The sequence below is a fragment of the Rhynchophorus ferrugineus genome, unplaced genomic scaffold (genome assembly GCF_030347505.1).
Source record: "Rhynchophorus ferrugineus isolate W39M unplaced genomic scaffold, kcgeb_rfMv2 rfM11, whole genome shotgun sequence".
Classification (NCBI taxonomy): Eukaryota; Metazoa; Arthropoda; class Insecta; order Coleoptera; family Curculionidae; genus Rhynchophorus; species Rhynchophorus ferrugineus.
Window position 1 is genome coordinate 3,528,453 of NW_027472590.1, and position 144,179 is coordinate 3,672,631.

The 144,179-nt window shown below is 32.5% G+C and overlaps 9 protein-coding genes across 12 annotated transcripts in view; 7 read left to right on the plus strand and 2 right to left on the minus strand.

Annotated features, from left to right (window-relative positions):
* Positions 1 to 2,245: 2,245 nt before the first annotated feature.
* Positions 2,246 to 6,697, minus strand: LOC143205097 (uncharacterized). 2 transcript variants are annotated; one of them, XM_076418173.1, is made up of 7 exons: positions 6,451 to 6,697; positions 5,040 to 5,093; positions 3,190 to 3,246; positions 3,003 to 3,106; positions 2,683 to 2,943; positions 2,487 to 2,620; positions 2,246 to 2,424 (listed from the first exon to the last, which is right to left on the minus strand). In XM_076418173.1, exons 1-7 carry the CDS (start codon positions 6,617 to 6,619, stop codon positions 2,394 to 2,396), a joined length of 810 nt encoding a protein of 269 aa, XP_076274288.1. In that variant the 5' UTR covers positions 6,620 to 6,697; the 3' UTR covers positions 2,246 to 2,393. The 2 variants fall into 2 exon arrangements, with proteins under 2 accessions (XP_076274288.1, XP_076274289.1); XM_076418174.1 differs by lacking the exon at positions 5,040 to 5,093 and having other exon boundaries at positions 6,451 to 6,696.
* Positions 6,698 to 17,679: 10,982 nt separating this feature from the next.
* Positions 17,680 to 37,244, plus strand: LOC143205099 (uncharacterized). Its single transcript, XM_076418176.1, has 9 exons — positions 17,680 to 17,936; positions 17,990 to 18,150; positions 22,370 to 22,549; positions 25,475 to 25,717; positions 28,336 to 28,548; positions 28,607 to 28,793; positions 31,666 to 32,472; positions 36,721 to 36,870; positions 37,058 to 37,244. Exons 1-9 carry the CDS (start codon positions 17,828 to 17,830, stop codon positions 37,096 to 37,098), a joined length of 2,091 nt encoding a protein of 696 aa, XP_076274291.1. The 5' UTR covers positions 17,680 to 17,827; the 3' UTR covers positions 37,099 to 37,244.
* A 726-nt stretch (positions 37,245 to 37,970) lies between these two features.
* On the plus strand, positions 37,971 to 41,681 carry fat-spondin (extracellular matrix protein f-spondin). Its single transcript, XM_076418175.1, has 11 exons — positions 37,971 to 38,680; positions 38,738 to 38,990; positions 39,050 to 39,185; positions 39,246 to 39,576; positions 39,633 to 39,763; positions 39,824 to 40,043; positions 40,098 to 40,272; positions 40,327 to 40,523; positions 40,579 to 40,827; positions 41,007 to 41,177; positions 41,237 to 41,681. The coding sequence occupies exons 1-11, from the start codon at positions 38,509 to 38,511 to the stop codon at positions 41,545 to 41,547; spliced, it is 2,346 nt and encodes a 781-aa protein (XP_076274290.1). The 5' UTR covers positions 37,971 to 38,508; the 3' UTR covers positions 41,548 to 41,681.
* Positions 41,594 to 44,575, minus strand: ZnT49B (solute carrier family 30 member 9). Its single transcript, XM_076418177.1, has 11 exons — positions 44,249 to 44,575; positions 43,831 to 44,193; positions 43,492 to 43,776; positions 43,299 to 43,431; positions 43,108 to 43,246; positions 42,897 to 43,052; positions 42,732 to 42,843; positions 42,445 to 42,655; positions 42,056 to 42,248; positions 41,885 to 41,998; positions 41,594 to 41,821 (listed from the first exon to the last, which is right to left on the minus strand). Exons 1-11 carry the CDS (start codon positions 44,322 to 44,324, stop codon positions 41,777 to 41,779), a joined length of 1,827 nt encoding a protein of 608 aa, XP_076274292.1. The 5' UTR covers positions 44,325 to 44,575; the 3' UTR covers positions 41,594 to 41,776.
* Positions 44,576 to 45,069: 494 nt separating this feature from the next.
* Positions 45,070 to 78,331, plus strand: LOC143205101 (proton-coupled amino acid transporter-like protein pathetic). Its single transcript, XM_076418178.1, has 10 exons — positions 45,070 to 45,295; positions 56,286 to 56,350; positions 57,443 to 57,559; positions 58,941 to 59,091; positions 67,828 to 67,949; positions 76,031 to 76,115; positions 76,266 to 76,497; positions 76,555 to 76,783; positions 77,538 to 77,710; positions 77,764 to 78,331. The coding sequence occupies exons 2-10, from the start codon at positions 56,292 to 56,294 to the stop codon at positions 77,991 to 77,993; spliced, it is 1,398 nt and encodes a 465-aa protein (XP_076274293.1). The 5' UTR covers positions 45,070 to 45,295; positions 56,286 to 56,291; the 3' UTR covers positions 77,994 to 78,331.
* Positions 78,332 to 80,358: 2,027 nt separating this feature from the next.
* Positions 80,359 to 88,611, plus strand: LOC143205102 (proton-coupled amino acid transporter-like protein acs). 3 transcript variants are annotated; one of them, XM_076418179.1, is made up of 10 exons: positions 80,359 to 80,498; positions 83,109 to 83,189; positions 85,017 to 85,127; positions 85,185 to 85,335; positions 85,389 to 85,510; positions 86,876 to 86,960; positions 87,026 to 87,257; positions 87,802 to 88,030; positions 88,086 to 88,258; positions 88,315 to 88,611. In XM_076418179.1, the coding sequence occupies exons 2-10, from the start codon at positions 83,125 to 83,127 to the stop codon at positions 88,536 to 88,538; spliced, it is 1,392 nt and encodes a 463-aa protein (XP_076274294.1). In that variant the 5' UTR covers positions 80,359 to 80,498; positions 83,109 to 83,124; the 3' UTR covers positions 88,539 to 88,611. The 3 variants fall into 3 exon arrangements, with proteins under 3 accessions (XP_076274294.1, XP_076274295.1, XP_076274297.1); XM_076418180.1 differs by lacking the exon at positions 80,359 to 80,498 and adding an exon at positions 80,665 to 80,725; XM_076418182.1 differs by lacking the exon at positions 80,359 to 80,498 and adding an exon at positions 82,968 to 83,047.
* A 2,540-nt stretch (positions 88,612 to 91,151) lies between these two features.
* Positions 91,152 to 104,709, plus strand: LOC143205103 (proton-coupled amino acid transporter-like protein acs). The gene is made up of 10 exons (XM_076418183.1): positions 91,152 to 91,169; positions 97,114 to 97,188; positions 97,253 to 97,363; positions 97,419 to 97,569; positions 99,384 to 99,505; positions 99,562 to 99,646; positions 101,317 to 101,548; positions 101,601 to 101,829; positions 103,394 to 103,566; positions 104,478 to 104,709. The coding sequence occupies exons 2-10, from the start codon at positions 97,139 to 97,141 to the stop codon at positions 104,699 to 104,701; spliced, it is 1,377 nt and encodes a 458-aa protein (XP_076274298.1). The 5' UTR covers positions 91,152 to 91,169; positions 97,114 to 97,138; the 3' UTR covers positions 104,702 to 104,709.
* A 10,526-nt stretch (positions 104,710 to 115,235) lies between these two features.
* Positions 115,236 to 120,655, plus strand: LOC143205104 (uncharacterized). The gene is made up of 4 exons (XM_076418184.1): positions 115,236 to 115,378; positions 115,528 to 115,761; positions 119,158 to 119,306; positions 119,791 to 120,655. The coding sequence occupies exons 1-4, from the start codon at positions 115,355 to 115,357 to the stop codon at positions 120,515 to 120,517; spliced, it is 1,134 nt and encodes a 377-aa protein (XP_076274299.1). The 5' UTR covers positions 115,236 to 115,354; the 3' UTR covers positions 120,518 to 120,655.
* A 16,812-nt stretch (positions 120,656 to 137,467) lies between these two features.
* LOC143205105 (uncharacterized) overlaps positions 137,468 to 144,179 on the plus strand; it is a 10,023-nt gene continuing 3,311 nt past the window's right edge. The window contains exon 1 of the mRNA XM_076418185.1: positions 137,468 to 137,599. Coding sequence (XP_076274300.1) covers positions 137,591 to 137,599 — 9 coding nt within the window. The 5' untranslated portion in view covers positions 137,468 to 137,590. The remainder of the gene's footprint in view (positions 137,600 to 144,179) is intronic.

Sequence of the window (144,179 nt, forward strand, 5' to 3'; positions counted from 1 at the left end):
AAAATATTACAAAACAATTTCTATGCTACATGTATTTAGTAAACAGTTTATACTCTATCTATATCAATGCCTCTGACATGTATCAAAATATTAACGTAAATAAACTAATGAAACCTAAAAAAAGTTATCAAACTTAACTTATTTTAATATTATAGTACATCTAATGCATATCAAAGGACTTAAACTACAGTTAATTATACAGCCACAATAGTATATAGTTTAAAAACTTTTTTCTCACTACCTATGATAGTTTTACACGCGTTTTTTTATTATGTATTAGTATCCCCTAGAAGATTAATCATCCAAATTAACAATTATATATCCAAGTAATGTATCTAACTTTTATTAGAGATAATATATACCATTTTATGCTTTCGTCCTGTTTCTTTCAATATCTGTTTATATTTTTTTTTGATAAAATTCTATCGATTTGCCCTATATCTTCGGCTTTAATCAATGTATTTCCCTTAATCTATTGAACAGTTAGTCATTTAACTAGTTTGAAATCCCATTAACTCTCTTTACAGATTTCTTAACAGTGTTTGAAGGGATGATCTACATCCCTCAAGGAGTTGCATATTACTAAATTTTCTAACGATACTTCCCACGCTCCCACGAGTTTTCTCTGAAATAGTTGTATTCAATTTTGTTTATACCGAAAAAATTACTCACCTGTTTTAACAAATTTCGTAAATTTTACAGCGAATGAAGCTTAACGTCAAGATGACTATTTAGAGAATGTAGTTATTTATAAACGCCAGTTTTTAACCTCTAATTATTATCATTTGTTTTAAAGAATTTTTAGACATTTGGCAACATGACAGTGCCTATCCAAGTAAAATTTTATAGACTGATTTGGTTACATTCTATCTCTTTTTAACAAGGATAAAATGAGGAAAAAAATCCCTTATTGGTTTAAAATGAATTTTATATTTTTTACAAATTGTAATTGGTACAATAAAAAACGTCAATAGTATATATCAATAATTTATATTTCGTAATATTTTGGTTCAATTATTTTATTCGGATTAGAATTTTTTTGTATGTCAAAGCCAAACTGAACTAAAACTCAGTGTGAATTCGCCAACATTGCAATATTTCGATGTCACAAATATCCATGATGCATTACTAAAAAAACTTTGAATACTAATATAATTAATATAGAAGCTAAAATTAATTATACAGCCACAATAGTTTATAGGTTAGAGTTATAACCTCTTATCACAATTGGTTTCAAGAATTTTGCATACGTCTGACTACCGGACGTCTAAAACGAGAAGAAAATTATTGTCTGATTCTGAAACGAATTTACGAATTGCGGCAGGCAATACATTAAACATCTTGATGACGTATTTACAAAAAAACTTTGAATAGACTATAGATCATATTCCAAGATAATATGATTTATTGAGCGATATCTGTTGGTGAACAAGCGACATATCAGTGTAAACATATATTAATTTTACATATTTAATATTAATTATATTCTGACAGTTTTCTATATAAAATTACGATATTACATTTAGTATTATTGGGTTATTCAGTGTATATAGACGCTAATTATGAAAAGCCCAAAACTGCATTTTCGAATGTTATCGTCAATGGTAATTCAAAACTGCAGGTGTTTTGTTTTTAATTTAATCAAATGTCAACAATCACTCTAGTAAAATTTATTAAAACTATAACAACGTAGGACATAATTGTTCATTAATAACATTCAACATAATAAAACTGTTGAATAATAATAAATATAGGAAGTAAATAAGTTGCTGTTAGAATATCACCATAATAAAATAATATATCGCTATTTGACAATATAAGATAACATAGATTCTGTTTTATTGTTTATCTACATTGTATTATTTTAATGTTACAATGACCTGATATAAAAGTTTTATCGTTATAATTTTGATAATTTTATAATGACAAGTATTTTAGTTTATGTAGTCAAAAAAAATGTATATATGTAATGTTTAAACTTTTATTAATATATCTCGAAGATACAATATTAAAATTTCAGTGGCACACAGTACTAGTATATGTTTACATAAAGGTATCAAGGTATTTCGTATTTCCAATTTAAATTCTTCTTTCTTAAACCCAGGGATCAAAATTATTATCGTAATTATATAAAATGTAAAAAATTATATAAAAATTACTTCAAACAGCAGCCATTTTTTTTGTATCAAAATTGTTTTGGAGCAAAATTAATTTGATTTTATAAATACATTATGTTATATACAGATACATTACCACCTAATAATTATACAATTTGGACTGATATTATGTACAACCACCATTCTTTCTTAGGTATGAGTAGTGTAGTATTAAATATTTTATATAAAAATATTGCATTAAACTAGTTGTCCATCATCAGGTATCGTTTTCTGGTGTTATCCTTTATTTTCCACGTTTCTTGAGCATCTAAAAATAGTTTTTAATGAGTTTAACCAATTTAAACGTTGCAGTTTACAACGAATTATTACTTGCACATCTTGGAGTCCCAGGAAGTTCCTGTCGTGCAGGGCATTTGACGTCGACAAACGCAGGAACAAGTTTGGTCATCCCACGTGTGCAGGTCCATTATTTTAGACTTCTTCTCGCAATGTTCTCGCTCTTTCTAAAGATTGACATTATTATGAGGGTGAAAATTTTGTTTTTAAAGGTAAACTGTTAATTTACCTTATTTATGCAGTCACATGAACAGAATGATTTGTTGTACGTCTGCTGTGGGGTGCAGTCCCTTTTTTTCTTAATACAGACACATTTGCATCTTGTGTCCTCTGGTATGGACACCGTTCGACATAACAGTTTCTGTTCTTTGTTAGAATAAGGGATGATTTGGACGGGTATGGTTTTGTTCACAGTTTTCCTTGCTTCACATATTCTTCGCTCATCGCAATACCCTGTACATTGTTTCGTGAGTATGTAGCTAGGTTTTACCTAAAATTATGGAATTTTTGATAACATTACGGTCGTATATCGCTGTAACAATTATGTACCTGAGCTTCTTCTGTTAGTATATTAATTAATAAAGGTCTGGGAGAACATCGAGCTTTCTTTAGTATCCTCTTGGTTTCCGTAGAGAAATTCGTTGAACAGCCCGCTAAAATGGAATCAGAGGGTATTTATTTACTTCACACTTAACAGCAGCAATGATTTTCTGGTATTGCTTTTAGTAATACTTACCATTCGATATATCGTTAGCTGTTACTTTGTAAATAGCAGGAGCACTAAGAGATAACCCTAAAAAGAAAGTAAAATTAGTTCAAAATCTAACACCTTTCCTATCTATAATTCTAGGTTATTCAATAAGTTCGTAGAGCATCAGATATATGTTTAATTATACAGTTTATTCAAAGTTATTTTGTACATACGTCATCTATATCTGTAACGTCAAAACGTCGCATTGTTGCCGCATCAACTCTGAGTTTTAGTTCAGTTTGGCTTTGACATACAACAAAATTCTAATTTAAGTAAAACAATTGAACAAAAATGTTATCAAATATAACTTATTTTAACATTATAGTACATATAAAAACTGCAAGTAATTATACAGTCACAATAGTTTATAGGTTAGAGCTATAACCTCTTATCACTATTACTTTCAAGAATTTTGTTTAAGTCTGACAACCGGACGACTTTGACAGACTCATTCGTTTACGCGTTCGAACTAATCAGACAGCATTGTGTCTTTTTTTAACTAGAAGAAAATGACAAGGAAAATATTAACTGATTCTGAAACGAATTTACAAATTGCGGCAGGTAATCCATTAAATATCTTGATAATGTATGTACAAAAAAACTTTGAGGAGAATATACATTATTTTTTAAATAATAGTAAGTAAAACGAAATCAAGCTATTTGTGATATCTTGTACAACAATAATATGTGAAAAATATTGTAGTCTAAATTGTAGGCAAAGACACCAAGAGAGAATATACTACTGCTTGGTGAGATTGGAATATAATTTTTCATAAAAGCATTAATGCTTAAAACACCAATATCAATTTTTGCCCAACATATCGTATTGTCTTGGACCAATTGAATTCTATAATTCGTGAAAAAACCCTCATTTTACAGAAGAAAAACATCAAGACAATGCACCTGATCAACTGGTTTTAAAAACTATAGATAAAATAACCGAAATAACGTTAGAAATGTTTTAATATATCTTATTTACCACAACTAGCACCCTGTGATTTTTCGTACCTTCAAATATCATTTCGTGAAAAACGATTTTCGGTAATAAATAGAGAAATATTTTGTAACACTTCTTGGCAGCTGTTTAGGAATTAGAACTGCAAATCTATTTTATCATTTCTATCAACAATTGTTCAACTACTACTAGATGGTATAACACATATTAAAAGTTTGTCAACAAGTGCTATTAGAAACCTATAAGACCACACTGCATCAATAAAGGTATGTTACTGTTGGTTTTTGAGTTTTGGTAATGGTTGCTTGGAAAAAGAATGGTAACTGCGCTTAGAACAGGAATTGAAGCTTATATCGACAGAATTGATGAATGTGAAAAGTTTTTGGTCGCAAATGACATATTCCAGGTTAACATTGAAAGAAAAATTTTCATTTGCGAATAGAAAATACGGCTAAAGTTTTATATACGTCGTATATCGAAAGAAACCTTGCAGGAACTACATTATAACAATATAATATTCCCTTAAAATTTCCAAAAAAATGCCTATAGAACAAGCCTAAATAAAATATAAGGTATCGTAAACCGTATAGGTCAGGCAACCAATAAAACAAGACTAATCAGTTGCCTAATATACCGGTTATTTTACAGAAACATTAAATTTTCTTCGATAGCCGGTTAAATAAAATGCTGTTATAACCAATTAATATTTTGTTTAGGAAGTCTCTGGCTGACGGAAAACCAGATTGAGATATGAGTTGAGTCACTCAATAAACAATTACATCTATTTTCGATTAATTTACATATTGCGGTTGATTTTGTTTTCCTTTATAAGCGCCTAAATTCTCTACGTACGATTACAATATATAGGTTTGGTTGTTACCTTCGTCGTGTCGTTTTGGGTTATATGGTAGCGGGGGACCTCTCAGTGAAACCTCTGCAAAGAGATTTAGATGAACAGTCTTGTGAAGGATGAGTTGCGGGGTTTGTTATCTTGATTAAATTTCGTTAGACCTATTTTGTATTAATTGTGTGAAGAAGTAATCCATGTTATTCAATTCTGATTGATATTTTTGTAAAAACTAGTTTAGAAGTATATTGTGTCAAAGCTGATGTAGTTTTCAGACAAAAATTCCCAGGAAAGGGTGATAGGCTTTTCGCGTCCACTGTATTATCCAGACATTGTTACATGCGATTTTTATTTATTATGTGTTTGGCTTTGTCTGTATTTGATCCTGAAGGAGGTGACCTGAGGTTACTTGTATCTAACATTTTTAATATCTTAGGATATCAATGTGTTATAAAAATGTGAAAATGTTGATGTTGATGTCATCAAAGAGGTTTCTCTTGAGTTTAAACTATAGCCAAACAAAATAGTAATAACATAGAAAGTCGCAAAAAGACAATGCTGTTTGAGAAAATGAATACTGATGAAGAAATATGAGCTATCAAAGCGTGCGTGGTTCCGATTCCTTCTAACGGATACTTCCGCACAAGACGACGAATAACACTCAAATGATCCAGTCTAACAGTTTTCAACGATTTTAACTAATTTTTGTGTTTCATTGTGTGTGTAAATTAAAGAAATATTAATAAGAAACGCGTTTCTGACAGAACCAAACTTTGACGTTATAAAATTTTAATATCAAAAACAAATTTAACTTACCTGTTTGCAAGAAGAAATATCTTGATACTCAATAATAACATAAAACCTTAATAGAGCCCGACAAGATTATTGTATCATCACCAACAAATTAAATTGAACAATTCAAATTGTTAATGTGATGATTCGAGGCAACAATAAGTAGAAAGGAAAGGACGCCTTTTCCAGAAGTTGTATAACTGTAAGATATCGTAACTAATATTAAAGTTCAAAAATTTTGCTTTTTTTGCAATGCGCGAGAAATATCTCCATCAGGACATAAAACAGATGGAGAAATGATGCCAGAGATGACGTAATGTCGACGTCATGGATGCCTAACTGTTGATATACACCAAACAACATTGGAAACAACTAATTTTTTTATTTTTGGTATAACAGATTGATTCAGAGATAGTTTCAATACCCAAAAATACATAAGATTTGACTGAATTTGACTTCTATAAAAGAAATTTAATTTAGCGTTGGAGATTTTTTGATGAAAAACAGTAAGAATTTTTGTTTTAAGATTTGTCACCCTTTGGCCACAAAAATTAAAGTTCTTAAATGATGTTATCTCGAAGAAAAACGTAGATTAGTCTTTGACACATCTAATACGTTGGAATTCAAGAGAAATATACTATAAAAAACATACCTGGTAGACGTAGGGTATCTTTTAAATGTTCCTGGGGTCCTGAGGGTATCGTAATGACGGCATGTTTGTATCTGATCATAATATCCACGTTGTTCCACTGTTCGGATTCAGGTTCCGCAGCCAGAGCCAACCAGTGTGATAAGCAGAAACCGATCGTTATTAATAACATTGTCGTATGTTAGATTATCGAGAGCAATGACTAGTTCTTAGGATCGATAGAGCGCGAATGACTGACTGAGGATCGAATTTTATCCAGACTCTGCTCCATCCGAATTTTGATGGTAGGGAGATGGTAGCGTGATAGAACGCGGCGTACTCTTATGCATACGTCGTGACACGTTATTGTTTAGTTAGACCACAGCTTTAAAATAACAGTAAATATGATAACTTTCTATTTTTAAATATTGTTATGTTGTTTAATCAGTTTTGTCCTTTTAGAAGAAGATTAATTGATTGATATTATTACTTTAGAACCTCCTGAAAGGTTTAATAATTATGACGACACAGATTAAGGAAGATTAACGAAAACTTAGACTCTACAACCCAAAACAAAAAGGCAGTCAATTAGTTCATTCAATATTATCTACAGATAAAAGTTATCTTAAAATGAAGCTATATACATTCTTCTAACAATTAACTAGTTTCTGCATTTTGTTAATATAGAGTAGACTGACATTAGATCCTGATAATACATTAGGAGGAATGGGTAAATTGGCAGTGAGCAGTCAGCAACCAGTTTAAGTTTATATATTAATCTCTCATTTCTAAAGAGATAGTTTGGGAAAGAAGGACTTCGTCTTCTTAATGGACCATAAGCTTATTTTCCTCCTCCTAAAGCTGCACCAAGCTATCTACCTTAGGATCTATAAATTAGGAAACATATTTATAATGCTGTTTTGTCGCACTGCATTTATTAACTTCAATATTTTTAACTTACGGTTTGATCTTCTTAAGTATTCTCAAGCGTTATTTATCAATAAATCAAAGCTATGATAATATACTTATAGTCTATTCAAAGTTATTTTGTACATACTTCATCTAAATTTGTGACGTCAAAACGTCGCGATGTTGCCGCATCAACTTTGAATATTAATTCAGTTTGGTTTTGACATACAACAAAATTCTAATCTGAATAAAATAATTGAACAAAAATGTTATCAAATATAATTTATTTTAAGATTATAGTACATCTAAAAACTGTAGTTAATTATACAGCCACAATAGTTTACAGGTTAGAGTTATAACCACTTATCACTATTGCTTTCAAGAATTTTGCATACGTCTGACAATCGGACGTCTTTGACTGGCTCATTAGTTTACGTGTTCGCACTAATCAGACAGCATTGTGTCTCTTTCTAACTAGAATAAAATGAGAAGAAAAATATTGTTTGATTCTAAAAAGAATTAACACACTGAGGTAGGCAATACATTAAATATCTTGATGACGTATGTACAAAAAAAATTTAGTTGATATTAGTCGGATGGAGACAGCAAGTCAAACTCTCAATGATTTCTAGTGAATTCCTATCACAAATTTGAAATTTAGATGAAGTTACGTAAGAGGATTGGGAGGGGAAAGGGGTTGACCGTATCTTCATTTTTCTTACATTGAACCGAGACATTGAAACCATACGAAATTTTCAGTTCATTAAAATAGTAGATATTTTCTTGTTAATTTAGATCTTTTTCAGTGCATTTAAACGTCTTAAAACTGTTGATCATCAATTGTTAAGCTGTCTCAAAATTCTTTGAGAGTTTGAATTAGATTTTCATCCAATAATTCTTGCAATTCTGATATTTTACATGTTTATTTTATTCATATCCTCCATAAAAAGAACAAGACCATGTACGACGCAAATAACAAAAAAAAACAAGACGAAAACATAGATAGTTTTACTTTAATTTATTAGTTTTTGAAACCAGAAATCATTTTAAATTAGTAAGCACTAATTTAAAATGCTTTGCGATTTTATAAACTTAGAAAGGAATAAATAAAATTTAACATAAACACGACATTAATATGCAGTGAAATACGGTTGTCTATTAGTTCATAACTAAATTATAACACGAAGCAATTTATTGTTGTTTTTTGCAGTTTAATTTACAACGTATTCCAAACAGATATTAAAATAGTTTTGTTGGTATTCCGACCATTTCTCAGTTTAGAGAAACAAACATCTCTCTTTGTTTATAAGTCTAACCAGAGTGTTTACATTCGACTACTATCACACATACAGGTAGGTCCAACATAGTAATCACCATTCAAAACGTAATGACATTTCAATATAAAATGTATTAGTATTTAACACATTTGGTAAACATAAATGGTATTAGGTCTATACTAATTGTTATAAAATATTTTTAACAAAAAAATTGAACCTACTTCAAATAATAAATAAATGGAACTCACTAAAAATAAAAGAATAATTAAACTTGTAACAACTAAGTAAAAATAAACAAAAGACTTATTAAACCTAGCCACTACACGTATTTTAACAGGTCAATTGCAAAGTCCGCGGCCTGACACATAGATGGCGCTACTAGAACTAAATCCATATGTTTTTCCGGTAGACGTGTATAAATTTGACAGCTGTTGGATCATTAGTTTGTGAATTATAGCATTTTGAGTGAAGCTTTTGTTATTGTGAAAAAAAAATGGTTAAAAATGAATTTCGCGTGTTGATAAAATATTGCTTTTTGAAGGGAAAAATACAGTTATAGCAAAAACTCTTGGCTTGATGCCAAGTTACTGGACACTGTCCCAAGAAAATCAACCATCAAGGATTGGTATGCTATGTTTAGACGTGGTGAAATGAGCACCGAAGACAGTGGACGCCCAAAAGGGGTTGTTACCGACGAAAAAATTTAAAAAATCCACAAAAAGATTTTGAATGATCGTAAATTGAAATTTAATGAAATAGCAGACACTCTAAAGGTATCAACTGAGCGTGTACATCATATCATTCACGAATGTATGGGTGTGGGAAAGCGCTGTGTAAAGTGAGTGCCGAGCTAGCTCACTTTTGACCAAAAACAACGACGAGTTGATGATTCGGAGTAGTGTTTGAAGATGATCAAGCGTAATAAACCCGCGTTTTTGCGTCGATATGTGATAATGAATTAAACATGGCTCCATTATTTCACTCCGAAGTCCAATCGACTTTCATTCGAGTGGATTGTACACGATGAACCCGCTCTAAAGCGTTGGAGAATGCAAAAGTCGGCTGGCAAGGTTATGCCGTCTTCAACAGCGACTGTTACATAGAGTTATTGGACCTTTTCAAGGACGAAATCGCCGAAAGAGGGATGTTTTCGGGATTTGATCTCTGAATATTTTCTGGATCTTCCTGTCAAATATGTGAAGAAATCACATTGGCAAGTTTTAGGTATTCTCGCATTTATTTCTTACATCACACAGATGAAAATGTCTCTTATTGATTGCACTGAAAATGGAAAAACTTGTATAAAATGTAGACTGATATATTAGTTGCTTGCATATTGGTGTATACTTGCATTTCTGGTTGCGGCAGAACTTCCTGCATAACTCTTGCAACATTATCATGTAAGAAGATGAGTTTGTGCTTATTACTCTGTTTATTTATATCAATTACTCTATTACGCTATTGTGGGTAATTTTTTCAATAGCACATCGTTAAATTTGGTCATTTGACATCGATAAACATCTGCAGTAGTAGTTTCTTACTTACTTTCTAACTTACTGATCACATCATATGTACAGAAAAACTTTATAATTATGAACATCCCTCTTCAACATTGCTGTAGATTGCTAACTTGGACTAACCCATGATTTTGTGCGTTTGGACATGGAATCGATGAACCTAGATTATAACCAGACCAATTGTAAGGTTGTTACTTTCGACCATAACACATTTATACGTCACGACGCCGGTTAATATATTTCTCTTTGTAGTACGGAGTAGTAAGAAAGCAATAAATTAGCTACAATTTGATCTAACCATATGCCCGCTTGTTTAAAAACAAAGCACGTCGATTGCGTCTGGATTATATTCATCCAGACGAATAATTTGACACCTCTCGAAGAACTACGAGGCACCAAGCAAAATGGACTGACGAATCTAACAACGTGAGACTTTATCAGCTGTTTTTACAACCGATATTTATCCACCAGCGGTTTACGTAATGTTCTTTAGTTATCCTTGCACAATTTTAATCAAAATCGTCTATTTTCGTTTGTTTATTCGTTAGTATTCGCAGCTGCCGGTGGATATTCAGGGAATCTTAACGAGTATCTTTCATGGATCGTTAAAAATAGATCGGTTTTGTTGAAAAAAAAAACAGCAAGTGGCTATACGTGAGAACTTAATTTTCTCCGTTAGTCATCAATATTATCGTACGCATTTTTCATTAAAAACTATATACATCTCAGTTGAATTTTGTCATTTTCATACATTCTTGATGAACAGCACACTTATTTAGACTATAAAAAGTTAATTTGAGATTGTTTTTTACTAAATTCAAATTGTTATTGTAAAAAATCTTATAAAACCCGTTCAAATTTGTTTCAAACTACATCTGTATTGAAATCGTCATTTCTTCGGTGCTGATAGCAAAACATGTTGTTTATAATTTAAAATTTAAAGATGCATTATAATAAAAATTTATTAATATTGTTTATCTCTCAGATAAAGCTAAAATACAGATAATATATGTATTTTGTTCATGACATAGTATGATGACATGATATAGTATTTTCATGACTATTCCATATGGAAAAAAGGACAACTATTTCAAACTCAGAGATAAATATAAAACTTTTATTGTATAACTTAAAAAATGGAAGTTGTGTAAACTTGTCTATACTACCATTCGATTCAACGTAAACATATCCATGTTATCTCTAATTTTTTAACAAATCACAACAAATTAACAATTCAAATAATTAACCTGCAATTATTTGGGGGGAAATAATAATTTAAGTTCGATTCAACGTACGAATATCCATGTTATCTCTAATTTTCATTAACCTGCAATTATTTGGGGGGAAATAACAGAAAAAAATATGGAAATGACAAAAAATAATATTTTATATAGCACCATTCAATTCAACGTCGTATTCTTCATAATTTATATAATTTTCATCAATTTGCGATTATTTATGTTGTCACTTTTAATCCGTCATGACCAAAGCATCGAAGGTGTCGGGAAAATTGGAGACTCCAGGATTTTAAGATGTTATTCAAAGCGTCTTTTCAAGGATGCTTTTACGTTAATTCCCAGTAAGATTCCCAAGACGCCATAAAATTGTCAACACGAATGCTTAAAATAAAGTGATATTAACCCAACTATATGAGTTTTCTTATTTCATATTTATAAAGTTAGACTATGACTATGAAAATAAATGGGCAATATCAGATATAGAAAAGATGTATAAAAACGTATATGTTTAGTGGCAAAAGTCCAATGCGCAGCTACGAAGCTATTTAATTTAACCTTCCAAAAAAAATTAATGAACTAATCAAGTACAAGCCGATAGCGAGAAGATTTCGTGCCACGCTGAGTCCTGGAAAACAAACGCGTGGCGCAGAGCACAATCAGATGAGTTAGGAACAGGGTTAAAACCTAGAATGAGAGGAAATGGGAATAATTTCTTCAAAGTCTAGACAACTCTACTGCTCCTTATGACCTCTGGCGCCCCACCAAACGCATAATGGGGAACACACAAACGCAATCCCCCTTTTACAGGCCGATTCTTCCACGGATATCGTCCCAACAAATCCGGAAAAAGTCTAGCTTCTCGCTGAATTGTTTGAGAATTAAGTGAAATGCAACCTTCCACTTAGACTACCACAACAGACGTTAACTTTCATTACCGTCAGTATACCCTCCTTGAAGAGGAAAATTTTTGCGTCAGATCATCGGCTAAAGAGCATCTCTAGAGACCTCCAGCTCTCAGTAAAACGTCTATCTTCAAAAAAAGTTCCAGGGCCAGATGGAATCACACTAAACCACTTGAAAATCTTCACCAGCAAGCAACTTTCCGAGGTTGGCAATATTATTAACTCCATCCCGAGGTTAAAGAATTTCCCAAAAAATTGGATACAAAACAAAACAACAAACAATGCTTGATGATGCTATGCCCAAGAAGAAAGCCGAGTCAAATCCTTCCGACTATACGCCCAACAGTCTGATTAGTTCACTCTTCAAGCTTGCAGAAAAATCGATATTACACGCTCTAAATAGTTTCACTGACGCGCACCACATAATCCCTGATGAGCAATTCGGTTTTCGTGCCAAACACTCAAGCCTCCATCAGGCACTTATAAAAGGTCGCAAAGCAGAAGACATCTTTCTAGATGTATCCAAAGCTAGATGTTCGATCAAGTATGGCATAACGATCTAATATTTAAAGCGAACTAACTAGGTCTACCGAATGACCTAATTTCTTGATACACTCATACTTGGAAGATAGATCCTTTGAAGTAAAGATCGGCGATGTAGTCTTCTTTCGAAAACAAATCTTCGCAGGAGTCCCGCAAAGTGCTCCACTAGCTCCAGACCTGTTCAACCTTTACATGGGTGATTTCCCACTTCACAAACATTCACACACAGCATTTTACGCAGATGACACAGCTTTCTTCACCATCGGTTACAGTACCGAAGCCATCCGCGACGGATTCCAGTCCAATTCGACCAGGCGTGGTAAAAACTCTGGCGGCTGCAGATCAATCCAAGCAAAACTTAGACAAAAAGGAGTTCCGTGCATATCGCCAAATGGAAAAGGTTCCCTCGGTCTCCAATTCAACTGTAAGTTTCAATGGTCAGCTCAAATCCAGCGCTCTATTTGCAAAGCAACTCCTAATCCCCCCGAAAAGCGACTCTGTATAAAATGATAGTCGGTCCAGTTTGCCTCTACGGAGTACAGGTGTGGTACAGATACGTCTCTGATAGACAACTCGCATTACTCCAAGTGTTCCAGTCCAAAAAAGTCCTGTAAAATGCTCAGTATGAGATTATCCTTTGGCGCTTTAGAACACCAAAAACAATCAAATCATATCCTTACCCGTCCACAAACCCCGGTAGTTAAACCAAATATGTAAATCCCAGTCTTATCCCAGGGTCACGACAGTTTTTCGGTAAAAATAATTACTTGGAAACTAAACCTAAATATTCATTTTTAGAAATCCAGGTCGGAAGATTATTATTATTCGAAACATTATAGAAATTTCAATTATTTTATCACCACTTAAGTGATAGTAAATGTTCGCACTATTAAAGATGTAAATACCATTTATAACAAACTAACAATTAAATCGAAGTCTAACTGCCTCTTGCACAATAAACAAACGGTTCCTTAATTTAAACTTTAAACACCTTGAGAAAATAAAAACGACTGTATATTGGTCTTGTAAGAAGAAGGAGACGTTATTTATTATTCAGATAAAGGCGATAGCTTGCGATTGATGACATAAACTGTTGAGGGATGGAACTTACGATGTACACTTCTATAAATTCGCATTATTCGATTTTGAAGTATATTGAATTTACTAGACGTTCAAATAAGCGGTGTTGACTAATCCTATAAAGTACAGGTTTGGAATTGGGTAATTTACGATAGTGCATAGAGTTTTTCAAAAACTTGACACAATATTGGTCACACGTTACATTAGACACGCTTAATACAATCTTAGTTTACTAATTAATCTAATACTAATGTTCTTTTGTACTTGCATTAATACACAAGGAAGACGAGTACGGGATTAATACATCAGCATGTATTTTTTAAATTAAAATAGAACTAATCTACTACTTAAGCTAGTGTTATAATATGGAATACTCTTTCTTATACACTAAACAAGTTCGTGTGGTTTGGTTCGCTTCAATCTTCTGATTTCCTGCGTGTTGTGCAGTGGCTGTATGGCATCCACTTCGCTGTGATTTAGAAACCTTGTTTTGAGTGCGTTGGATTACTAGTTGGTTTGATCTTTTAGTGCAAACCCATATTTGCACCCCATGGGTCCAAATATGCTTTATGATTGACTGAACCAATCTCTTTGATTTTAGGTCAAGTTGAGAGTATCTTTCGACTAACTACTACAGTTACTCGACTTTGAGTCTAATCTGTTCTGCTTTATATCTAAAATGATGCTTCCAATTTAGTCTACCATCGAGATAAATTCCGAGGTATTTGACTGATTGTACTTGAGGAATCGGGCATCCGTCATGTGTTGTAATTAGGTTTTTGTCATTTCGCCACAACGCAAATTAACATGGACAGATTTGGAGCTATTAAGCTGTATTTTCCAGTCTCTAGTCCATTTGTAGATCTTGTTTGTTACCACTTTTACTTCTTCTATAGCCTTAGAGAGAGAAACATAGTTTGCTATTAAAACTACACAAATACATATGATGGGAATTTTTTGGTATAGTACAGGGAACAGCTGATCCTCCATCCAAAACATTGTTTTGTCGAAGCTTTCTATGATTATTTACTTTAAATAACTTCATAAAAGGCGTCGAGTGGTGATTATTCGAGAGTCGGTAATTGTTGAATGAAAATGGTGACAAAAATATGAAAATGACAAAAATTGTAAATTTTAACGACTGTATATATGGAAAAAATGTAAAAATTATTTACTGTTCAGGCGAAAATAAAACACCCGAAATATATGTATTTTAGGGTAAAATAAATGAAAATCTATGTTATAATGTTTTAGATTTTTTATTTTTTAAGATGCCTGATATATAAATAAATCTATTCATATTTCCAAAAACACTTCTCTCTGTATATCTTAAAATCTACAACCTGTATTATGCTGCAAAATTCTATTGATTCAACGTAAAATTCTTTAGAGCTACTGCAATTTTCATTAACCTGTAATTATTTGAACTGAATTTTTTACTTTCTAGATAAAATATATGTTTAAGGAAGGCAACAATGAAAACGTTAAAATAAAAATTAAATTAACAAAAGAAGATAGTAAAACGTTAAAATTCACGTTAATAAAAACCGGACTTGTGTTTACTCCTGGGGGAAAGAGATATTACGTCAAAACCTCGCAAAAGGCACACGATTTGTCAGTGCAATGTCAACAGAAAACGAATTCTTATTTTAGTTATTTGATATATTGTTGCCGATAGAAAAACACACGTAAAAATTGACTCCTTCCCATTCAATCAATTAATCAAATAGAACAGGATTTTAGAGGTTTGTGCCCTTAACAATTTTAAAACAGATAACCGCAATCGACTAAACACAGATACTGTGGTCTCCATAATGGCAACAAGGGAATTAAGTAATTGGACGGCAGTGCCAAGTTAACATATCAAGCAAAATGTTTAGTAGAAAAATATGGTAAAAAATGTAACGTTATAATTCATAACATTGTGCTTTGTTCCATATTATGGAAACCTAAAAATGAATATTTTTTAAATGGTTTGAGACTTTTCATTTCATAAAATATTTTTGGGTGGAGATTTATGGGGAATCAGATTTGGGAGAGTTGGATCATTGGGGAATTTGATGAATTAGCAATTAACAACTGCCTTTTTATACGTTGATTTTCTGTTTTTGATCAATTTTTCTTAGTATATTCAGTGGCTTATCGCAGAAAATGTCCTTCATAATAATGCCCTTTGGTTGTATGTTATCACAATTACTGTATCATAGAGATGATCATTACTGTAATTTACTTACCATTACGTATTAGTTATCTTCTTACCAATTACTCCGCTGTAATTTGTAATGAATTGGGATGTGGTTAAAGATAACAGACGGAAATATATCAGTGGCATAGTTATAACTTCCTTAATCTAACATGATGATATAACAAAATAATTTGTTATCCTAAAGATGTTATTGTGATCATTATATTATCAACTCCATATTTTAAAAACACACACAAAGGATGCAAAATACAAATATTTTCCACAACTCAAAATTCAAGACACAACTACTGACCAAGAATGTATTGACATCTGAAGATACTTTGATAAAAAAATGGCTAGAATGAAAGAAGTAATTACACCAAGTACTGCAGCAACATGACAGATTGAGCAGTATTTGAAAATGTCATTTATTGGGCGTTTAGAATACCCATTGGATTTTTGGCAAGCCCATAAAATGACACTACGTGAATTATATCAGTTACACTTAAACTACTCTTCTATACAGGCATCCGTTTACATTTTATTTAGTAGTTATGGTTATTGAAAATCTTTAGATTTTAGGTTTTGTTTAAGTTGTATTGTACTATTTATATTTATTATACTATGTTATTTAAAAATAGCAATTAATATATTAAAACACGATAAAACATTTGTGGTGTTATTATTCCATTCCTTTTTACACATCCACAGAACATTCACCATAAAAGTAATCCTACTTCCTTTAAAATTACATTATTTATTACATGTTAATAGAAATTGGTAATTATTTTCCTTTTCTTTTTTAGAGTTATTACGTGAATGAATATATACATCTCTGTCGCGCTTATACTACCATTGGAGAATATAAAGACATTTAAAATTAACTACTCCAAGCATTTATCTCCGTTCTTTCCTATCTCACATTTTAAATAGACAAGAATTCGTACATCTTCGTCTGACATCACGAATGGAAAAAAACAGTCGAACAGCTATTTTTTTGATTATCGACTATTTCAACTGTTTTGCGACTATCGACTGTTACGACTGTCTTCAGTCGATAGTTCCCAACGCTAATATTAATAAATAATGACATATTGTTTGAATTTCTCCTTTTCTTTTTCAAAATGATTTTAACATGAAAGATGTTCATGAAAGGTCCTTCATATTAACTATTTTATATTATAGTGGACGAAAAATATACGTCGATATACAAACATTCTAATTTAGATTTTAATAGAAATGTTAGGTTCTATGATATTCCGTTAACCAATGAATTCAAGGTAATTTATTCTCTTTATATTATATTCCTCAAATATACGTATAATTTTTAACTACTGGCAACGTTGATTCTCCAGAACTAGACTCTTGTGTTTTTCCGCATTTGAAACCATTTGCCCTTCCCCAAATAACAATCTATCAAAAAAAAAACGGAATCAGACCAGAAATAAAAGAACCGCTAATTGCGGGAACATAAACTAGATGGCGCCACCGATCGAGACCTCTACGGACCCTCGCCGAGTGTGCGCCTCACCCTCGGGCTTCCTATCGACCGATCCTGCTGTTCCCGATCCCCACAGTATGTGTTTTTTATGTAGTAGTCACGTTCTCAATATTTACGAAAGTTAAAACATGATATTAACAAGCAAATATCCGATGGAGTGTAGATAGTCGTGTGTCGGGATATGCTAGAAGAACCGATCGAACAAACACCAGTGGGATTATCGCTTTGGCTTGGATAGAATCGAGCAGCATGGCATTCGCTAACAGTTCTTCCTTGAAAACGCCAACTGCCCTGGAGCAGCTCCTCGAAGAGATCAACTTTCAAAGAACGAAGGAGATGCGTCAGCTCCTGAAAGACGGTGAGTGATGGGAATCCGGAACGGTACGGAAACGTTTTGATGGTGTTTTGTAGACGGTGGATTCGTTATGCTACAGGGGACAACGTATTGGACTGATCTGTTCGTCAGGCATTTCTTGTTTCAAAATGATTCGACCATAGACTGTGATGACCTGCTGTTTTTTGTACGGAAGAAACACGTTAAAGGGTCTCCTAGATACTTACCGAAATTCGAGGTAAGTTTTTCCCCCGAAATCTACAATTTAAAACAATGTTATCATCAAAGGAATGACATAATAATATCCATTGTTCAGATAATAATATCCATTGATATACATAGGCTTCAGCCATGGCTATGGAAACAAATAATTTGAATAAGAGTTTGATATTCTTTACGGTTACGGTGAATTCTTAACTTTAACTTCCTGAAATGAAAAAGAACCATGTTTCTTTTAACTTACAAAGCAACATGTTGCTGAACATTGTGAAGCAAAAATGCCCAGCTGCCCGACAAGACTATATCCTTCTAACCTCAATTAACACAATAAATTCCTATCTGTCGCTGTTGGTTTTGTAGTTTATCGCTATGTTTATATATTTTATAGATTTATTAATATATTATCACTAGTCGTTGCCGATATAAATTTTCTCTACACTAACTTAAAACTCTCTATTTATCTAAGAAGAGTCAATGATATTTACTCATTCTCTAATGAAATAAAATTAAGGTTAATAAGACTTTTCCGTGTTGGTGCCATTTAATGCACTTGAACAGCTACATAATATCACATGGTTTGGTTCTCTTGAGTCTGCGTCCTGATTCAGTGTTATCCAAGTGTTGTATATATGGGTGGAATCCTTACTCATATCTATCAGGTCATGTTGTGAATCTCTTCATTTCCTCTACAACACATAAAATCTTTCCAGATAAGTAACTATGCCAATTTATTCTGAAATACTTGTATTGACATTTCTTCCCCAAGCACTTTGATGTCAAGCTCTTCTCGTTCCTTTTTGACATGACTTTCTAGGGAGTCTAACATGTAAGAACATTCCCAAATATTTAATTAAGTCTTAGAAGGGATCCGGGAGTGGTTGGCTCTAATTCATGGGTACTGCTTCTGTTTATTGATAAAATTTACGTGTATAGACCTACTTTACTGACTTACGAGACTTTTAATCCAAGTGTGAAGTGTATCAATAGAGGTTTAAAGTTACTCAGGAGTCTCTTCATAATGCTTTTCTAAGACAATAATTGTAGTAATCATCAAGATTGCAAGCAAAAGTTCGGCAAGAATTATATAATTAACACTATTTAACGTCAAAACTCAAGCGTGACTTCAAAGACTGAAAACAATGTATAAAAGGGTTTTGGACTATGGTCCAGGATACATTGCAGGCAGAATGTGTTATTTAACACAATATATTGTACAAATTCTATTGGTGTATGCAGGGAATATTTAGTTGGATAATCCATTTAGCATTGTTATTTAAAATAATCGTCTAAAATATTTACAGAAGCTCTTACATAATATATTATTCTAATAATAGCTAAACAATTGCAGTGTGAACGTTATATTTTTTGAAATTTATCGACACCATTAGTATTTCCATATTTTTTTATTCATATTAGATCAAATGAGTTCTTCTATCATTGGAGCAGAGTTTCTCAAGACTGTTTGAAAATCAGCTCACATGTTGTCTAGTTTACTTCTTTGTGGCCTTTTTCTGTTATTTTTAGATGTTTACACATAGTTTCTGGACTGATTTAATTGAGTTGTTTTTGTTGTCTCTTCCAAATCTCAATTTTAACGACAGTTATATCAGTAGTTACATAAAATAATACAGGTTATTTTTCATACAAGCTGTTCATTCAAATAATGAAGTTTAGAGTCATCACTATTACATATTTTAGACTGTTCTTTTATTGTACTTCATGACAAAGAAATTAATCATAATTTGCCAGTTGAATCCTTAATTATTAAAAATGATCGGCCGGCTTGGTTGGCGCAGTAATAAAAGCAATCTACCGTTGCGATGGTTCGAATCCTGTTGGGGTATGATCGTAACTTTATGTTTGTGATTGTTTAATATTTGTCATAGTCCTAGACAAGAGTGCAAAATCCAAGACAAGGAAATTGATTCCAGTCACGCCAGTAACCAAGCTGGGTAAGACCGGATGTCTTCGGGGATGATTTCTAAGTTGGTCACTCGCCAGTCGGCAGGTTTAATGTCGAGGACCGTGATTCCGAGCCCACCTTAAACAGTAGGTCCAGTCCAGACAAACACTCGCTGGTAAAAAGGAGATTTTAAAATATAACTTTTGGTACTTTTCAGACTTTTTATTGAAAAATAATCTCTCTTTCAATAATCACATCCCTATTATCTGTTTACTCTTCATTTAACAACATACTAACGTATTCATTCATAATTTTATATTCATTAATGATCTTGTAAATTAGACAACAATATTTTAACTACAATTATCGCTTAAAATAATTTTAAACATGCAAAATACGGTTCCATAGATTTTATTACCGGTGATAAGGGGTTAGTACCGAACAAATAAAGCGATTATCTATAGACCGTCACACACACACACACACAGGCATACGCACACGCGCTCGGTCTCTGGATTTATGCAGAAAAAAAAATAGGCGCGATTATGTAGCTCTATGCTATTGGGTCATAAATAAAACCGACGCCTCCGATTGGTCGTGTAAAGGATCCACTTGCCTTTATTATGTGTACGCGTGAAGTAAGACATCCAAGAGAAGATTAAGACGTAATCCTTAATAAATGTTTTCTTATTTAGAAATTATATAAAATTTATTGCTTTAGTGTCGCAGTAAAATTTACGATATGCGATAAAACATTAAATTTATTTTTGTTTTCCTTTACCCTTACATTTTTTTAATTTAATATATATATATATATATATATATATATATATATATATTCATATATATATATATATATATATATATATATATATATATATATTCATATATATATATATATATATATATATATATATATATATATATATATATATATATATATATATATACAGGACAATTGAAAAGTCCCCGGCCTACCATAGTAAAACTTAATTTTTGGCAAAATTAGTTTCTTTTATTCAACATAATTCGCTTCAAAGATGATCGACACTGATTATAACGACCTTCCAACCTTTCGATACCATTTTTGTTGTACGATTATCCTTTGCTTCAAAATAGGCTTCAGTTTCGGCAATCACCTCTTCATTCGATGAAAATTTCTTCCCAGCGAGCATTCTTTTGAGATCTTTGGGATACGGTGAATGAGGAACCAATTCGAAGCCCAATTCATGGATTTTTGCTATCGTTTTCTCTGACTTGTGACACGGTGCATTGTCCTGATGAAGCAGACTTTTTCATCAAATGCGGCCATTTTTCGGCGATTTTGTCCTTCAAACGGTCCGTTTTACATAGTTAACGCTATGTAATAGTAGCTGTTGATTGTCCATCCTTTTTCAAGGTAGTCAACGATAATTATTCCATCTGCATCGCAAAATACAAACGCCATAACCTTGCCAGCCGACTGTTGCATTTTCCCACGCTTTGGAGCGGGTTTATCGTGCGCAGTCCACTCACATGACTGTCGATTGGACTTCGGAGTGAAATGATGAAGCCATGTTTCATCTATTGTCATATATCGACGCAAAAATTCGGGTTTATTACGCTTGATCATCTTCAAACACTGCTTCGAATCATCAACTCGTCGTTGTTTTTGGCCAAAAGTGAGCTCGCGCGCACCCACTTTGCACAGAGCTTTCTCATACCCATATATTCGTGAACGATATGATGTACACGTTCAGTTGATATCTTTAGAGTGACTGCTATTTCATTCAACTTCAAAATACGGCCATTCAAAATAATTTTGTGGATTTTTTTAAATGTTTTCGTCGGTAACAATCTCTTTTGGGTGTCCACTGCGTTCACCATCTTCGATGCTCATTTCACCACGTCTAAACTTAGCATACCAATCCTTGACGATTGATTTTCCTGGGACAGTGTGTGGAAACTTGGCATCAAGCCAAATTTTTGCTTCAAATGTATTTTGTCCCTTCAAAAAGCAATATTTGATCAACACGCGAAATTCCTTTTTATCCATTTTTTCGCAATAACAAAAGTTGCTTCACTCAAAATGCTATAATTCACAGACTAATGCTCCGACAGCTGTCAAATTTATAAAGGCATCTTTTGAGGGTTAGGGCTAACTAAAAAACATATGGATTTAATTCTAGTAGCTTCATCTATGTGTCAGGCCGACTTAATAAGAACTTTTAAGTTATTATCCACCTAGTTTTGCTTTAGTATTTTTGGACTATATTTACTTAATACTGACTATTATTTCGTTAAAAAAAATGATTACGGCTTACTGATTATTCAGAAATTGTTTTATTTTTTACAGACTGAGGTAGATGTTTTTCGTAAAGATAGCAGGAAGCTTCCAATAGGAGATCCAGACATAGACTGGGAGGAAACAGTCTATTTAAACCTCATTATCCATCAGTTCGAGTACACCCTGACATTGGCGATCTGTACACGCACTAGCCCCAAAGAACTGCAGGTTCTGAAGAGACATTCCCAGGTTTGTAATTTGGATTTCAACTATTATTACAACTATTATTTGGATGTCATCAGTACAATTTACAACTTCTTTTGTCATGTGTGTCTGAGACTACTAGATAATATTACTAATTGTTTTATTTGAGTATTTAATTAAAGCACATTGAAACTAAAAGACAGAAACAATTTCAAAACCTATGTTATACTTCAGAGCAACACCTTTTACTACCAATTTTAACATTCTCTTTTTTAAGATCTTTTTCAACAACAATCATCATTTGCTGCTGAAATTTAAGAAACTGCTAATTATTTTAAATATTAAATATGTCGAAGTCATAAAAACAGAGACAATTCAGTGCATTCATAAAATGTAACCGAGCTGTATTTAAAAAATGATTGAGCATGATTAACATAATATGTTTAAATAGTTTTAGGGTCAAATGATATTAACACATTTTTTTGGTAACATCTTGATTAGATACGCTTAGTACAATATTAATTTAGAATTAATTTATTACTACTTTTCCTATGTACTTGGATTAATTCACAAGCAAGACGAGTGCGAGAAAATACATCAGTATGTATTCCTCAATTATAAAATTATATTTATTTATTAATTATTAACTTATAGCTACAGTTTCCACTAAAGGTATACACTTTATATAAGTTCGTATGGTTTTGTTCCCTTCAATCTCCTGACATCCTGCGCGCTGTCCAGCAGTTGTATTGCTTCCACGTTAGTATGATTTAGTAATCTTCTTTCGTGTTTCAAAGCGAAATCCTGCACAACTTCACAAATCCATTTGATTTCTAGGTCATCTTGCAGTTCTTCGTTGTTTACGTAACGATAAGCATTGGTAATCAACCGATGAACCTTGTTTTGACAGCGTTGTATGACTAGTTTATTTGAATTTTTAATGCAACACCATATTTGCACCCCATAGGTCCACATTGGCTTTATAATTGTATTATAGATCAACCTCTTTGATTTTAGATCAAGTTGAGAGTATCTTCCGATTAACCAGTAAAGTTGTTTTATTTTGGTTCTAATGTGTTTTGCTTTTTGTTTAACGTGATGCTTCCAATTTAATCTACCATCAAGATGGATTCCAAGGTATTTAGCTGATTCTGCTTGAGGACTCGGGCATCCATTGAGTGATATAATAGTGATAAGTCTTTATTATTTCGCTTCAATGCAAAATTAACGTGGATAGATTTGGAGCTATTAAGATGAATTTTCCAATCTTTCGTCCATTTATAGATTTTGTTGACTGCCACTTGCACATTTTCTATTACCCTAGGCAGAGATATATCTTTTGCCATAATGATTGTGTCGTCAGCAAAGGTTTCAAGAAGTGTTTTTTTGTTGTTGGAATTTCAGCAGTGTAGAGCAGATACCGGAGAGGTCCTAAGACGCTACCTTGTGGAATTCCAGCCGATATATTTTTAAATGTCGAGAATGCCATTTCGTGCGATACTCTAAATTTTCTTCCGACTAAATCTGACTCCAGTAATTGACAATAGTTACGCGGTAACAATTTTTGTAACAATTTCATCTTACAGATTAATCCCAAATGCCAAATCCGATCAAAAGCGAGAGTCATTGTGAGACATCCAGGAATATTGCAGGGCAGTTTTTCTTTCCCTCAAACGCTCTTTCAATAGCCGCAGTTACTCTGTGCACATGATCGATTGTTGAATGGTGATTTTGAAAACCAAACTGGAAATCTGGTATTGTTACCAAATCTTTAACATGTTTAAATAGCAGTTTCTCAAATAGCTTTGATATTGCAGGTAGTAGCGAAATAGGCCTGTAAGATTCGACTTGTTCTGCAGGTTTGTCAGGTTTTTTGAGCATAATTATTTGTGCAACTTTAAAGCATTCCGGGACATGCTTCAGCCTTAAAAAGGCATTAAATATATATGTCAACATGATGATTGCTTTTCGTGGCAGTTCTTTCAATAATCCAGGTGAAATGTCATCTATACCAGGTGCCTTTTTAGGATTGAGGTTATCAATTTCAGTGGCAACTTCCAGTGGAGAAATTAGATTTAGATCTACATCTGGTTGATAAACAGGAGATGTATCCATGGTAGATTCTATATTATTAGGTCGAAATATGTTAGCTAAGTATTGTGCGAACAATTCAGCTTTTTCATTGTCGCGTCGAACCCATTCATTTCGATCATTTTTAATTGGCGGTACTCGAATAATTGGTCTTTTAAATCTTCGAGTTGCTTTCCATAGCGAATAATCTTTGTCTGCTTGTGGGTTTAATTCACTTACATACTTTTGAAAGCAATTCTGTTTATATTCTTTGATCTTTTGATTAATAATTCTATTAAACGTAGTTTTGTCAGCAGCATTTCTGGTTCTGTGCCATACTCTTCAGCTTTTCGCCTTTCTTTTATCATTTCTCTAATTTTGAGGGGGTAAAGTACTTCATATTCTGATTTCTCTCTTGCTACTGGGGTAGCATATATTAACACATGTCTGTTTTTTATTTTTCTAAAGTGTGCCTAATATTTAACCTGGCCGAAAAAAAGTAGCCTCTATTTTAGTAGCTCGTTTGACACCTCGGTGTAAACTATTCAATAATGTAAAAGTACACAAACTTTTATGATAGTCCTAACATTTCTATATTAAATAAACTCAAAATAATTTGTTTACTGACCGTGATTAATTTCGTTTTGTAATTTTTTTTATTGGTTAGAACGCAAACAGCAATCACTTATTGAAAAATATTGAGATATGAATGGAAAATACCACTTATTAAATTTTTTGTGTGGAATATAATAAACATTACTTCATATACATAATGTTTGCATTTACTGACAAAAAAATGTACTGTATTTTAGCAGCTCACTCGTTGTTAAGGTTTGTTGTTGTTAAAGGCAATACAATTTGAAATTTAATTACATGACTAAATAAGATGACATTTTTTAGAAGGTGTATGCTTCACCAAGCAGAAGAAGAATGGACACCAAAGGCGACGTAGAAGAAATCACGTATCCTCATATATGTTTCATGGTGGACAATTTTGATGAAGTGTTCCAAGATATTCTCGTTCGAGATGGTGAAATGGTGTGTGTGGAGTTAGTAGCCGCCGATAAAGTAGGGACCGTTCAGGGAGTGATATTTCTAGGATCCATTCGTTATGACGCGTTAAAGAAAGTCTACGATGCAAGAGTAAGTAACTCTTTTGGTTATTTTGTCGTAATGAAATTATATGGTTTGGTACTACGAGAGTCACTATTTAAATTTCGGGAATTGGCAACACTCTTGTCATGTGAGTCCATCTGACGGTTCCATCGTAAAGTTCGACATTTTTGACCATATACGTACTCAGAATATTTTGTCACACGAACGCTATTTGTTGGCAAAAAAATGGAAATGAATCGTAAACATTTCCGTATGATGATTTCTTACGATTTTCGACGTGGATTATCACAACAAGAGTGCATCAATTAACACAATTTGACTTTTGGCGATAAAGCTCCATTAAAAACTACCGTGTATCGCTGGGTTAGTGAAATCAATCGTGGTCGTAGTTCGTTATATCGTAGAAGGTCATCCAAAATCAGCTGTGTGCTGATGCATCGATGCTGTGTAGGAAATGAATAAGCCGAATAATGATTAATTATGTCACCTATTGTGAGATTGAGGCATCCCTAAGCATTAGTTCCACCAACATATATGAAATTTTACATGAACACTTAGTTGTGCGAAAATTATATTCGCATTGGATCCCACACAATTGGAAAAAAGGCTCATTTCGATTGGTGCAAAGAAGTGCTTAAGAAATTCAATCGCGATGCCTCGCAAGACATTTATAAAATCGTGACAGGTGACGAATCATTGATATATTCGTATGAGCCTGGAAGTGGTATGGATGTTCCAAGATGAACCAAATACAACTAAAGTTATTCGCTCACGAAGCACGCAGAAAATGGTGGCGTGTTTCTTTGAGAAAACTGGTCATATTGCAGCAGTGCCTCTAGAGAATCGTAGAACAGTAAATTCTGATTGGTACACAACCATTTGTTTGCCAGAAGTCATCGGTGAAATAAGGAAAACAAACAAAAGACGCCGGATTGTTCTTCATCATAACAATGCGAGCTCTTACACATCGGCTCAAACAAGAGACTATTTGAGCACTCAAAACTTCGAATTGATGGGTCATCCGCCGTACAGCCCCGATTTGGCACCCTATGACTTCTATCCGTGTGGTATAAACTGTGTGGTCAACGATCTCTCTTTTCTCGGCAGATCTGAAATAAAGAGGTTAAATAAAGCTGGGGCCAGAGGGGAACCTTGAATTTGAGGTACGCCAGCATCGATTTGTTTACGACTGGAAAGTGATTCCCTGATCTTGACCTGGAAAGATCAGTCCGACAGATAGGACTTGATGAGAGCGGTTAGGTCTTCTGGGAGGCCTAACCGCACGCACTTTGCGATCAAACCAGATATGAGCGAAAAGCAAAAAGGAATAGTTTCATAAGGACATAAAATAGATAAATTATCAAAGATATACCCATATTTCCCAAGTTTTTGTCGATGTCATGTTATGAGTTATTGTGAATGACCAAAAAAAGCTTATACCAAAGCCGGTATAGCACCCATTCACACAGATTTCGATAAATAGGTTTAAAACATTTTTTCCTTATATTCATTATTCTTATGCCTCTTATATTCATTAAATTAATTTCAGTTTTTGGGACTTTTCTTGATGTTAATACCCGACAATAGGCTCAAAGATGAGAATATAACATAAAATGAGTAATAACAGAAAAAATTATCACAGTATATTAAACATTCACGTCACTAAATCCCATTTATATTACAAACCATATGACGCGTGTATTTTATAGTACTTTTTTTGTAATTCCGCTTGTTTATTTACTTAATAATAACAGATAATCTTTTAAATCACGCCAGAATAATAAAATAATTTGTTCTTCGACTGTGCAAAATAAAATTAAAGATAAATCCGGTGTAAAGGAAAGTCGAGTAGAATTTACACCGTCCAAAAATGTTGGATAATAAAATAATTAGTTAATATGGAACATTATGGTTCTCTTATTAACATTTGTACAGTTAATTTTAGTTAGTGTAAGCAATATATCAAATAGAAAAACGGCCGCATTTGAAGAAAAACAAAGTGCTACTTCACCAAGACAATACACCGTGTCACAAGTCAGTGAAAACGATTGCAAATTTATGAATTGAGCTTCGAATTGCTTCCTCATCCACCGTATTCTCCTAATCTGGCCCCTAGCGATTGTTTCCTGTTCTCAGATCTCAAAAGAATGCTCGCTGGAAAGAAATTTTCGTTGAATGAAGAGGTGATCGCCGAACCTGAGGCCTATTTTGAAGCAAAGGACAGAGGATCGCTATAATCAGTGTATGTGTATCAGTGCACCCTCGAAGGGAATTATGTTGAATAAAAACAACTAATTTTGGCAAAAATGTGTGTTTTACTATGGAAGGCCGGGAACTTTTCAGTTGACCTGTTGCGGTTGTCGGTTGTATGTGATCTATTAGTTCTTTGTTAGTCAGTGGACTTTTTTTTAGAAAACTCCATAGAAAATAATCAACGACGTCAAGTCATACCTGCACGATGTCCATCAAAATCTGCAAACCAACAATCGTGGTTATCGAATACAGGGTGTAAAAGATTCATTATTTCTTATCTGATGAGAATCCCGATGAAAGCAAAGCCGGCTTAAAGCTTATTAATTCAAAGCATTAGTTACTGCAAGCAAAAACTTTATTTACTTGAACTTATTTATCTTCTTCCTTTGCAGCAATCCAGTTTAAGTACAAAGATGGCACAAAGAATGACGTTCGGACTGTTCTCGAACTCTTCCAGTCAGCGATGCGAATTCGTCCGAATGAAGGGTCCCCAGGGTAAGGGTCACGCGGAGATGGCCGTCACCAAGCCCAAGGGATCGGGAGTGGAGACCCCCACGTCGGAACCGGGATTCTGCGCCACCGACATGTGGGACTCCGACTGGGAGGTAAACCATTGTCGCTACGCCATCGCCATCTCCAATTATCATTATTTACGGTTTAAAGGACGATCCAGAAGACTTCTACGCCTATAGATCTCAGAGAAGATTGAGCGATCCGAGCGCCAACATCAACAATTTCGCCAGGGGCAGTTGGAGGACGAAGTTGGACGTCAAGGCCAGATCGGAGAGCGAGGGCCTCGATAATTGGGATAATGGTGTCAGCGAAATCGAGGCTGGGGATCTCAGAGATGGTACTTATTTTTCACTTAATGTAGAAAACGACTGCGAATTATTTTTTTTAAAAGTCAATGCCTAGCAGTTTTTCGCTCGCACAAGGATCACTATTTAAACTGCGAGAATAGGAAAAAAACAGTTAAGCTGCGATTATATTTTTATTGTTTTTCAAAGTACTCGCCACGATGAGCGATACGCTTTTGTATTCGCTTAAACCAATTTTCAAAGCATTTATTCCATTCCGAATGAGGTATCTTCAAAACATGATTTTTGAATGCTTCAATAGCTTCTCAGGGCGATGAAAATTGTTGACAACGCAGTTTATTCTTCACGGATGGGAACTTTTGTTGGATTTGGTTCATCTTGGAAACTCTATACAGTCAACTGCTACATACTATTGGGCTCATACGAATATATGCATGATTCGTCACCTGTCACGATTTTATAAACGTCTTTTGAAGCACCGCGATTGAATTTTTGAAGCATTTCTTTGCATCAATCGACACGAGCCTTTTTTTGACCGCTTGTCAAATTGTGTGGGATCCAACACGAACATAACTTTCGCACAGTTAAGTGTTCATGTAAAATCGCATATATTCTGGTGGAACTAATGCTTAGGGATGCCTCAATCTCACAATAGGTGACATGACGATCTTGCCTAATTATTTCGCACACAGCATCGATGTTTTCTGGCCGACTTGAACAGCTGATTTTGAACGACCTTCACGAAACTCGTCGGACAAAACTTTCAACTAAATATAAACTAAACAAATTGCATCCGTACGACAAAATTTTCTTAGTTCGTATATCGTCAAAAAGTCATACTTTACGATGGAACCGTCAGATGGACTCACATAACATCAGTGTTGCCAATTCACGAAATATAAATAGTGACCCTTGTATAACGACCATTTCCTTTCAACGCTCGACTCGCAATGCTGAACGGTATAAATTACAATAAATAGTGATCTCCCTTTCATCCTCCCTTGTCAACTGTGTTGATATCATTACTTTTAAAAGGTTCAGACAAATACAGCATTCAGTAATACAAATTGTTTGTTGCTGATTTAAGAAAGAAGAAGAAAAAGGAAGAAGAAGAAATTGTTCACCTTTCAGATAAAACTAAACCCCCCAAAATATACGCATTTTGAGATGAAGAAATAAAAATGTATATTAAATTTCTTTAGGATTTATAGGTTTTAAGATAAATGACATCATTGTACAACTTAAAATTTACTATCGCTCGATTCCGCGTAAATTTCTTTATAACACCTGAAATTTTCATTAACGTATAATTATTTGTAGGAAAATAACATCAAAAAAACTTAAAAATTGCCAAAAATCCCAAATTTTCTCGACTATATACATGGAAAAAGTGCCAAAAAGTTTTATCGCTAGTATATAAATATAACTATAAAAATACATGTATTTTGGGTCGAAATAAACGAAAATTCATGTTAAATTGCTTTAGAATTTACAGTTTTTAAGATATTTGACATAAATAGAAATCAACTCATTTTTTGAAAATAATTTAAAATCTGAATATTGTATAAAATTGATTATACTACCATTCGATTCAACGTAAAATTTTATACAATCCCTGAAATGTTTATTAACCTGCAGTTATTTGAACGAAAATAACAGCAAAAATATTAAAAATGGCAAAAAATCGTAAATTTTCACGACTATATACATGAAAAAAGTGCCAAAAAGTTTTATCCCGAGGATATAAATATAACTATGAAAATACATGTATTTTGGGACGAAATAAACTAAAATCCATGTTAAATTGCTCTAGAATTTATAGTTTTTAAGATATTTGACATAAACAGAAATCAACTAATTCTTTAAAATTGCAATTTTGATTCTATAATTTAAAATGTGAATATTGTATAACTTTTATTATACAAATATTCTATTCAGCGTAAAGTTGTATAGAACCACTGAAATTTTCATTAACCTGCAGTTATTTGTACGAAAATAACATCAAAAAAACTTTAAAATTGCCAAAAATCCCAAATTTTCACGACCCTATGGAAATCTGCCGAAGTTTTTGTCTCTCGGCTAAAGGTAAAACCTTCACAATATATGTGTTTTGGTGCGAAATGAACGAAGATCGCATTAGAACCTATACTTTCCAAGATACCAAAGAAACATAAATTTATAATTTAAAAAAATATATTTTTCGACAAATAATAATTACAATGAAAAATCACGGATGAATAATATATACGTCAAAAATAATTCACAGTACGTCATTTATTTAAAACATAGATGACTAGATTATTAACTGGTCATGAAAAAAAAAACAAATATATCCAAAATTAGCTCGATTGTTACCACATCGTTTTGCGCAATGTAAACATATCTGCAGTAGGAATAAAGGAAGCCCACAGAAAAAATCATGATTAAATAAACGACCGGTCAATATTCGTTATGTTGTGGATAAAATAAATGCTCGAAAGCGCGTTTTCAGGACTTCCACCGAGACTACCAGAAAAAACATTTGTTTGTGTGTGTATATATGTGTGTAAATGGCGCGCCAACATTGGAAATAGATGCAGGACATTTGGTCATAGCTATAACGAGATATATCTCCCAGTAGAATAGATTAGAATGACTCACGTAGATGTTTTGAGGCAAAGAACTAGTAGACGCTTGATAAGTAGGTCCGAAAATCACCATCGGAACATTCCAAAGCACCGGCTTTATTATTTTGATATTTGTGATAATCAAGACGGTAATATAACAAATTCTGACTTTGGAGCAAGATCTCGAACTCCCTTGACTTTGTAATCACGAAAGATTCGATTTCGGACCAACTTTAAGCGCGAAATAAGGCCTAAGTGACCGTCAAACATACCATCACCGATTTTTTGCTTGTTGTAGGCCTGACCTGTCCTGCCTCTATGTCCAAATCGAGTTGCTGCGGGTGTTTTCAGCGAAGAAAACGAGGATCCATCAGTCTGATGGAGATGTACAACAGGCCGCCGTGCGCCCACCCGTTAAAGTGCGCCCTGAAGGCGCCGCTGGGCCCGCCCGAGAACAAATGCGCCGGCGCCCCCCACGTCCACAGCCTGCTCAACCAATCGGAGTACGAGGTGGGCAAGGAGAAGAGTAAGAAGAAGAACAAACACCTGAAGATGGTCAAGGACGAGAAGGGCAAATCGACCAAGTACTGTAGCGAGTTCGAGTTCGCGGACGACGCCATCAGTCTGAACAGCGAACCGATGGAGGAGCGACCGTCCAGTCGTGCCTCCGTCAAGAGCAACACCTCCATAGAGAAGAGCACCATCGAGAATCCCTACGTGACCGTTAACGGGAAGGAGGAGCTGCCGTGCGTGCATGAGATTCAGAAAATATGCATATCGAATCGAGCGGTGACGAATAAGGCCTCCGACCAGAATAACAAGACTGATGAGATTGATGTAAATAATTGTGTAAATAATTCGAACGATAACAAGAAGAGCAACGCCAATGCTAAATCGCTGAAGATCAACCGGAACTTCGACGGTAATTACAACAAGCTGACGATAAGGAACATTTATAGTTTTTGTACTTTGCCGAAGAATACTAAGAAAAACGGCGGCAAGAACTATCAGAGAGGTCAGAAAACCGTTATGCCGCCCAAGAGGGTTACCCCCGATGGTACCAGCATCTACTACTGGTGCGATCTCAATAAAAAGTACCTTAACGGTAAGATTTATACTCAATATTACGTCAATAAGAACCATTTATCTTAATTCAATGCAAACCCTTAGCTCGATTATAGTGGATTTGAAAAAGAAAAAACGATTGAAGGAGAAATTTCGCTATAATTTCTGTTATTTTTTATTAACCTGTTAACTACGAAAATGACAGTAAAAATATCTTGAAAATTACAAAATTAGACAAATTTTACTACTACATATATAGAAAAAATGGCAAAAATGTTTCATCTATCAGATAAATCTGATATTTTCAAAATATATCAGCGTGAAATTCGTTATATTTCCAGAAAATTTCATTATCGTATGACGTTCTGGTAGTTATTTGTACGGAAAGGGCATTAAAAAGCTTAACAATCGCAAAAAATCGCCAATAATCATGGCTATATACATAGAAAAAGTGCTAAAAAAATTCAGAAGTCAAAAAAATGTTATGTCGTCTAAAAGGGACAATGTCCAATATTATGTCAATCAGAATCGCTTTTCTTTTTTAAATTAAAACTGGACGATCTTGTGGATCATTTTGAGAAATTTCTCCGACAATAACAGTACACCAGATCTTTTAACAGGCCTGATGACGATATTATAGCTGTTAGAAGGCATCCCAGCTAAACTATCTTGAATATTTTGACTAAATCGTTGTTTCGATGAAGAAACGCTTGTAGTTCTGGAACTATAGTCCTCTTCTATGTAGGATTTTGAGTAAAATGCCTGTCAATTGTCGCAATGACAACAGCGCTGTTGGTAAATGATAAATTTATCATTCTTTAAATTTTCTTTGACTCATTTCTGACACAATTTTACTATTGCCCAAAAACTTTTATGGTATAACCCTTTGATTTTTTGGCGTCATTTGAGAACATCATTTTCCATCCGAGAAATGATCGTAATGGATCTGGTTTTAATAACTTCCCTTTCGCAACATAGTCTATTTGATGCCACTATAGTTTATTTTCGGATCACAGAAATTCTGCGTCTGTGAAATTGCTCAATTTCATAGTGTCGCTGTTGTGTGTGATGTGCGTCATCTCGTTGCATTCTAAGCCTATCCACTTCATTTCTACTCATTCTCAAAGGCTATTGTGACATACCAATATGATTATTATCATTTTTGTCTCTCACTGGTCATCACCATTCGTCACACATTTGATTGACTTCGATGACTTCAGTCAGATCAGGTCAGGTGGTTTTCCCCTCTGCTCTGTTAACAATAAAAGTAAAGAAAGTTATCGCGCACTAAATTTGTATTTATGACCTAATTGTGAAATAACAGGTCGATGGGTCAGGGTATTAGGCTGGGGAACCTGGAAGCTGATTAATATTCTAACAGTAACAAGACTGCTACTGGAAATATAATAGTGTACATCTATGGGTCTTGTATCCTCATCACTGTCATGGGTTGTGCGACTATTATACTGAAGCATTCATGTATTTATGCATCTGTATGCTCTTGCTTATTTTACTTGTCATCTTGCAATGTTTACACTTTATCCTACACATTTAACTCTAGTATTTATATTGTACTTTGAATACTATAACAGGTTAATTGAAAAGTCCCCAGCCTACCATAGTAAAACACATTTTTTGGCAAAATTTTTTTTCATCACCTCTTCATTCGACGAATATTTCTTCCCTTCGAGCATTCTTTTGAGATTTGAGAACAGGAAATAGTCGCTGGTGGAGAAATCTGGAGGATACGGTGGATAGGGGTGCAATTCGAGGCCCAATTCATGGATTATTGTAATCGTTTTCACTGAGTTCTGACACGGTGCATTGTCTTGGTGAAGCAGCACCTTCTTTTCCTTCAAATGCGGCCATTTTCGCCGATTTCGTCCTTCAAACGGCCCAATAATGCTATGTGATAGTCGCTGTTGATGGTCCTTCTTGTAAAATATAAATAATGAAAGTTATTCTATGCGCATCCCAAGATACAGACGCCAGAACCTTGCCAGCCGACTTGTTGTGTTTTCCCACGCTTTGGAGCGCTTTCATCGTGTGCAGTCTACTCAGATAACTGTCGATTGGACTTCGGAGTGAAATGATGAAGCCATGTTTCATCCATTGTCACATACCGACGCAAAAACTCGGGTTTATTACGCTTGATCATCTTCAAACACTACTCCGAATCATCAACTCGTCGTTGTTTTTGGTTAAAAGTGAGCTCGCGCGGCGCGCACTTTGCACAGTGCTTCCTCATACTTCTCATACATTTTTCATGATTTCTCATCTTTCGTGTGTCTGCTATTTCATTCAATATCAATTTACGGTCATTCAAAATCATTTTGTGGATTTTTTAATGTTTTTTTCGGTAACAACCTCTTCACCGTCTTCTGAGAGCTCATTTCACCACGTCTAAACTTAGCATATCAAACCTTGATGGTTTATTTTCCTCGGGGCAGTGTCCGCAAACTCGGCAACAAGCCAAGTTTTTGATTCAACTGTATTATTTCCCTTCAAAAAGCAATATATTACCAACATGCGAAATTAGTATTTTATCCATTTTCTTCACAATAACAAATGTTGCTTCACTCAAAATGCTATAATTCCCAAACTAATGATCCGACAGCTGTCCAATTTATACACGCATCTTTTGAAGGTTAGGCCTAACTAAAAAACATATGAATTTAATTCTAGTAGCGCCATTTATGTGTCAGGCCGAGAACTTTTCAATTTACCTGTTACATTTATAAAGTACGCTTTACCATAAGCAGTCTCTACCTATTTCAACTCCAATCTTGGTAAATATTAATTAATCCGTAATTCTAATTCGATTCAATATTGCAGTTATACCTATATATATTTGACAACCAGCAAAAATATCGATACTTTATGGGAGTGAAACTATTCTTGACAGTAACACAGTGTATGGAAGAACAAAATAACTGTTTTTACTATTTTCCTCACAATTATTTGAAACTTTCTCACCATATAAACCTTCCCTGGACTCCCACAAATATTTAAAAACCAAAGTTAGCCAAATCGGTTCAGCCCTTCTAGAGATTTAGAGAGACTAACGAACAGCAAGAATGCTGAGCATAGGAGATCAATGTCGTTGCGTTTATATTAATAAAACTGGCAAAGTCCTTGGCTACTTGATCGGTTACTTTTCGAATTTTGAGGACATAAACATACGCAAGATGAACTTATCTACATCAATAGAACGAAATATTAATCTAGTTGCGCATAATATATGGCCAATCACTAATTCAGTTGAATGAGTTCATCCCCCGTCAATATTAGAAACAAAAAAACAAATAAACAAAGTAGAAAATAAGACAGGTTAGTAGTTATGGATGGATAACTGCATGGGTCCTCTTGACATGTACAAAAACATCAACTTCTGTACACCTCAAATGGGTAATGAAAATATTATACATCTAAGCACCTTTTCACTTAAACTACCATTGCAATATATGCCGAGTACTCTTCACAAATTATAAACCAACCTAAAACACCGGGAAACTTCTATTTACCTACAAAACCACTCCTTTATTAAGATACATTAATGCATAAACGTTTCAAGTCAAGGCATCAAGTATTTTTCGTGTTTTGTAAACACAAATATATATTTTTTTTATATAAAGATTGAGATCTGTTTAAAGCGCGAACATATGACTAACCATATAAAACATCATCCGAATCATTTTAGAAAGTATTGCGTATTTTTTAGAAATATATAGTATCACAACGGGCAAAGTTTGGCGAATATAGCGCGTAGAGAATGGAGGCCTTTCCATAAAAACTTTGCAAAATTATTTGATGGCATTTCTGTTCGTATAACAACCACTTTTTTAGGATACGACTCAGGAATTCCTGATTTTCTAACATTATTATTTTATTACGACATTCTTTGTCGATTATATCGAAACCGCAACTTTTAAAACAACAAAACCTTTAGTTCCATACTTATATTAATCAAATATATCCGCTAGAAAGAAAATACAGAGATGCCAAACCATAATTCGGCAACTTCAAAGCTCAAAAAAAGACGTTGTTACTAAATGACATGTAAATCCCTCAAAACTAATTCGAAACCCCGGTAATAACATTCATTTCGCAATTTAGTCGGGACTTTGCGTGGAAATAAATAAACAAATAATCCATTTCACAGTTTACGCGCTAAAATCTGATGACGCTAAACGGTAATCTAAAATAAATAATCCCATGACTTATTTGGAGCCTGTTTCCGGAAAATATCCTCGATTAATCGCTACGATGATTGTTCCAATTGTTTCAGAACTGGGCGACGGTGCGTATAACCCGCTCTGGACGATGAGAGGATTCACCCAAACCTTTCATTTCTGGAAAGAGAACAAACGTGCACAATCCGTACCGTTAAATGCCTTCCTGACATACGTAACATTGCCATGGTGGAGCATTGCTAAAGGTAAGTTTCAAAACTAGAAAATAAACCCAAAAAAAAACTAATAAAAAATACAATTTCAAACACTTCGAGACAGTTTGATGACCAGTAATACAATGATCATAAAAACCTGTATCCGGCGCCATCTCTTAATCAATTAAGACAACCTTGAAACAAACCAGAATTTTAATAAACAAATTGTTTGTTCCAGACATCCTGGATCACAGAGAAGGTCCCATATTAACATTTTAATGTCCAAGACATCGAAATCGACGGTTTGCTCTCAATCATTTTTGGTGTTGTGAAGTGGAAAGTGCTTTAACCGAGTTCGTTCTTTTACATTTTGTTATAAACACATTTTTCACGGTCATCTCGTAACCCTATTTTCGATATTACCCATTATTTGTTAATTCTTTTGACTTTTTCTAACTGTCACAGGCTAACTTTTTGACGTACAAAAGTATTACTCCCCTTTCTGTCTGATATTTTTAAAAATACGCGCGTTTTTGTGTTCCTTATACGACCGGTTCGATTCAACGTTCTCAATAATAAACCGAGTAGAAGCAATTCGAAAAACTGAAACTGATAAGAAGGTCATTATTTTGTTACCGATGCCTAAAAAAGAAAAGGTTTAGGCTGTGACGTTACAATTATGCAACAAATAAATATATTTCAAAATAAAATCAACGTCTTTCATTTCTTAATATACATTCTACCTGATCTATGCAACCAATGATACACCAAATTTTGAATCCCTTAACAGAAAAACCTATAACAATGACACTAACTCTTAATGAGTCTATGTCAACGTGTTCTACATTTTGTTTATTTTACGATATTAGTTATATTATAGACCTGTTTTGTTCTTATACTTATTTTAAAATAATAGTATGTAACTATGCCGATTATTTTGAATAATCTTTGGTTTGTGTGAATGCAACTAAAAATACACATGGTGATATTTAATAGTTATTACAAAACTAATATCGATTTAAGTATTTTATTTAATTTTTTTTTTATGTTAAAACTTATGAACGACTTGTTAAAAATCGTATAGAAACATTGCTATATATATTTTTAACCAAAACTTGTCCCAATAACAAATAGGCGCCCTCTATTAATATATAGATTAACTATGTTATTTCCTATATGTGAATATAGATTTTATGTTAAATAAATTAAACAATTAATGATCATGTATGTTCATATTAGACATTATTGTGTAACAAATTCATTGATGTTCGAAATATTTATAAATATTTGATGATTTTATTGTATATTTACTCTTAATTAAAGATCACAAATGGTGTAAAAACAGTTCTAATATTCTTCTTAATATGGCAATATTTGGCGAACACATCTAGGAATAAACAAAATTTAATACACTTAAAGTGATAAATTTTCTCCGCTTATTAACCGCTGTTTCCGAGTAATCTTAAGTCACTCCTATTATCACATAACATTTAAATTTAGACATCCTGTAAAATGTGGGTTTATTGAGAAGACGATATCAATATCATATCTTTTTTGAAGCAATAGCCCGAGACATTGTTTACAGATAAAAAAGAGGTCAAATATCACATCGTACGCGGTCGATACTTGACGCAGAAAGAAGTCCAGTTTGAGACAGTGTTGGGTGCACGAAGTAGGGGTATTTTCAGGATGTGGAAGTACTTCGCGGTACTTGCCCTGGTCGTTGTGTGTGTCAACGGACAGTGTCCGCGTATCCCCAGTATATATCACTCGAGATACGACAAGATACCTGGCGATAATGGTTACCAGATTAAGGTGAACGAGAACCCTAGTAAATATGTGCCTGGAAAATTGTATACCTGTAAGTAGCGGTGATGGTTATGGGAATTTTCGGTGGTAACGTCGAGATATTTTTCAGTGTACCTCATGGGTACCAAAAGGCTTCCGGAAGTGCAGCAATTCCAGAGGTTCATCATAAACGTGCAGTCCTCCAAAGACCCCGAAAATATATCGCCTCAAAGCGTTGGAAGCTTTCAACTCTACGGGGATAACTCGACGACCTTCAACGAGGAATGTGTCAATACTATTTCCGAACGCAACGCACAGCTGAAAACCGAGGTGTTCTTCATGTGGGCGGCACCACCTCCAGGTTCCGGTTGTGTCACCTTCAGGTAAAATGAAGTAGGTGAAGTTTGAAATATCACCGACATGGCTCAGTTTCTTTGTATAGGGCGATGGTACTAGAGGATGCTGAACACTGGTACGCGGATGACGGAGGCTTGAGCAAAACCTTCTGCGAACAAACCGATAAGGACATCAAATTCGACGAGAACGACTGTTGTTCCTGCGACGAAGCCAAGTACAGTGTACGTAGACATCACCATTCGTCTTAAATCCACCCCAAACTAACCCTCGTTATTCCCCAGGTTATCTTCGAGGGTCTCTGGTCGACGGGCACCCATCCCAAGGACTTTCCCTCCTCGTTGTGGCTGACGCACTTTTCTGATGTCATCGGGGCTTCGCATGAGAGAAACTTCACCTTCTGGGGCGAAGGCCAGATCGCATCGGAAGGTTTCCGAAGCTTAGCCGAATGGGGCTCGGTCCGCTTGATGGAGACAGAGCTGAGGGCCAGTACACGCTACATCCGTACGATAATCAAAGCCGCTGGTCTGTGGTATCCCCAGGTGAACACCAACACCAGCACTAACTTTAAGGTGGACAGGAAACATCACCTAGTGTCTTTGGCATCCATGTTTGGTCCGTTATCATCTGCTACCTGACCGTTTCCCCATAATTTCGTGGGTTTTTTTCAGGACCCTCTCCGGATTGGGTTGTTGGCGTGAACGGTCTTAATTTATGCCTGAAGAACTGTACTTGGATTGAGAATTTAGTCGTGGATTTGTTCCCGTACGATGCGGGTACTGACAGTGGTATAACGTACATGGTAAGGTTCGAACATACACGGTAAATCCCCTGTCAGATCAGTGATATCACGGACTTTCAGTCACCGAACGCCGAGACATCGCCCAGAGAAAAAATGTACCGTATTACCACCAAATATCCGGAAGATCCCAGAGCACCATTTTATGACCCCAGAAAGGACGAGATGAATCCGCTGGCTAGGTTATACTTCAAACGAGAAAAAGTCATCCCGAGACAGTGCGACGAAAGTTTCCTTACCGCCCAGGTGGACGTCAGCGAAAATACCGAAGAAGTCTCCAGACGTAGGTGAAGTAATAACCACACTCTTTCAGATATTCAAATCCAGATATTTCTAGCTGAATGTGCCGTAACCGAGTACACTTCATGGAGCGCGTGCTCGGTAACTTGTGGTAAGGGACTGAGGATGCGGACTCGAGAATACGTAATCCCGCAAAAGGCTCAGATGTTCGAGTGTAACCGACAGTTAATCTCCAAGGAAATGTGCGTTGCCGACGTTCCAGAATGCGAAGGGTAATCGGACAACCAAGAAGTACCCACTCAAAGCTAACACGATATTTGTTTCAGTCAAAACAATGAAGATGAATCCAGGGAAGACGTCGTCCCTCTGGAGAACTTCGATGGTGCTGCCGAGGGAGTATGTTCGACGGGTCCCTGGGGAAGCTGGTCGACTTGTTCCGAAACCTGCGGCGTCGGTTTTAAAATGAGGTCGAGGTTCTTCTTGGATAACATGGGTAGAAAGAAATGTCCTCATATAACTACAGGTATATATCAACCATAATTCGTTAAACCACCAATTCCAATGAGTATCTTGACCAGTCGAGAAGGAAAAATGTATGGGACCGCAGTGTACATCCGTCGAAGTCAAAGATCCCATGTGTCCCACCACCGACTGGAGTGACTGGAGCCCCTGCAGCGCTTCCTGCGGCAAAGGTGTCAAATTCCGAACCAAACTATTGATGGTGAGTCCGGAACTGCAAACCAAATGTCAAGGACGCGTCGAATTAATCCAACAACAGCCCTGCATGGACACACCTGATTGTACGTTCGATATGGCAACAGCAAAAGGTAAACAAAGCCATGTTTACTATTGTCCCGCTTTATCGAAAGAAACCAAGTCAATTAAGAATGAAAAAATTGATAATTACTCGTCACGAGGTTGATAAATAATTAAAACCGTTAACCTATGAACCTAAACATCATTATTGGTTCTAAATTAAATTTAGACAGTCTTTTTCCATTTCTAGTTGTGTGTATGCAAACGTCTGATCAAGGACCCTGCCAAGGATATTACAACAGATGGTACTTTGATACCGAAAAGTTAATGTGTGTTCCCTTCGTCTATGGTGGATGTAGAGGGAACAAAAATAACTTCTTAACGTCGGGGGATTGTATGGAATCTTGCTCCGTTGTTAGAGGTAATGTAACGTGGATTGATAATGTAACAGATTCTAGCAATGAATTCCCTATCCGACAGATGCCCTAATCGGAAATGCGCCAGCACCAGTCACTCCACCAAGAACAGTCCCCAGACAAACCGATGGGTTCAGAGTAGCCCCTAACTTCATTCAATCCAGTTTCGATGGTTTCGGCGAAGCAATCGACTGTATGGTCACACCCTGGAGTCCCTGGAGCCAGTGCAGCGCTACCTGTGGGATAGGAGTGGAGGAACGATTCAGGATGATCAAGAGACCCGCCCAGAACGGAGGCAAAGCATGTCCCACCAACCTAAAGAAAAAACGAAGGTGTTACGGTCCGATTCCCTGTTACCCCAAATACTTGCAATGACAGAGGATAGTTCCCTTTAATTTTTCATAACAAAAAAAAAACAACGTAGCGTAGTAATAATCTGTATTTCAAGTATAGCAAATAAAACAATTTTCTTCTTGTAGATATATAATAAATATAAACAATCGAGGGTATATATTTGTGAGAAATAAATTAGTAGCAAATACTGAACTTCATCCGAAACAAAAAAAAGTAGATAATTTACTTATCAAATAAAACGGTTGCTTAATTACAGGATTTCTAAATCACAGTGTCTTATTTCGGGATGCTTTTTCTGCAATAATAACCAAAGATGACCTATATATATAAATATCCCGTATCATCGCGTGGTACTTACGCGCAGTTTCATCTCAATCCGATCAATCTCGCCACCCATCAAGTCGACTATGTTCTCGCCGTGCTTTAGCATAAACTCCTCCAGTTGATCTATATTCTCCAGCTTCCTGATTTCCTGCAAAAACAACACATCCGGAGTGGAAAATAGACTTATAGTCGCCTAACGTCGCACCTCCAATAGCTCGTTCAAGTCCTGCTTGTCCAGGTACGACCTGGTGAGCTCGCGACCGTCGAAATCCAACTCGGCTTTGTACCGGACCAGATAGTTTCCCATGTCGATGCCCTTGACGTCGTGAATCGCCCGGATCATGACGTCCTTCTCCAGTTCCGCGTTGATCTTCTCCAAATTCTCCTCGGGAATGGAGCTGATGATTTAACGGGTAACGTGTTAGTTCAAATCAAAGAATATCGTACGGGGCAACAAGTACTGTGACGTTTTTATCGATAATCCCGACGCGTGACCTTGAAATTTACGAACAGGTGTTAGATTCGCACGTACCCGACTAGAGAATTATAAAAACACACGGTACTCTTTGATGAATCATCGAAAACGATCCTTACCGACCGACTAAAGCCGCTACGTTCGTGTAGATAATGAATGAAGCTACAGAACCCAATATACAACCAACAAGAAGGGACCCCAAAGCATCTGGGATGGGATTGTTGGTCAAGGATGAGATACCCATACAACCACCGGCCAAAATCACACCCACAACAGCAGCAAAGTCCTCCAGCAGGACGACATTAACACTTGGATCCTGCCCTCTGAAAACTAACAAAAACTCATTCATGTTATTAATAGAGATGATAAATGCAGGCCCTAAATAAAAGAGGTGTACCTCACTTACTGTAATCTTTAACAGACATATTAATATCTCTGGCACCCTTCCTTATAGAATTAAAAGCAACCAGCCAGGTTGCTCCTTCAGATACCAGAGAGCCTCCCAATATACAGTAGGCCTGCAAAAAGCAAACATAGATTCTCATTGGATCACATCATCAAATAAGCTTGCCCAAAAAAAGTCTTCTATAGGAGCAGGATTCAGTAATCCAGATATACCATGATAGAAGGACAGACCGGTACCAACACAGAATATTCCAACACCAGAAATCAATGAGGCCACATATTTCATATTGCTGTATCCATATGGGTGATAGGAATCTGCAATCTACAATATCAAGACCTGAAGTATATGCTTTATATCTCAAAAAGAAGACAACTACCTGAACTGACTTGTGTATTCCATATGCCAGAATCAGTTGATTGATGGTGTCAGCTAAGGAATGTATACATTCAGAGAACATGCTGTGTGATCCAGTGTACAGCCAAGCAAAAAACTTAAACAGACAGTTGGTGCCATTTCTGAAACAGATCGATGTGAAATCTCACTGTTTTTAACAAAAACCCTGCATACATAGCTACAGCAGTAAGAACAACTCTACCAGATCTCCCCATTAGTCCAGACTCACTCTCATTCTCAATAACATTGGCTGATTTTCCCAACTCCCGCCTGAAATCCCTAAGTCTCCTTTTGACCGTAAATATATCTAAAACAAAAAAACAAATACAAAGTCAAACACATCAAGTAAACCAAGAGAACAACATACTTTGCTGGTATTTCTTTTTTTCTATATCTCTCTTAATGAGTTCCTTCTGTAAATTCTCCCTGGAGCCCCACACCTCCAAAGCTTTAGCTTCAACATCTTTCCTCCAATACACAGTGATTGGTGGTTCAGATTCATATGGTGATCTGCGCTTGGTTTTTGGTAAAGACTCCAAGTCAGAGGGCTTCAACAAGAAGTCTGACATTGCTCTAACTGGTGTTATAAAGTTTCTTTCTAATGATTGTGCTGTTAGATCAACCCTCTTGCGTTTTTTCTGTTGAGATTTTACTAGACAAACAGTGATGTTTTATCACAAGTTATACAATAACCACCAATACTTACAGATCTGTTCTTTGGTATCATCACTTGCTGAAGCAGTAACAGTACCTATTATTTTCTCCTTCAATTTTGTGGTTATAGTCTGTTTTTCAGCTGGACGCTTAGGTTTCTCTGTATCTAATGGTTGTTCTTTAATAATTTTCTCTTCAGATGTAATATTGGGAGCAATAACTTTAAGTACTGGTTGGATATTATCTACAACTGGTTTATTGTCAGTTTTAATATCAACTGTTGTTTTAGGTATAATAGGTGGTGGTGGCTTGCTTTCCTTTGAGACTGTATAGCCTTTATGAAAATACTTCTTCAATCCTCGTTCTAATTTTGAAAATACCTTTTCTTCACCACTAAATTGGTGATATTTAATAACTGGAAACAAAATAATACAAGCTCATGTGAAACTTTACCAATGTTATGTCATTACCATTCTGGTTACCATTAGATTTAATCACACTCATAAACAAAACCCTTTTAAGAGTTATATGGCCTCTTGTTAACATGTTTGTATTATTTGTAATAATAATATTAAAGAAAATTTACAAAACACATAACCTTAGAATAAACCACAGACGTTACGCTTGAGATGACCTCATCGACGCATTACTTAATTTTCTCTCGACACGATATTTAACAGATAAATTTTTTTCACAATTTTTTCGAAAACATTCACTAATCCCAAAGAAAAAATAGATCAAAACTTGTTAACCTCACTTAGCGTGTAACACTTCAAAGATAAACATACTGTATTATTGGTTGCCTGCATTATCCCTAAACGAAATAAAACATACAAATTCAAATTATCTTTAGGTTTTACAAGTATTGTGCGTTCCAAAAGAGGTGGGTATTGATGATCTAAAGTAATAAATAAAGTGTTGAACATGTTGAATAAAATCGCGACAGAATGTAGATATTACCGTGGTTATGGTATAATAAATATTTTTAGTGAATACATTGATGTTAATTTTTCTTATGTTGAATATTTTGTTTTTGTATGTTTATATTGCCGTTGTTAAGGTTGTAATGTTTTGTCTGTACTATAAGGAGTGACGCCTACAAGAAAATGTTCATGTATATGTTATCTAATTTGTGGGATATGATGGAATAAGAAATTAATTTTGATCCTTCATGACAGCTACAAGTCGTTATACAAGGAAGCCCTTGTGATCATCACTGGCAAATGGTTTTGGAGGTCGAATTTTGCGCGTAATAACTAGTTATAAGCCATGTATCAGGTACCACCATTTAGTACGTCTGCATACAGTTCGCGGACGCGCTCCTACTTTTACCGACTCGTTACCTGTTCGCGCCACAACCTTAACGTCGCTTTCGAGATCGCCTTTTGATATATTTTGGCGTCTGTGCTTTATTGTGTCAGTGGGTTTCTTCGTCGTAGACGCCAAACGGGCCGTGCGAATGTCATAACGGCGTTTTTACGCAACCCCTTGACAAAACTTAAAATACTTACTCACAGGTTTGTGTCACGTTTGATTAGAAATAGTTCTTTTTGTTAATCGCAGCCTGCTCGATTATGATTATGGTCACCACTATTTGTGATATATTAAAAAAGTTATTCTATGTCAAATGTAAATGAAACACAACCCTCTGGATAGTTTGATATGTATCCAAAAACTATATTCAGTTTTCTGTCACATTTACATTGTCACATAATTGAAATGTGTTTTTTTTTTCACTGCTGGTTTACTAGATTATCATTAATGCTAGTTTATAAAGTTCTAAAACTAACAGAAAATGAAATAATCTGCAGGTTTGTGTCAAATTTAATTATAAATAGTTCGTTTGTCAATAATGGCCCTTTTGATTAGTATCCTGGATGTTTTAAAAAATAATTTAAAACCAAATACTATATAAGTTTCTGTTAAGTTAATCTATAATATGCACTATTTGATTAAATTTTTACAGATATTCTGCGAAAGTGCAAAAATTGGTTTTGACAAAAATGTCATTAACTCGTATATTAAACATTTATTTATATATTAACTAAAAAAGGGAAAAGCGTGTTTTCATTGTGTCTGCTGGCGGTTATACGATAAAACGTACAGCCTTAATTATGATTTGCTTTCTAAAAGAGTAATATTAGCTAATGCTATTAAATTATAAGCAGCAGAAGCCAACAAAAAATTATGTTATATTGGGGATTCAGTGAAAACAACAATAAAATGTTGAATAAATAAAAGACATACTCAGACATTCGTTCTCTTAATAGCGATGAATTGCATTTTGTCACAGGAGCTAATAAAATAATTTCGCCTACACACTCTGGTACAAGAATACTTACTTAAAAGTTTAGCATATAGTACATATGTTTAATATGGGTTATATTTGTTGTGGTTTGCTTTTGTACGGTATTAATTAATTTCAAATATGTATTTGTGATTTTTTTGTCTTTTGTTTTCATGAAAATATTTAATAATCATTTGTTTTAAGAAAAAACACAGTGGAAAATATGTTATATTTAATGCCCAATGACTTTTTTACATTTTGTTATTGTTTATCTCTATACAGAATGTATTTAAATGTTATGGCATTGGTTTTTTTAAAATTAAAATTGATTTAAGTTTTCTTATCACTAGTATATTAAAAGTAGTTAGTACTGCTGAGTAATGATTAATATTTCAGTTGTGATTTTGGGGTATTTTTGGAAAAAAAAACTGGTCTAGAGTAGTATTAGGAACCAGAGGTTCAAAATAACGATTTTTTTAGCTAAATTTTTTAAAATTTCATTTGATATATGAATGTTTATGCCCACACCTATTTTAATTTTCCTTGAATATATAATGAATTTTTAAAAGTATATCAGAAATTGTTAATTTCGGATAAAAAGAATGTTATTTCTTTAATTTTTGCATTAAAATGCTTTTATTTGTGATATAATTATGATAAAATTAGTTTATTTTGAGATAGATATTTTCAGGAAAACTTTTAAAACTGAATCATTGTGATTTTTTTAAATTTTAATTACAGCTTGGACAGAAGTATTTGTGAAGATATCAGGTTAATATTGTGAAAACAGTATTGTTTTAATTGCAATCGATCAAAAGATGGGGCTATAAAATATTTTAGCTAATATTTGTTTGCAGTGCTTTATTTTAAAGATATCTTGATAACATAGCAACTTCATAACAATCTTAGAAACTGTTAGTTAATTGTCTTATCAAAAATAAAGTAATTTTGATCTGCCTTAAACGATTATCAATATTAAAGTATCAAATATGCAATAAACGAAAAGTACACGATGCAAAAATATAAATGCAACAAACTTGTTTAACAAGTAAAATTCTATTTTTAGTTGAACATATCACTATTATTATTAATGCTTTTTGTATTAACAAAAGAGCTATAGTCCCATCGAATACAAAACAAATGTTACAGATTATTGTGAAAGTCGACTTTGATTCATTTTTAATAGTTTCTCGTTCTAATTTCGATGAAAAGAATTTGGAAAAACTGCAAAGCTATTTGAATTGTTTAATGTTCCTTGACTTGTGTTGCAACAAACGCGTAACGTACAAAGAGAAAGAGATAATATTAAATCCTTCCGAAACAATTATGGCCAAACTATTTTTATGGTATAATTAAAATGAGATGTCAAGTCTCACACCGATCCAAGCAGAATATTTTAATGATGTTGCATATAAACTTTATTAATTAAGGTTCAAGCTTAATTAATGTACTAATATTTATTAAAAATGTCCACGTGTGTGTCATATATTCGACAGTTTTGTTATGACACAAATTTCACTTGTGTTAATTCGCTTTTCTTTAATGATCTCGTGTTAAATTAATACATGTCTTTTTCTTCTTTTGAAATATTCAGTATTATTTATTCCAAACAAAATTTTATTTTTATTGTCTGATATATCACATATGTCACTGTCTCGGTATTTTAGAAACGAAATGAATACTATGCTAAATGTTAAATTAATTTGTTTTAATTGATTTTCTATCAAATAAGGTCTTTTTATAATATTTATATCAAATGCTGTAGCTTGAAAAATAGAGACCTTATTATTATTTTATATAAGGGTCAATTGAAAAGTCCCGAGCCGTACACATAGATGGCGCTACTAGAATTAAATCTATATGATTTTTTGTTAGCACGAACCTTCAAAACATACGTCTATAAATTTGACAGTTGTCGGTTCATTAGTTCGTGAATTATAGCATTTTGAGTGAAGTAACTTTTGTTACTGTGCAAAAAAAATGGATAAAAAGGAATCGCGTGTTGATACAATATTGCTTTTTGAAGGGAAGAGATACAGTTGAAGCAAAAACTTGGCTTGATGTCGAGTTTGCGGACACTGCCCCAGAAAAATCAACCATCAAGGATTGGTATGCTAAGTTTAGACGTGGTGAAATGAGCACCGAAGACGGTGAACGCAGTGGACGCCCAAAAGAGATCGTTACCGACGAAAATATTTAAAAAATCCACAAATTAATTTTGAATGACTGTAAATTGAAATTGAATGAAATAGCAAACACTCTAAAGGTATCAAATGTGTACATCATATCATTCATGAATATTTGGGTATGAGAAAGCTCTGTGCAAAGTGGGTGCCGCGCGAAGTCACGACGAGTTGATGTCGGAGCAGTGTTTGAAGATGATCAAGCATAATAAACCCGAGTTTTCATTTCGACAGTCATCCGAGTGAACTGCCCACGATGATCTCGCTCCAAAGCGTGGGAAAACCCAACAGTCAGTTGGCAAGGTTATGGCGTCAGTATTTTGGGACGCGCATGGAATAATTTTCATTGACTACCTAGAAAAAGTAAGGACCACCAACAGCGACTATTACATAGCGTTATTGGACCGTTTGAAGGATGAAATCGCCGAAAAATGGCCGCATTTGATAAAAAGAAAGTGCTGCTTCGCATGCACGATGGCAAAAATCCATGAATTGGGCTTCGAATTGTCTCTTCATCCACCGTATTCTCCAGATCTGACTCTCAGCGACTATTTCCTGTTCTCAGATCTCAAAAGAATGCTCGCTGGGAAGAAATTTTCGTCAAATGAAGAGGTGATCGCCGAAACTGAGGCCAATTTTGAAGCAAAGTACAAATCGTACTACAAAAATGGTATTGAAAAGTTGGAGGGTCGCTATAATCAGTGTATCACCATTGAAGGGAATTATGTTGAATAAAAAGAAACTAATTAAGCCAAAAAATATTTTTCCGAATTTAAAATTAAATTTTAAAAATAAAAACATTAATTTTATCATTTTCCAACACAACAGTTGTTAAATATTGAAGTTTTAGTTTATTTTGAGTTCCAAATTCTTCAGTCCTCAATATACAATATTGCTAGCAGACTGTTAAATCAACAGCTTAATTTGCTGTCGAATTTTTTTGGATTCCCAAACAGTTCACGACCCTAATGTGACAATATCTCGTGGTCTATTACGTGGAATTGCACCAGCATCATAAAAATTGCACCATAGGTAACTAAATATAAAAGAAATGTCCGTTTTACTTACAACAGAACAATGTAAATATTATATCACGTTCATTTAACAGTGCAAAACCATTGAGACATAGTTGCGTCAACATGAACAATGTATTTATTTAAGAAATAAATGAACTGTCAAGGTACTACCGTATATACACGACACATTTTCCTATTTTCATCATCGACCTGAAGTGTGTTCCCGGATATAAGATTCTCTCGAGGTTTTCTGTTCAGTTCTGTTCTGAAAACCCACTGTTTATGTGTATTTCCATTTGCAACAATCGAAAGAATTAAACATCTTGTAGTGAGAACTTGGGGCCACTGTTGAGGGTCTGAAAAGAGCTATAGAGGTTTATAGTGAAATGATAAATGTGTAATGTGAATTTATCCCTTCAAGAATAATGGTTTGTAAATGGAATGGTTCATTTAAATATGAACTGAATGCTCTGAAGAGTTCTGCAAAATTTCTAGAAGTGGTCCAAGCCTTTGATAAAGTATGGCTTGATATACAGAACTCATGGCATAAATTCGTAAAATTTTGGCCTAATTTAAAGGATCCTTGCTAAAATCAGTCCTTTAAAATACGAAATATTTCAACACCCAGCTGAATTAGATGGATTTAGTTCTCCTTGACTTCCGGCTACTTACTTCATACATCAAACGTTCTTTGGTGGAAAACGATTTTCATCGAGCGAAAAGAAAATAGCTTTCGTAAAACTATACTTTCCAGGATTATTGGATTTTTTTGTTATCGTTTAAGTTTTTGTTAATTTGGTTGACTGTTGGAAAAGTTGAGATAAATTTTCTTGAATTTTTCTTCGTGGACTTACGCTTATACTGCTAGTGATGTCTTCGATGTGGAGAGCTACTAGAACCTTAAAAGGACCTATCCGATAAACATAATAGTGATAAACATAATCAGAGATAATCAGGAGAGGGCCACAAGATTTGCAGACCACTCGGAGAGAATGTTTCAACTCCAAACAGTTGATGATGTTAAATCAATTCCTATTTGGCATCCTGGCTGAAGTTGAAAAATTAAAAAATATTAGCATAAAAAAGTTACCTGGTTTTTGACTTTATTGGCGAGAAGACATTAAAGGAACTTCCAAGAAAAGCACTAATTAAGATCATCAACCTAATAAGTACTTCATTTGGACTACGATATATACCACAACTGTGAAAAGTGGCTGAAGTAATTATGATTCCTGGCATAGAACTATGTCTGACAATATCCAAATTATTTGAAAAACTTCTATTGGAAAAGATAAAACCAATCCTTGAGGAAAATCATCTCACTCCGGATCTACAATTTGGTTTTAAGAAACAACATTCCGCGACCAATCATGTTCACATAATCATCAATGTCATAGAGCGATTACTAGCAGAAAATGAAGTTTGTTCTGCAGTATTTTTAGATATTGCTTAAACCTTAAATAAAGTTTAGCATGAGGGTTTAAAGCATAAGATTAAAATGCTTCTTCCTGACTAATTTTCGAAAATTTTAGTGTCACTTATAACCCACCGATATTTCAGAGTCAAACTAGAAGATGTATATTCTAACTTGAGTAAAATACAAGGAGGTGTATCACAGGGAAGTGTATTGGGACCAGTTCTTCTTACATTCAATGAGAAGGTTGCCATATTTGCATCTAACACTGAAGCCCTAGCCATTGGAGATAACAACATTGAATAAGCCGTAAAGTTAGAAACAGCTATTGCCGAAACACAATGCTGGACAGAAAAATGGAGCATCAAAATAAATCAGCGCACGTTGATTTCACCAACAAAATAACCAAGCTGGTATATATAAATTAACGAGTAGTACGATATGGAAATGGAATGACTAGATGTAAAACTCAGGTGGAAGTCACATGTTAAAAAAAAAATGTAAAAAAAATCAAGCTGAGGTAAAAAAAATAAAACACAGTGCACATTAAATACAGTGACATAGATGTTAAGCCCAAGAATAAGTAAATTAGTTAGGGATTAAAACAAATAGCTTATTAGTGTTAATTTACTACATTGCTATAAAAATAATGCGAAATTGTTGTCTATTTATTTGTTATTTTTTCTGCTAAAATAGTGGAATATTAAGAACTGTAGTGATTGTAGAAATAACATGTACGAGGGTAAGCTAAAAAGTCTTCGATCTGACAATGAACGATTGCGATTTTCTGTAAAAATATAAAAAAAACATTTCAATATAATATTCCTTGTCTTCAACACAGTATTTCTTGAACATCAGTCAAGAGTCTCAACGGATCCTGCTAAAAATCAACAATCCTCGACTGATTCTAATTCCCCGAGGGCAAAATTTTGAAGTTATTTGAATCAAACAAAATTTTTCTCTATAAATTCAAAAATAGTTTTCTTTCATACTACTCAGTGGACCTCATCCGTTCTACTTCTAGATCACGCGTTATCATTATGGTTTAAGTTACTTTCACACCGACCGAAAAGAGAATTACATCAGTTTGGGTTCAATCGAAACCAGCGGACTTAAATGGCTGCCAGTTGCTGTTTATCGAACCGCACTGTCTTTTGTTTATGTAATTAATATTGTATCAGACAGACACACAGTCTAGATTATACAATATTGTGCATTTACATGGTACGGTCTAATAGAATTATAGATATTACATGATGATCATACACTGGGTTATTTAGTAGGTTTTGTCGTTCGATGAGAACAGTACAAATCCATAGAGTTTTTGAAAAGGCACCCGAAGAAGAGAATTATTGCTGTAGCAACTTTGAGTGGTCTACAACGCCAACTAGTACACGATAACGGATATCTGGCAACCCCGAGATGTTTATCTGAGAGATTATTGAAGGGTACTTCCGATCGTTCTGTGACTGATCAGCACTCAGTTCAGACGTAACCACATCGACTGCCCAAGCCTGGTCATCAGCTCCCTTTAACCTATTTTTATATCTTCAATAAATAAAGGTTTATTTCGTTTTCCCTACAGTCTCTGAATCATATAAACAACCCTGAACTGCCCTGTAATATTCCTGAACGTCAAAAGATTGTGAGTTTGACCGGTTATGACATTTGGGAATAACCTACAAAATGAATTATTATCAACTACTAGAATTTAGTATCTTAGGACCACCCCTGTATCTATTCTACATTGCTGATATTGCAATAACAATAAAGGAAACAGTACGTGGAACATTTGCCGACGATACATTTATCAGATCATTACATTATACATAGATATCTGTGTAAGACTGTCGAAAAAGTGCCAGTAGCAGTCAACAAGATCAATAAATGGACTAGAGACTGAAAAATACAGCTTAGTAGCTCCTAATTTGTCCATATCAATTTTGTATTGATATGGGAAAAACCTAATTATATCACTTGACGGATGCCCGATTCCTCAAGTAAACTCATTTAAATACTTTGGTATCCATTTCGATGGTGGCTCAAATTGTAAACATCATGTTAGATAAAAGCAGACCAAATTAGACTCAAAATCAAGCAACTGTATTGGTTAGTCGAAAGATACTCTCTAGAACTTGGCCTAAAATTAAAGATATTGGTTTATCAGTCAATCATAAAGCCCATTTGGACCTATGGGGTGTAAATATGGGGTTGCACTAAAAGATCAAACCAAATAGTAATCGAACGCAGTTAAAACAAAGTTATTTTATCAATAAAAACATTAGCAATACTCATCGTTACGCAATTGTAAATTAATTAGTACTAAACATATTTAATGTATGATATAACTAATTAAAAAATAATTGTTCTGATTTAGGATCATAAACCTAAACATTCAAAGCTTTGTGAATTTTGTTCACACACTTTATTGAAACCAAAAGTTCAGCCAAAATGTTGCTCAGCTAGTAAACTGCTTAAATCCTTTTCAATATAAAGATAGAAAATTCTAATGGAACAATTGGTCAGTAAATGACAGAACTCTAAATATGTTAAAAGATCTATTACTTGTTGTAGGATGATTCTACAGCAGTGTTTCTGTTAACTAAATATTTTTTCTTTTGATACTTGTTTACAATGATATTTCACCTGTTTACCAACATATATTGCAAGCACCCCACCTATATTTGTTTAAAAACATATACAGCTTGATCTTATTTAAGGTTTCAATGACCATATATAAATACCACATCATCATCTACTAATAGTAAACTAATTATATAACTTCAAAACGTATTTCGATAGTTACTCAACTTCTTTTGATGACTGTTTTGCGTTAATTATCTGGTAAATTGTTTGTTTTCTATTGTTGGTTTCATAACAAGGAAAAAAATAGAGACTGATAAAATCTAGCGAGAAAATGGCCTGATTAAGGACGTGTTACGTTACGCGTAATGAGAAAATCTCGACCTTTCATTTCACTTTCAACAAAAGCATGAACGGTTGCAACATATTTACTTTAAAAATTTGAGAAATTTTCAGTGGGTTTGCAACATCGGACAAATATCAAAGTGTTCACGTGTTTCTGGGATGAATGTATGCATATATGTTCAATATTGGTTCAATTCTACATACTGGTATTCACAATGTCATCCTGATATTAACTTGATTAAAAATAGACGAAATTTATAAAGTATAATAAAAAAATTCATAAAAAAAATGAATATCAATATAAATAGTATAAAATTAAAGAAACCCATTTCCAGATTGTTTGAAAGGTAAAATTTATTACAAAATAAACTATCGATATGAAAGAAGAGTCGTAATTAATATAATTACACTAAATTTGACCTAATTTTCTTTAAATTTCCGTTTTCTCACTACAAATAGTTGAATAATTAATTATTAGCTACCTTATCTTTATTCTTTATATTAGGCAGGGTATAAAATAAATAAGATTTTTTTATTGTGGAGACTAGGACTTCTTCTTTAGTACTTCTAATATTTTTAGGTTATAAATTTAATTTCTGTGTTTGTGACTGCACATAATAAGGGTGTTGGGCACCGAAAAAATATCGATATTTCGATATTTAAAAAAATATCGATATATCCTTTTTGATATTTTCTAAAAAATATCGATATTTTAAAAAAATGTGTATCGATTTTTTTGAGAAAAGTAAAAAATAGTGAAATATTAGCCTAAAAAAATATATTTTTTCTTCTTTAGTACTCTTTAGTACTTATAAATTTAATTTCTGTGTTTGTGACCGCACATAATAGGGGTGTTGGGCATCGAAAAATATCGATATTTCGATATTTAATAAAATATCGATATATGCTTTTGATATTTTCTAAAAAATATCGATATATTGATATATAGGAGAAAAAATACTATCGATATTTTTTTGCAATAAGTTTACAAATATCGATATTTTAAAAAAAATGTGTATGGATTTTTTTAAGAAAAGTAAAAAATAGTGAAATATCAGCCTAAAAAATATATATATTTTTTCTAAATCTTTTAAATAATAGTGATTAAGCAGTTAATATGTGTTAATTTTATATTACTAAAAATTGTATTTAATTTATTCTGAAAGAATATCGAAAAATATCGGCTAAAAAAATATCGATATTTTCTGAACAAAATATCGATATTTTTTCTGCATCATATGCACATAATACTTGTTGAAGTTGCTACAGAATTTATTACACCACGCATTTTTAATCACACCGTTAGTTTATGACTGTATCTTGTATTTTCCGAACTCAGAATGTCATACCGTCGAAACACAAATAAAAATGTACTGATGATAAAAATTATCACGGAAACGATTAAAAAGGTGTTACTGGTCAGTTTTTTCTTCAAGCAGCACAAGTTTTATGCTAATAAAATCTGATATTTTTAGATTACAAATTTAATTTCTGCGTTTCTGTCTCTGAATTTTTCTTCTTTCAATTTCAAGTTAAGTTTTGAGGAAAAAAAAACGTTTATATCAAAAAGTCAGGAAAGTCATGAGTTGAATGTTGCGTCAGTCCAGTATGAGGTGAGAATGCATGTTGTTTCTTTCAGCTGGTGGGAGCACATAAAGCATACAATACAGTAATGAAATGAATAAAAGAGAATAGAAGGACCCATCAGGAGTTTCTGGTTGGTTCGTGTCTATTTTTGGGCACAACATTGCAAACTCTACTCATTGAGTAAAATAGAATTGCTGTCGAAGGAGAAATTAACAGTTCTGCTATGTAGACTAGAGAGAATATAACAAACTGGCCTATAAGAGACAACACGAAACTAGTCAAGGTTCCCCCTGCTCTAACTTAACATTCTTTCATATTAAATTTTAAACTTTGAAATCAAATGATTGAATCATTTTGTTTCCTGTTTATATTACCTTTTATCGACCTAAAATTAATCCTATCGGGCGAATAATACATTCTTTTTATTGCGTTGTGACATCCACTCTAAAACTCGTTGAAATTAATTCATAGTTCTAGCGTTTTTTGGTGTTTTCATTGTTTCAAGGCAAATATTGATATTGGTTCCTGAGTTTCTATTTAAGAACGCGACAGTAATCAAATTACAGGTCATTAAAAAACCCAATGATGGTTTACTATACGGTGGTACGTCATAATTCCAAGAAAGAGATAGTTGTCGAATTATTCCAACACGCTTCCTAGGTTTTTTTTCGGTATTTGTTAATAGAAAACTTTGTCCGAGGATGACGAATCGTCCAATTATAAATATATAACATTGTCGACCATTAAATCGTTGAACTTAATGCGAAAGAATGGCAATAGCTTGATTATGATAATAAGGAAGTATTTTGTTAAACTGATTGAAATTATAACGAGCTGCCGCGGCAGGAACGCGCTCAATACTCAATCCCGTCGATCGGGATAACTCCCTGTCGATATATGTCATCGATCTGCGGCGAAACCAGTGCGGATTTACCTGGTGAATCCCGTGAGGTTTGTTGACTTGATTGTTATAGCGTATGCAAAAGATGTGGTGATCTTGCGGGTTTATGTACGCGCCTGTATGCGGCTGTTCAAAGTTGTAACAGTCCAAATTTGAAGCTGGTGTTCAACAGGTGGTTTCGATTGTTTCAGGTTGTTATGGCGACCGAAAAGGACAAATATCCCTCTACCTTTGCCTTAGAAGATTTCAGTTCTACGTAAGTATCTTTCAACAATATTAAAAAAATCGAAATTATTAATATATTAATATAATAGAATATATAAGATTTGTTTCGTATTCAGTATATTTTTTTTCATTTTAAATATGCCTATAAATTAATTTTAAAGAATTTACTCATATTGAAGCCTCATTGGTAAGGTGCACACTTTAGTATGTATCATTGAAGAAAATTGTTTTTCAGTGCTTTGAAAATACTTGAATTTGTACCGAGTAAATAGCATTTGTGGGAATTTTGATTTTTTTTTACTTCACGTTCAAGAAAAAGGCGACTGTAGGTGCTCAAATGCTATGTGAAGCTTGTTGCAACTATGTTTCATCGAGTTCAATATATCATATTTAACATCATCTATTTTAACCAATTTTTAGGAATACGAAGCTATATTTGTTTAAATATTCATATATTGTCTATATAAAATTACATATGTGGTTACCTCTGAGATCTCTACGTAACAACATTAAAAAGGTATGACGATAATTCATTCAGTTGGTTATTCAAATACTTGATTATTTCCTACAACACCATCTTTTCAAACAGTTTTTTTCTGAACAAGAAGCGATATTTTGCTTGAAAATACACGTATTGTTTAATATATTAAATATTCAGGGTTATCTACGGATTTTCTAGGTAAAAACATTAAAATCTTATAATTATATAATTATATATCGATAATTTCGATCCATAATTCCTTTGTTTTCATCGAAATATCAATTATATAAGTACCTAATCGTTTCTATTTCATAATCAGTATTATATTCGTCATTAGTTGACTGACGATCGATCATAAAAAATCACTGATCTCTAAAATCCTGACGATTATCCATCGAAATTGTTATTTTACACGAGTGTAGCTTATCGCTACCATATTAAACAATTAATTCGCCTTTTTATCTAGCCCCGTTCAATTATTCGAATTCTTTGATGAATGATTAGGATTCTCGTCATAATTAACGGGATATTTCTTCTGATAACACTGCGGCGCAGTGTTTTTTTTCAATAACTGGTTATAAAAAGAAAGGAAAGACTGTATTAACATATTTATATGATGCACTTGTTTTGTTTTTGTTTCAGAGCTACCTTGGCCAATAATGATCAGATTAAAGTGCCCATGGAGAATGGCAACATAGAAAAAATCGATCAGAAGGATTACAATCCTTATGAACACCGAGTTCTTGACCATCCTAACAGGTAAATATGAGTGTATATAGTAAGATTTTTTGTCGTTCATTATTATTTATACTTGAGTTTCTTGAGATATGAAAAGGGATAAAATTCAGAGGGAGATAAGTCTAGCAAATAAGGTGATTTTTGTGTTGGACTGATCCAGAAGGTTAGAATAATAATCTGAATTTATTGTTTTGCGAGTTTGGAGGTAAGCGAAGACTAAAATCTCTTTTATATCCAAAAAAAATGTTGTTCTAATACTATTCTATATTAATACTATTTCCCATCTCTTCGTCAATATTTGAATGAAAAAATGGAGCTACCGATGTTCTGAAGCTACAATGGAAATTTTAGATATAAAATTAGGGAAAAAGTAATTTCGGTTTTGGACGTATAAATATATTGAAATTACAGATTCAGATTGAAAAAGGTTATTTCGGTCATATCTCCGGATATTTTTTAACAGTAAACCTTATTTTAACAATCCATCATTTTTCTGTATATCATCTTCTAAATTGCTCAATCTTAGAAATATGTTGTTAAATTGAATTACTAGAACATATCATTTTAAAGAGGTACGATTAGCTCCAAAAAAAGACTGTGACACCTATAAAAAGATACTGACAGTGATGTACCAGTTAAAACTACTCCGATAGAGGGCATTTTTCCAGTTGTTACTAATAAAAAAGCCCTCGAAAGTTATTTGAGCTTCCTACAATTTGTAGCGCATTCAAACGGGCCATTAGTTTATTAAAACGAATTTGAAACAATAATTTCGTCTAGCCGAAGGTAATCACGTCTATAAAAATTTGCATGTTAAATGTGTGCCCCAAATACCGGCCGGTTACTTTTTAATGACATTATCTGCCGGATTTGGAGGGTTCAATATCATTGATAGAAAGCTAACGGCGGTGATTTTTAATTAAATATATAAGAAAGTGTTTTTCGTTCGTTTTTTGGCATTGATTTTGATATGAACATCAGTAATAACAGGTTAATTGAAAAAAGTTCCTGGACTGACACATAGATGGCGCTACTAGAATTAAATCCATATGTTCAGACATTTGTAATGAAGATCAATTAGACTTCAAGTATCCAAGATGCAACGAAACTGGTAGATCTCTAAGATTTAATGGTACTAATGTGTCTATCTTAATTGTTCTTAATCCAATTTCGAACTCACAAACATAGAAAATTTAATGTTTCATTAGAACTATGTGAGTTAATATGCTGAAGAATGGTCGAAGAATAGTTAGTAGCTCTTTCCTATTATAGTTATTCAATTGTCAAATATATAAGTAGTCATACTGGACATATGTCATTTATTATATCATTTTCATGAGTTAATTCTAAAATAGCTCTAGAAAACACTGTTGAATTTTGATTAAAACCGTATTTTCTTTAGTTTTTCAGGAGCATTGATCCATTTACTGAAAAGTTCCTTGGGAACAGGTATCCTAGCGATACCCAGAGCCTTTAAAAGTGCTGGTCTCCTCGTTGGACTATTTGGTACTATTATCATAGGAGTTCTTTGCACACACACTATCCATATATTGGTAAGTTGAACAAATAATCAATAACAACCACTCATATCATTCCCCATCTTAACTCAACCATAAATTCATTTGTATTCGCTTGATAATATGCAATCTGTGTCAAGGGTAATTCAAATGCTAAACGCAGCTGACTATGGAATAACAAACGATTTCTTAAAATCATTTTAATAATTGATAATTACAACATGAAAATTAATGCATTACGTGCACTATGTCTCAGAACCGATTTAACGAAGAAGTCATGTTCGACTTGTGAATTGAAATTTTTCATGTATCAAGGTTGGTACAAAGTAAAACCTTGTCCGACCTTGAAGGAGATCAAATCTTATTTACTGGTGAACCTACAGTAAAACAATCATTGTGTTTTTGATGGTGACGTTAGTAGACTTTCAAAAACACAACCGGACTTATTTCAGAGAAACAGATCGATGTGTATTTTACCTTGGATGATTATAAGATGCATTATAAGAATCTGAAGGTGAATTCTGATGGAAAACTGTTATTTGTAAAGATACATGAGATGAACTCGTATAATATATATAAATATCAATTAAAATATATGTTCTTTGAGTGAATTATTATAAATCCATAACAAACACTAGTTATAGTAACTTCTAGTGATATTTTGGTGGTCACTGTAAATAGAACGCTTATTACCATTCAGTTTTTTTACTGACATATACGTTTAAATATTTGTAGATTACTGAAAATTGCAGGTATTGCAGATAATTTTACGTAGAATCAAATGGCTGTATAATAGTTTCTGTCCAATTTTTTATTTTTTGTTATGCAATGAAAAGTGTATTTTCAAAGAATATGTGGATTTCTGTTTATGTCATATAACTTAAAAAATATGAAATTCAAAGCAATTTAACATAGATTTTCGTTTCCTTTGTCTCAAAATACATATTTTTTGAGAATGTTATTGTTATCCGAGTGATAAAAATTGAAAGAAATTGAATTGAAAAAGTGAAAATGCGTGATTTCTTGCTATTTTCGATATTTTTACTATCATTTCCATTTAAATAATAGCAGGTTAAAGACCATCGCAGGAATTATAGAGAATTTTACGTAGAATCGAATGCTGATATAACGACTTTCATCCAACCTATAGTTTCTTATACAATGAAAAGCGTATTTTCAAATAATATGTGGATTTCTGTTTATGCCATATAACTTAAAAAATATGAAATTCAAAGCAATTTAACACAGATTCTCGTTTCCTTTGTCTCAAAATACATGTATTTTGAGAATTTTAAGGTTATCCGAGTGATAAAAATTTTTGGTCGTTTTTCCATATATATAGTCGTGAAAATGCGTGATTTCTTGCTATTTTCGATATTTTTACTATCATTTCCATTTAAATACTAGCAGGTTAAAGACCATCGCAGGAATTATAGAGAATTTTACGTAGAATCGAATGCTGATATAACGATTTTCATCCAACTTATAGTTTCTTAGTTATACAATGAAAAGTGTATTTTCAAAGAATATGTGGATTTCTGTTTATGCCATATAACTTAAAAAATATGAAATTCAAAGCAATTTAACACAGATTCTCGTTTCCTTTGTCTCAAAATACATGTATTTTGAGAATTTTAAGGTTATCCGAGTGATAAAAATTTTTGGCCATATATACAGTCGTGAAAATGCGTGATTTCTTGCTATTTTCGATATTTTTACTATCATTTCCATTTAAATAATAGCAGGTTAAAGACCACCACATGAATTATAGAGAATTTTACGTAGAATCGAATGGTGATATAACTACTTTCATCCAACCTATAGTTTCTTAGACAATGAAAAGCGTATTTTCAAAGAATATGTGGATTTCTGTTTATGTCATATAACTTTAAAAATATGAAATTCAAAGCAATTTAACATAGATTTTCGTTTCCTTTGTCTCAAAATACATGTATTTTGAGAATTTTAAGGTTATCCGAGTGATGAAAATTTTTGGCCATTTTTCCATATATATAGTCGTGAAAATGCGTGATTTCTTGCTATTTTCGATATTTTTACTATCATTTCCATTTAAATAATAGCAAGTTAAAGACCATCGCAGGAATTATAGAGAATTTTACGTAGAATCGAATGGAGATATAACGACTTTCATCCAACCTATAGTTTCTTAGTTATACAATGAAAAGTGTATTTTCAAAGAATATGTGGATTTCTGTTTATGCCATATAACTTAAAAAATATGAAATTCAAAGCAATTTAACACAGATTCTCGTTTCCTTTGTCTCAAAATACATGTATTTTGAGAATTTTAAGGTTATCCGAGTGATAAAAATTTTTGGCCGTTTTTCCATATATATAGTCTTGAAAATGCGTGATTTCTTGCTATTTTCGATATTTTTACTATCATTTCCATTTAAATAATAGCAGGTTAAAGACCACCACATGAATTATAGAGAATTTTACGTAGAATCGAATGGTGATATAACGACTTTCATCCAACCTATAGTTTCTTAGTTATACAATGAAAAGTGTATTTTCAAAGAATATGTGGATTTCTGTTTATGTCATATAACTTAAAAAATATAAAATTCAAAGCAATTTAACATAGATTTTCGTTTCCTTTGTCTCAAAATACATATATTTTGAGAATTTTAAGGTTATCCGAGTGATGAAAATTTTTGGCCGTTTTTCCATATATATAGTCGTGAAAATGCGTGATTTCTTGCTATTTTCGATATTTTTACTATCATTTCCATTTAAATAATAGCAGGTTAAAGACCATCGCAGGAATTATAGAGAATTTTACGTAGAATCGAATGCTGATATAACGACTTTCATCCAACCTATAGTTTCCTAGTTATACAATGAAAAGTGTATTTTCGAAGAATATGTGGATTTCTGTTTATGCCATATAACTTAAAAAATATGAAATTCAAAGCAATTTAACACAGATTCTCGTTTCCTTTGTCTCAAAATACATGTATTTTGAGAATTTTAAGGTTATCCGAGTGATAAAAATTTTTGGCAGTTTTTCCATATATATAGTCTTGAAAATGCGTGATTTCTTGCTATTTTCGATATTTTTACTATCATTTCCATTTAAATAATAGCAGGTTAAAGACCACCACATGAATTATAGAGAATTTTACGTAGAATCGAATGGAGATATAACGACTTTCATCCAACCTATAGTTTCTTAGTTATACAATGAAAAGTGTATTTTCAAAGAATATGTGGATTTCTGTTTATGTCATATAACTTAAAAAATATAAAATTCAAATCAATTTAACATAGATTTTCGTTTCCTTTGTCTCAAAATACATGTATTTTGAGAATTTTAAGGTTATCCGAGTGATGAAAATTTTTGGCCGTTTTTCCATATATATTGTCGTGAAAATGCGTGATTTCTTGCTATTTTCGATATTTTTACTATCATTTCCATTTAAATAATAGCAGGTTAAAGACCATCGCAGGAATTATAGAGAATTTTACGTAGAATCGAATGCTGATATAACGACTTTCATCCAACCTATAGTTTCCTAGTTATACAATGAAAAGTGTATTTTCGAAGAATATGTGGATTTCTGTTTATGCCATATAACTTAAAAAATATGAAATTCAAAGCAATTTAACATAGCTTTTCGTTTCCTTTGTCTCAAAATACATATATTTTGAGAATTTTAAGGTTATCCGAGTGATGAAAATTTTTGGCCGTTCTTCCATATATATTGTCGTGAAAATGCGTGATTTCTTGCTATTTTCGATATTTTTACTATCATTTCCATTTAAATAATAGCAAGTTAAAGACCACCACATGAATTATAGAGAATTTTACGTAGAATCGAATGGTGATATAACGACTTTCATCCAACCTATAGTTTCTTAGTTATACAATGAAAAGTGTATTTTCGAAGAATATGTGGATTTCTGTTTATGCCATAAAACTTAAAAAATATGAAATTCAAAGCAATTTAACATAGATTCTCGTTTCCTTTGTCTCAAAATACATGTATTTTGAGAATTTTAAGGTTATCCGAGTGATAAAAATTTTTGGCCGTTTTTCCATATATATAATCGTGAAAATGCGTGATTTCTTGCTATTTTCGATATTTTTACTATCATTTCCATTTAAATAATTGCAGCTTAAAGACCATCACAGGAATTATAGAGAATTTTACGTAGAATCGAATGGTGATATAACGATTTTCATCCAACCTATAGTTTCATAGTTATACAATGAAAAGGTTATTTTCAAAGAATATGTAGATTTCTGTTTATGTTCTGTTCTGTGGAGCAGTTTAATTTGGATTTTTAATTCTGTCATCCAAAATTAGATCTATTTTGGGAGTTTTAACTTTATTTCAGAGATAAAAAACATAGGCTCTTTTTTCATATATATAGTTATGAAAATATGTGATTTTTTGTCACGTTTAGCTTTTTTTCTATCATATCTATTCAAATAATCGCAGGCTAATGAAAATTATAGGAATCATAGAGAATTTCACGCACAATCGGATGGTGGTATGACGAAAACTTTTTGTATTTCAGCTATACATTGAATAGTGTATTTTCCAAAAAATATTTGAATTTTTGTTTATATCAGATATCTTAGAAATTATGAATTATGGAGTACTTTATATTAAGAGAGAAAACATTTTGAGAGATTTTCTAGTTTATATAGTCATGAAAACTTACTATTCAGTACTGTCACTAGTTGTTTGTAAACTTAAATAATTGCTGATGTAATTTTGCTTTCATAATACATTTTATATTTCTTCCGTCCGTTTTAATTATCATTTTTAGGCGATTCTTCTAAAACAAGCTAATTTTCACCCAAAAATATTATTTACACTTGAAAGTAAGAGGAAAAAACTATACCAAAAACCTAACTCCGGTAAATTTGTGTCGCTTTGCGCGGTATAGTATCCAATAGCCGTCCTCTTGAGATGTTGGCTCGTGGGCCTGTGGTGAAAGTAACGGGCTCACATTGAACAACTGTTAAGATATGAGTATGCAGACGTAATAAAACGAAACTCCGTGGTCATTCATCAGAAATAATTGCATGCCCTAGTACGCTTGATCTTTGCACATCTGATCGTTCGACTAGAAACTGTTTTAATAGCTTACGAGGGATCCTGAAGCGAAAATAGCGCGAATTTATAATGTTTCTCGAGCTGTACGTTATCCTCCGGGTGCTATTAGCTTATATTAATACGATTGTTGGAGATTGTCGGTTAAACATTCTAGTTAAATTATTCTAACACATTTTTTGCCTATGCATTAGACAAAAATTTACGATTCTTTAGTTCATATTAACTCCATAGTTAGCACTAACCCTCAAAAGATGCGTGAATAAATTTGAGAGCTATCGGATCATTAGTTTGTGAATTATAGCACTTTGAGTGAAGCAACTTTTGTTATTGCGAAAAAAATGGATAAAAAGGACTTTCGTGTTGATAAAATATTGCTTTTTGAAGGGAAAAAATACAGTTGAAGCAAAAACTTGGCTTGATGCCGAGACACCGGACACTGCCCCAGGAAAATCAACCATCAAGGATTGGTATGCTAAGCTTAGACGTGGCGAAATGATGACCGAAGACAGTGAACGGAGTGGATGCTCAAAAGAGGTTGTTACCAACGAAAACATTTAAAAAATCCACAAAATGATTTTGAATGGCCGTAAATTGAAAACTCACACTTGCAGGTCATCTAATATATGGACGGTTCCTGTTTTACCATGCCCCAGCTGTGGAGATTTGTTTCGTTAGTCTAAAAGTTCTATTCGTCATAACACAAAGTATTTATAGTTCATATATCAAGAATTGAAAGCATATAACCCAGCCCAAGGCCTTAAAGAATTTGGTAATCATCCAGGAATTAATGGGTTAGCTGTTTCTTCTTGCAAGTCATAACATATATGATATAAAAATGTGTTATGATAAGAAAACCTAATTATTTTCAAAGAGCTTTAACAAAGGGCAGTTTGTAACGGAAATTATAAAATAAAAAGCTTGCATTATTCACATTGTACATCGATAAATACCCTATTAAATACTATTTAGTATTTAATAGGGTATATATATATATATATATATATATATATATATATATATATATATATATATATATATATATAATGTAATATTCTACTTTTATATTAGTTTATTGTTATTATTATTATTATTCCAATGAATTCCAATGCAATGGGAGAAGTGAATATGAAGTGAGTGTCGAAAAACTGTAATCATCACTGTATTCATATTAATTATCATCAAATAGTCACTGACACGTCAAGATCATCAACGCCATACATTAACAAATAAACCGTTTAAACCGAATTACTTATTTATTTATTCATTGTTCATCGACACTTCGAATAAAAACCCGTTATTTTGCGATGTAAACTTTAAAAGTAAAAGTGAAAATAAACCATTCGAATTATGACTCAAGTGGCTGTAAATCAACGACCAACATTTGCAATTTTCTTTCGACATTTATTCACGTTTATTGGCCGAACTGAAATGGTAATTTCTCGCCTGCTTAGAAAACGGATCAAGGTTTCATCTGATCTGCGGACACTTTTTTCAATGTTGTTGATTTTATTTCTGGCCCTGATTTGTTCTTCAAATGTATCTAAATAAGCGTCTTAAAAAGGATGGGTGACGTGTACGGTGACATTAACTCTATAATTCAATTAAATTATTCTTTTATGGTGCGTAATGTTTTTGTTCCTAGGTCTATTATATTTTATTTTCAAAAAGTTGGTCGCAGAATTCGAAAATCAATTTTATTTTGTTCAGTGTTGAATATTGTTCACTTAAACACTTAATTTGGCAAAATGCATTTTAAATGGGCTAATGAATGCTGACTTTCAAAAATGCCACAGCTTGGCTTCACTGAATAAATATTATTACAGATATGCAAACTAAAAATGAGAAAACAGATATTACTTTTCCCCTAACCTCGTATGTTACATCTCATTTCTAAAATCTACTTTTTTATAAACAATTATTAAGTGCTGAGGACTTAGTTGAGGTTATTTTTTAATCTATTTTATTTCGCAACATATTTGGTATTCATATTTTCGGCAAAGAATAAATAACAATGATATAACAAATACGTATCAAGGGATCATAACTTATATTATCATTTAGAACTAAAAAAAATATTGTTGAAAGGTGATTATATTGATTTGAAAGATAAACTCCAGGAATTACTGAATGAAAATTTCTGCCAAATGTTTTATTAACCATTTAAAGAGGGTTGGCTTATAACAAGTCAATTGAAAAGTCCCCGGCCTGACACACAGATGGCGCTACTAGAATTAAATCTATTTGCTTTTTAGTTAGCCCTAACCCTCAAAAGATGCGTGTATAAATTTGACAGCTGTCGGATCATTAGTTTGTGAATTATAGTATTTTGTGTGAAGCAACTTTTGCTAATGTGAAAAAAACGGATAAAAAGGAATTGCACGTGTTGATAAAAGATTGCATTTTGAAGGGAAAAAATACAGTTGAAGCAGAAACTTGGCTTGTCGAGTCGAATGTCTAGTTTTCGGACACTGCCCCAAGAAAATCAACCATCAAGGATTGGTATGCTAAGTTTAGACGTGGTGAAATGAGCACCGAAGACAATGAAAGCAGCGGACGCCGAAAAGAGGTTGTTACCGACGAAAACGTTAAAAAAATCCACAAAATCCATATCTGTTTTTTAATGATTCGGAGCAGTGTTTGAAGATGATCATGCCTAATAAACCCGAGTTTTTGCGTCGATATGTGACAATGGAAGAAACATGGCTCCATCATTTCACTCATCATCATTTCAATCGACAGTCTAAGTGGACTGCACATGATGAACCCGCTCCAAAGCGTGGAAAAATGCAATGGTCGGCTGGCAAAGGTTATGGCGTCTGTATTTTGGGATGCGCATGGAATAATTTTCATAGATTACCTTGAAAAAGGAAGGACGATCAACAGCAACTATTACATAGCGCTATTAGACCGTCTGAATGCTGAAATCGCCGAAAAACGGCCGCATTTGGAAAAAAAATCTGACAAGGAAAATGACCCCAGTCACGTCAGTAACCAGGCTGGGTAAGACCGGATGTCTTCTGGGATGAATAAGTCAGGGTCGCTATAATGAGTTAATCATGTTGAATAAAAAAAAACTAATTTTGCTACAAAAATGTGTTGTACTAGGATGGGCTAGCGACTTTTCATTTGACCTGTTAATAATAGCTAAATGCCCAAAAGCATTGGAAGTTATAAAACATTTATCATATATTTATAAATATTTATTTGATTCTTAAAATGTAGTTTGAAAGACAAAAGGGCAGTTTTGCATCAGATTAATATGAGTTTAAATTCCAGTCTACGTATTTAGTGTAATTAGATCATTAGGATCTACTATGAACACTTTAAATAAACCATTTTTTAATCAAACACAGAAATTTATTTAGGCACCTTATTGTTAGTACTGAGTATTTATTTGTTGATAAATAAATAGTTTTTCGAACTATTTTGTATGCAAATTTCAATAACTGCAAGCTGGACACCTGTATGAGATAAGTTTTGAACAAATTTTTAGTGGAAAACCTTGAAAACTTAAAAACCCAGATAAGAATTGCATATTAACGGCGTGAAATTTATTTAAACATGCACTTTTAAAGCTCTTAGTAATAATGGGTTTGTTGTTATATGTATTAGACTATAAATACTTCTCTATTGTTCAACCTCCACATGTTATGATCGACATATTTCTTGTTATTTGTAGGTAAAAGCATCGCACAAAGTTTGCTCCAGGGCAAAACTGCCAAGTTTGGGATTTGCAGACACAGCGGAGGAGGTTTTCAAACAGGGACCGAAACCAATAAGAAGTTGGGCACGGTTCGCAAAGTAAGTATAGCATATTCAAGTGTATGTTTGGTTGCCGCTATTCTAGTGTCATATACAAGAACTTTTATTGTTTCTTTGTTAAAAACTAGTACTGGAAATTTAGTTTTAATAAACGCTAATTCAATTACTGTGTATTTTTCATGTTTGTTTATATATAACAAAAGGTTAGTTACAAAGAACCTTTATAAAAAAATAAAAAGTCATATTCTGTATGTTTGTAATCGTAAAATTTGTGAAATAATAAATAAATTGACATTAAAATTGTGTATATGACTGAGTTTTAACGGACGGTGTTAATAATTATGATTTTATGACAAGAACAAAAAATTGTAATCATTCTACAAGGTTTAGATAAACATTAACAAAAAAAACAGGATTAAACTGTATTTCATATACTCAACAAACAGGATGTAAAAATATTTAAGAGCACTGTTATTTAATCTCGTAATAATTAATATCAGATTGAATTATGACAATTGATACAATGATTGATACACAATTCAAACAATAAAAAAGTCATACAGTTACATATCCTATAATATTAGCCGGTGATATGTAGTAATGCTATAAAGTGTTTACAAATTTACTGTTAGTAATTCATTATTTCTTCAATTTATCGTAATTGTTCCTCCTAGGGATGTCGAAAAATATCGAAAATCTGTTGATATATATATATATATATATATATATATATATATATATATATATATCGTATATATATATATATATATATATATATATATATATATATATATACGATATATATATATATATATATATATATATATATATATGATATATATATATATATATATATATATATATATATATATATATATATATATATATATATATGATATATATATATATATATATATGATATATATACAAAGAATCTTTATATATGTTTGTAACCGCAAAATTTGTGAAATAATAAATAAATTGACATTAAAATTGTGTATATGACTGAGTTTTAACGGACAGTGTTAATAATTATGATTTTATGACAAGAACAAAAATTTGTAATCATTCTACAAGGTTTAGATAAACATTAACAAAAAAACAGAAGGATTAAAATGTATTTCATATACTCAACAAACAGGATGTAAAAATATTTAAGAGCACTGTTATTTACTCTCGTAATAATTAATATCAGATTGAATTATGATAATTGATACAATGATTGATACACAATTCAAACAATAAAAAAGTTATTCATTATTTCTTCAATTTATCGTAATTTCCTCCTAGGGATGTCGAAAAATATCGCATATCTGTTGATATATATATATATATATATATATATATATATATATATATATATATATATATATATATACAATGTGAATAATACAAGCTTTTAATTTTATAATTTGCGTTACAAACTGCCAATAGTTAAAGGTCTTTGAAAATAATTAGGTTTTCTTATCATAACACATTTTTATATCTCATATGCTATGGTTTGCAAAAGGAAATAGCTAATCCATTAATTCCTGGATGATTGACAAGTTCCTTAAGTCCTTGGGCTGGGTTATATGATTTCAATTCGTGATCTACGATCTATAAATACTGTTATGCGAAATAGAACTTTTATACTAAGGAAACAAAGCTCCAATGCTGGGGCATGATAAAATAGGAACCTGCCAGATACTAGATAACCTGCAACTGTGAATTTTTTCAAATCATACAGAAAACGGTCCATTCTTGTTCAAAATTTGAGTATCACTCAAAATCTATTTTAAAAAAATGATAAAAATTGGTACTATATATATTAGTCCAAATATTTTACATAATTTTCTATAACTTTTTAGCATCTTTCTGACAAAATGTCGATGTTGGTTTACCCACGATCCAACTTCCTCAACATTTCGAAATTGTTTGTAAAGCAAAACATGCTGAATCGGTCTAAACAAATGGCAATCAAAAGACGCTATGTCCGGTAAGTACGCTGGGTACGATTGTAGTTCTTAATCTATTCATTATTTCATATGCAACAGTATATTCCTTTCCAACTATTGCAAAGTTACTTAAAATTAACGGTCCCTTTTACAATAATGCATATTCATTTTGTTGATTTGATATTCCTAAATATCTGCAGTAACAATTTCATTCTGGTCTCCTGGACTAAGTCGTAACTTTTTGCTCTTGGAACCATCGTAATAGATCCACTTACTTGTTCCTTCTAGGGATGTCGAAAAATATCGATATATCGATATTTTTTTGACCGATATATAGACATTATCAAAAAAATTAAATATATTTCTTAAATTTAATAAAAAACCATTTAATTATCTTTTCGATGGCGATTATAATTGCTACATATGTTCCTTACTTCATTTATGTATCCATGTAGTATTTATATTTTTATCCGTATTTCTCACCTAAAGCATATATTGCAAAAAAATACAATAGATATATTAGGCTGATTAAAAGTCTAATGTAGTTACCTAAATTTTTAAATAAAATTGCATCGTTTATATTTTGCTTATTTATTCCACTCTTCGATTTCACCCTTGCAAATAGCTCATATTTAATTTGCTTTCTATGACTTTTGTTTATCTACTTCTTTCTACCTTGTATTATGTCCCACGTGGGAACTGATAATTCTGTTGGGGCAAGAGTGCAAAATCCGACAAGGAAAATGATCCCAGTCACTCCAGTAACCAGGCTGGGTAAGACCGGATGTCTTCTAGGATGATTTCTAAGTTGGTCACTCACCAGTCGGTAGGCCGAGGACCGTGGCTCGGAGCCCGCGTTAAACTATAGGTCCAGTCCAGATAAACCCCCAGTTGGTAAAAGGAGACTTTAAAATATATTAAAAAAACAAACAAACATTTTAGGCCAAAAAATTATAAAAAGGAGGCAAAATTTGCGTTAAACCCATTAATATATAAAAGATAGTTAACGTATTTTTTTGATAGATTAGATTTAATTAATTCCGACAACCAGTAAAACACCTATTTTAATAGTAGAAAAATTATCGACACGTTAAACTTTTAATCTCTTTTACAATGACATGTTTTAGCAGCCTAAGGTCTTGATAATGGGGAAATGCTTGACATACTATTTAACTAAAACATCACGCTTATAAAGTTTGATTGATAAGAGCAAAATTACATCTTGTTTGTTGCTGAAAATTAAAGAGATTATTTTAATAATAACTATATATTATACTACAACATTTTATTATGGCATCTGAGGTTTTTTTGGTGATGATAATGGAACCGAACCTATATAGAGAGCGATATATTTTAACGGCTCTCCAAAAAGACCTGTTTATTGTTTTAATATGAGGACAACGGTACTGGTAATTGTCAACGACATCCGGTAGTCTGTCGTTATTATGTATATATAGATTTTGCAATAAAGTTTCTAATCTACGCTGGATATTACTCACGCTCACACACGATGTCCGCAAAGTCCTTGTTAGCAAAGTAAAATGTCCATCGCTAACGTATTTATATAGTTCAACATTCGTTACTTTTCAATTAGTCATATTATGTCGACATAATAGATGGTGACGCGGGTCATAAGGAAGTGATTTATGGGATAGCTTGCATCAATACGTTACCTTTCACTGATGATTGCCATTTATCTTTTAATTCGTCGTAAATTTTTTTAAAATTCTTGTTAAATCATAAAAATCAATCATAATTCAAGAGTTGTTAAGTCTTGTATGAGAAAGCTCTGTGCAAAGTGGGTGCCGCGCGAGCTCACTTTTTAGCAAAAACAACGACGAGTTGATGATTCGAAGCAGTGTTTGAAGATGATCAAGCGTAATAAACCATCAAGCGTAGAGTTTTTACGTCGATATGTGACAATGGATGAAAGTCCAATCGACAGTCATCCGAGTGGACTGCACACCATGAACCCGCTCCAAAGCGTGGAAAAATGCAACAGTCGGCTGGCAAGGTTATGGCGTCTGTATTTTATGATGCGCGTGGAATAATTTTCATTGACTACCTTGAAAAAGGAAGGACCATCAACAGCGACTATCACATAGCGTTATTGGACCGTTTGAAGGACGAAATTGCCGAAAAACGGCCGCATTTGAAGAAAAAGAAAGTGGTGCTACACCAAGACAATGCACCGTGTCACAAGTCAGTGAAAACGATGGCAAAAAACCATGAATTGGGCTTCGAATTGCTTCCTCATCCACCGTATTCTCTAGATCTGGCCTCCAGCGACTATTTTCTGTTCTCACATTTCAAAAGAATGCTCGGTGAACAGACATTTTCGTCGAATGAAGAGGTGATCGCCGAAACTGAGGCCTATTTTGAAGCAAAGGACAAATCGTACTAGAACAATGGTATCGAAAAATTGGAGGGTCACTATAATTAGTGTATCACCCTTGAAGGAAATTATGTTGAATAAAAAAAAACTAATTTTGCCAAAAAAAAAGTTTTTTACTATGGTAGGCCGGGGACTTTTCAATTGTCCTGTTAGGAAATTTTATTTCGAAGTTGAAACATTTGATATTGTTACAGTATTTTATTGTAAACATATTGATACGTTTTTGCGTTTTTGTGGATACTCCAGAAAGATATACTTAAATGATTATATAATAGAAGGGAAAGCGGCCCTGAAGACACATTTCATTCGAGATACATTCGAAATCAACCACACCAATTGCTTGTTACACAATTACTAGGAGAGTTGAACGAGAAAAGGACATACTTTTTTCCACAATTTGGAACAGGACAATGTCCTTTTGCGTCGAAATAATGCCCAGACATTCCAAGTCATTCTGTTTTTCGAAATCCCACACATAAACCCTCGTACTAAACTAATCCCACTGTAGTTTACAGTCTTCGTACAGTTGTTTTTGTTGTAACTTGTTTCAAAGTAAATCATTATTTAAAATAGCACGGCTGTTGTTCTATAATATTTGCTGTTTACAATGTTCGAATTCCCGGTGGGTTAGGTAATTTTTTTATTTACAACTGAAAGGGCACCGTATGGCAATGAAAACAGAATACGATTCTTCGAACCGTTGAAAAAAAAACCCATTTTAAGTACAAGGCCAAAACCGGTGGTATATACAATCAAATAAATAGTTACGTCAAACATCCCGTTGTGTTTTGATCGACATAACATCATTAGTGAATTTACTCTTTATTATTGTTATATATATTTACATTGAATGCGTTTTACAAAGTTTATTACTTTCAGGCTACGATGCAATGTGATGATAAACTGTTGTGCAGTAAAAGGCTTGATGTAGAAAACTTAACTTTATATACTTATTTGCTTAATGTTCGTGTAAATACCAGAGGTCACGTTCTATGCTGTTTGTTTTGTAGGAGTAATCTATTGTATTCAAGACATTCTAGTAGTTTGTATCATAGATGCAATTATGTCTGAATTTGCTCACGTAATAATAGGGTAATTAATACATTTGTTTTTAATGAACAATATCTTGTATTGTACGTGCTTTGTATTTTATGTTTATATATTTAGATCCTTTTTTATTTTAAAAGGGCATTTATTTAAAAAATATTATATATTAATTAAAATATTCTTCATCATTTTCTAAAACCTTTTTCCTGTTATTTTGACAACATGGTTATTCCGTGTTAAAAAAAAAACAAGGATGATAGGAACAAACAAGGATGATAAAACAAGGAGGTAATTAATAAAAATATTTCACTTTTTTTCGATTTTCCGGACTATCCCATGACATTTCGAACTTGAAGCTATCGTAGCAGATCGACTACTCATCACTAGTTACGATATATTAAAGGAATACACCTTCTAATAATAAAATCATGATATAGAAACGTCCCTCTTCTTTTTTATCATTTCTATTGCGTGTAAAAGTTTGGAAATATTTGGTTCATCAATTGCTAATCTATTTGAATGTTATTGATACTTTTAATTCATCGCCTTGGAACTTATGTGACGCTCCAAATTGTTCTTTGTCGTTAATTTTTTTGTTGCTTTGACGGGTGTCGTCATTTCGCGACTATACAATAGTACGGTGTTGATCTAAAGGAGACGGGGACAGACATAAAGTGTATATAATAAATTAATAAATAAATAGTGTATATACAATTTAAAAATGAACACAAATACAGGACTACAAACACAACCATGACGAAATAGAGGTTCTATCCAGAGAGCACACATCAACACCCGTACCGAAGTGGTAATGGTTATTTGGTCAATAACATTAAACTTAGCATAGGTTAAACTCTATGGAGAAAATGGATTTCTCGTAGAAATCCGAGGAGTCTGTCTGTATTTTCTCCTGTTAAGGCATTTCTAAAATTTTGGAGTCTATACTTAGTTCTAGAATATAATCGAGCTCCAGAGCGGCGGAATTCGTGGCGGTATAGAAAGCCATAGAACTGGTACAGGACAGAAGCCTCCTGGGACCAATCACCATTCGAACGGATAGTGGGATGTCCATATGGTGGGCCGAGCACGCAAACACACGAAACAAGGACATACTGCAAATCAAAACAACCTTGCTAGATTTGCAGAAAATCGGCAGTGAAATATCGCTAAGATGGTGCCGGAGAATGACAATGGAGGAAATGGTAACCGCGGACAGATTCGCGAGAGAAGCCACCGGAAAGGAAGAAATAGGGCTGGAAAACCACGGATGGATCAGCACCAGAACCATCAATAGGATCAAAGAAGGAGAGGTAGAAAGAAAGTGGCAAATATATTGGGAGCAATCCATTAAAGGAAGAACCCTTTACAAATACTGCCAACAAGTATGGACAGGAAACATGGGACTGAGTAGGAAGGCTATGCAACAGATGACAGGCCACGGAAATATGCAGAATTAAACTGAAGGAGACCGATGGACTCTGCGAGTGTCGCACAAGATCAGAAGACACTACGCATATCTTGGAGATATGCGAAATTGGAAAAAGGGTGGATGCCCGAAACAGACATCGGACAGCCGACCGGAACTACCAGCTAAGAAACGTAAACGGGATAGTCCATGAGGAAACTCACAAGGATCAACGTTTGGGCCGAAACGGTGATTGATTTCGAGGAAAGGGATACCAAGAATGGCAGCCAAGAGGAGAAAAACGCTGGCGCCCAAGAAAATGGCCAAGCTAGAGATCAGGGACTGAACATACCGAACAGGCACTCGGAGACTCATCCGTGAACCGTTTCCGGGATTTATGTAGGAAAGACCAGCTCAGAGCTTTAACAAGCACCAGAGTCAAAGACAAATGGTCTACAATTTCAAAATATACTTAGTTCTAATCTGGGTGAGTCGTGGGCAGTCATTCAATATGTGGTAAACTGAAATAGAGGCACGGTGATAAAACTCACAGTGAGCAGACGGGCTCGAAGTCATCAAGTGACCGTGCGAGAAACGACAGTGGACTGTGTCAATCGATTCAAAGCTATGGCATGGTGACGAAGGGGACGTGAGGAGAGGAGAAAAAAGCCTGTTGTGGTTGGCCTCTTGGGTCCAACGACGTTGTACCGTTATTTGTGAAACAAGAAACGAATGGGATAAGGTCGGCATAGGCACAAACATCCGTGATGGCTAGGGGAGATGAGGCTGCTGATTTAAGGGTAAGGGTAATTCACAGTAAACTTGTCCTGATCCCATTCAGATAGAGGGTTCGGATAATTGACAGTGAGTCAGTGACCGGGGGATGGTTGAACTTCTGTTCCAGGAAACAACTGAGAGCATTTCGGGAGTCGGTCAGGATTAGACATTCTTTGAAGGATTGTATTGAGACGTAGCATAAAGCTTTGAATATCGCCAAGAGTTCAGCGGTCAATACTGAACCCTATTAATTTTTAAATCGTTCAAGCCTGTGTACACTAAATAACTGAATACTACTAAACGGACAACTGTTATTATACGCAGAGAAATATCAAAACAAACAGTTCAATTGCTATATTTTCATTTTTTTGGCCTTTGGACTACAATAATAGTATAATTAAGTTAGAAATGATCAGTAAATAAGAGACATTTTCATTATTATCCTTTTTATTAACAGAATTTAGGTGCAAATTAGATCAAAAAGCCGGATATTTTTCGTTTAATATTCATGAAATGTTTATGATATAAATTTGTTTCAACACATATTTTGTCGTTTCAGGAATTTTGTGGAAATTGCATTGGTTTTAACGTATTACTGTGGCAATGCCGTATACATAGTGTTTATAACCGTGTCAATGACTAAGGTGAGTAATTTGCCGATTTTATACTATTTAATACCATCATTTACATATTCTCATCTTAACCCTGACCACAGGAGCCTTGATTTTAATCACTTCTTGTTATTTACAGACTAATAGTCGTGTCTGACCTTATACGTATATTTTTGTTTTTAGTTGTTTTCATATTATTTTCCCGAAACGGAAACTTGGGACCAATATTTCAAACTGATGATACTGATCCCTCTGATTGTCTGTTGCCAAGTGAGAGAACTGAAGCATATGGTGCCATTTTCGTTCGTAGCCAACAGTATGATGGTGGTGGCGTTTGGAATCACGCTCTACTACATCTTCTCCAACATTTCCGAAGTTAAAGTGTCGGATAGAAACCTGTACACCAACCTACAAGGTGAAAATATTTTAAACTAGAGTTTTTTGGAATTTGACTGTTTTTCTTGCGCTTCAGGTATCCCGTCTTTCTTCAGCACAGTGCTCTTCGCGATGGAAGGCATAGGAACCATCATGCCTGTGGAGAACTCGATGGTGAAACCGAAATTCCTCGGTTGTCATGGTGTTCTGAACTCGGCGATGATAGTAGTCGTGTGTCTGTACACCTGCATAGGATTCTTTGGTTATTATCGGTTCGGAGATAAAACTGAAGCCACGATCACCAGAAATCTACCATCAAATGAAATGTAAGTGCCTCTTCAGGAAATGGTATATACTAGTGATTATCCTGTCGTCGATATTCGACCATAATTTATAAAGTTAATCATGTTTATCTCATAATAGATTAAAGAGAACAAATATGGCTAATCTCCAGAACCTTATTAATTACTACCAGTTTTTAAGCGAGAAAAATGTTTCTAAGCAGCTCTGAGTTCACCAGATATCAAATTAATTGAATTAATATAAATTAAAAATGCTTTAATCGATGTTTATGTTAGGAATCTGAAAAAGCTGCGTGAGACTTGCGAATATAAATATCTTATAAAGAGAGCATACACGATTCTTGTTAATCTGGAATATTGTTGATCTATATTAGGACGAAAATTTCACATATGTGTCGGGTTTTTCTTTCACAGCTGAATATACCTTCCGATAAAAATAAATTTACTTATTTGTAGGTTATAACTAAAAAGTCTTCCTTCCTAAACTTATTATTAAGGCCATCAAAAGTCTAAGCTTTGAAAATATGCAAAATGTCTAGTAAATATTCTCCTAAATATAATGAACACCTAATACTTTATAGTCACGTCATATTTTATTAATTTATGTACAACAGGTCACGTTTTGTCGTGTACTATTAACTCGGAATGATCTTGAACTGCTTATACATTAATCGACAACAAAATGCAACTAACTATTACATAAATATGCAAATAGCTACCGATTTGCATTAGAATATGATGCAAACTCATCAACCAAATTAACAATTAACGTTTTCAGTCCAGCTCAAATAGTCCAGGCCAGTATATCGATAGCCGTCTTCTTCACATTCATGCTACAGTTCTATGTACCGATGGAGATCACTTGGAATAGAGTGAAACATAGAATACCAAAGAACCGGCACAACATCTCTCAAATATTGCTCAGAACCGGACTAGTCACCTTCGTCACTGGTAAGACAAGGTACCTGATTCCTGATTTATCACTTACAATGATTCGTCCACAGGAATCGCTGCTGCTGGAGGAGAACACTTAGGAACCTTGATAGACCTGGTGGGAGCGATTTTCTTCTCCACCCTGGGTCTTTTTGTGCCGGCTCTCATCGAAATCATCGTCGATTGGGAGGAAGGTTGGGGGAGGTATAACTGGCGCTTGATCAAGGACGTTATGATCATGATCTTGGCTTGTTTCGGACTGGTATCTGGCAGTTACTACGCCATTCTCGAGATGAAATAACACCGAGCCGATTGTCTGTCGACCAGACCTGAAATAAATGCAAATAAACTTACTGTGATACATATATAGGTATTGTTTATTAAAATTAGTCACAACCAGAAGCAAAACAATAGAATAACGTTATTTATATCGATAAAATATCGGCGAAGCCTTCTTTTTGTACTAATATTTTGACTAGTTCAGTTTCCCATGTCTCGTTATTAATTGTGTTATCTCGAAGGATTTTAAAACAAATGTAAATAAACAACAATGAATCGAAAATATTGGAGTACAGTAATTGAATAGCGAACTGATAATGTGTGAGATGATTAAAAATAAACAATTTTGTACTGAATAAAGGCGTTTTTCTCTGTTATTCGCGTAGAAGTTCATCATATCTATGTACTGGGGATGTTGGCCACGGAGAAAATTATATATTTTACAAAAGATATATCGATATTTTAGGAATAAATTTAAATATTGATATATAGACCTAAAAAATATCGATAATCCCCAACCTTTAGAAATAAGTACCGATTTGAAAGGTTTATTAAAAATAATTAAAATGTTTTACAAATATCTCTCTCAACTTCTTTGAAAAAAAAATCTGAAACAATATCCAAAAATATTGATATTCCTTAAAAAGTACATCGATATGTCCATCATACATGTTTCCTAATATATTCCCAGCCCTTTCCTTATCTTGTCTTTAAATGATCATCAGTATTAATACTGTTTTATGTTCAATTATAAAGTTGTTTTATCACGACTCATTTTTACAATTTTTACACGATTTTTGCAAAGTTTGGTGGCTAAGATGTATCTACATTTCCTCAATGGCCTAAGAGGTCTGTGATAATCATTTTGTTTAATGCGGTTTGTTTCAACTATATTCAGTCAACACAGTGTTTCAGGTTTTAGATATAATGTAGTAGAGTTGGACTTATCGCATAAATCCTTTAAAATAAATTCACTGTCCTAGTACACGAGGATATAGTGATAATTAAAAAGTTATATCATATTCGAGTTCTCCATTTCCATCTTTTATTTGGCTTGAAATGACATATAAAGTATGCAAAAATTATATTCAAATACTATTTAAGATAATATTGAAAGACAAAAACATGTTGAAGATCAAAAAAGAATTTTTGTACTACATTTACGTACATACTTTTGTGCCTGGTAACATAGGTCCCGTCAAAAAGTACCCAAAATTGTTATTAAAATACTTATAAAATATTTATCTCAATTTGTTGTATTATTTTCAGTGGGCCAATGATACATTTATTTGACTGAATCATCTTGGTGTCTATAACGTATGAGTTTCGGAAAAAGTCAAGCGAGGAGATAGTCAGTCAGAGTTACCAGTGACGACAGTGAAATCTGTCTTTCAAGCTTAAACGTCAGAGTCTTAACTGTCAGAGTGAGATACATTTTCCACCATATTTTCTTCAAAAACTTTTTAAAAATATTTTAAAGTCTCCTTCTACCAACGAGGGTTTATCTGGACTGGACCTACAATTTAACGTGGGCTCCGAAACATGGTGCTCGGCATTAAGCCCACCGACTGGCAAGTGACCAACTTAGAAATTATTCCAAAAGACATACAATCTTACCCAGCCTGGTTACTGTCGTACTGGGATCATTTTCTTTGTTAGATTTTACACTCTTGCTTATGACAATCACAGATATCAAACAATCACAAACATAAAGTTACGACCATGCCCCAGCAGGATTCGAACCCGCGACTATCGCAACAGTAAGTGGACCATCCTGTCACCTTTACCACTGCGCCAACCAAGCCGGCATCAAACGCTTTTGTACACTCGAATTTGTATTTGAAAAAATCGAGTATTGTAAACAAACCAATTGACAGATGCCATTCAAAGTTCGCATTAATATAACGGAGGGTCATGTCAACTTATCTTTAAGTGAACTTGCATTCTTTGCAAAAAAAAACAAAAAAGGTTAATTTTTTAATGTCATATAACTCCTTACACCCCAAAAGTTTTATTTCTATATCGCCCGCAACCGAACATAGTCCAACTCAGTCAATAAAACGTATAAAATTACATATTCAGCACCAATATCGTCATGACTATCACATAAAACCACACTATAAAGACACGGTACATATTTGTCGTGGATTTGAGATAATAACTATTCCCCAAGGACAGTCAGTCAATTACCTTAACATAACATTCCACGGCCAATTAGTTTATTTATATTAAATCCTGTCTGTATCGTAAAACAAACAAAACAAAAAAAAATCCGAAACGATTTTTACAACTAATTATTATATATTTACCCCCCCTGATGAGTATGGACTCATTAAGTCATTACCTCTTAGATATAATCAGCATAATTTGTTTTATATCTCTATAAGTGATAAGATTTTAATGTTCACATATAAAATATAAATTAAATAGAGAGTGGAACCATTTACTTATCAAATCTATATCAGTGCCAATTTCTTATAACATAAAGAAATCGTGTGTCTGCTAAGTGGTAATGCTGCAGTGTTGGGTAAGTGTTTTAATGAACCGTAAATTAGAATTGACGAATAATTAACTCATTTATTACTACCAGGTATATATCGTAAAGATAACGCACAAATTATCTCAAAATAACATAACTTACCGAGTTTATGCATGAAAATGTAAATAATTCTAGTAGTGTTAAACAAACCGACAAGGTATACATGTAACCAAGTAAAACGTAAAGCAGTTTTATGGTGTTATCAACTAATAAATGTAAGATGATGTTTTAAAGCAAACTTTATTAATAAAAACTCTATAATTTTTTTGATATATTGTTTATTACATGTAAAAAAAGGGATTTTTTAATAACGAATTATTAACAAAAGTAATTTTATTTAAAATATGGTTTTGGAAAAAAGTGTGCATGTTAAGATAAGAATTTGTATTGTCCAATTATCACACTTTAGATAATTAAAGTAATGTCTGTGAAAGCGAGTGAAAAGGTTCAAGTGTCTGATAGTGATCATTATTAAAGGGAAATAATAAAAACGTAAAATAATTCTATAAATTAATCAATTATATACACACAGCATGTTGCAAGAACAAGAGCTTTGATGTTTGATATCAAGTAATTTGTGGTAAGCAGAATCATGAAGACACCAAATATTAGATGGTGTCCAATTTTGAAAAACTGGGAAATGCCAAGAAGGGGTACTTCTTAACTTACTTTTTTAAGGAGTTTCATCTGCCTTTTGCTGTTTTATTGAACAATGAGTACAAAACATTCGTTAAAAAAACAGTGATTAACAATGAACTATACTTTCAATCGTACATTTTTTGAAATATGTTCAAGGTTCCCACAAATACTAGTAATTATTTAGAAATAATCTAGCAGAAAATAGGAAATAATGAAAGTAAATGAAATAAAGAATTAAAAGTTTATTAATTATCGATCTATAGTAGTAAAAAGGAATTCTTTAGGAAAAAATAACTAAATTGAACTTGAACTAACTTGTGAATGAAACTAACTAATTGAGTACTTTGTAAATTGAACATTAGCTATCTTCAAGTTTAGGTTTTGCTATTCTAGTATAAGACTGGTATAAGAGGATGATATAACGATATTAAAAAATATGAAGCAAATTTGTGTATAATTTTGACACTCTTTTCTAAATTTGGATCTACCATAATAATTTTGAATCGCACTAAAATGTTAGAGAATGTTTTTCATTTCATTGTTAGAAAGTATTTCAATTCCAAACCCAATTAGGATTTGAATTTGTTCAGGAAGTAGGAGTTATCCTGTGACTTTTCACTCAAACTGGCAAAGCTTAAAGCTTAAATTACCTTCGTACTATTACCTTTTCAGGAAAGGGTTGCATAGCGGAATATAACTCATCCCGTGACATAGTTTAGAAAATCACAAATATCTGATAATGATTATTATCTACGGGAAATAACAAAAATGGAACGTATATATATTAGGTCTGTTTTGTTATATTAAATAAAAAAATATGGAGCATATTCTAATCCTATTTCGGCTGGAATCTCGCAGGGTACCGTTTTGGGATCATTCCAGTATCTGTTCTATACTGCTGATATCCTAATAACAAAAAAAAAGTCTTTGGAACATCATCACCTTAGACAAAATGTTCCGAAGCCAATTTGGATTTGAATTTGTCCAGGAAATAGGAACTGTCAGGTTGTCAACTGGCAAAGTAATAAGTTTAGACAATCTTCGTAACCTTTTAGGAAAGGGTTGCATAGCGGCTCATCCAGTGACATAGTTTAGAAAATCACAAATATCTGATAATATTATTATCTATGGGAAATAACAAAAGTTAAATGTATATATATATATATATACTCTCGCAGGGTACCGTTTTGAGATCAATATCTGTTCTATATATGTTGATATCCCAATAACAAAAGAAACAGTCTTTGGAACATCATCACCTTAGACAAAATGTTCCGAAGCCAATTTGAATTTGTCAAGGAAATAGGAACTGTCAGGTTGTCAACTGGCAAGGCAATAAGCTTAGACTACCTTCGTAGCCTTTTAGGAAAGACTTGTTCCTTGTGACTTTTATCTAGTGGATCCATAGTATTTATTAATTTAATGAAGATCATTTATTTTACCGTGTTGTTTGGAATTCACATTATTTCGTCATTTCAGTTCTTTTTCACTGTTGATCTGCTGACTTCACAGTTTGTTATTGTTCATTTCTGTTTGTATGTTAGTAGGTTTTAAACAATATTAATATAGAAACTTAAAAACAGTTCATTAAACACATCATTTCGCCAAAATCACAAATTAATTCAAATTACATCGTCTTCTGTATTTTGAACAATGAGTAAAACATTATCAAGAACAAATGAGAACCTTCGAGTCATTACATTAATAAATTAACGAGTCACACTGAATAGAACGTGGAATAACAATTCTATCGAAACTGGTTTTTGACTATTTTGGTTAACCCATCGCAAAATCTCATTCGTCAGGCGCACTTGTTGGGTTTCGCGCGTTTTTTTCTAAGTTATGGCTTAACCTCTGTAGGTATTACAACTAGTTCAAGCCTGACGTAATAGTAATCGGTATTTTGTGAATGATGTGTGTGAATCGGGTGAATAATCTTACGCCAGTTTTTGGTTTTAGGTCGCCGTAAGCAAATATGAGTGGAAATAATTCATCCGATTTGACCGGATCTACGACAACAATTGGTTATTTTAATTCTACGTGAGTATTTGACATATTTGTTGATGTAGTTTAGGCAAAAAAATAGAGTTTTAGTGTTGATTGATAATATATAAAGAATATTTCATCATAAACACTCATAGTTTGGTTGTATGTGTTTGATTAATTACAATTACCTTCCAGTTTTTATTCATAATCATTGTGAATTTATTCTGGGGATTTTTTGCCCAGGATAATTTTTATATCATCGATTAGAATAGATGATAATCAAAAGATACAATGTCTGGTGTGTAAGGAGTGTGTGCTCATATGTAAATATATTATGTTATAGGACTCTTGCTATGTTCAAAAATTATTTTGTTATGTTTCACTCTCTGTAACCATCTTTTTTTCAACATCTCGTTTTAAAATATTCAGATAAAATTCCAATTTCTATATTTTTCAGTTAGCCAGCATACTCAGTCTTAACTTCGACATTTTTATTGATATGATATTCTCTATGTAATAATATATGACTTTAGAATCATCTTTCTATGTTTCCTATTATACAAACTATTGCATTTTTTAAAATTATTTAATTATTACATTGTTAGTAATCGTTTCCATCTAGGAGGAGCCATCGGCCCTATCTCAGTTTCTGGTGAAATAATATATATACTGCTGAATTTTTTTATTAAATGCACTTCACTACACAAGATGAGATGGTTTGATTCTTTTGAGTTTGTCTCCTGCTCTGGTGGTATCCAATAATTGTTGCAATACTTCAACATTCTCATAAGAATGGAGTATTTCCTCAAGCCCCCTTGCAATTCTCTTGGTTTCTTGACTGACTGTGCGTATCTGAAGGTCTCGATGTAGGTAGTCAGTCCTGCAGTATTTGGGTGCGGCCACAATACGTCTCAGGATTTTGTTCTGAAAAATTTGTACTTTGTCTATGTTACTCTTTGCAGAACGTCCCTATAATTGAACTCCGTATGTCTATGTTGGATTCAGTATTTGCTTATATAATAGCAATTTATTATGTACTAATAATTGTGGTTTTCTTCCAATTAGCCAATACATTTTCCTAAATGTTCCTTCCAGCGAAGTTTTGCATCAAGATCCATTCCGAGATATATAGCGTTGTTGCTATATAGAATGAATATTATTTAATGTTATTGGTGCTTGTAGTCTGATTGTACGTGAACTGCACATGCACAGATTTACTTTCGTTAATTTTTATTTCCTAAGCTTGAGTCCAATTATTTATATTGTCACTTGCCTGTTGTATTTTTCGTGTGACTTCTTCACTATTGTCTCCGTCAGCTATAATCGCAGTACCATCAGTAAATGTTGCCATAACTATTACATGATAAAACACAGTGTGTAATGTAAATCCCTCAAAATTTCCCAATTCGTGTAGTTTTATTATAAATTCACATTGTTTTCTTTGCTGATGTATCAATGTTTACTTGAGATCGACAGGTTGTCAAATATAGGTGATTTATCATTACAGTTCAATGATAACCAATTAACGATAAATAATTGATTGAATGTATTAAAATATTAATAGGTTAATCACTTATTTAATAAAAAAAAGCGTGGGATTATTGTAATATGATGAGATTCAAATTTTATTGTCAACACTTTTACTTTATTCGATAATACTTTTAGTTTTTTCAGTTATTGTGAAAGTATTTATAAACGTTTTTTGTTTATTCTCGCTAAATTCTTGTAATAATTTATTGACGATTATATAATTCTTTTAAAATATCACTTCTTGAAAGCTATTGATATTTTTTTTGTGATTTCGTTGCTTTGGTTGTAAATATCTCCCGACATTTTATTATATTGTTGAGAAACATCTAATTATTGTCGGGTTTATTGTAGGACTACATTAGTTAAAGATGGTGGTAATGAACTAAAAGTAGAAATTAACCAACTAACTATTGAAGAGAAATATAATCCTTATGCCAACAGAGAAGTACAACATCCTAATGGGTGAGAAACATTATTAAATATATTTGTGTTCAGTAGATATGTAATTTTTTAAAATAGTTTCCTAGGAGCTTTTATGCATATAGTGAAAACATCACTAGGGACGGGTATATTAGCCATACCTAGGGCCTTTAAAAGTGCTGGACTATTAGTGGGTCTTATTGGCACTATATTTGTGGGATTAGTGTGCACCCATGCCATTCATATCCTGGTAAATTTCATTTTACTTCAGTGAATATCGACTTATTTTTATGCGTATTGTAGGTAACAGCTTCGCAAAAGGTGTGCGAAAAGACCAAAACTCCTAGTCTGGGGTTTTCCGACACCGCGGAGGGAGTTTTTCGATTGGGACCAGCACCATTAAGAAGATGGTCCAGGTTTGCTAAGTATGTACCTCTACAATTTCTCTAGTTTTCTTGGATATCTCTTTTGATGGACTTCTTCTTGTGGAAATTATTATTTTAGCATATAAATGTCTTTGAATTGTCTATTCAAACAACCTGAGAAAACAATAGTTATCGTATCAGTATGGTATATCCAAGAGTACACAAGAGAATTATAATCAAAGGGTGCTTCCAATTTCTGAAATTTTAATTGGAATTTGGGTCAACCCAAATACATAAATTGTTCTTATTATTATTCAAATTATAGAGCTTTATTAAATATGTAGGAATGTACGTCTGGTCGGTCGGAATGTGTGGCTGTCGGTGCTTTTGTCCGAATACTCACTACCATTTTGTGGAAGAAATTCGCACGGAAACTGAAAACAATGGTTGAATAAAAACTTGTTTATTTCGATGTAAAATACATGTGGTCGACGGGAAAATGGACAGGATATTAGGTTTAGGGAAGTTAGGTTATGGAAGTATGGAAGCGCTATGGATATGGTACTGTTACAAGGGGTAGAGAAAAAGAGACAAAGTCGTCGTCGTGGAGGTCTTTTATAGCCGGGAACCGCATGGTACCAATCCATCAGCGTTGCCAATTTTTGAACTTGATCCATATGTAATATTGGTGACCTAAAGGGTTGTAGCGGTCGCTACAAATAGAAATCATTATTATGCTATGAAAATCTTCTTACTTTTCCTTCGTTTGGACTGTTATGGACATGTGAAAAACCCTACCCAATGTCTCTAGATTTAAATCCATTTGATAAACCATCTTATTTTTTTCAAGGTTGCTAATTCTTTAGAAAATGTCTTGTTGAATAATCTTTAATGAGTTCTTGTTGAGTGTTTACAACAATTTATATTCCAATGCTGCTTCTCTAATTTCTCATTTTCCTACCTCCTTATTGTTTTGGAACGCTTTTTATCTTCTACATCGAAATAACGTGACCAGAACGGCAGAAATAATTATACATACGAGGACGGTTCGACAAGTACTTAGCCTAACCGACTGATGCCGCCATTGTGGCTGATTTGAAAAATGTATTCGGCGGGCAGAAATTTGAGTGGAATGATGTCCCTTTGCAGACCATGAGAAAATGCGTTTTTGCGGCGAGTTAAAGAAGTTGGAGCATTGCTGGGTCAAGTGTATCGAGCAATCCATCCTGAACAATTATGTCGAACAAACGCATTTGTTTGAGATCAGAAACTATCCCAGCATTAACAAATCGAATTGGCAATCTAGAGCTATTTGCTGCCTTGGCAAGACTTTGTTTCACGGCTAGCTTCGAATTCGAAAACAAAACAACAAATATTTAAATGTATACATATGTTAACACTAATGAATATGTTAATTTTTTTCAGGTATTTTGTGGAAGGAGGTTTATTCTGCATTCATTACCTCGCCGATGCTGTGTACTTAGTAATCATTTCTATATCACTAACTAAAGTAAGTCATTGTTATAACACCATCACTATAGTCACAATATATACGTATCTTATCTATTATTTTAGTTCTTCGAACAATACTATTCAGTAGACTCGTGGGACGTATATATATTCAAATTAATCCTGCTCGGACCACTGCTTATATGTGGTCAAGTGAGACAACTGAAGCACCTCGTACCCTTTTCCTTCATCGCTAATCTCATGTTAGTCCTAACATTCGGCATAACGGGGTATTATATGTTTTCTGGTATCTCAGAGATCAATATTAAGGACAGATCTCTAGCTACCGGTGTAACAGGTAAGAATATGGAAGACAAATGTATTTCTTATGGGCTTGTATGTATTTTAATCATTCTGCGCTTTAAAAATCTATCTGTTGAGAAAAATTGATACAATGTATACGATATATATTCAATTTTTACAACTTTTTCCCATCTTTCTGGTAAGATGGTGATGCCGTATCGAAAGAACGATGTTGGTTCGGCAGAGATTCAATCATCGATCTATTTTCTCACTTCCTCAGCATTGTGAACAAATGATAATCACAAGGCACCAGCTTTGGTGAGTATGTTGTGTAGCTGCGATAGTTGGGAATTCACAGAACAGTATTACCAAAGTGACGAGCTTTGCCAGCAGATAGCTTTAAGCCATACAACAAAAGTAATTAATATCGAAACTTGGAAACTATTATTTTACGTGGATACATGTTAAAATTATCGATTTTGATAGCTAGGCTAGCTCGTTTAACAGCTTGTTACATTGATACACTTTGCATAGTTTTACCAATAGACATCTTTGATGAAAACATGTCCAACCACCTAATAAAAACTACTCTTCCGTAGGTATTCCATCATTCTTTAGCACAGTCCTGTTCTCCATGGAGGGTATCGGTACTATCATGCCAGTGGAAAACTCAATGGTGAAACCGAAGTTCCTCGGTTGTAATGGCGTCTTGAACTCAGCCATGATGGTAATCATATCGTTGTATGCCTCAATAGGATTCTTCGGATACTACAAGTTCGGTGATCTTACTGAAGCTACGATTACGAAAAACTTACCGGAGGATGACATGTGAGCGTTCCCGGGTCTACTCATATATCCTCCAATCTGTTTGTACCATTTTTAGACCAGCTCAAGTAGCTCAGCTCGCTATCGCCATAGCAGTCTTCTTCTCCTACATGTTAGTGTTTTATGTCCCCGTAGACATAGCCTGGAGCAATTTAAAGGATAGAATACCGGAATCCAAGCACAACATCAGCCAGATCATCCTGAGAAGCGTGTTGATTATCGTCAACGTTGGTAATAATAAGCTCCTCCGCCATAATGTCGATAACTCACGAGAACGATTGTTTTAGGTATTGCCATTGCCGGCGGACAGAAACTGGGCACCTTGATCGACTTGATAGGCGCCATTTTCCTATCCACGTTAGGGTTCTTCGTGCCCGCATTCCTGGATATCATCGTTCGATGGGACGAGGGTTGGGGCCGGCTCCACTGGAGATTGTGGAAGAACTTATTTATAATGTTGATGTCGCTGTTTGGACTAGTGTCCGGAAGTTATTATGCATTTGTCGAGTAGGCGAGGAGAGAGTTTTTGTATGTTACAGTGATTGTTGTTTAAAGGAACAAATAAATCTGTGATATTTTGTAAATTGTTGTTTTTTATTACTTCGATACGAACATTCAAATCAAGTTCGTAGGTTTGTGGCCGCAAAACTCAGGATGAAGTAGAAGGAAGTAGATGATGGATTGACTTGAAGTTTTGCGCAGCATTGTATTTTGATGGAAGAATGTTTCTTCGTAGATATTATTATGAAAATCCAACGAAAACAGAAAATATTGAACGTTTTAGGTTCACTTGTAACTTGTCATATTTACGGTATCATGTAATTAACAGGCCAATTGAAAAGTCTCCGGCCTACCATAGTAAAACACACTTTTTGGCAAAATTAGTTTTTTAGACCCACTAACTTTTCGATACCATTTTTGTAGTACGATTTGTCCTTTGCTTCAAAATAGGCCTCAGTTTCGGCGATCACCTATTCATTCGACGAAAATTTCTTCCCAGCGAGCATTCTTTTGAGGTTTGGAAACAGGAAGTAGGCGATTTCGATGCCATGTCTCATCCATTGTCACATATCGACGCAAAAACTCGAGTTTATTACGCTTGATCATATTCAAACACTGCTCCGAATCATCAACTCGTCGTTGTTTTTGGTCAAAAGTGAGCTGGCGCGGCACCCTCTTTGCCTGAGCTTTCTCATACCCAAATATTCGTGAATGATATGATGTACACGTTCAGTTGATATCTTTAGAGTGTCTGCTATTTCATTCTATTTCAATGTACGGTCATTCAAAATCATTTTGTGGATTTTTTAAATGTTTTCGTCGGTAACAACTTCTTTTGGACATCCACTGCGTTCGCCGTTTTCGGTGCTCATTTCACCACGTCTAAACTTAGCATACCAATCCTTGACGGTTGATTTTCCTGGAGCAGTGTTCGGAAACTCGGCAACAAGCCAAGTTTTTGCTTCAACTGTATTTTTCCCCTTCAAAAAGCAATATCTTATCAACACGCGAAATTCCTTTTTATTAATTTTTTCACAATAACAAAATTTGCTTCACTCAAAATGCTATAATTGACAAACTACCTGTCAAATTTATACACGCATCTTTTGAGGCTTAGGGCTAACTAACAAACATGGACTGAATTCCAGTAGCGCCATCTATGTGTCAAGCCAGGGCCTTTTCAATTGACCTGTTATAATCAGATCATTATCGTATACATTTTATGTATTATCATAGAAAAAATCTTTTCTCCTCTTATTTTTTAATTTCTTCCGTTTTCTTTCACCTAAAAGGTCGATTTTGTTTATTTTACGAGATTAAGATAAAACAATTTGAACAAAATAAAAGGATTAATGATATTCCGTGCTCAGTACTCAAGAACGATGAGTATTTAGAAAGATTTGGAAAAATTCCAATGGGATTAATAACCAAATTGTATCTGATAAATAATTATTCAATCGGGTGCTTCAGAATCGGTGAAATATTCGATATGTTATTTATGTTTATGTTAAAAAGCGAAAATATTGTTCCTTTACAAAGTTTTCTGTAAAAAAAGTCAATAAAAAACTAAATTTTCTTCCTTAATAAGTAAATTAAATTGTCTAATGCGTTGTGTGTGTTCCGGGTTACCTTACTGCTACAACCAAAGCAATGGGTGACTGGGGTTGACTGGATAGTTATAGGTTTTTGTGTTCTTTAATTTTTTGTTTGTCTACCAATCCCTGGATGAATTTTCTAAAAAATTACGAAATTCGAAACGTTTTGGAAAAAGTCGAGAAACCTTAGCCGCAGTCCTGTAAAAATCCCGTATCCTGTATGCCTATCCTCGTTTGCTATAGACATATATCTCAAGAAATCACTCAGAAATCTCCAAAACCCTACAGTGACGAAATTATGATTATGATTTGGCACATATCATTGAACAGCGTTTGGTATTTATATGAAAAAACGAGATTACTTTTTCCCATCGCAGTATTAATATATTAAACTATTCAAGCATATATAAATAATTAATAGTTTTTTTTATTTATTCTATTATTAGAACATTTCTCAATTCATGCAGAGAAAATGATTTGTTTATAACAATACTTAGAAATATATCGCATAATTCTATTAATTAAACTAAAGCTGCAACTACCTCAGATACAGTTTGACGCAATACGCTGTATTGTTGCTGTTAGTTAAGTTACTATAACAATTATTATTTCTCAAGATCAATATTAGACACATTACAAGGTTTAGATATAAAGATTTTTACCTGATAAATTAGTCTTACCTAGAATCCCTTTATAAACACTTGTGAATTATCCGAGATCGACGAAAATTGACAGGAGATTCTCCATTTCCTCTACTGGGACCGTAAAAATAACATCGCTTGTTGTAAGTACATATTTAGTACTAGTAAACTAGTTGTGATGACATAATAGTGGCTGGTACTTGTAGTAAATAACTTTGATAAGGAGAGACACATTTAACAGTAAATTTCCTATCAGATTCTCATTGATTATTTTGACAATTTCAACTATCTTAAATACCTGGTGTGGCTGTTATCAGATTTGTAGTTTTGTGTTAAGTGAATTATCTTTTTAATATACAACATCATTGTTTTTATTCTGACATGTTTAGTACAGTGTTGTGAGTGGTAACTTTCGAACCCTCTGTATGGTTATTGCAGAACTTTAAAAGGTAAGGTCATAATTAACATTTTATCTTACTAGGCAAGTAAATTCCAACTACTACAAATAAAAAAGAACATAAAATTTAACTCGAAATGTGTTGATATTTTCAATACACGAGTTTTCTAATATCCAAACACCGATTCTTAAACAAGGTGGTTTAATAAAAGTGAATAAAAGCCTATTAAATTTGCCTGACATGTTTAGTATACATTTAAGATTGTTCAACGTCTGCTTACGCGCTAATGTTTCATTAAACAAATCACTGAGTGTACCCCCAACGCCAACAAAAGATTCGCCAATTTTTATTTAACCATTTTATTGATTCTGCAAACATACAAAATATCTGGTATGGGAAAATTTTATGATAATATATGTTTATTAATAATTAATTAGAAAAAAAATGTTGCGAAAAAATTCATTTAGTTGCGTTAGTGTGAGCTATTGGTTATAAAATTAGTTGTTCAGTCTAAAATTGTTGATTATAGTTCTGAATTTGTTGGTAGTGATATTTAAAGATATATATTTGTTGATTAATCTTCTAAAATTATTAATACGCTTTAGTAAAATTAATTCACTTTCACAAATTTGATGATCATTGTTCTAAATAATTTTATTGATGTAAACTTCTATTTTGAGTAAAACATTCATATTTTTATTTGTTATTCTTCTTTGATCTCGAAATTGATGATGTTATGTCTAAATTTATTTACTGTTGACCTAATATTGCTGATTATTGAAGAACATATTTAGTATAGTCTCAGTTATGACATACATTTTGAATCATTTATATAAAATTGTTGATAAGTATTGTTGACTGGTTGATAACATTTACAATATTGTTGATAATAATACTAAAATCGTTGATTAGTTCTATATATTTTTGGTAAAAATTAAATGAAACATTCGTTGTCAGTTATGAGAGAATTTTGAATTAATTATATAAAAGTGTTGATTGATGTCCTAAAGCTGAGATGATGAATATTGAATCTAATAATCTACTGTTAGATACTGAATGTAATATCTAGGTAATCTTTTATCTGAGTTAATTATAAGAATTGTTATATAAACAAATAATTGTTGATGGTTGTTCTAAAAATTCCGACTGTTGGTTTGGTTTCGTTTGGTTAGTTAATTTTTATGTAAATATTATTGGTTGTTGCTATAAACATTTCATGTGTTTTAAGACTGTTGATAATAGTACTAATAGAGTTGATAGTAGATCTAAAATAGTTGATTGCTATAATTTGTAATGAAAACTAAAATGATATCCATGTAAGGTATTATTATTAAAGTGTTTTGAGTTTTTCATGACAAACCCAAGTTATTGACTGATTTATCAAAAAGTCAGTCACTCTAATAATACCTGAGTGAGTCAACTAAACATTTCCCAATGTCGTTACATAATTTGTAACACTAATTTAGAAAAAAAATTATATAGGTGGCGCTAATTAGAATATAATAGATGTAATTTTTCTCGGAATTGTATTTATTTTTGGCTACGGCTTGAGCCAAATAGTCGTAACATTCATATTTCAACAAAACCATTAAATATTGTACTTTTTAGTTTTCGTGCTTGTTTGAATCTCATCGTATCGTAGGAATGTAAGACGTTTTTTGTCAGATTTTACGAGGTACTGAGCGCAAAATTATCGGTGCCAGTCAAAACAATCATATTTACATTGTTAAAATCTTATTGGAACTAAAAAAATATACGATGATTGTTAACAGGGATAATAAACTAAATTGGTAAAAACTTTCAATAGATCAGGTCGATGAAGTCTTGATGTAACATGATGGTGGAGTAACGATTTATTAACTGGTAGCACATCAAACATCTGTTCATCATCAACCATCATTCACAGCGTATTAGAGCATTTTATTGGTGTTGCTGTACTTGAATACACACGACAAATTCCAATTATTTGGTTGGTTAATTCACTTGATGGCAATCGGTATTCACTAAACTAAATCATGACGAAGCAATTTATCTTATAATTTATAGTGAAATATTTATCTGCAGTTAATTTTTAGTAACATTTTTCTAATTTATATTATACAAATAAGTTTTGTGGTTATACAAGTAAGTTATGGTAATTTTTACGTCACCATAAACTGTTTTTTACAGAAATTGACCAAAACTTTAATACACATGTTTTTATCTTAAGTCCTTAGTATCGAATTATTGAAAATGTTGTAGATGAGTTACGATACTGAATACAACATGTTATACAACGTATGAATGACATTATATATTCAAAGAACTTTTTGATTGATAGTATTTGATAAACCGTGACAGGATCAGCCAAGTTGTTTAATAATAAATTATAATATTACTAAAGACAAATACAGAAAAATTGAGAATAACATAAAACTGATATTTAGGATAGGAAACAGGTTACTGAATAGGTAGTTTAGAATCAGTACAATCATGTTAATGGTTTTTTGGCAAAGATCTTGACAGACGTAACAAACTACGCGATGTACCGACCCGACTTGGCCCTAAGTAACTATTTTTTGTTTAAAAATCCAAAATCACTAATTTGAGGATTTTTTTGACAGTGTATCACTTTTTCGTACAATTCAAAGGATGTATTGTCCAAAAAATAATAATATTTCATTATTTTAATCTAAAATCTGAATTATTATTTTACGGTATACTATCTTGAGTGTTTCGTAGTTATCTTCATCAATTAATTAACCGTTTTATTAGTAATATTATGATATTTGATTTAATTTAAGTACCTTAAATTATATAGCGTAATAAGTAATCCAGGATGTTGACCTTTATTAACGACATATAGTTTGATGGTGTTCTCTAATTTTAAAATTACTACCTATTATAGTTTTTTTATACATGAAAACGCTACAAAATTGTAAAAATATAATCGTATGAAAGAGTCCCGTTCGTTTCCAATAATCTATAAATATTTGTCTGCTCGTATCCATTATGTTATGCCACAGTATTTCCACTAATTGCCAAATATATATTTAGATTCACTTCTACTAAAACTATGAGCTATTAGTTTCAAGAGACCTAAACGTATTTAGCACGTGCTACACAAAAATCGCATATATAATATTTTATGGCACAATAAAAATTCAAATTTGTCGCGGTATACAGATATACTGATGATGACATTTTAATAATGGAAAATTCAATCGATGCCGTGTACGCGTTATGTCAATTTAATTGGTTATAAGGAAATAATACTGATTTTATCAAACGTGTTGTGGTTAAATGATTGTCTCTCTGTCATTTTAATGATGAATAGTGGCCGACAGGTCAAAATAAGGACACGAATCGTGCAAAACCGGTGTGATTGTTTCCAAGGAGAGACAAATGGAGAATAATAGTTATATCTGTTATCAAATATTGACCGTGGTTTAGAATAATAGCTGAAAATATAATTCTTTCTTGGAATAATTTACATTAAACATGATAACTAATCCGATATAACTTATATTTTTAATAATGGAATGATACAAAGTGACCTGATGAATATTGTTAATTAAAATTGTAATTTACATTTAGTCTACAAATTACATTAATTTTTTAAAACCGAAAATCCTTGATTGTTAATATATGTACAGCATTGTTTTAAATAAAAATATTGCAAATTAATGTTTATTGTTTACTTACCTAGGATTTATATTAAATTATTAATAGTGTAAAACTTATTCTGAAATCTGAATGATAGTATTGAGAAAAGAAAAGAAAGAAAAGAAAGAAAGAAAAAGAAATATGTTGAGGAATAATTGTGTACAACATTGTTGATCAAGATGTTGGCTTCTAATATAATATTGTTGATTTTATAATCTGATGACCTCGTAGTGTCCGTTTAATATTAGTAACATTTAATTTGGAATTGTTGATTATAGTTCTAAAATTGTTGATCTTCTAGTCCATCGTTCTACAATACAGAAACTTATCTGAAATCATTATTATATTTCCTACTGTTGATTAGAAATCTAAAATTGTTGACTTTTATTCTAAAATTAGGATTTTTCTTTAAAAGTAAACCAGTTTAAAATACTAATTGTTGATTATTTATATGTCAATAAATATTTCAAGTTTGTTTTATTAATACTTTTATAAAATATGAGCATTTTTCATATAAAACTTTAAAATTTGTCCATTTAATTGTATTGTTGGTAATTAATTTAAATAATTTGTTCATTTCTAATAATAATTAGAGGATATTTATAAAAAATTCTTGTTTGGATATAATTTATCGATAAACTAACAATTATTGTTTTGTAATAATTATATTCATATGTTGGTTTAACATTTACTTTGAAATTGTTGATTATAGTTCTAAAGTTGTTGATATTCTAGTCCAAGCGTCATAAAATTTAGATATTCTTGTTCTAAAATGAACAACTTTGTTTGAATTTATTATTCTATATTTCGTAATGTTGATTGTCAATCTAAATTTGCTGATTTTTCTTCTAAAATTTGGACTTTTCTTTAAAAGTAGACTAGTTTAAGTAATTTAAATAATTGTTCCTATCTAATAAAAATTATAGAATATTTATAAAAAATTCTTGTTTGGATATTATTTATCGATAAATTAACAACTATTGATTTGTAATAATTGATTTGATATTGTCGGCGTAACATTTATTTGAAATTGTTGATTACAGTTCTAAAAGTATTGATATTCTAGACCAAGCATCATAAAATATGTAGATTATTGTTCTACATTGAACAAGTTTGTATGAAATTATTATTCTATATTTCGTATTGTTGAATGTTAATCTAAAATTGTTGATTTTTGTTCCAAAATGTGCATTTTTCTTTAAATGTAAACGAGTTAAAAATTCAATTGTTGATTAATTATATTTCAAGTTTGTTTTACTAATACTTTTATAAAATATGGTGATTTTTCATATAAAACTTTTATATTTGTCATTTCAATTCCTATTGTTGATTAATAACTTAAATTATTGTTCCTTTCTAATAAGAATTGTATAATATTTATAAAAAAATCTCGTTATTCTACTTTCGTATTGTTCTTTCAAAGTTAACGAGTTTAAATCGTTAATTGTTGATTATATTGTTTTTTAAATTGTATTGTTGATTAATAATTTCAATAATTGTTCATTTCTAATAATAATTATAGAATATTTATAAAAATTTCTTGTTTGGATATAATTTATCGATAAACTAACAAGTTATTGTTAGCCTTTTTGATGGTATTGTTGATTAATAAGTTAAAATTGTTCTTGTCTAATAAAAGGTTTACATTCTTTAGATAAATGGAAACTTTAAAATTGTTGATCTCTTAGTTTAAGTTATAAAAACTCAAGTTCGGTAGGAAACTGATAAATATTGGTTGAAAATCACATGTGAGTCAGCTGAAATTGAGGAACTGGCTTATAAATAATGACACTAAGACCATTTTTAAACAATACGTGCCTCAAAAACTAAACGTACATCATAAAACAACGGGTATTTACTAATTATGAATATATCCTCGAAATATTTTCTCTTTCTTTATTCATTCATCGTAATATTTCGAAGAGTGAGACGGAAAACTATAGTAATATTAAACTTCCCGTCAAGTATCAATTAAAATTGCGCTCAATCACCTCGCGAATTATACAAATTCATGATAATGGTGGCATTTGCATTTTTTAAATCGAAAAATCCGACGTGTTGATAAGAAAAATAAACTCCTCTTTATCTTATAAATTGGCAAACTTGGTCTCTCTCAAAAATCTATTTGCACACACGCATTTTCTATTAATAATACCACCTGAATAATACGCTTATTGACGTTAGTAACTGTTATATGTTTTAGTTTAGTGGTTTTTTTAAAGAAAAAGAAAACATCGGATAGTGTTAAATAAAAGAAACTTTCCCGGAGTGTCGGTGGTTGTTTATTATTGTTGTTAATGTTACAGGGACTTAGTTTTACGGTGTTTCGTAATGGAGAAGGAGCTGTACGTGGATACCAGGACGGATGTTTTCACGTCCAAGTAAGTTTGCGAATGGTTTTATTTCATTGCTCGTGTCATGTGGTTTATTTTATAAATATTTCAGGACCGTTCTAGTTAACGGGGATCAGAAGTCTTCGGAAATCAATCGAACGGAGTTCGAGATCGATACCAGATATGATCCGTATGAGAATCGGGTGCTGGACCATCCAAATACGTAAATATCACCGTGTTTTCATTCATTGCATTCACTCTATCGGACGTCGTTTCAGATTTTTAGGTGCTTTCCTGCATTTAGTTAAGAGTTCTCTGGGTACGGGGATTTTGGCGGTTCCCAGAGCGTTCAAATCCGCGGGGCTTTTAGTTGGTACCATCGGATCGATATTGATTGGAATTCTGTGCACGCATACCGTGCATATTTTGGTAAGTAAGAGACAGTGTTGTTGACTGAGTGAATTCGCGTAAAAATTCGGAATATTTTCCATGCCAATGCGTGCAAAACGAGCCTGTTATTTTGGCACTAACCAAGGTTGGAAATATCCGACTACAATACGATAACTTTCCACATTATCGGTTATATTTAACCGATTCTTTCGCAAAATATTTCGGTTTTAGGTTACTTGCTTGTTATAAAAGTTGGTTCGCGGTCAGTTATATATAAAAAGTACTGTTTGCTTTATTATTAAGGCTTTAGTTGGTATTTCTTTAAATTGTCCTCTAATATTTTATGAATATTTATTAAAATCAAAATTCAAAATTGTATTACACCTTATTATATTAAATATATACTTAAACTTGCTAAATTCAGTTAATTTTTGCTGTGATATTAATTATTAAGCGAGTAAAGAGACATAGTAATGTGTAAAACTATTCTTAGGGAGTAAATTTCAGTAGCAATTATAATTTTTTATAATGGCAGCATAACCATGACAACTTGTAAACTGAACTAAAACAAATTTAGAAGGACTTTTCTGTTAAAATGTAACGCTGTGTAAAAGTCAATTCACCGAAAAAAAAAACGACATAATTTTCAACTAAATTTTTTTGTCATACTAAAAAACTGTTTGTGCTTTGAGCAAAACCATTCATCGAGCCATTTTTAAACTTCTTCAAAATTGGATTACTGCTCTAAAAGCGCGTGTCCAATTGATGGGAATAGTTGATACATATTTTGATATTACATATATGATATACATATATATTATATAAAGTATCAAATTCAAAAAAAATATAAATATATACTGTACAAAATTCAATGATTTTTATTCATTAATTTTCTTTTAAATTGTTTGTCATCTTAACTTATATTTCTTTCAATTCGTTCTGTTAGTATCCATTCTTTTTGATAGATGGTTTTATTACAGGTGGAGATGTGTTATTGTCTAATCTTCTGAAGTATTTCACCAACATTATTTGAGCAACTCTGAAGAATAACAAGCTAGGTTAAGGAGTGCAGAATAATATGTTATCAAATATAAATATCACAAAACCGTTTTGTCGTTAATTTAAACAGCCAAAGGAGCAGATGCAATCATTCAATTGCTATACAGTGTGTTCTGTGCTTGGAGCAGAGTTAAACAAACATTTTTTTTACGTCACAGTTTTGGTTTTGTATTATAATTTCTTATAATTGTATTTCTGATGTTGTTCCTTCTTTGAATGTATTTTGATGTTCCGACTGCAGTTTTTTAGAAATAAAGTAAAAATAAGTAAAGTGATTATTGACCTATTACTATTCGTAAATATTTATCTTGCTTGCTACTATATTTCTTTGTTGTCTTTAAGATATTTTTGTCCTTTTTATCTACCATTATTTTATTCGTACTTCAACTAATTATTTTTACCACCATATTTTGTAATGTATATATATATATATATATATATAGCGTGGGATCAACAAGATCGATTTTGTCGATTTATTATAAAATTTCAACAAATCAACTTTAATTTAGTGCTTTTAATGATGTTCGAAAAACATCTAATTTTATATATTTTCTCGAAATGTCTCGGTTTTGCCCATTATCGCATTGTAAATAATTGTTTTATATATTTACATACATAGATTTCTTTTACGTAAATGTAAATCGTACAAAGCACCAAGGGTTCTGTTCTTATCAGTTACTACGCTTGCTGTTTGCTCTTAACGTTATATTTGATAAAAATCGGATGTTTAAGGATTAAATGGCTTTGACAGCTTCTGCGTTGTTACAATGATTATTAATGTAATATGTTTTCAGGTCAAAGCTTCGCATAAAGTTTGCGAGAAGACTAAGCTTCCCAGCTTGGGATATGCGGACACAGCAAAAGAGGTCTTCCTACAGGGACCAAGGCCGATTCAAAAATATGCCTGGTTCGCTAAGTATGTCCACGTCATGCACTAGTTTCTGCTCTTAATCTGTTTTTTTTTATTTTAAGGGGTTTCGTGGAGATTGCACTTATGTCCACTTACTACCTGAGTAATGCTGTCTATATTGTGTTCATATCAGTATCGCTCACCAAGGTAAATGCGTCAATGATGTGCAATAATTTATTATAAATATTGATAAAGGTAACATGTTCATTAACATGGCTGTTGAGAACAATGTTTGTTTAGAGTAGATCTTATTGTATCCATCATTTTTTAAAATTATATCTCCTTAATCAATATCGTGACATTATTGATATATTAGATGCTTATTACAGTCAGCTAAAGTGCCTCATCTTACAAGGTATCTCAAAAGAAAATTTGAATTTATTGCATTAAATTAATATCAAAGCTTGATAATTTATAACAAAGTTTTAGATGACTTCGATGCCTGATATATGAAGTCAAATTTTGTTTTGTTGGGTCTTTGCGGCCTTAGTTCTTTTAACAAGCATTACATCTGACCCATTTATCCATTAATTTAAGCTTGAGTTTTTGTTTCAATTTGAATAAAAAGGTCCATGGAATGCTGTTTGAAGCATGTGCTTTTCAACACGTGAATACTGGTCTCGACCTTTTAAACGTGGTGATTTTAACACTTAAGACAAAGAGCATTTTGGTCAACTAAAAAAAAATCTAAGATTTGAAGGCATTACTTGATGGAACCATTAATAGGGATCGCTATCGATTACAATTGATGCATTTGTGCCTGATCACTACGCGAAAAAACAGCCGAAATATTAGCAAAAACCCAACAATGTTATTTTTCAGTATGACAACGTTTGACTACATTTTACAAAACTGGTTAAATATACCCCTCCAGCCGTATTCTCCAGAGCTTGCTCCCTCCGGTTACTACTTGTTCTGGGCTGGATCTGGGACTTCTTATGAAGTAACCTTTAAAACTAATTTATAGTCCATAATTCTACACGATTTTCTTAAATAATAATCAAGATTCTTTAATTTTTGACACGGTCCTTTAAATATACGTTGTATGTCTGGATCAATCTTTTCTCAATTTTTGGATATTTCCAAAGCGTATGTATGAAATTAATACGTGAATGAAGTCATATCTTGTTAACTTCCCTGTAGTTTGGTAACTGTAACTTGTAACTTCGGCCATTTTAATAACAGTATTTCTATCATCAAAGTTGGAAGAACATATTGGATTCGAGAGCTATGAGTTCTGATATTTGCTATGTTTTATGCATTGGTTTTATTTGCAGATTACGCGGCAATCTCTAATAAGGATATGTTTATGTGACAAAAATCTAGCACCAAATAATTAATAATTTTGCTATGTACATATATTGATTTGAAATTTCAAAATATGTTACATATCAGTTACGTCGAGCTAAGTTGGTTCATTTGATTTTCATAATGCAAATATATGAAATGATGTAATTACAATTTTATGTAATTACACTTTAGTTCATTTCATATAGCCATCTGCTGAATGATCGATTATCACGATTCTTTAAATTTTGTAGTTTGTTAAAATTTTGTTATCAATTTTTTTATTATTCCTTGAGGAAACATTGGTCAAGAAATATTACTTATGTGGATATCATCGATTAAACATGCCATATCTTACATTTGCCGCGTCGTTTTTATAACCAACTAATATCACATTTAAAATTCATGTTATTATTGGGCTTAAACAATATATTCCAAAGATTCATTCATTCATTCCAAGATTCATTAATTTTTTACCAATGTCCTGTTTGTATCGTTGGAAATAATAATGTCGCAGCGTTCTTTTACAGCTATTTGCTTTCTATTACCCGGACATAGCCTGGTGGGATCACTATATGTTCAAGATCATCATCATGCTTCCCCTTCTGGGGTTGTGTCAGATCCGCGAGATCAAACACATGGTACCATTCTCGTTCATCGCCAATATAATGTTGGTGGTGGCCTTCAGTATAACCGGGTACTACATCTTCTCGGGATTGGAAGAGTCGCATTCCGATATCAGGATGGTTGGCAACCTGACTGGTAATATGGGAAATTGGCTCGACTAAAGTACAATTTAAAAGTAGTGTTTTAGAAATGCCCTCGTTCCTTAGTACGGTGTTGTTTGCGATGGAGGGTATCGGTACCATCATGCCCGTGGAGAACTCGATGGCGGAACCCGTTTTTCTCGGTTGGAGAGGCGTGTTGAATACGGCGATGTTGGTTATAGTGACTCTGTTCACCGCGATAGGTTTCCTGGGTTACTACAGGTTTGGAGAAGCTACCGACGTCACCATTACCAAAAATCTACCAGATGATGAAATGTAAGTTTTATCAAAAGGTTTAGACATTCATTTTGTCTCTTTTGGAGTGGTAAAGTTTTCATTGGTGATAGAAACTGTCAATAATTCTGGTAATATTACGACAAATTAGCGTTGGGAACTATCGACTGAAAACATTCGAAACAGTCGATAGTCGCAAAACAATCGAAATACTCGATAGTCAAAAAACTAGCAACTTATAATAATAATTACTAATTTCAGTCAAATGCACGGTTCGACTGTTTTTTTTTAATTCGTGATGTTAGACGAAGATATACGAATCCTTTCCTGTATAAATTGTGAGAGAAGAAAGGACGGGGATAATTGCTTGGGGCAGTTAATTTTTATGTGGTTATATTTTTCAACGTTAGTTTAAGCGAGAAGAGATATTTTATTGTATATTAATGTGTTAATTGCTATTTTTAAATAATATACTATAATAAATATAAACAATACAACAGAACTTAAACAAAACCTAAAAACTAAAGATGTACAATAACCATAAATACTATATAAAAATTAAACATATATCTAATCATAGAAAAAAAAAATTAATCCATGACATAATTAAAAATGATGTGAATGAAATGATATAAATGCTTTATTTATTATGGAAGTGAAATATTTTTTAAAAAAATCAGGAGAGTAATCGAAATATTACAACAATCGATAGTAAAAAGTAGTCAATTAGTAAACAGTCGATAGTCAATTTCAGTCGATAGTTCCCAACACTACGACAAATTATTCTGAGGAAAAATATTATGAAGACTTATTTCGCATGTATATGGTGGGTGTTATATTTGCCAAACTTCTTTGGTTATTCTATGAATTTTATTTTATATTGGTTATCTGATTATCTTATCAAACAAAACTGCAGAATAAAAAGATAAAAAAATCTCAGTAAGGGGCAACGAAGATATTCATATGAAACCACAAATTCCATCATGAGAAGTCACGTTATATATCATCTATTCTACGGTAAAAGTTAATATCTTAAATACCAGTAAAAGTGTAAAGATTACCCAGTCTTCTTGCAAGATAAAATACGTCTGTACAGAGGTCATTTTTATTTGTTTAATTGCCAATATTTTGCCAATTAAACAGAAGTATAGTAGAAGATATAATTATTTACTCCTAAAAAGGTAGAGATTCAGCTAACAAGGTACATTGTTGATATTAAGTTTCTCTTTCTTTTATTCTTTGTTTAGAGTTAAACGGTAATATCTATATGATTTTTGTTTTAATTTTAATATTATGTTTCATAGTATATGTTATTATTGCCTCTATAGCGGCACAATGAAAGCTAGAATACATATAAAAGAAATCTCTAATAGTGACAGTAACAGTCGTCGTAATTGGAATCGTGACGCCATATCTAATTTGTATGAGATTTATTCCAGTTCAAACTTCTGCCACTCTAATGTTTAATTTGAATCCTACCTATTGCGCCATGTTTTGTTGTTTGTTTATTTTTCTTATTTTGGAAATAATTTACAGCAAAATTAAGATAAAACATATATTATTCATTTATAAATAATAAATATATTAATATAAAGTAATTTTTTAGACCTGCACAAATAGTTCAAGCAGCAATATCCATATCAGTATTTTTCACTTTTATGTTGGTGTTTTTTGTTCCTGCTGACATCCTGTGGAGGCAGTTGAGGGATAAAATTTCGAAAGAGAAACATAACATGGGACAGATTATCTTACGAACAATCATGGTGGTTATCATAACAGGTAAGATATCGGGCACTCTCTTTATCTTTTATATTTCAAACTTAATCGCTTATATTAAGGGTATTTCAGAAATAAAAAATTTCAGAAGAAAAAAGAATTACGTAAGAACTTATTTGAAAAGTACAATACAAAATCAGAGGGGCTATATTTTTCCAACCATTTTTGATATCGTGAATGATTTAATTGACTCAAAGTATCATTGACTAAATAAATTTCGAAGTCGTTTTAATAAATTTTTCCTTCTACGGGCTGTACCCATTGTAACATTAAATAAAGTAAATGCGTAATTAACAAAAAACTTATTTACCCTATATACTACACGTATTTTGTATTCTGCTATATACACACAATTTAGCTTAATACCTACCTAAACCTATTTATCTATTTACAATAATATTTTAGATTTGTTTTGTTGGTAATTTAATTTTTTGTATATGTCTAGACCTAAAGTTTAACGTGGGCTCCGAACCACGGTCCTCAGCATTAAGCCTACCTGTATATTGATTACTTTGAAATTTTTAGCGGGTTCCTTATTTATTTTTTGAAGTCGATTCATTTTTTTGTTAAAAATATTTTACTTATTACACTTATTTAGATATGAAGTTATTTCTGATACACCCTTTATATTTATAATAAAGGATACCATATCTAATAAACAAATTCGTGTTGATTTAGAATCAGCTTCTGCTAAAGCAAATAAATATTAAAAAGCAAAACAATCAATTGTTTAAGGTTTCTTGATATAAAAACATTGTTTATATATATTTTTAGTATTAATTATAAACACAATATCAATATTTACTTAATCAATCCTTGCTATGATACTTTATCGTATAAATTATATTTTCTTAAACATTTTTTTTAAGATTAAAGCTTGGTTAATGGTGTCATGATGGATATTTGCTTTTTAGGTGTGGCCATCATAGGAGGCGAACACCTTGAAGGACTTATCGATTTAATAGGAGCCATATTCTTCTCGTCCTTAGGATTTTTTGTGCCGGCCCTACTGGATATCATCGTAGATTTCGAGGAGGGCTGGGGGGTTTTCCATTGGAGATTAATCAAGAACATACTCATCATGATCTTGTCGATAATTGCGTTGATTTGCGGAAGTTACTATGCGATAATAAATTAATAAGAGATGGAGATTTTTATTTTAACCCCCATCACCGTGTAATTATGCCCGGTAGAGTCTCTTTCCGTCACGTGATGGCGGACTTTGACCAAGCACGATACACATTAAAAATAAAAATGATATTTTGGTCTCGGCTAGTGTCGCGAAATATTTTCGGCGCAGGGAAGACCGAAAATAAAAAAAATTGCGACACTGAATGTCTTGGTGACGCTCGTTTATCGCCAGATGACGCTCTGATATCTATGACGACTATTATCGGTTATAGAAACGTTTTGTGTTTAGATTGCGTCAGTCATCACATGATATTGAGAATTCGCTAATACATATTCACAAATAGGTTTATTTCGAGACCCGAAACCTTATTTTTTAAAATTGTTTACATTTTGCTCTTGTAATGTGCAGGTTAACAGACTACAGTAAAATGAACAAGATGTAGTATAGAACTGACTAGTCGAACACACGCGCACTTAAATAAAATGCATAATATTTCAATTTAGTTTGATAATGTTTACATAACAATTAATTGAAGCTTGTATCAATAGATTCCTAGTTGGCTCAAATGTACTAATATATCTTTCTTCCTCACTACATAACTTCACTAATAATATAAATAAAAGCTTTTAATGGAGATATTGAAAACATTAATAAGAAGGAATGAAACAAAAGAAAATTGATGTCAAATATAGTATATTTCAATATCGAAGTAACAGCATCGATATATTCAATTATGTGTATTCACATTATTGATGTATTTCCTTTGTATTTCGTTTTTTGTTTTCACACCACCACAGTCCCTGTAGTTTGGTGACTGTAACTTGTAAATTCGGCCATTTTAATAAAAGTATCATCAAAGTTAGAAGAACAGTTTTGGCATTAACATGGGAAAATAAATATGTGATGTCATATGAGAGCTACGATGATATCTTTATGTGACAAATTTAGGAGAATAACATAAAAAATCAGCGTTTAAGTGTAATGTTTCAAAAGTCTTCAAAAATTCGGTTATTTTAACAGACATAAACATTTGAAAAGTTGTTAAATATATACTGAACATGAAGAAGTTAGTTTTGTCATCAGTTAGAAGTCTTGCAAAAGATTTTAGTCATATTTAAATTGATGTATTACAAATAATTAATAATTTTGCTATGTACATATGTTGATTTTAAATTTCGAAATATGTCACATATCAATTACGTCGAACTAAGTTGGTTCATTTTATTTTCATAATGCACATATCTGAAATGATGTAATTAACATTTTATACCGCACCTAATTTTTATTCAAAGTTCAATCCATTTTACAGAACATATATTTTACTACTTTAGTTTACTTCATATAGCCATCTGCTGAATGATCCATTATCACGATTCTTCAAGTTTTGTCGTTTGTTAAAATTATATTATCATTTTTTATTATTCCTTGAGAAAATTTTGGCCAGGAAAGATTCTTTGTGTGGATATGTTATTATTGAGCTTTAACAATTAATATATTCCAAACCCAGTTTCTTCTTCTTTACTAGTGTTATTTTAAAAAATTATCTTAGAGTTGATAGATGGCGAGAGTTATACAAAAGGCTAGGTCAAACCAAAACAGTAACCAAAATAACCAAAACAAGAAAACGAAACAACATACCAATTTCGCTAAAAAATAGTTAGGGTTTTGAAACAAAATGCAGTGGTCTATTAGTCTTGGTAAAGAATTCAAAACGATATCATAAAAACGATTATATGAGTTTAAGAATTATTCAAAAGTCGCATGGTGTCAAATAGGCCAATCAAGCAATCGTGCAAAGATATGAATCGAATGACTGGTGTATTACTCCAGTATTTTAAGACAAATCGCTTGATAAAGATCACGTACAACGTTCAAATAACGCTCTAGTTGAGAAATTGGACTGATCGAAGAAATAAAGGAAATTACTAGGATGCTTAGGTTTTACAAAATTCTGAACGCAATAGTAGTGATAAATTATTAAAAATGCCTATTAATTTGTTGTCAAATTCTGCCGACAAAAACCTATATAAACACTTAATAATTTATTAATAATTCATACTTAAGAGTCCGGAGACGGATATCTAGTAGGCCATAAATTCGTCAATTAACAAGTGAAAGAACGATTAAAGAAAAACGCGAATTAGAATGTCTCCGAGTTGTTGAGCACGCTTACATATCTCCACGGCTTGAAGGTTATGTAGCGTAACGAAAAAGAAAGTAAAAACATCGTTGATTTCCTGTCGTCTGCTGGCGAATTGCAACGCGATAGTCGGATGCAATCGGCCGACTGTGATTTCAATGTTATAAGACATTAAGTAACCAAAACAAGGAAATTAAAAGGCGATTTTGTTTTGCAGCTGTGTTAAATGCTGTCGTTTAAAGGTGGTCGTTAGTAATCGATTAAGATTTTTTTTAAGAAAAAAATATTATTTGTAGTTATAGTACATCTGTTTCATTGATATTAATAGCAGAAAACAGAAAAGTATACGATCAACATTCGACAATTATTGCTATACGAAATATAAGATTCCTTGGTCGTTGATTATGTAGCTCTAGATATATATATAAGGATAATTTCATATTTTAATAGCTTTATCATCATATATCTTAACTTTCTATCCTTATCTATCCTATCTTGCGTAATACGTGTAAGAAAATCATGACTAAAATTGCATTTTACGTACCATATATATATATATATATATATATATATATATATATATATATACTTTCGAATACTTGGTACTTTCATTTATGTATCTTTGCTTGTATTACATTTATAAGAAAATGTATGAAAATTACCAAAAATCCCAATTTTTCCTGAGTATATATATATATGGAAAAGTGGCAAAAAATGTTAGTTTTTAGAATGAGTTGAAACTTCCTTATTATATATATTGTATAGCAATAAAAACAGAAAAAATATTTATTTTACCTTAGGAATAACCATTTATGGTACATTGATAAATTAGTATAGATAAACTATTTTGGAATAAAGTTATCTCATTCCACATCTTTGAAACTACTCCATATATTGGAACAACAATCCCATCAGCAAATTTAGCATAAAATGTTGTCTATATAGTGGTACTTTCATTTATATATCTTTGCTTGTATTACATTTATAAGAAAATTTATGAAAATTACCAAAAATCGCAATTTTTCACGAGTATATGTATGGAAAAAGTGGCAAAAAATGTTAGTCTTTAGAATGAGTTGAAACTTCCTTATTATATATATTGTATAGCAATAAAAACAAAAAAATTATTTATTTTAACTTAGGAATAAACATTTATGGTACATTGATAAATTAGTATTGATAAACTATTTTTGAATAAAATTATCTCATTGTACATCTTTGAAACTACTCCATATATTGGAACAACAATCCCATCAGTAAATTTAGCATAAAATGTTGTCTATATAGTGGTACTTTCATTTATATATCTTTGCTTGTATTACATTTATAAGAAAATTTATGAAAATTACCAGAAATCGCAATTTTTCCTGAATATATATATGGAAAAAGTGGCAAAAAAGTTAGGCTTAAAAATAAGTTGAAACTTCCATATTATATCACTATTATAGTGATAAAAACGGAAAAATAATTTATTTTAATCTGCGAGTAACTTTTTATGATATACTGATAAATATTAATGTTGATAACTCATTTTTGTATAAAATTATATCATCCCATAACTTTGAGAGCAGGCTAAATATTAGAATAATTGCAGAATTTAGCATCAAATTTTATATGAATAGTAATACTTTCATTAACGTATCTTTATTTAAATTAATGTTATCAGAAAATATTTGAAAAGAGTATAGATATGGAATAATTTCTAAAAAATATAGCAATTGACATGAAAAAAATATCTTTTATACAATGGAAGTAATAGTTTATGATATATAAACAAAAAAATTTTTGATAACTTATTTTTGAATTTTGATTATTTTTATTTTTTGATTTCATGCTATCCATTCTAAACTGTAGCAAACACCAGAAAATCAATTTCGTTGTCAAATTTATTTATTTAAAAAAAACTGATAAAAAGTATGAAAAGTATTTTTCTTGATGTTCAAATATCATGTTATATCCATATATAGTAAATATGATATTTAAAGCCTGATAATGCATAGAACACTTTCTCTGTTGCACATAAGAAACCAAAAAGCAAAGCCATATAAATCAAAATTTATAGTGAAATGCCCGTACGCCGGTTTGGTAAAGACGTCGAAAAGAAAGGCGCTCAATCGTGTCTACTTTTAAGGTGTATCTGGTCTGGGCGGACGCAGGAGAACCTGCTATGTTTACAATGCCGGAATAGTGGACGATATGCCCGCCAAACCCAGTCAACCGGAAAATATACATGCCACTAGGTGAAGAAAAATATCTTTCCGCTATAATAACTTCACTCACTTTCGACGGTTTCGTTTTTATTGAAGGAGATTGTTTGAAATTTCTCGAAATTGTCGGGTTAAGCAACATATATCACGAAATACTTCTGTTATATGTTCAACAGGTATTTTTGTAGGCTAATATTAGCTTCTTCCGCTGAAATGATTTGCTAAAATGAAGTAAACTGTTATTGCGGATGTATACCCATGTCAATTGATGAAATTAATGACCTTTTTGTTGCAATTAATACTGGAAACAACAGGTCAATTGAAGAGTCCCCGGCCTACCATAGTAAAACATATTTTTTTGGCAAAATTAGTTCGCTTCAAGGCTGATACACTGATTATAGCGACCCTCAAACTTTTCGATACCATTTTTGTAGTACGATTTGTTCTTTGCTTCAAAACAGGCCTCAGTTTCGGCGATCACCTCTTCGTTCGACGAAAATGTCTTCCCAGCTAGCGTTCTTTTGAGATCTGAGAGCAGGAAATAGTCGCTGGAGGCCAGGTTTGGTGAATACGGCGGATGAGGAAGCAATTGGAAGCCTAATTCATGGATTTTTGACACGGTGCATTGTCTTGGTAAAGCAGCACATTCTTCTTCTTCAAATGCGACCGTTTTTCGGTGATTTTGTCCTTCAAAGGGTCCAATAAGGTTATGTAATAGTCGCTGCTAAAGATCCTTCCTTTTTCAAGGTAGTCAATGAAAATTACTCCATGCATCCCAATGGTGCCATTGGAACCAAATCAGGATCTGATGGCGGAAGGGAGAAATCGAGGCAAACGCTCAAATTTCAAAGGCACGTACAACAATGTTTTCACATGTATATTATCTAAAATAATGAGATATTTGGGTATAATGTTATTGCTGAACTGATGTGACGAAAAATCGGAAGTGGTTAAGTGTAAAAGCCATTCATTTTTAAGTACTAACCATATCATATGAGAAGTCGTAGAAACGTTGTAGGCAACTGTTTTTATGGTGTAATGATTAGAACGTTGTTACACGCGAAAGTTGCGGGTTCGATTCCCAACAGGGCAGCGATTTTTTGTTCTTGTTTGATTGTCAAATCACTCAAACTATATTTTTCTCATACGGGCTGTACTTTTACTTGGGCTATCCATTGTAATACTTAATAAAATAACTGCGTAATTTATTGGATAAATATCTAATACTGAAAAGAGAAAAATAAAATATTTTAGCAAGCAAATTCAACCGACTTCAAAAAATAAATAAGGAACTCAATAAAAAGCAAAATATAATCAAAATAGGTTTAGGCAGGTATTAAGCTATATTATGTGTATATAGCTGATTATAAAATATGTGTAGTATATAGGTTAAATAAGTTTTTTGTTTATTTTTATTTAGTTATTACAACGATTATAATATCCATATTTTATTTTGAAACGTTTTTTGTGTTAAAAATCTAAATTTGAGTATAAGGTAAAAGAATCATCAGAAGGAAAAGGTATAGAATCTAAAAGTATAGTCTATCAATAACATTTATAGTTACAACCTCGCAATGTTGCCACATCAACTTTGACTTGTTTATTTTTGCTTTCATATATATCAAAATTCTAATGGAAATAAAATAATGAAAGAAATATGATTTATTTTAACATTATAGAACATCTAAAGCATATATCCCCGAATGACTTAAATTGCAATTAATTCTGCAGCCACCAGTTTGTAGCGTGGGAATGTATTATTATATTTAAATTGAACTCTTTTCCATATCACCTATGAAGGGGCATTTTTTATGTAGTGGTATCCACTGTAGACCTAATCCAACTAATTTACAATTTTATATCCTAGTAATGTATTTTATTTTCATTGGAGAGCATATTTGGCTTTTCATATTTAGTTCTTCTTTTCCTCGTTATTGTGTGTTTCTTGTATTATCCTTTTTTCGTCTGTTGCTACCTGTGTACAATTTTCTTTCTAAATTCCACAGGTTTCCTCTATATCTTGTGATTTAATTACTGCATTCCCCCTAATGCATTTTCCATATCATCTCTAAAAGATTTGGTATGCATTATCTTATACATTCCAACCAAATACTAATGTATATTTTGAATAATTACACACATATCTACGCACACAAATTTGACAGAGATGCAATCTGTTTCTGAATATTTATTGGCTTTGGAAATCAGAATAATCACAAATATTAAGTAACCACTTTAAATTTATCTAAACCAGCAAAGAACCAAAACAATATTTCCAGGTTTGTAACCTCTAGTTATTATCAGTAATATTTTGAAGAATTTTACAGGCATTTGGCAACCAGGCGAATTTTATTAGACTGATTCGGTTACATATTCATCGCATCAGGTATCAAATAATACCAACAAATTAACATTAACACAAATTGACGAAAACTATTCGGCCACGAAACATTACAATTACGTAAGGGCCACGGAATATGTTCCAAAAATTCTTAGAAAATCGACTCATTTCTACGTATCGAGCGCCAAATATATCTCCAGACAAATCGACCTTTACACGAGGCGAGGCAGATCTAATATATTACATCTCCAGATTAATAGCGAACGCCATAAAGTTTAGAATCGTCAAAAATATATCAAGCAACAACTATTTTCAGCCCGATATTTAAGTATCCGAAGTCATTTCGTTTACAAAATGTAGATGAAATAAAATACTTTAAATATTGTTTAGCTTTTAACCGTAAGTCGATAACTAACAAGTATTTAGATTGAGTTAACAGCTGATCTATTATCCCTACATTTTTGTAACATATCTTATTATTACCTTATTATTACGTCAAATTTATTGCGAATTGCAGTTAAATTCATTTTAAAATCATACTGTAATTTTCCTTCTCGTTATATTCTAGTTTAAAAGAGATACAATGCTGTCTGGTGCGTCAGAACACGTAGCCCAATCGGCCGATAAAATTCACATGGTTGCCAAATGTCTACAATTTTACTTGTTTTCACGAATTTCAAATCGCCGCTTGACATTTGTGATTAGTGTGATTGAAAATGCAGGAGCCAATAAATAATGAATAATCAATGTCAGAAACACATTTCTCCTCAGAAGTTTATAGGTTAGGGTTGTGTTTTATTATATTTATATTGAAATGGGCCAGTGACAATTTGAAATAGTTTTCCCACGAAGAGTATATTCCTGAGTTGTATATATGTATATATATATATATATATATATATATATATATATATATATATATATATATATATATATATATATATATATATATATATATATATATATATTACTATTAGGGCTGTGTAATTTATTTGGATTAAAATTTTGTTTTATATAAAAGACAAAATAATTAAAATCAAACGTTGTGACCCTTTTATGACGTAGATTAACTCTTATTTCGGGACTATATTTTAATGTTTATAACTTTATAGTTTTTGTTATGTTTATAACTTTATAACTTTATCGTCAAAAACTTTGCAAAAAAATAGTGTTTTATGTTATTTATTTGAAATTTGTATCGAATTGCTCTTAGAGACTTTACATATTCTAAGTTCTTTAGTTAGTTCGCGAAACACTATATAATCGAAATAGTATATAATAAAAATATCAAAATAATTCATATATATTACATATATGAATCCAATAATAAAGTTAAAAAATAAAACTGGTTAAGAATAATACCAAAAAAAAGCAAATGAGAGATTATTATAAAATATATAATTAAAACGAAACTACATTTGCTACCACCGTAATTTCATATACAGTCTATCCAATAAAACAGCCAATATACGTTAACAACATATATGACGTCAGCACCTCGCAATGTTGGCGCATTAACTTAAAGAATTTTGGTTTAGAATGTTTTCCTGTTTGTTTTGTTCTATTTTGACGAATTTAATAGACATTTGGCAACAGGGTCGACCAGTATCAACAGAAATCGAATTTTATAGATTGATTCAGTTACATTTTTGACACATCAGATACTTTAAAACGAATTTTACATTTTTACAAACTGCATTTGGTACATTATTCGACGTCATATATGACGTGCATTGTCTGTTTCATTGGAAGGACTAGATTTCTTGTACTGTCTGGCATTTTCATGTATAAGTTCAAATATTATCTAATTCTGACATTCTGAGTCCATCTGGCGGTTCCATCGTAAAGTTTGACATTTCTGACGATATACGTACTCAGAACATTTTGTCGCACGGACGCTATTTGTTTATTTTTTATTTAGTTGAATATTTCATCTCGGCAAAAAATGGAAATGAATCGTGAACATATTCGTGCGATGATTTTTTACGATTTTCGACGTGGATTATCACAACAAGGGTGTGACAACAATCAATCAACTTAATTTGACTTTTAGCGATGAAGCTCCATCAAAAACCACCGTGTATCGTTGGTTTAGTAAATTCAATCGTGGTTCGCTGTCCGACGAGTTTCGTGAAGGTCGTCCAAAATCGGCTGTTGTGAAATTATTAAACAAGATTGGCATGGCATCTATTGTGAGATTGAGGCATCCCTAAGCATTACATGAACACTTAGCTGTGCGAATGTTATGTTCGCGTTGGATCCCACACAATTTGACAATCGCTCAAAAAAACGCTCGCGTCGATTGGTGCAAAGAAACGCTCAAGAAATTCAAACGCGGTGCTTCGAAAGACGTTTATAAAATTTGTGTAACAAGTAATAACTGACGAATCATGGATATATTCGTATGAGCCCGAAAGTAAGCAGCAATCGACTGTATGGGTGTTCCAAGATGAACCAAATCCAACAAAAGTTGTTCGCACCCGAAGCACTTCAAAGAATATGGTGCCCTGTTTCTTCAGGAAAACTGGTCATATTGTAACAGCGTCTCTAGAGGATCGTAAAAAAGTAAATTCTGATTGGTACACAACCATTTGTTTGCCAGAAGTCTTCAATGAAATAAGGGAAACAAACAAGAGACGCCGGATTGTTCTTCATCATGACGACGTGAAGTCTCAAACAAGAGACTATTTGAGCACTCAAAACACCGAATTGATGGGTCATCCGTCGTACAGCCCTTATTTGGCACCCAATAACTTCCTTTTGTTCCCATACGTGAATAATAAACTGCGTGGCCAACGATTTTCATCGCCCGAAGAAGCTATTGAAGCGTTCAAAAGTCATGTTTTGAAGATACCTCATTCGGAATGGAATAAATGCTTTGAAAATTGGTTTAAGCGTACGCAAAAGTCTATCGATCATCGTGGCGAGTATTTTGAAAAACAATAAAAATATATTCGAGGTTTAACTATTTGTTTTTTCTTCTTATTCCCGAAATACAAATAGTGAAAAATAAGGGCGGCTATTCTGACGATGCCAAAATTTAATGAAAAATATATGCAATTTTTTTAATTTGTTTTAAATATATTTAATTAACTTTAACTGAATATTAGTCTAAGTCTTGAGTGTAATAAATAAGAATTAATGCATTTTACTGTGTTTTTAATTTGTAAATTATAGCAATTGTGTAAATTAACACTAATAATCTATTTTTTTTATCAAAGTTTGCTGCGGTTTTAAAAATACAAAATAACTAATTACAAAAATTAACAACCAATGCAGACACTTTGAGCTTAACATGTATATCACTGTTTTTAAAAATGTGTACTAAGTGTGCACTAAGTTTTACTTATAAATTTACTCAACTAGATCAATTGGTTTTACTCAACTCTAATTACTAAGCCATCATTACCTAGGAGCAAGAAAACCTCAACATTGATGTACTGATGGAGCATCTGTTCAATCTACCCAAATTTACAATTATCTACCCAATCAAATCAAAAGTTTACGAACTTTTGAATGGTAGTTTCATATATTATTATCTGTAATAGTGTTTTCAGTGTTCTTGAATTCAATATAAAGTTTCATATGCCATCATTACGACTCTTTTACAGAACAAACATTATTATCTTAACGGTTTACGGTCGAAATATCTGCACCACATTAAATGAGCTAGTTTTAAATGAATCCCGGTTAAGCTCATTATAATTTCTAACAAGATATGCGTTATATGTAATTAAACGCATTTTTTACGCGTGAAAAACGAAAAATTCTTCGCGAAGAAAGTCCGCGACGGCCATAAAACGCGAGAGATGGCGTCAACAAAAGCTGCGTCGTGACAGACCTTTCTAAATCCGAAAAAATCCATGTATGTATATCAGTATAAATAAGAGAGGGGTTTTCAGCTTCTCTGCACTCTGATTCTCGAAGCCATCGCGTAGCGATTTATCATCAAACGGTCATCGCGCGAAGAAATGAAAGGAATGGCACAGCTGAGTGTAAGTGGATCCAGTGAACGTTGTTTTGTGTGCTTGATTATCGGATTACTATACGCTACAAGATGGATGCCATCGTGGTGGTCATAGTGCTTGAAGGAAATAATTGGTGATCGTTGTTGTACTGATGGAAATTTGTTGTTTTTTTGTAGATTATATTGGCCCTATGCTTCGGTCTAGTAGCCTCCGAAGCGGGTAACAAGGATGATCAAACGAAGCCTCTGTTGAATAGTGGAAATGCCATCAATCCAGCTACCAAGCCAGAACATTTCAACTATCAACAGTTCGCTCAGTTTGGAGCCAGGTACCAGTCACCTCAACAGTATCAACAGCCAAAAGCATCACAGTTCTTGCAACAGGCGCTTCCATATCCACAAACTTTTGAGGTGAGTGATAAAATGTACAGAGAAGTTTCACATCAAATTTTAAATAAATCCGTTAAGTAGAACCTCAGATATCATGTCAACCGTTTAGGAAAAAGTAGTTCCAGGTAGCAGAATCTTTTTAAAGTAATACTTTTAATTTTAATTTTGATTTTGGTTTTTAAAAATTCCTGGGCTAGAATACCTCCAAAGAAAACTCTGGAAAAGTTACAAATAATTTGTTACCAGTATTGTCGCTTTTTTGTTGTTAAAAACTTCTGTAACGATGTCGTAAAATACATATTTTTGAACGTATTGTCCATTGCTATCCATTTTTATATTCTTTGAGTAAATATGTTTCTTCTCTATATGAAAGAATTGTATTGATTTTATAGAATGAAAACTAATTGACAAGCATAAAAAACTGTTGACAAAATTATACATATAGTCTGTTCAAAGTTTTTTGTATATACTTCATCAAGATGTTTTAATCAGACAATATATTCCACCTCATTTTAATTTAATTAAAAAGAGACACAATGCTGTCTGATTAGTTCGAACACGTAAACGAATGAGCCTGTCAAAATCACTCGGTTGTCAGACGTACGCAAAATTCTTGAAAGCAATAGTGATAAAAATTTATAACTCTAACCTATAAACTAGCGTGACGATATAATTAACTGTAGTTTTTAGATGTACAATAATGTTAAAATAAATTATTTTTGATAACATTTTTGTTTTTTTGGATTTATTTTATTTGGATTATAATTTTGTTGTATGTCAAAGCCAAACTGAACTAAAACTCAGAGTTGATGCGGCAACATTGCGACGTTTTGATGCCACAAATTTAGATGACATATGTACAAAATAACTTTGAACAGACTATAGAAATCTACTATTTAATATAAATATAAATATCTTTCAAAATTAGAGAAAAGCCAGAAAGTTTTTCTTTGATATGATAACATTATTTCGTTCAAAATTGTCGAAAAAACGTGCCTTGAAATTATTGTCCATTGCTCTCCATTTCATTTTATTCATATATATTTTTACCAACGAGGGCTTATCTGAACTGGACCTAGAGTTTAACGTAGGCTCTGAACCACGGTCCTCGGCATTAAGCCTATCGACTGACCAGTGACCAACTTACTGACCATCTTGGAAGACATTCAGTCTTACCCAGCCTGTCGGATTTTCCACTGTTGCCTATAAAGACATTTACAAGTACAATCATAAACATAAAGTACCTTCATGTCCCAGCGGGATTCGAACCCGGAACTGAACATTTTTAAGCGCAATATCTATTTCACTATTTCAGATGTCATCAATGCCATTAGGTTCAAAATTCATGTTCAAGATTCAATATTCTTGCTTCTAGAACACCCTCAAAGTTTCAAATCATTGTTAAAGACTTCTGTGGTCAATTCCTATAATGATTCTACAGGTTCAGTTACTAATGAATGTAAATTGGATCATCCTTTCGAGGACATATTTTGGTTCCTTAATCATTAACATTATAGTGTTCAAACCACTCCCGAGTATTATTGATTCCCAATTATAGATTATGACTAAAATAATTCCCTTTTTGTAGATTAAAATTTGACATTTTTAACTCTATAAAAAAGACATATAAAACAGAATCTCAATATGTCTGATAGTAATACAACTAATAATATCTAATTAATCACCTAAGATAAAAGTCGGATATTTAATTTGGCGTAACAATCCTATTAATTAGAGTCGTTATCTTCACAATTTAATTAGTTCCCCAATATTAAAACTAGTTTAATAACCGAATAATTATCGTTTTTATCGCTATATACTCCAACTCCAATGAACAACTGTTGCTTTCAAGTGCGCTCGTTACTTTTTACCCAGTGTTTGAAGCGAAAATTTCACTACCAATTACACACAGGCTTTTTCTCTAGGCAACATTTTCTCTCTTGACAAAAGTATCGAAATAATTGGATTCCGGTTGTTTTTTTTTATAAAATTCCGCCAGCAAATCGTTGAATAAACATTAATAGACTTTGATCGCTGAAGCGCGACTTAATCAAAAATAACAAGTTCGAACGGTGAACAAAAATGTTACTACGTTTTGCCGGAGGCGCCAACAAGGAAAATAAAGCAAAAAATTACATAACAAGATAATGAATGTTTACCCAGTCGCATTGATTGGAAGAAAGTAAAAAAAAGCTCGACGGAGTCCCTTTCTAATAGACGGTGGCTTAATAAAAAGTTGGACCTACGGACAATGTTACTTTCACTTTATCAATGATTTAGATGATGGTGAAAAGACCCATTTAAGGTTCGGTGAAGAATTTCAGTGATAGTTGTTTGTCTCGATGAATAACAGGAACATTACACAAGCTTGGGATATAAACATATATTATATATAATATACTGGTCATATATGGGGAAATTTATAACTTTTGCTTAATATTGCATGAATAAAATGATATTTAATGATTTTATGAACTGTATATATAAATAAAACATATCGAAATCCTATTAAAAACAGCTCCGAAAAATATAAAAATATTGTTATAACAGGTCAATTGAAAAGTCCCCGGCCTACCATAGTAAAACACATTTTTTTGCCATAATTAGTTTTTTTTGTTCAACATAATTCCCTTCAAGGGTGATACACTGATTATAGCGACCCTCCTACTTTTCGATACCATTTTATGGTACGATTTATTTTTTGCTTCAAAATAGGCCTCAGTTTCTTTTGAGATCTGAGAACAGGAAATAGCCGCTGGAGGCCAGATCTGGAGAATACGGTGGATGAGGAAGCAATTCGAAGCCCAATTCATGGGTTTTTACCAACGTTTAGAAGAAGAAGGTATCACACAAGAAGAAGGCTCACGTCAAGATCTCACCACCATTTATGAGTTATGGAAGACTTGCTAATAACCTTGTTAATGATGCTTACTACACAGAGTTCTATTGAAATTCCTAGGGGGAGATTGATGTCCGTTACGTTGATAAAAAGACATAGCTGACCAGAGGACCAAACCTTTCTTGGGGGGAAAGAAAAACAGGGTGACTTGAATTTACAGCATACTTTTTAAATTTGAAATATGACAAGTGCAACGTAGGTGAAATGTTCAATCAACATAAAACCCACTTAAATATGGTCAGTCTCAAATTAGAGTTAATACATACTGAAAATATGTCTTGATCATTTTAAGCATCTTATTATTTTAAGGAATACAATGATATCTTCAGCTAAAGATAATTTGCCTTTGTTCGCTGCATAAACAGCAATTAGTCATGATTTGTAATGAAACTTGGCAATATTTAATATATAAACTTAATGAATATGTTCTCAAATATTAGGATATTATATTAGTTTTTTATTATCAGTAATAACATAGAAAAACATAGTTTTCTAAAAACCATTCTGGTGCATTTTAGGGGATAAGGAAACCTGCGTTGCTTCAGCAGCATCATCCCGTCGCTATGGTCATCATTGCTCAGCCGGCGTACATTCCAGCGCATCTCTTGCAACAGAGCAACTTGGTTCAACAACTGTTGGGTCTATTTCACGGAAGTAATCCCGCTCGGTAAGAGAATTATTATTAGGTATTCTTCAAGTAATATTTAACCTAAAATCAACAAAAAACCTGCTTGTGTTATTTAGAAAGTACTCTCGCTATATTTATAGCTGTTAACCATAATATGAATATTCCTGATATTTCTACAACTTATTATATAAACCGCAGATAAGTAAAAGTAGTTTAGTTTCACTTTTATTTGATGCAAATGTCTAATTATCAAATAATCAGATCTGTATTATGATTTATTACATTATTCTTTGTATGACTGTTCGACATTCAATAGTTTTTTTAAACATTCACACATATTTTTTAATATGAGAGTTAGTTTTCTAGAAGGAATGGTTATTTTTAACGTTTTGGGAGAAAGTATTATTCGAAACTCTTTCTTTCTAATACAATGTCATTGTTAAACCACATTTTTTTAGTATCTCTACTTTATCAACAAATTTATGGCGTAAAATGACTATGTTTTTATTTTGTTTTGTTATAGTTATCAAATATTCCAAGGAAATTTGCAACAAGGCATACCAACGATCGTAACTCCTCTCCCAACTCCGCAAGCACCTCAGTACCCACAATACCAACAACCACAAGATCTGCAGTTCCATCCATCAGCCCCCGTGTCTCACTCATCTCCAATCCATCCGCTTCCAACGCAAGTGACTCCTCCTGCATCCAACGCTCTCCCCGTCCCACAGGCGCTGTCATCACTTCCACACGAAGCCCTACCCACACCCGAGGCACTCATTTCCCATCAACCACCACTCAGCAACCATCTCTCCCAGCAACCCGATTTTGAGGGCAGATCATTGAGGTATCAGCCTCAACAGAACAACGTCCAATATCAACATCACATTCCTGCTAATCACAAACCCGAGTACCAGAAGCCCCTGGAACTGAACGAGATCTCGCAGCTGGCTCAGCAGGCGGCGCAGCAATATCTGAAGTCGGGTGGTACGGGTACCGCTCCTGCTATCATAACAGGATTGGAGAATTTCGCCCCCGAACAACAAGCAAAAATCAAAGCTCAGCTAGCTACGTATTTCGGTGCCCCCCTACAACCAATCAACGTTCCCAATGGTCAAAACAACGGTGCTGTAGAGAATAAGTATCACCAGGAACCAAAGAAAAGGAACAGCGACAAGTTCGTACCAAGTGTCGAGGTTAAAAATGGCGAAATTACTCAGAGTAGGCACTATAATGACAAGAAAAAATAGATTTTATCGAGATAATATAGTAGGTTAACAAAATTTTGTACAAAACAAGGGATTATTCTCTATTTAACATGTGGTTGGAGGAGTTATGTAGATTAGAATATAGGGATAACTATATTTCTAATAACAGTTGTTGAGAAGGAGGGATAGAGAGAGAGAAAATAAAGCTCATATATGTATTTAAATACTTAATTAACCTAGGATTCCTGTGATTTCTATTGTAAATAAGTTTCTGTTTTTTGTTTGTTTATATATTGAATGTTATTTATATTTTTTATTGTTTTTTTATTAAATAATCACTAATAACATATCGTTTTTTTTTAATAATTGTTGTTATGTATCTAAAAATAAAAATATTGTAATAAAATATATTTAAAAAATGTTGATGCATGGTCAATTATTATTTTACGTATTAGAACATTTTATTAGATTTGCTTAGTAAAGTTTATTTATTAGTACAGATCTCTGGTACTTATATCAATACATATACAAGACGAGAGTAGAATAAATATATCAGACTATATTCATTTTACACTTCTGATTTGTTGTGCGTTGTAGTAATAAACTTCTTTTACGTTTTAAGGCGAAATATTGGATAATTTCGTAGATCCATTTGATTTTGGAGTCATCATGCAGTTTTTGCCATTATAATTAACTAAGTCACTCATATTAATAATCAATAATGTGGATATAGTACGCTAAACTTCTTTAAAAATATATGAACATTAAAAATAATTTTGAAAACAATATTATGTGAGGTATAAGAATTGGTGAAGGTTATCCAAGATCCATGCTTAATTAATATCATTACTAGTAGTTTTTTTTAATTATTATTAATAGTTATTCGTTAAATGAAACAAGTGTGAATTTATTTTGAACAAATTACAATAGATGACTTAATAACTTCACTTATACATGAATTACAAGCAACATATTATCTTCTATTACAAAAATCGTCTAATGGTGGTGAGTCTTCAGTAAATACAATACAGCTTTATAAACACACGAATACACAAAAACACAAACAAATTTAAATATGTTTAAAATGTATGGCGATCATCTTCTATTGAAAAAAAAATGAACTGGTTTCAATACATTTAATAAAATAATCTGCTGGTTGATCCAAAGATCATCAAAATGCGGAATAGATATATTAATGTGAGCTAAACTGTCGTGAGATATTACAGCTGATATTAACTGAGGCATTGAATTGGTGGATTGAAAAGGAAGGAAGGTCTATAAAATAGTTTTAAAGGATTATATTCTAATTTGAAGCTTTTTTGCGAAAAATCGGTACAATTTATTTTACTCAAAGCGTTTTCCCATCTTTCAAGTGATCTACGGAATCCAGCTCAAAAGAACGATGCATCCTTTGAGACTACCTACGAATCCACCAATATTTTGATATATTCATAAGAACTGTAATGCTACTCACACATGTCAGGACATATATGTTGGAGAAAGTAGTAATCAGAAGGAGCAAGGTTTGGAGAATACGGCGGCCCACTTTAAAATTTCCAAGTATGTGTTCACCGATTTTCAACATATATGTTCTATATAACCTGCTGTATTCAGTAGATGTAGTTGTCTCTGAAGAGTATTTCCGTTTTTATAATAAATAAATATACGCCTGTATAGTAAATATAGTACAATGTGGAATAATTTATCAATACATTCAACATTTAAACTAAATGGAAAATTAACCATCAAGGAATGGTATGCTAAGTTTAGACGTGGTGAAATGAGCACAGAAGACGGTTGTTACCGACGAGAACATTAAAAAAATACACAAAATGATATTGAATGACCGTAAATTGAAATTGAATGAAATAGCAGACACTCTAAAGATATTAACTGAACGTGTATATCGTATCATTAACGAATATTTGGGTATGAGAAAGCTCTGTGCATAGTGGGTGCCGCTCGAGCTCACTTTTAACCAAAAACAATGACGAGTTGATGATTCGGAGCAGTATTTGAAGATGATCAAGCGTAATAAACCCGAGTTTTTGCATCGATATGTGACAATGGATGAAACATGACTCCATCATTTCACTCCGAAGTCCAATCGACAGTCGTCAGAGAGGACTGCACACAATGAACCCGCTCCAAAGCGTGGAAAAATGCAACAGTCGGCTGGCAAGGTTATGGCGTCTGTATTTTGGGATGCGCATGGAATAATTTTCATTGACTACCTTGAAAAAGTAAGTGCTGCTTCACCAAGACAATGCACCGTGTCACAAGTCAGTTAAAAACGGCAAAAATCCATTAACTGGGCTTCGAAATGCTTCCTCCTCCACCGTATTCTCCAGATCTGCCCCCCAGCGACTATTTCCTGTTCTCATATTTGAGATTTGCTCAAGAATGTTCGCTGGGAAGAAATTTTCGTCGAATGAAGAGGTGATCGCCGAAACTAAGGCCTATTTTGACGAAAAGGACAAATCGTACTACCAAAATCGTATCGAGAAGTTGGACGGTCGCTATAATCAGTATATCAAGCTTGAAGGAAATTATGTTGAATAAAAAAAACTAATTTTGCCAAAAAAATGTGTTTTACTATGATATTGATTGTTAAGATGTTAAATGTGTTATACTGTTTAAATTCATCTGTTAAAAAACACGTAATTATAAGTGGTAATTACAAAATTATTTGATGCTTTGACAATATAATCGAGCAAATATTATAAGGTAATAAAGAAAATTACGAAAAAAAAAACCCAATTAAAGAGGCCTCGGCGAGAAAAAAATGGAGACAAAGTCCTTCTTTCACTTTTTAGGTACTTTCATCTCGCCTCCATCAAGTACAATTAGCTCGGCCGTGATCATCAACGGAACCAAACGCCGTCAATTCTTCGTCGAGTCGGATTTCTCCGCGGTGGCTCGAGAACGCGCATCATATCGAGTCCTTTCATGTCGGTAGGACTGATAAAAATTGTTTCCTGTCTTGAAACGGCACACGTACATAAGAATGTGATAATATCGGGCTGAATGGGGGCTTTGATTTATATTTATTTGCGGGATACGAGAAAGCGGACGTACAAATCAGGTGGTGTGAACGAGTTAATGAAAGTCTCGTTCAGGAAATTGGTAATTTCGTTACGATTTTTTCGTGTATCGGACAATGTATGAAAATGGTAAAAGAGAAAATTGATTTTTTTATCAATAAACAATGGCTTAACGGTATATTTACTATGTATAATATCATAATGGTGAGAAAGATTTAAATCATAAAATTTTATTAGAAAATCACTTGAATGGCCATTGAAGGAAGGGTCTGGTGAATGACTGATCTACACGGATTTCTCCAGTACGCTGAGTGCAATTGAATCACACTCATGTATTTATTTCTTAACAATTAACATGCGTAATATGCTCCAAGGGCGTACCAAACTCTTGCCTGGATTTCTAGCACCAAGGAAATTAAGGACTACATTTCAAATAGCCTTCACCATCAATACATCAAATAATATAAAGACATTTTCCCTTATATTGAATATAAATTAATAGAAGATAGCAAAAAATTATGGCCAATAAAATATTCCTCTTCACTATCCTTCTATCCAAATCCAGATCATGCCAAGTTATCTTTAATCGACTGACGCTAGGATATTGTAACTTCATCCATTTGTATCTACTAAGGGAAGACCCCCTCCTTAATGCCCTCGCTAAGACTCCTCCTTAATATTGAGTATGGAGAAACACTTTGACCACATTAAGAACCGAACTTAAAAAAAGTTAAATCTTGCTTGACTATCTGAGCATGTCATCTTGAATCAAAAAGGCCAATTAAAAAAGACAAACTAACTAACAAATTCAATAATCATTAAGTTTATAACCTGATGCGAGAGCAACAGTAAAATGACATGAGGAACTCAAGAAAATATGATTACAACTTAAAAAGAGTACGAGGCCACACAATAATGAAAAGCAGAAGCTTTTTTTAAATAGTATAATCATGCAGAAAGGAAAGAATCATATAAATATAGAAATAAATGATAGATAATATGATGGGAGATGTAAAAACTGTTAATGAAAAAATAATAGAGAAATGGAAGGAATCTTTTTAGAAATTCCTTTTGTACGGACGAGTCAGCCTTTGAACATTGAAATAATTACTTAATAAACTAAAAAAACTGAAGAACAGAACAGAAAATATTTAAAAATATCCTCAAAAGTGTCTTGGATATTATTGGAAATTTACAATAAAATATGGGAAGCCAAGTCATCCAACAGGACTGAAAAATGGAACCTATTGTTAAAAAAAAATGCAATAATTATAGAGAAAATAATCTAAAGGCATCAATGAGAAGACATTAAAAGAATTGTACTGCGTATTCTGAAAATCCTTCTTCTTGTACAAAATAATTTACAAAATACTTGTGCTAATTTACTTTAATTGTTAACAGATATTTTTATACTCTTTCATTTCTTTTAGATAGTTTATCACTGGTTAATCAACTTCTTTGTCATTACGTTATCATTCTAAACAGATTTATATAAATGACTGTGTGAATACAGCATGGCAGACAGATTTCTTACATAACATGGTATTGATTTTTAATTCTTATATATATATATATATATATATATATATATATATATATATATTCCTTCAAATCCCATATCATTTTTTAAGAGGAAGTTTATAAACAAAATCGAACATCAAAAAAAAATGCTTTTCCCAGCTAGACCTAAAATGGACAGTTTCCGTTTGTAAAATAACCTTGTTGTCATGACAAATTAAACCATATCTAATAAATCCTTATTAATTCACATTCCCAATATAACAATAAAAATGTCGGTAACTCCGATAAATCTATTCTTAGACAGAATTATGTGTTTTGTCTTATTCGCGTCCATCAAACACAGTATGGTTTTTATCGAATTTGCAATTCTATTACCATATTATGTACGTATCATTTAGCATTAAACGGTGTTTTTTTAATTTTGTATATAAAACCGGTTCTTGCCCGATGAAGATGACCAAAGAACAGGTGAAAGAATCATTTGAAGCTTCTTCTTGTTTAATAAAAACGAAAAGAAAAATAAATGGAGCAGAATGAATGTTTCTAGGGGCTTTCTTTTGATTAGAATGAAGCAATTAAGAAAAAAGTAATTAAATTAATAGTTTTTGTATTAGGTCTAATTTGTTTTGCGCCAAAAATTGGAATGTTAAGTATTCTGCAGACTTTCTTTTATTAGTATAATGATATGAAATAGCATCAGATAAACTGACTGTTTATTTCAGAAAATATTACAATTATCCCTAAAATGGTTTCGAATGTTAATGGAAAATATCTAGTATCTTAAAGATATGAAAGAAAAGTTTTAGACAAAAATATGAATACAAGGAGGGTTTATATGAAATAGGTAGTATCAATTAATGATTCAAATTTAGTTTACATTATACCTGTACGGAAAGTGCATGAAATCAATAACATTCATATTGAATGTCATGCTAAGACTTAACTACTTTCCTAGCACTTGGAAAGTGGCTCAAATCATTATGATTCTTAAATCTGGGAAAAAATCAGAAGACATCTCCTTTTATCGTCCTATAAGCCTGTTACCTATGATCTCTAAACTATTCGAAAAATTATATATTAAGAGATTCAAAATAATCACAGAGGAGGGAATTATTATTCCAGACCATCAATTTGGCTTCCGTAATAAACACGGAAGAATACAACAAATACATAGATTAGTCAACCGAATTAACAAGAACTTAAACGATAAATAATATTACTCAGCTGTCAAAGAGCATTTCTCGATATTTGTCAGGCCTTTGACAAGGTGTGGCACACTGGACTGCTTGTTAAATTGAAAAAGCTTTTGCCCCTTAAGCACTTTCAACTACTGAAATCGTACCTCACAGACAGACATTTTATTGTCAAACAGGGTGACGAATACACTGACCTACATCCAATATATTCGGGTGTTCCGCAGGGCAGTGGCCCATTGGTATATCTATTATATACAGCTGACCTACCGACCTCAAGAAACACTACTGTTGCAACATATGCTGATGATACAGCCGTTTTATCATCACACGAGGATCCAATATCAGCCACAAGAAACCTCCAACTTCATCTTAACAAAGTTGAATTATGGTTGGAAACGTAGCGTATCAAAGCAAATGAGACAAAATCTACCCATGTGACATTCAGCATTTGTAGAAGAACATGTCCCTAAGTAAAATTGAATAATTATGAACTTCCGCAAGCAGATAACGTTAAATATCTGGGAATGCATTTTGATCGACGTTTGACATGTAAAAAACATATAGTTAGAAAACGCAAACAATTTGGGCTTAAACTAAACCAAATATAGTGGATGATAAGGTGTAAATCTAAATTATCATTAGATAACAAAGCTTTTGCTGTATAAGCCACAAGTGTTGCGAGTCATCGTCGATGCCCCAACAAACTGATTCAGCCCGATATCCCCATAGAACCCATAACAAGTGTTATTCGAAGTGTTAGTGTGAAGTACTCTGAAGGACTATTAGTGCATCCAACAATTAAAAGTGCGCGATGACAGTGAAGTGCGTAGGCTTAAACGCAAACTGCCATACAAACTGCCATACGAACTGATTAATAGAGACATAGAGTGACATTTAATAACCTCTATAATAAGCTAGAATAGTTTTTAGAAGAAGTTAGAATATACTTTAAAATAAGTTAAAATAGTATCTAGAATTATGAAGAAGATTTAAATTATAAGTTGTACAGTAGATCACTTACTAAAGTGATCTACTACATGTCAGGATAGTTATATTATATAAGTGAAATGATAAAATAATACTTATTGCCTACGGGCAGATTGTTGACGTTCCAGGAGATTAATAAAAAACATTATACCTTTATAATTCGAACAATAAAAATATCGTAAAAATATTAATGGTAAATCCTTAATCTTATTCTCTTAATACCTGATTATCCCAAGCTTATCAACAACCGAACAAATCAGACATTTCTTTCTGTTATATAACACGGATGTTGTAAATCAACGGGTTTTTCTTTAATACCATCCACTGATTGTGAGACTGAAACTAGTTCAGCCAACAGGAAATACTGATCGAGCTTTATTTTCACTTTCATTAATTCTGATAGTGAAAATTCTGCCACGCCTAGAATAATATAAATATTGTAAATATAATATATAACGTATCGTTTGTAAGGATCGTTATAGAGATAATAAAAGAAAGCGTCACAAATTATTTCGATAATTGGTAATAGTTTTAATTGTAATTGATATTAATTAAACTATTTCCCATAATTTTTACATTTTTTTTCTAATTTTTTTTGGCAATATGGCACGGGAAAACTCTTCGATGTTGAAACGATTTGAAATAAAAAAATTTTGATAAAAAAAATTAAACCACCGCAGAAGTAATTATAGTCCATTCAAAATTTATTTGTACATACGTCATCAAGATGTTTAATGTATTCCCTGACGCAATTTGTAAATTCCTTTCAGAATCAGATAATATTTTCCTTCTCATTTTATTCTAGTTAAAAAGAGACACGATGCTGTCTGATTAGTTCGAACGTGTAAACGAATGAGCCTGTCTAAGTCGTCCGGTTGTCAGACGTATGCAAAATTCTTGAAGGAAATAGTGATAAGAGGTTATAACTCTAACCTATTATGGCTGTATAATTAATTAATTAATTTTTGTTCAATTATTTTATTTAGATAAGAATTTTATTGTATGTCAAAGCCAAACTGAACTAAAACTCATTACTAGATGACCTATATACAAAGTAACTTTGAAAAGACTATATATTCTCACTATACATTTGAGTCACTAGAGGGCCTGAGGTATAATAGCAAGAACAACCGACAGGTTTCTTTTCCTTCAATCTAGAATATTGTAGGGCATTTTAAGTTATATTTGTTTTTTCTTCTATTTTGGTGCCTAATTTTAAGAATAATTGTTGCTACGATCTCAGTTATATACTATGTAAGATACAAATGACTTGTTTAAATTCAAAACCAGAACAAAAGAATATTTTCGCAGGATGTGAAGTTTCAAATGCAATGAATTCTTTTCCAATGGGACTTCATGCTATTGAAACCAGACAGTACGACAATAAAAAGACTAAAAACTAGTACGAGTATATGTAGTAATATTGCAAGCTAGAATCATAAAAGATATATTTATAGTATTCTGCTATATTCCAGCAACCTATTTTAATTGACACTATGTCTTAATTTCTCTATTAATTAATTTCCAATATTATCTTAAAATTTTAATTATAGCGTATTTTAAAATTTACTAAATGGTCTGGAGGATCCCCAAAAGGACGTTGAAATAAGAAAAATAACAATTAAGCGTTGTTTATTTTGGTGAACGTGGACTTCAAAGGGTTATTTGGCATATATTTTCATATTAAATGTATATATGAATTCAACGAAAGGGACTTATGAAAAAATCAGTATATTCCGCTTTTAAAATTATATTATTGGGTTAGTGAAATATTTTTCATGTTTGTTAAATATATTAATATTATTTATTATTATTAGATTGGATTGGATAATATCTTTTGGTTAACTGACTAAACAAGACTACATCTTTCTATGTTAAAATTCCAGCGCCTGTAATAATAAAAACCTTTTCTTTAGAAACTACTTAATAGAAAAAAAAAGAAAGGAATAAGAACCCAGAGTTGGTATAACAATCATAATAAATAATCTTAATAAACTACGTGCTCTCTTCTCATCCAAGATGATAGAAGAATGACCACAATTAATTTGCCGTCGGATTATTCTCTCTTCTATCTTTTCTTATTATTCTCGATCATTTTAATAGATCGAATCATTGTGTGGGAGTACAATAGGGATGTTACGTCGATCAGATTAAGTTTAATATAACGTTTTCGTTCGAACAATGTTTTATGTTTTGGTAGTTTTTGGATGAACAATGCTTCCTGTTGATTATTTCTCCGATGTCGCTTGGTGTGAAATCGAGAGAGTCTACTTATTTTTTTACAATTTGTCAGATTCTTCAAATATTTTTAGATATGCTTTAAGGAATCTTCGTTATAAATTGATTTATTACTACTTCTATTTATGAATGATTCACAACAAAACAAAACAATAATTTATCGTTTACATGCGAATTTTCGACAATACGGTACGACAGAAGACAACTGACGTCTCGTAACGTTCAAAATGTGACTCTGATGCACGATTGTGTTGCAGTATCTCCAGAAACATCAATTGGGAGACATGCTTCCCAGTTACACATTTCTGCAGGCAGGTTAAGGCAAATTTTGAAAACTGATTTGAAAATGTTCCCGTACAAAATTCAATTAGTCCAAAAATTGATACCGAAAGATATTGATCAACGAATTGAGTACAGTAATGCAATCCTAAGGCTGTCTGGTAAAATGGAGATAAGATATTTTTCGTCTAAATTGATATCGAGCAATTAAGCCCATTTTCTTCTCAGCGTCCACGTCAATAAACAGAACAGTCGGTTTTGGGGAACACAGAATCCTCAATTAATTCATGAAATATCATTGCATCCAGTAAAAACAACGTATGGTGTGGTGTCCATACTGGAAACGTCATTGGTCCCAATTTTTTTTTTGAAAATGACCAAGGTGTTCCAGTTACTATTACTGCTGAACAGTACCAAGACATGATTCGAAATTTTCTCGTGCCTAAATGGTAGAGCAAGGACTAGAGGACATGGGTTTTCAGCAATTGGGCCAGAGCACACACAGCTCGTTCAACAATTCAATTATTTAATTTTTTAAAATCAAAAGTTTATGTGAATAAGCCCCAAACGATTCAACATCTTAAGGACAATATTCGTCACGTAATTGAATTAAAGTTGTATAGTGAATCGCGGTCACTATATAACCGATATAATTTTTCAATCATAACGAAAGAAAAATGTAAAGACCAAGTAAACTTTTTATAAAAAACAAACTTACTTATCTTTTCTTTGAGCACAGCTATAGGCAATCAAAATGGTATCGGGGCTGTTGCCCCACGTTGTATGAATTATGTATGTTTATATATATGTTTTTTTCTATTAAATGCACATCACCAAACTACACCAGACAAGATCAAATGGTTTGATTGTTTTGAGTATGTGTCCTGTTGTCCAAGAGTCGCAATACACCGATATTAATATGAGAATACAGTCTGTCCTCATGTCCTCTTGTGATTCTCTTGATTTCCTGAGTCATAGTAGACATTTGAAGGTTTTGGTATAAGTAATCAGTTCCATATTATCTCATGGCACACTTACTATCCTTACATGTTATACTGTAGTTTCTTAAGTGATGTAGTGGCTTGTATTTCACGACTGAACTTGAATATTTTGATATTAAATATTGCTTTAAATATATTGCTTTATAACGCTAGAATATCATTGATGAAAATTTTAACAGAAAATTATAAGATAAATATAACAATAAACTTAAAAATCGAATAAAACAAAAAAACAACGAATTAACGAACAATGACAATAAAAGATAAGCGATTAATAGGTACGATAAGGTTGGAAAGTGGAAGATTATAAAATGGGAACTGATCTACTCCAAAGAATCTTCCTTCTTCTTGCCGTGATAAGGGTTCAAGCAAATCATTAATTCCCATAATGCAAATTAGTTAAGTAGTTTTGGAGTGATATAATGAATTGGAGTATCTGGCATTTGGAGTAAGACGAACATAATGTTGTTTTGATATTTTTATATCTACACTTTTGTTCAGATAAACACAACTTAAAAATTAGCAACTTTATATCAAAAATTAGATTTTATTCATCAAATTGGTAGAGTACTTCGTAAATATATTGCTTTTTCGCAATTTTATTTGACTCATTATGCAAACAAGCAGAAGTATTGAATTTATAGTAAAGACAAGCATCAAAAAGTTTACCAAGTACCACTCTACCTTCAAAAGTAGTGTAATTTACGAGCTGGTGGCATCATCAGCCCTCACCAATGTTAAATATGAGGTTGATCGAATCTGGCTCCTTAAAAGTAAAGACCACGTGAAGATATTTCACAAATTGTAATCAACAAAAAAATGTCATCTTTTAAATAAAAATATATGTTTCACTTATATAAATCAAATTGGTCTCACGGCCATTTTTTGTTGAATTTTTTACTCTCTATTGATGAATACAACAATCCATAATCTTTTACCATAATTATATTATAAAATATACATTAGCATATATTAACAAACAGTTTAGAATAAATATTATTAAAGATGTCATCTATTCGCAAGAATGGTAACTAGATGAAAGCTTATGGCTCGTGCTATTGTTTAGAGGCAAATTCCTTGCCGATTTTGCCGCTAAATAGTTAAACAGGTTACCTTTCGTCTTATACGTGTTGAATATCAACTTTCTAACATCTCGCTTGTTTGTGCGGTCATCTTGAACGATCGATCAAATTCTATCGAGACTTCAAAACACAATAAAACGTTCAAGACGGATTCCGCTGGATCTATCTTAATGCTGAATGATAATGTATGTTAATAAAGGTTGAGAAACAATCAGACTTTTAGTGTTTTGTTATGTTTGATTTTGTTGGTGTGTGAATTAATTTTCTTGTTTTCAAAGATATCAAGTTATGATTCAATAGTTTTTTATTTATAATTCTACACAATATTTCATGAAAAGTCATCTAATGTGTCAGAAAATTGAGTTAGAAACTAAATAATTATTAAAAAGGTTCAAATAATAAATACAATTGGTATTAATGCTGAGTATTGAAAAAAAAGACTCTTACTAGACAATTATAGTAACTTACTGTCTCATGATTAGAATGTTGCCAATTTAATTTGTAATCTGTACAGCTGCAACTACTTTGTCTCTGTTCTTTATGAAGAGAAACCAGGTAGAGGTTTTTAATATTTAATTTCACCCAACACATTCAATGTGCAGTGTTATAGACCATATATGTTACATCACCCGACTCATAGGGCTTTGGTTAAAGATGTGATGAGTGTAGAATATATTTGAGCTGTCAGTATTGTTTTGTGGTAGGCGCTCAACTATATAGTAATCGTAATTCTTTTTGCTGCTGTCGTTGCTGTAATTAAGTGGGATTAAGGCAAAAGCATCGCAGCTGAAGCGTTGTCACAAGAGGAGGTGCTCAAAAACCCCTAACCATAAACTATTCCAAGTAGGAAAAATCCAAGCTGTGAAAAGCACCCTATACATGTAGTTTTCACCATATTTCCTATATATAAATACAACTCATACAATCTGGCAACATCAAACTGTTGTATTTTCGATATCCAGTACTAGAAATACCAGAAGAGCAAAAGACGATAGTTAGCGATAGAAAACAGATTAAACTGTCAGTTTTTGTGACTTTTTAATAAAAGCATTAATTTTTCCACAAAAAAAACAGCGGGAACTTTTCTCGAAATCCTCATAAATTAGCGAGTGTTCATGTCTGCTACAAATTAAAGGACACTATACAATTAACTAGAATCAAGATATAGGTTCTCGTTGGATTAGCAATAGTTGAACAGTTACTTCAATAATTCCTTGCCTGAATATCGATGAAATAAAATAGTTTTTAAAGCAAAATAAATGATTTTGTTATATTAAACCCCCTATATTTACTTTTCGCCATATTTCGTATAAATACCTACAATTCATACGATCTGGCAACATTGAACTATTGTATTTTCGATGTCCAGTACCAGAAAAATAGCAAAAGATGGTAGTTAGCGATATACAATATTATAAACTGTCAGTTTTGTCATTTTTTTAATTAAAGCATTACTTTTTATACAAAGAACAGCGAGAACTTACTCAAAATCATCATAAATCAGCAAATATTCATGTCTGATACAAATTACAAAACACGAACTTATGTAAAAATCCATTAAATTTGAATAAACCCGAATCTTCCAGATGCGACGCGGCAATCTTCTCACGACGGTAATTAAACGAAGACGCCTACTAAATGCGAACCTGTAAGGCACCTGTTGAATGGAGATTTTATCGATTCACTCCGCGAAAGGAAATTGACGGATGTCGGTCTAACGGACGATGTGAACCGACGGTAAAAATTGTGTAACTTTCAAAAAATCGTCGGTTATGTGATATAATTGATCCACCGATGAAAAGGCCATTAAAGATAATTACGTGGAGTAAAAAAAATTACGCGTTTCGGTCAAATATAGATAGGAAATAATTTTGATCATCATCAACGTTTATTATTTTAGTTTTATGCGTTGTATCCTCCGTTTTTTTGTCGCTGTAAATCGTGATTATATTTTAATTCATCTCAACAACTTTCAAATGATTAAAATATGTTTTCATTAAACTAGTTCTATACTTACGACTATCGTAGTCTTAATATTCGAACTGTTGGCTTCCGGAATAATTAACACTGACGTTTTACAATTGTTACATAGTCAGGATAACAAGCTTTTAGAGATTGAGAGGCTATCTTTCAAACCTTATGAAATAAAAGTGGTGGCCACAAAAGTGGCGCAGTCACCAAAATATTATTAAGGCCTATATTCAGCCTGTAATGTTGCCAGATTGTTCGAATTATATTTATACATAGGGAAAATAGCGTGGTAGGCGTAATCACTAAAATACCTGGTATGTCCTAATTGTTGCCGACGGAATTAAGACAAAAAAGCTGTAACAATATTATTAGGGTGAAAGGTCGGATAATAACGTTCTCTGAAGCCTCGTGGCCAATTACAGAGGAATTTAAACAAAAAGTTTAGATCATACATTAGACACTAGGTCTTCAATAACTTTTGAAGCCCTGATAAAGAAGAATGTGAATGACTGTGTGCGTTACAGTTTCTTCATTCCTTTGTTGATTAATATACTCTCCATGAAGTTTTATTCGCTTTCTCAGTACTCAGTATAATTTCTTTAACACATAAAAATAATCAGAAGTCAAAGGCAGCTAAATATGGCAAATAGGATGTGTATTGCATGACAGGTTATGCTGTACTTCAGTGTTTTTGGCGGCTTTGAGCACAGCTCGTTGTTTTGATGATAAGTTATAAGTTTCTTCTTAAAAATTGGATATATGTTCACAAATCTTAATAATCAGCTGATTAGGAAGGTTACACTAACAGGTTAATTTAATTGCTGTACTAGTTTCGTTTTAACCAATGAATATAATTTTCTTGCTCAATTTCTGGATTTTTAACTAATTTTAGAGCGACCCCAAAATTCTTTTAATATTTCTGAAGCTCGGATTCGAATGGGTTGAGAGAATGAAAAATTAAAATTTCAATAAGAATATTGCTTACACTGCCTACTATGATCTGATAATGGACCAAACACTAACATGACGAAACCCAAGAGCTTCTTCAATTGTTTAGGTTATTGAATACCCTTCTCTCTTACAACTCCTTAAAGTATTTATTTACGTGTTTTGATTTCAATTTTGCTTAAAATATATTATTGTTAATTAATCTGTATATTGGTTCTATTACATAATGCTTATTTATTGTAAGCTTAGTAATTAATTTATTTATGTTCTTTATTTTAAACTTGTAATTTCTCTTGCATTAGAACAATGTGCTGAAATGTTGGTAGCTTAAAACTAGAAGTACTCCTGAAAAAAACCTAAAAAATAAATAACACGCGATAACTAACAGGTTATGCTAAAGCAAGATATTTAAATTTTGACATCTACAGACAACATATTATTTTTAATGATTATATTTATAATTTACGACCATTTTAGTCTAAATTTTAACCACTTATATAAGATTTAATTTAGTCATGTTCAAGCTGAAATAAAAGACGATTTTCAAACCCGATCTAGGTGTGCCATGTAACAAAAGCGAGCTCTATAATTGCGACCATTCAAAGCCACCGCGAAAGACCGTCTTTCATATGTAATCATTTTTAAGCGACTTCACATAAATACACCGAGCTTGCCCATCGTATAATTAATAAATATCTCTCCGACTAATAACGACGGACATTCTAATTTTCAATGTACATTCACCGCGGTAAACTACATAACGTACGAAATATTTGTGGTGTCCATAGTCGAGATGATGATGGTAGTCATGCAGAGAAAGCGTTGGAGATTTATATCGATAAATTATGGAAACGCTATGTCGGCTTGCCCATGTTCTAATAAATTATCGAAAAAATCGAACAACTAGTTCGATTCGGTGAAATTGTGAAATAATTCGAACGATTTTAATATGCAAATTTAAGAGAGTGTTTAGGACGAATATACATAACCATATTTATTTTATATTAATTATTATTAACTTAATTATTAGCCAGGAGATTTGTTTGTTACAATACGCAGAATAACAAAAAATGTCTTAAACTATTTTAACCAAATCTTATGTATTTTTTAGTGCTGTAATTGGATTTGATATCAGTTCTTTTTGTATCAGTTATAATTCTCTTACATTGTGACATCCATTATATCATTACGCCGATTTCTCCGTCAATTGTTTTAAAAAAAATTTTATTCAAAAGAATGCCCTTCCGAGGTGGTCCCATTGTAACCAAATCAGGTTCTGTTGGGGGAAGGGGGAGAAATCGAGGGAAACGCTCAAATTTCAAAAACACCTACAAGGTTTCCACATATTTTTATCTAAAATAACATATTTGTGTATAATGTTATCGCTGAACTCATTCAGTTTGCTTTTCAAGCACTACCTCTAACATATAAGACCTCGTAGAAATACTGTACTACTGCTTCTATTGTGTAATGGTTAAAACGTTTAGCTCCAGAGATCGTGGGTTCAATTCCCGGCACGGAGAACAATTTTTTGCTGACAAACAAAGTTAATTTTTTAACACAAAAAAAATTTTAATATAAAATACGTGATAATAATCGTTGACTTTGAAGTCTTTGAATACTCGTCAAAGTTTTTACAATGTTAAGGCCGGCTTTATGTCTAGTTTATGTTTATTAATTTCCATCTCCTGGCCTCCGTTGGTTTCGATTTCGACTGGTAATCAGTGTACTTTTTCAAATTATAAAATCCGAAATGTGAGTCAACGCGGATTTATGTCAATTATCAAAACAATTGATCAAGTTCCAGTAGTGGTAGTTTTACTAAGTAGTTCTAGAAGTTTTCGGAAATAAAACTGAGGCTTCTTAAACAGAAATTACGTTAAATTTCCCACAACTTCAATATACATCTTCGTAGATCTTCTTGTTAACGGATCACATGACTATAGTAATTTTGTGGAAGGCATGTAAAATATCTCTAGCATATATTATAGAGATAGCAAAAAACGAAGTCGAAATAGGCTAAAGGCGGTGAATGTTGGCAAAATGTCTAGTTGGTTTACATATTGCTCCTTGTTACTTTTACAAAATATAGACAGACGTTTCTGAATCTGGTTTTCTAGAGAACTTGAAAAATACTTACATTTTCAACGAAATAATTTTAAACATACCGGAAAAACTGAAGTCCAAGGGAGCTACATATGGCGAATGAGCGCGGAATGTTGAAAAAATCTTGCAAAATGCAGAAAATATGCTTGTGAAGGTGCTATAGATATCTATTACTTTTCAGTACAAGCCAATTTTTTATATTTTAGTCAATTTTTCGTGGCCTTAATACTACATATAATTTTCTTTAATTAGCAAATATTTAACCAAGCATATTTATGTCGAAAATGCAAATCTATGTATCAAAACAATATTAGAAAACAGTAGTAATTGTAATTATGGTAATTTCATTACTAAAGACAAATAAACGTTGAATCTGTCAAAATTGATAGCGTAGAACCTCATAATATTAAATTTACAACCAATAAATGTAACTGCATAATAATAATAATAATAATAAATTTCTGATGCTAATTATAAATATAATCAAAAATTATCGAAAGTATCCTATTTCCATCGACGTTTTTGTCCACCCAGAAAGTAAGTGTGCTGTGACATCATCCTGTCTCTTGATTGTCGGCGGCTCTTCTTCTTTTGGGTCGCAGGTAGGGCTGCTGGCGGCTACGTCCCATCTCGCAGCCTTCACCTTGTGAAAGGTTTTAAATTTGGCGTAGTGGTCGCACTGTCTGCCAATCGAATTATTGCAGTCTTCCTGTTAGTTTCGCCCGAGTTTTTTTTATCGAGGATGAACATGGTAAGTCTGCATTATTTGTGGTTGATAAGTAATTAGAATTATTCGGTTAAAATCGCGTTATTAAGTTATTAAGCGTTGTTTTATAATAATTTGTGGTAGTGCGATTTACGAGATTCCATTTTAGAACTTAACTTTATTATATTTTCGTTCATAAATTTTGATCAACAGAAATATTTAGATATTCATTCATTCTAAAAAAAAATCGATTTTATTCATTTTAAAAAGACCGTTATTATTATTTATTTTGTAGTAAAAAAATGCAGAAATAATTTTATAGAATATTTTTTTCTCTTAAGTTAAATTTGATAATTTACATGTCGATTTTATTACATGATTTTCTTAGTTCGTTGAATTTAAATTTGTTGATTTTTGTGTTTTTTTTCGAACTTATTTTTAACTGAAATGTGCTATGTATTAAAACTTTGATTAAAATAAAAATGAATTATCCAAAATAACACTTTTTGTTGATATTAATTCTTCGAGAACGGTTATATTTAGACATTTACATCTATTTTATATATACTATTATAAATTATAACAACTATTGTTATTATTATTTATTATTTTAAAATAATATATATGCTTCTCAATAAACAGAACATATTATTGACTTTATTACTTAATTTATTTAGTTTGTTGAATGATTTCGACATACATTTGTGGAGCTATACTTAAAACTGTTGATATATTTGCTTTATTAAGTTGTTTACCAACTTATTTGTTTTTTATAACGTGCAATGTATTATAATTTTAATTTAAATAAAAATTAATTATTAAAAATAACAGTTACTTCAAATACATAACAGTTCAAATTCAGTAACAACCATATCAACTAAATTATCATTTTATCGGTATTATAAAACCAACTGCATGAAAATAAAAACTGATGTCTTTATCATCTTTCGTGCCCTTTGAAAGATTTGAAAGCTTTTTACGTTTTCCCATGCTTTTTTCCAGAACAAATTTATCATAATAACTGTTACTAAAAAAAAAGTTTTTTTCGTTAAAAAATTGCTGAATATATATATATATATATATATATATACATATTATTATATATTATGTATATATATATATATATATATATATATATATATACATATTATTATATATTATGTATATATATATATATATATATATATGCGTGTGTGTGTGTGTGTATCCTCCTATGGTAATTATATTTACATTGAATTTAGAGACTAAAAGAGATATATAATTAAATATGTAGACTATACAAAGTGTATTTAAAAATATGATAATTTAATGATATAATTTAATATTAAAATTTAATGAAAATGAGTTTTCTGTTATTTAAAAATATTGTATCATAATATCCAGCAATATATCAAAATTAAATAATTCTACATTCTTAAAAATTGTCATAAAATATATTATATCCAGTTCATCAACTTGTTATTGCAATAAAGGTATTTTGTTATCCACTGTACCCACTTAATGACCCATTAGAAAGTTACATGTTATATGAAGCGAAAAAAAAAGAGAAAATTACGCTCATGTAAAAATAGGTAATCTAAAATATTAATATATACCAATGCAGGAGACATTCATATATATGTTTATTCGTTTTCTATTTCACATCGAAGAAATACGCGAAACTTCGATTAAAAACGTTAAACGGTACCTTGCAGAAATAACTAAAAACTGACTCAGCACAAGAAGATGTTGTCCTTCTTTCTTGGTGAAAGAGAATAAACCGTCGTATGTCCCCAAAAGATAATATCGTAGGTGTTATATGAAGCAGCTTTTTTAAGATCACGAAAATACAACATATATTATATAACCGGTTATTTTTTTTTGCCAATTCGAAAATTTGGCTTTATTTAATTAATTACATAACATATTGTAGTTAAATTATTTCTTCGTCTTGTTATAATGTTTTTTTATAATGTACTTTTTTATTATTAAAATTATTGTCGTAGATCAACCATTAATTTATTGTTAACAATTACACACTATAGATATGCTTCTACCATTTTAATTTAACATTTATGCCTATATATTTAGCACTATTTATATGTGATACTATAGCACCATTTAATTTCCAGGCTGGTGGATTGTTCAGCCTTGGTTCATTGGTTGAATTAATAGGAACAGACTTTATCGTATTTAATTTTATACTGCAGTCTATACTGTTGTTTATGGCTAGCTGCCTGTAGTATCTCTATGGATGCTTCTTGCCATTGTTAATAGTGCTATATCATCTGTAAATGTAGCCATCTCGAGTTTTGATACGTCAACAAAATAGCACGAAGATAGGTCCCAGGACTCTGCACTGAGACATTCCTGATTGTTTCTGTTTTAGTTCAGATTATTTTTCTTGTTAATTTCTGAACAATCTATTGAAGATATATGATGTTAATATATCTACATACTGTTTTGGCAGCATTTTGTTTAGATTAGATTTCAAGCCCTGATACAAAACTTTATCGAAGGCTTTTACTACGTCTAAAAAAACCACAGAGCATATTTGTTTTCCTTCCAAAGAACGCTCAATGATCCGTTATTTCCGTTATTTTATGGACCTGATTGATCGTTGAATATTTTTGCCGGAATCCGAACTGATAGTCCAGAATTACGTTGCTTTGCTTGATTACTGGACTTAATCTGTTGAGTAATATTTTCTCGAAAACTATCGTTAGAATTGTAAGTAGAGAAATATGTTTATATGATTTGACATCATTAGGTTGTTTATCGGGCTTTGGTATAATTAATTTCCAACTTTTCCAGTATGCAGGCACATATTTCAATCTAAAAGCTGCGTTAAAAATATTAGTAAGCTTAACCGTCTAGACTGTGGCTTTGACACAGTCTAGACAGTTGTTTTTGGATTTCACCGGTGACTAAATCCAATCTAGGTAACTTTTTGGGTTCAGGTTTATTATTATCTCATTGGTTAGTTCTCTTGGGGTTACCGATGAGTGTATATTTAAATTAACAGCACTAGGTATGGGAGAGTATAGAGTATAAACTTTAGCTAGATGTTCAGCAAAGAGCTTTGCTTGTTGTTTATTGTCTGTGGTCTATGGTCGTTACTTCTTGTAGGTGGTATAGATGTTATATGCCTTTTAGTCTTCTTGATTGCTCTCCAATTTCTTGAATATAGGTGTTTAATCAATACATTATTAGATGAAAAATGTGTGACCTGTGAGCTGAGCATACTATACTCAGAATTAGTTGCCATATACTTATTATTTGCATAGTTTATTTGCGGTTACGGGGTACAAATATGGGATTGCACTAACTTATCATACCGCTTAGTAAGCCAATGCTAGCCAAAACAGAACTGTACGATAAGATATCGCCATAAAACATAAAAGATTACCAAATAAACCAGACCATCGTGGAACCAATACAACTGGTGGACAATAGACAACTAGTTAATATTAACATCTGATTAGATTAGTCTTATTTCATGTTAATTTAGGAAGGACATACTGATTTATTTGTCCTGCTTGTGCGTCGATCCAGTCACAGATGAAAAGAAATTATAATTGATTTATATGTAATACTATATTAACAAAAAATGTTATATTAAAAAAAATCTATCGGAACATTCAATTGATTTTGAGGAATTTTAAGCCAGATTATAAGACAATAATCGAAATAAATATTAGTTAAAAGGGACAACATCTGGTGCTTATGGGCGAGGGATGTTATCACATTTTCGTGTATTTTGCCACCTAAGTTTGTACGATGATAGTTCATGGATTTATGCTAATTTATCTATCAGCAGCAACGGCATTATCTCTTCTTCAAATGAAATCCGATCACTTTCAGGTTATATGCGGTAAATCCTTTGAAATTAATTACCATGCCACGTATTTATTTCACCAATGCTGTATTTTGTATCTAGTAATTAAGGAATGACTAAAAATATACAAGAAATACGCTCAATATGCATCATTTCGCAATTTTGCCCACCCATTCCAAGTTAAAATATAAAAAAAACGCCCCGAAAAGGTATTATAACCTATTAAACCTCTCTTGGCACGTTCTTGTTCGCCGAATAAGAGAAACTGCATCCGCGGAACTAGACGCAGATGTAACTGGATGTTGCAGAAACAAAAACACACACAACCACACCTATATAAAAGGCTTTGTTTAAACTACATGGGCGTACATTATTACGTGCTTTAGTTTCTCCAAAAAAAAGAGCAGGATGGTTGTAATTTTTACTTTCACTTACTTAAAAAAATAATTCGCATTGGTTCGACTGTTTACTTAACTGTATGTCATACAGACAAGATCCATGTACCGGTGTCTATACAAAATTAAAAAAAGGAAAGTTATATTTGTAGTACTAGGTACATGAAAAAGTAATTTGTGCGTTTTCAATTGTATTTTGTTTAAATAAGTGGTAATAATCACTCGAATTATAATAGAAACTAGTGATGGTCCTGTGGTCGAAAGTCGAAATCGAAATAAAGGAATAATTAAAAAAAGATATGTTACTAATACTAGTTTTCACAGTATTTTCAATGTAACATCAGAAAGGTATTTAACATTTTTTAAATGGCATTTAGTTAGAACTAATTTCAATTAAGTTTTCTTAATCAGCAGGGTATTAATACGTTTAAATTATTACATCACAGAACATTATAACAAAGTACCACACGAAATATTATTTTTAGAACTGTAACAACTTCAGAGCATCAAATATAAGTATAGCCGGCTTGGTTAGTGCAGTGGTAAAAGCGACAGGACGGCCCACCTACTGTTTTAAATTTATTGTTGTGATTGTTTAATATTTGTGGTTGTCCTAGGCAAGAGTGCAAAATCCGACAAGGAAAATGATCCCAGTCACGCCAGTAACCAGGCTGGGTAAGACCGGATGTCTTCTGGGATAATTTCTAAAGTTGGTCACTCGCCAATCGGTAGGCTTAATGCCGGAACCGTGGTTCGGAGCTTACGTTAAACTGTAGGTCCAGTCCAGATAGTAATCCCTAGTTGGTAAAAGGAGACTTTAATATATAGAAAAAGAAGTATACATGACTTTTCTTTACTTTTATATTATAAACAAAAGTATGGAATAATGAATGAAGGAGCACATGTTCATATTAGCATGCATATTAAGCATTTGAGCACAATTTTTTAAATTTAGAAATGCATATTAAAATAATTCATTTGCTACAGGTTTTTCAAAACCTAGGTATACAAAGTAAATATACAAGATCATTGATACAAACATTATTACATTAATCATTAAACATTATATAACACAAACATATATATTAAATATCAATGCTTTAAAATGTCTACAAATTTTCTGTTAATAATTCATAATTTCTTTTATTTTTGGCTCTAAATATTCTGACTGTAATGTAAAAGTTTAATAGTTTGGTGTGCTGTTTCGGTAATATTTTTTGTAGGTTATAAACCAAGCCGTCATGCCATACCTTAGAAGGCTTGTGCTACATCTAAGAATAAAGCTGAATATATCTTTTACCTTCATAGACCTCTTCAATTATATCTGTCATTCTAGACTGAGCAGTGACAGAAATAACTGGAACGAAAACGGACATTTTATGTTTTGTACAAATGTTAGATACAATATATTTCAACCAAGGTTTATTTCAGGCTTCTAAATCTGTTTTTGAAAACGATTTTTTAAATTCAAAATCAGAAAAATGTCATAGTTGAATTGTGGGAGAAACTTAAAAGATGCATTGCGTGATAAGGTGACAAACTTGCAGAAGCAATATTTAAAAAAAGAATACAACCTGAAATCACCATATAGTCCAAGCATTTCTCGCAAGAGTCATTATTACTTGAGCATTTGTGCTTAATAACAGGTCAATTGAAAAGTCCACGGACTGACACATAGATGGCCCTACTAGAATTAAATCCATGTGTTTTTTAGTTAGCCCTAAGCCTCAAAAGATGCTTGTATAAATTTGACAGCTGTCGGATCATTATTTTGTGAATTATAGCATTTTGAATGGAGCAACTTTTGTTATTGTGAAAAATGAATAAAAAGGAATTTCGCGTGTTGATAAAATATTGCTTTTTGGAAGGAAAAAAACACAGTTGAAGCCAAAATTTGGCTTGATGCCGATTTTCCGGACACTGCCCCAGAAAAATCAACCATCAAGGATTGGTATGCTAAATTTAGACGTGGTGATATGAGCACCGAAGACGGTGAACGCAGTGGACACCCAAAAGAGGTTGTTACCGACAACATTTAAAAAATCCACAAAATGATTTTGAATGAGCGTAAATTGAAATTGAATGAAATAGCAGACATTTTAAAGATATCAACTGAACGTGTACATCATATGATTCACGAATATTTGGGTATGGGAAAGCTCTGTGCAAAGTTGGTGCCGCTCGAGCTCATTTTGGCCAAAAACAACGACGAGTTGATGATTCCGAGCAGTGTTTGAAGATGATCAACCGTAATAAAACGAGCTTTTGCGTCGATATGTGACAATGGACGAAACATGGTTCCATCATTTCACTCCGAAGTCCAATCGACAGGCATCCGAGTGGACCGCACACGATGAACCCGCTCCATAACGTGGGAAAACGCAACAGTCGGCTGGCAAGGTTATGGCGTCTG

What these genes read in the sequence shown, in the direction of transcription:
- ZnT49B (XM_076418177.1), bottom strand. Translation starts at nt 44,324, where the DNA reads ATGTTAACAAGAGGCCATATAACTCTTAAAAGGGTTTTGTTTATGAGT. An exon ending in TGATACCAAAGAACAGATCT is followed by an intron (nt 43,777 to 43,830) that starts GTAAGTATTGGT and finishes CTGTTTGTCTAG; the next exon opens with TAAAATCTCAACAGAAAAAA. An exon ending in ACTTGAACGAGCTATTGGAG is followed by an intron (nt 41,999 to 42,055) that starts GTGCGACGTTAG and finishes TTGTTTTTGCAG; the next exon opens with GAAATCAGGAAGCTGGAGAA.
- LOC143205097 (XM_076418173.1), bottom strand. Translation starts at nt 6,619, where the DNA reads ATGTTATTAATAACGATCGGTTTCTGCTTATCACACTGGTTGGCTCTG. An exon ending in CCCAAAACGACACGACGAAG is followed by an intron (nt 3,247 to 5,039) that starts GTAACAACCAAA and finishes CTTTCTTTTTAG; the next exon opens with GGTTATCTCTTAGTGCTCCT. An exon ending in TACTAACAGAAGAAGCTCAG is followed by an intron (nt 2,944 to 3,002) that starts GTACATAATTGT and finishes CCATAATTTTAG; the next exon opens with GTAAAACCTAGCTACATACT.
- LOC143205104 (XM_076418184.1), top strand. Translation starts at nt 115,355, where the DNA reads ATGAAAGGAATGGCACAGCTGAGT. An exon ending in AAGGAATGGCACAGCTGAGT is followed by an intron (nt 115,379 to 115,527) that starts GTAAGTGGATCC and finishes GTTTTTTTGTAG; the next exon opens with ATTATATTGGCCCTATGCTT. An exon ending in CATATCCACAAACTTTTGAG is followed by an intron (nt 115,762 to 119,157) that starts GTGAGTGATAAA and finishes GGTGCATTTTAG; the next exon opens with GGGATAAGGAAACCTGCGTT.
- LOC143205101 (XM_076418178.1), top strand. Translation starts at nt 56,292, where the DNA reads ATGGCGACCGAAAAGGACAAATATCCCTCTACCTTTGCCTTAGAAGAT. An exon ending in GTTCTTGACCATCCTAACAG is followed by an intron (nt 57,560 to 58,940) that starts GTAAATATGAGT and finishes TATTTTCTTTAG; the next exon opens with TTTTTCAGGAGCATTGATCC. An exon ending in ACTAGTCACCTTCGTCACTG is followed by an intron (nt 77,711 to 77,763) that starts GTAAGACAAGGT and finishes ATTCGTCCACAG; the next exon opens with GAATCGCTGCTGCTGGAGGA.
- LOC143205099 (XM_076418176.1), top strand. Translation starts at nt 17,828, where the DNA reads ATGGCATTCGCTAACAGTTCTTCCTTGAAAACGCCAACTGCCCTGGAG. An exon ending in TGTGGGACTCCGACTGGGAG is followed by an intron (nt 28,549 to 28,606) that starts GTAAACCATTGT and finishes TACGGTTTAAAG; the next exon opens with GACGATCCAGAAGACTTCTA. An exon ending in GGCTGGGGATCTCAGAGATG is followed by an intron (nt 28,794 to 31,665) that starts GTACTTATTTTT and finishes TGCTTGTTGTAG; the next exon opens with GCCTGACCTGTCCTGCCTCT.
- LOC143205103 (XM_076418183.1), top strand. Translation starts at nt 97,139, where the DNA reads ATGGAGAAGGAGCTGTACGTGGATACCAGGACGGATGTTTTCACGTCC. An exon ending in ACGGATGTTTTCACGTCCAA is followed by an intron (nt 97,189 to 97,252) that starts GTAAGTTTGCGA and finishes TAAATATTTCAG; the next exon opens with GACCGTTCTAGTTAACGGGG. An exon ending in GTGCTGGACCATCCAAATAC is followed by an intron (nt 97,364 to 97,418) that starts GTAAATATCACC and finishes ACGTCGTTTCAG; the next exon opens with ATTTTTAGGTGCTTTCCTGC.
- fat-spondin (XM_076418175.1), top strand. Translation starts at nt 38,509, where the DNA reads ATGTGGAAGTACTTCGCGGTACTTGCCCTGGTCGTTGTGTGTGTCAAC. An exon ending in ACAGTGGTATAACGTACATG is followed by an intron (nt 39,764 to 39,823) that starts GTAAGGTTCGAA and finishes ACGGACTTTCAG; the next exon opens with TCACCGAACGCCGAGACATC. An exon ending in TACCGAAGAAGTCTCCAGAC is followed by an intron (nt 40,044 to 40,097) that starts GTAGGTGAAGTA and finishes AGATATTTCTAG; the next exon opens with CTGAATGTGCCGTAACCGAG.
- LOC143205102 (XM_076418179.1), top strand. Translation starts at nt 83,125, where the DNA reads ATGAGTGGAAATAATTCATCCGATTTGACCGGATCTACGACAACAATT. An exon ending in CCCATGCCATTCATATCCTG is followed by an intron (nt 85,336 to 85,388) that starts GTAAATTTCATT and finishes TGCGTATTGTAG; the next exon opens with GTAACAGCTTCGCAAAAGGT. An exon ending in TCTAGCTACCGGTGTAACAG is followed by an intron (nt 87,258 to 87,801) that starts GTAAGAATATGG and finishes ACTCTTCCGTAG; the next exon opens with GTATTCCATCATTCTTTAGC.